Source organism: Globicephala melas, chromosome 4 (genome assembly GCF_963455315.2).
Source record: "Globicephala melas chromosome 4, mGloMel1.2, whole genome shotgun sequence".
NCBI classification, from domain to species: Eukaryota; Metazoa; Chordata; class Mammalia; order Artiodactyla; family Delphinidae; genus Globicephala; species Globicephala melas.
The window spans coordinates 122,604,974-122,708,552 of record NC_083317.1 but is presented as its reverse complement, the minus strand read 5'-3'; the positions used below and the strand labels follow the sequence as shown (position 1 = coordinate 122,708,552).

General features: G+C 41.6%; 1 protein-coding gene across 1 annotated transcript; it reads right to left on the bottom strand.

Annotated features, from left to right (window-relative positions):
- Positions 1-2,109: 2,109 nt before the first annotated feature.
- On the bottom strand, positions 2,110-73,302 carry PCOLCE2 (procollagen C-endopeptidase enhancer 2). The gene is made up of 9 exons (XM_030873300.3): positions 72,947-73,302; positions 71,908-72,016; positions 27,653-27,908; positions 20,910-21,034; positions 17,980-18,116; positions 12,644-12,798; positions 7,568-7,651; positions 4,891-5,058; positions 2,110-2,677 (listed from the first exon to the last, which is right to left on the bottom strand). The coding sequence occupies exons 1-9, from the start codon at positions 73,027-73,029 to the stop codon at positions 2,547-2,549; spliced, it is 1,248 nt and encodes a 415-aa protein (XP_030729160.1). The 5' UTR covers positions 73,030-73,302; the 3' UTR covers positions 2,110-2,546.
- Between the last annotated feature and the right edge of the window lie 30,277 nt (positions 73,303-103,579).

Sequence of the window (103,579 nt, the reverse complement as noted above, 5' to 3'; positions counted from 1 at the left end):
CTGCCGATGCAGGGGACACGGGTTCGTGCCCCGGTCCGCGAAGATCCCACATGCTGCGGAGCAGCTGGGCCCGTGAGCCATGGCCGCTGAGCCTGCGCGTCCGGAGCCTGTGCTCCGCAACGGGAGAGGCCACAACAATGAAAGGCCCGCGTACCGCCAAAAAAAAAAAGGATTGAATTTCTTTAATGATTATAAGACTATTTAGGTATTCTATTTCCATTTGAGTCCAAGTGATAAGTCCTCACCCCCTGGCCATGAATTTGTCCACTTTGTCTAAGTTTCCAAATCTTCTGACATAAATGGCTCATAATATCCTCGTAACTGCTTTTTGAGAGTGCGTTAACATCTGTTGTAAGGTCCCTTTTCATGCCTAAATCATTTTCTTGTCCTTTTTAACGTTTTTTCTTGCTTAATCTTGTCAGTTTTGTCAATTATATGAGTCATTTGAGAGAACCAATTTTTTATTTTGTTAATTGTCTCTATTTATGATTCTATTTTACTCAATTTCTGCTTGTATGTTTATTTCCTCCAATTTTTAGACGTGTATTCTGTTGTTCTTTTACTAACCTCCATAATTTGTATCAGTCACAAAATATTTTTCACCCTTTCTTTTAGAATATAAACATTTAAGGTTATAAATTGCATTCCACACATTTTAAAATTCAGTGTTTCTATTATTCAGTTTTTAATATTTTCTATTTTCCATGACAGTTTCCTTTTGATCACGAGTTACTTAAAAGTACATTTCTCAATTTCCAACATCAGGGTTTTTTTTCTTATTTTTTTATTTATTGTGTACTTTGTGCTATTAATTTCTAATTATTCATTGTTGCTGGAGAAGGATGTCTGTGCGACACTAGTTCTTTAAATGGGATTTGTTTCATGGTGCAGTAAGTGGTCAAGTTGTGAAGTTGTTCCATACTGAGATTAAAAATGAGCTTTTGGGGAATTCCCTGGCGGTCCAGTGGTTAGGACTCTGTGCTCTCACTGACAAGGGCCCAGGTTTGATCCCTGGTCGGGAATTAAGATCCCACAAGCCACGTGGTATGGCCAAAAAAAAAAAAAGAGCTTTTGGTTCTGTTTATGTCCATCAGGTAAATCTAGCTAACTGTGTGGTTCAAATCTATATCTTTTCAGCTCGGTGCTTTGTGACCACATAGAATGGTGGGATAGGGAGGGTGGGAGGGAGAGAGATGCAAGAGGGAAGAGATATGGGGATATATGTATATGCATAGCTGATTCACTTTGTTATAAAGCAGAAACTAACACACCATTGTAAAGCAATTATACTCCAATAAAGATGTTATTAAAAAAATTATATCTTTTTTTGTTTCTTTTAAATCTGCCCATTACTGTGAGAAGTGTGTTAAAATCTCCCACTATGATGGTGAACTTGTCAATTTCCATTTATACTATGCCAGACTTAGTTATATATTTTGAAGCCTATATTATATTGAAGGATAAAATATTTTAGTGATATATCTTTGCATGTTATTAGCTGCATGCAAATTTTAGAATTGTTTTATCTCCTTGTAACCCTCTTCATCTTGAGAAATACCTTAAAGTCTATTTTTTTCCCTAATATGAATAAAGCCACTTCACTCTTGTTTTGGTTAATATTTGCCTGATATATTTATGTTCTTCTATCCTTTTCTTTTCAACTTCTTTGTGTCCTTATGCTTTAGGTGTCTCTTTCAAATAGTATATTGTTGTATTTTGTTTTTCTAATCCAGTCTGATAATCTTTGGCTTTTAACTTTTTAGTCTAGTTATATAAATTGAGCTAGATTGCCTGTTCTGTCTCTTGGGAGATGTGTGCTCTGCACAAGTCACTAAATATACCTGAGCTTTCATTTCTATCACAAAATGAAGGACCTGAATGAGATTCCTGAGGGACACGATTCTAGCTCTAACATTCTCTGGTTCTGCAGAGAAGAATTATAGTCTGTTTACATTACTGAGTCCATCTAGTCCCTGCGGTTCTTGGAATGTTCTTTTAGCAAAGTATAAACTGATACAAGGACAACCTTATGTGTAAATAGCAGGGAATATTCTTTTTACAGTGTCCCACTTTCTATAAAAGCAAGTCTAATGGCTGTTATATAATCATTTAAAAATATTTTATTAAGCACTGATTTTAAAAATGCAGGAGAAGAATATAACAACTCAGAGCAAATGCTTGAAGGTAAAACAAATATCACTATAAATATTGCACGTATAAAATCTCTTTTTTACATCTTCACACAACTCATTTCTAAAATATCCTTTTACAGAGATGTATAAATAAACTGCTTCCAAACTGTCAACGCTTGATACATTTAGTTTCTTATCACCTCACTAAGTCTGCAGGTTTCCAATCGGCTCTCTTCTGTGCAGGCAACAGAACTTCCATCAGTGACACCGGAGCTCTCCGACCTACATCATGTGAAGAGTAAATCTCTCTGAATGCTCAATATTTCAGGTTATAAATTTTCTTTTCCTACTGAGAAAAAAATAGATCCTTCAAAGGCAGTGACAGAACGCAGCTTAAATGGACACAGTTCACTGTTAACATTGCTTGTTCTTCAAGGCGTCCAGGAGCTTCTGATTCTTGGTCTTGAACATCATGATAAAGCTGTTGGGCATGATTTTGCCTCTCCCATCTTCACCCACTTGGCCCATAATAATGTAGTTTAGACCTAAAAGAGAATATAAGATTAATTTTTTTCTCTCTGTGTGTTGGTTTGAAACAACTTCGACTATAAGTCACCTCTAGGTAAATGCTCTGTAAAGGGTATAATTAGACATTTATCCTATCTAGGATAAAATCTGGTTTAAGACTCTCATTGGGAAAAAAATCTAAATGTAACTGAATAGCATGTTCCAGCTCTGCTAACAGTAGGAATGTGGATGGAATGATTCGATCCGGTCACGTCCAGCTCTGCAGAAGGTCTGACGTATTTACTGAGTGTCTGCTATGAACAATACACTGTTTCTGTGAAAGGCTCTCCTTCCTCAAGGGGCTTCAGGTGGCCTCTCCTGGTGTCACAAGGCTTCTGGATCTCCCCAGGCATTTGTCAGCTAATGATCCATCGTCTTCTGTTGTTGTTGTCTTGGACTTTTTATTAACGTCTCCAACATTTATACTATGTAAGTTTTTTGAGGGCATGGTTGGATCATATACTTCTTTCCATTCTTATAGTCCCTTGCAAAAAGATAAGTCCTAAAAAGTACTTTATTCTGTTACACTGTTTTTTATATATCCGTGTTTCTGGCTAAGGTAGGCCTAGACTGGGGCCCAAGCTGAGCTATGTAGGATTCAACTCTGAAGATTTACACTGCTTCAGAAAAATGTCATAAAGGAAGTGTGTCTTACCACCCCGTTTATTCTCCCTCTCCCCCGTGTGTCATAAGAGAAATACGTGTTTCTTTTTCTCTTGCATAGGCCTTCCTCTGTGGGCCTACACTGGCATCATAGTGGTCTTGAGCCTCTGAAGGCTTGGTAGGATGAGCAGGTAGATGCCACCGAAAGCCTGGACTGCTAGCATCGAGATTTGACTGTGTCTAGATGTGCATTATTTGCTGTTCCGGGCAGTTCTGGAAAGAAGTGTTACCTTCTACAGAGTCTTTGCTATTCCCTCTAAAGAGTCAGTGCGAGGCTGCTCACCTTCCGACTCTTCTCAACAGTCTGAATTCATAGTAAAGCTTTCTTGAAGTGGATAGGCTATATTTCTGTGTGTGTGTGGCAGAGGTTTGGTTTGTTTCACTTGTAGTAGAGGTGTGTAACAAGACTGAGGAAAGGAATGAGCTGATATTGGATACAGAAATCATGGCATAGCACACAGTGGAATGCCAGGCATTATTGCCATGCCGAAAAAGAGATCTATACGTGCTGTTGATGGAAAGCTGTCCACATGTACATCACGTGGGGGAAAAGTTTCAGTAGAACGTATGTAGCATGATCCTCTCTCTACGTGTGTATGTGCAGGCTTTATATGGATAGAACTTTGTGGAAGGAGCTGTTCATTGTGCCTCTGGTGAAAGGGAAAGGGCTTCACTTTTTATTTTATATCCTTCTCTACTTATTTAAACTTTTTAAAAACCATAGAGCAGGGGCTTCCCTGGTGGCGCAGTGGTTGGGAGTCCACCTGCCGATGCAGGGGACACGGGTTCGTGCCCTGGTCCGGGAGGATCCCACATGCCGCGGAGCAGCTGGGCCCGTGAGCCATGGCCGCTGAGCCTGCGCATCTGGAGCCTGTGCTCCGCAACGGGAGAGGCCACAACAGTGAGAGGCCCGTGTACCGCAAAAACAAAAAAACCCATAGAGCATACATTACTTTTATAAGTTAAAGAACCTGTTTTTAAAAAAAAATCATGTACCTTTGGCTCTGAAGTAGCTTTTCTTTTTCCAAAATTTCTTAATAAACTCATCTCCATCTATGGATTGAATAATCCTATATCTACAAATGAATCCCAAATCTTTCATTCTAGCCCATAGATACCTCTCTCTTCTGAACTCCAGCTCTGAATTTCCTGTTCCTTGATGGATATCTTCCTCCACACACAGTAGTGGCACCTTAAGTGCAATACTTCAAAATCTCTTTCTCCTGATGTGCTCCTTCTCTGTCTGTTCCCTACTGATCCAACTTCAGACGTTTCTTGGACTCACTGATCATTTCCATTATCTCGTCTTCTTCCACAAGTGACCGGAACTGGGATTGGAGCCCAATTCTGGCGGACTCCAAAGGCCCTCCTTCGAAACCACAAGTGGGCAATACATTCGCCCTGACTTTACTTCCCTAGACCAGCCATGGCATGGAAAGATCCATGATTTTCTCAGAGAAGCTCTCCCGTCCCCTTCTCTGCTCCTGAGCTCCCCTGGAAGAAAGACTGAAGTTTTTCTCTGACTCACCTCTCCTGAGGAGCGGGCACTGCTTACAGACCACGACGACCTTGGCACTCATGTTCTTGCCGGCCTGCTGAATTGCCAGATTTCCTTCTTTATAGATGTTGATGATTGAGACCGTGGCGTGCAGACTCCCACCTCGAGGGATGGTGGTGATAACAGTCCCGGCCAAGACTGCAAAAGAAAACGTTTTTGAAATAATGGGACAGTGAAGGCAAGTGTTAGCAGAACTGAACGTAATTGTACATTTCTCTAAGTGTCAGATGGGAAACATTTTAACGTAAGAAAGAAGGTCCTAATAGAGCCATTGAATTTGATTCTGTACAGTTGTCACCAAAATTCAGGTTGAACAAAAGGAGTCGTGGAGCTGTTATGTTACCGCAGCTGTTAGGTGTTGACACTGAGTAGGAAAACCAAAATATCTGCCGAATTGCAGTCAGTTGCTGAGACGAGGGCTCGTTCCAATGTTTTATCCAACGTGTGGATCAGTTACCAAATAAGGGATGGGCTCATGCGCCTCTACCTGTGAACACTCAACAGGACCTTGTACCTTTAGAGGTAACACCATACTAAGAGGCTGCACGATGGGGGTCTGAGCCACGAAGATCTGAGTCCTTGTGTCTGTGTGGGTGAGCGCCTACCTTTCTGTGTCTCCCCCTGGTTCCTCTCTTTAGCTGGCCTCTCTCCTTGAACTTTTTTTTTTTTATAAAACACGTATTTATTAAATGAAGAATCGGTCTTACAAATATCCACTCCCTTAAGCCTTCTCCCAGGCTTCTACTGCAAATGATCAATTGCAGGTGCTGGAGGAAACTAAAGAGAATTAGAAGCAGCAGGTTGGGATGGAGGTGGGGGGAAGGAAGAGGGAAGATGGGGGTCAGAAAATAAAAGCCCCTTTCAAGAAAGAGTATCATAAAAGCAGTGAAGGTAATCAGGGTTAGCAAAAACCAGAATTATTTTTGTTCCTTAGACCAACCCCCCACTTCATCCCTTATTTGTCTTCTCTCAGTGGATATCAGGTGCTCTCTCCTTGAACTTTGATTCATCCATAGATCCCCATCTCCCTCTAATGATCACTAAATATCTGTGTTTTTCTGGGTCTTTCACATTCTCTTTTTTATCCATCCTGTTTAACGCATTTAACAAGTCAAAGTATAGAACTGAGGTATAGCTTAAGACATTTTCTTGCTTAAAAAAAAAAAAACTCTAGCAAAATTCAGTTGCTTTTCATTATGTCACTCTCTCTTTTTACTATGTGACACTCAGAGAAGAGTCCTACTTCTGACCCACAGAAAGAAAGATGCTGTGTTTCTCAAAGGCGTGCTTTTGGCATTCTGGGGGGTGGGGGCAGTGGACATTCCAGGTGAGGCAGGACTTGCATTGAATGACTTTCTGATGAATCCTGTCTCTACCCAGAAAACCAGCAGCACCCGGCAGTTATTGTGACAATCAAAACCTGCCCCTAAAGGAGTGTTACCAATGCTGGTTGGAAACCAATGGGCCGCTGGTGATAGTATTGGGTCATTTTGCCATGGAAGTGAGTCACAGTGGAATAGATCGAGCTTTGGACTTGGCTGATATGACCCTTTCAGGATAAAGTGGGAACACACTGCTTATGTGGTACGCAAAGCTCATAACGTCAGAATTCTTCTCATGCCTTACTTTGACTTTCGGTCATGAGTGCTTACTGCAAAACGTCAGTCAGTAGCCGAGTGAAATCAGGGGGCTCTGAGGACAGGAAGGGAGATTTCCTTAAGCACCTCCTACAGAAGACGACACTGGGTGTGGGAGCAATGACACCTCATGCTACTGGTTTTCATTTTCATGCCATTATTTGAATTTCGGCTGCAAACTCCAGTTAGATTTAGGGCCCTAGATTCTTTAGTGCCTTCATACCTTCTCTGCAACATAGTCCGTCTGGGCTGCAGTTACCACTTGAAGGCATAAGAAAAAGCAAGCAAAGCCTCATCTGGGAGGCCCTTTGTTCTGGGTAACCTATTTAAAGGCTGTACCAACTTTCTTTTCCTGATAAGACTGCTCTTCGATGTTCCTTTTAAACATAACCAACATAATTAAACTTGGGATCTTTTGCTCTTAAGTGGTTTTCACAGAAAGTGCAATTTTTGTTTAATCGGAAAAAACTCTTAGAAATTCTAAGTCATTAGGTAATATCTCCTCAGGTTCCAGTTTATAAGAGTTTCCAAATGGATTTCAGATTTCCAAGTTTGAATTTAGTACTTTGGAAGGACACTACAGAGGAAATACTTGAATTTCTTTGGAGAGAGGCCAGCTTGGACATGTTTCTAATTAACTTCAGTTGAATTACAGATGTGTGAAAAAATACTCAGTGCGTGAAAACTATGTGAGAAAAAAGGGATACAGGTTTTTTCAGGAATACGGAGCCAGCCAGAAGACACAGAGCGGTAGTATCACGTACCAGGAGTCAAATTATTAAGTTTACGTGGAAAATGTATATTTTCTGTACATGAATTTTTCTCAGGTGTGAAATCTAACACTTCAAAAGGCACAAGTCAACATACCCTAGTGTGTAAGAAAATATTTTCTTGGGTAAATGAAGAGTGTAACTGACCCTTTACCATCACATTCACGGCAGTCCCTTTGAGATTAAGCATGCGGTTTCAGGTTTCTGATTAAAGAGGAAAGACTGGGTTTTATTTCTTACCAAAGTTACTCAAGCAATAATTGCTTTCCAGAGTCCCCGACCGTCTACACTTCTGCTGACACAGGGCCACGGTGGGTTTTAAACCTTCATTCAGAGAAGAAAGACATAAGATTCAGGAAAATGAATTCAAGTATAATTGGTGTTTAGATCTGAATCTACCAATTTAAAATTCCCATATATTTCCCTGAGCCACCAATCTGTCATTGCAATGAAATAATTAAAAAGCATGCAAAGGCAACGCTTCATGCTACCGACTCCTGCTCTAATTTCTTCAGGGTAACTCAATACCCTCTGCGGAGTTTTAAACCTGAGATCAAAGATAACCCAAATTTAGCCCTATTCTCTTCTTCCTTTATATATAACTAATGCTGTAACTAAAAATAGATACAGTCTCATGTGCCCCTGCTTAGAAAAACCCAGTACAACAAATATGAACACAGGAGATGTAGGTTAACTCCTCATTTTCCGAAAGGAATCCAATGGGTCTCCCCCTGAGGGTGGAGGGTACTTTCTTGGTGCACCTGAAATACACAGTCGCCCAAATGGGAGCAGTACAGGTTTCTGGGAACACTGCTCCTGTGGTAAGGTGTGTTATAGCCGTAATTAGATGCAACCAATCACTAAACATTTATTTTGAGCCTGTAAGGATTATTAGTAAGGATTATTCATTGCCTAGAAGGATCTTAAGAACTGAGAAGTAGACAAATTTGAAAGTACAACTAAACAGGTAACCACAGTGATTCTCAGGCAGGGGTGATTTTGCCCACTAGGTGACATTTGGTAATGCCTGGAAATATTTTTGGTGGTCACAGCTAGGGGATGCCACTGGCATCTAGCGGGTATATAACCAGAGATGCTGCTAGGCTTCCTACAGTGAACAGGACAGCCCCCAACAGCAAAGAATGATCTGGCCAAAAATGTAAAGAGTGCCAAGGTTGAGAAACTGTACTATGATGAAACGAAACGAAATGAAATGAAAATAATCCTCATTAAAAATGTTTCCAAAATATTTCCTAATGATTCACTTATATGTGGCAACATGCTAGGAAGAACTAAACAAAGCTGTCACAGAACACTACTTGGTGGGTAAGAATTTACAACTGTGATATTGCCCTGCTGATATGTTCTGCTAACTTTTCTGTGAAGTTACTCTTTTTTTTTCACATCTTTACTGGAGTATAATTGCTTTACAATGGTGTGTTAGTTTCTGCTTTATAACAAAGTGAATCAGTTATACGTATACATATGTCCCCATATCTCCTCCTTGTGAGTTTACTCTTAATGTGTACCCCTACTTAACTCCAAAAAGGATCCAAAGTGGATTATAGTATTAAAATATATACAATTTAATGTTAAAATACACACAGTTTAATGGTAAAATAAACACAATAGCATATATATGGAGAAAGAGCTCAGAAAGCATTTAGAGGGACTATTGTTCTAGGAGTTGGGGACCTGAATTTACCTCATTCACTGAGTCAAAAGGTAGTGGCGTTAGTGGTTCTCCCTGTCTGATGAAAGAGCATCTTTTCACGTGGGCCACTGGAAACCAGCTCCTTCTCGGCCTCGGAATGCTAGTCTGGAGGTTGGGTGGGTGTCCCACACGGCCCCTTCTCTGCCTTCGGGACATCCCCGCTCTCTTGCCTTTCAGCCATCAGCTGTCCCACCCTGACCCTCGCCATGCTCCCGTCCTCTCTGCTGCCCTGCACTCCCCAGCACGGCACCTGGTTCTCAGCCCTCCTCTCCATGTGCTCCCGCGGCGTGCCGGTGGGTCCTCCCTCCTCGGGGACGATCCCTCTCGGCGCCGCCACAGCCCCATCCTTCCCAGAGACGTTCCCTCTGCTCCGTCTCCGCCCCTCAGTCCCAGGCTTCCAGGTCCTCCTGCTGAAGTCTCATCACCAATCTCCCAAGTGTGGACACCCTGTCAGCCAGTGTAGCCTCCTCTCCTTCAAGCTTATTTAGTTCCTCTCAGACTCTCACGAGTACTTGCTTTCTGTCTTTAGAGGTTCAACACATTGACCCCTCGCATTCTTCCCACTGCACCATCCTGGCCCGTCTCTACTTCCTTAGCTACTCCACTTAATTTCCATGGTCTGTTATCCCACTTTCTTGACAATATGTTAAACTCCCTTTCCCCTCTGCCCTCCAACCCTTAGGAAGCCTGAAGGAGCCTCTGCTTCTCCTTCTGTGCCTGCACGTAGACAGCTGAGGACACAAATGGGCCCTCGTCCAAGTGACAAGCTGTCTCCAATTTCCACAGCTGTTCTTCGGATTCTCCCAACCCCCCGGGGCTCCCACCTCCCTTCCGTCTCATTCTCAGCAGGTGACCTTGCCTATTTTCTGGGGAAAACAGAGATCATAGAAGAAAATGTCCTCGAAGCCCCACCAGACCTCCGAGCTGTCTTTATCTGCCCCCCTCTCTTCTTTCCTCCCCTGGGAGAGGAGGCTGCCCACGTCTGGTCTAAGGTCTGTCCTTCTGTGCGTCCTCCGAAGGCCAGACCCGCTCATCTTTGTGGAAATTTCCTCTACAGTTTATTCCTTCACTCTGCCCTTCTGTTCTCCTGCTGTGCCGGCTACTTCCCATTGGCTTTACCACGTTCACACCCTCCCTTAGGCTTGAACCTGCGCACTGAGTCGCTGGACTTAGTTTCCTCGCCTTGCTCCACACGCCCCTCACCCCCATCTGGCTTCTGCCTGCACAGCTCCACTCATAACCCTTGCCAGGTGTCCAGTAGCCTCCACGTCGTGAAATCACATGGTAACATTTTAGTCCTGACGTTGTTTGAAGCCTCATCAACACTTGGCTCTTCTGACTACCGCCTTCTCAAAACACTCTCTTCCCCGGCCCCCAGGACACCTGGGTTCCCCCCACGTCCGCCGCTGCCCCTTAGCTGCTTTTTTCATTCTTCTCTGCCAGCAGATCCTCCCTCTTTAAAGACTTGGAGTTTCTAGAGATTTAATTCCAGCCCTTCTTCTCCTTTCCCCCGTAACCTCTCCCCCATGGGGTCAACCATGATGAAGACTCAGATTTAAATCTCTTGCTTAAATCTCTCTTCCGGCCTGGAGGCCCGTAGCTCTTACTGTCTACATAACAGCTCCATTTGCTTGTCTCACAGACACCTCTAACCCCACAAGGGCACAGCTTAACTTATGAATCTACCCCTCAACCTATGACTCTACTTCTATGAATGGTAACATTGTTCCTCTGAGTTGTGCAAGCCAGGGACCCGGGAGGCATGCTTCTGGATTGCCCTAGTCCAATTAACCGCTGAGCCCTGTCAGTATCTCCCAAGGTCTCTGGCCTGCAGAACTGTCAGTGTCTCTTGACCGTCTCTGTAGTTCTGTCTGGTGCAGTTCCCCTGGACAACCCCAAGAACATGCTGACCCTCCTGACCCCTACAGTCCATTCACCTCACTGGTGCCTCACAGAGTGATCTTCGTAAAGTGTGAATCTAATCCTGAACTTTCCTTAAATCCACCAACAGCTTCCCCTGCACTTAGGAGAAAACCCCAACTACTCAGAGCATCAGGAGTGAGGTGGTAGGGCCTAAAGATGAACCTAGCAAGAGAGGCTAGGTACAAAGTGCGAAGGGGCTTGGCCCTTGTGCTGTCCAATATGGTAGCCACTGGCCACGGAGGCTTTTAAATTTTAATTAAATTAAAATTCAGATCTTCAGTAGCACTGGTCACATTTCAGGTGTTCAACAGTGGCCACTGTATTGGATGGCACAGGTGTAGACAATTAATTTAAGTGGGAGAAGGACACAGTCTGGTGTGTGTGTGTGTGTGTGTGTGTGTGTGTGTGTGTGTGTGTGTGTGTGTGTGTGTGTGTGTGTGTGTGTGTGTGTGTGTGTGTGTGTATGTATGTGTGTGTGTATGGGGCATTCAGTGGGGAATTAAGACAGAGGAAGGGGACCCTAAGAGTGTGGCTACAGTTTCTGTGGACCATGCTTGGGAAAACAGGTGGAGAAGCAGAATTGAGACAGAAAATAATGTGATAGAAATGAGTTACATTTGATATGTTTTAATTTAAATGTCTAGCAGTTGCAAAACGCTAGGAGAAAATTACAAATTTTTTTGTAATGTTTGCAATTTCAGAGAAAGTTTAGGACTGGAGATAAAAGCTGGGGAACCACAAGATAAAAGCTGGGGAACCACATGAATGCAGACAGATAATTCACTGGAAGGAATAGGACACCAGGGTCCACTGAGGTGGGCTGGAGAAATATTGCTGTAACGTGCGGCAATACACCTGCAGGCCACAAGGTGGCACACTGCGGAGTGCTCAGAAAAATCAGCCCTTCTAGAAGTGCCTGTACTCAGGACAGCCCTGCTCAGGGTACCTGCAGAAAATGGTGGGCAGTAAAGCTGGGTTTATCTCAGCCTATTTCATATATTAACCTTAGATCCTTCCTTCCCCCTTTTTTTCTCCTCCCTGTATTTAGATTTTGAAATCTCAGGCCTGAAATCCTGGTGGGTGGAGCTGACAGAGTACAGAGACAAGATACAGGGACCCACACTTGCCCCTCCATTTCTTAGATAATTACCAGAGTTTCCCGACTGGCTTCTCTAATACCTCAAATATTTTTGTTTGATTTACTCCAATTTGAAAAAATAATACATTTTGTATGACACAATTTGGAGCATACCCCATCCCAAAAAAGTCCAAATACTGGCAGATGTGAAAACAGGCAGGTATCAGGGCCCTGAAACTTTAACTTAAAACACTACAGTTCTATGTAATAAAAAAAAAAAAACATAATTTTATAAGTGCCAAGAAATGAAAAGTAGGCTTGTCATGTGATCTGTGCCAAAACAGGATTCCTAGCATTTTTAAGTGACCATAATTTTCTTAGGTAACATTTTAAAATTATTAGCTTAGAAGCATTCTTACACCTTACACTTTTCTTCAATTCATGGAATCATATTATTCTCTTCCATAAGTTTTCATCTTATTTAACTTATTTTAGTCTCAAGTATTTTCCTCTTATTTAATTTTTTTTTTTTTTCTACTTCAGAAGAATTTTTCTTATACTCCTCAAGTTTGTGTACAAACTTCAAACGAGAAAAACTTACTTGTAGTCACAGGAAAGGTGGTGGTAACAGGTGGTGCTGTAGTTGCCGGCAATTTCTTTGGCCTGAATTTGTAGTGACCGATAAATCCATCTGCAGTTAAACTTAAGTCTGATAAAAACTGAATGAGAAGTTCATTTCTCTCAGATACAATTGGCCTAAAAGAAAAAGAGATGTAATTATATATATATTTAAAAATTTAGGTGACACCTCTCTGAAATGTAGAATTTTCTAACTTTCCATCAATTTCTGACGATAGGTTATTCTTTGTTTAAACTGAAAAGCTGAAATACTTGAAAAGATGATGGTCTTAATCTGCTCAGTATTAACGCGAATAGCTAACATTTACTGAACGTTTGCTCAGTTAGGCACGTGCTTTATGAAAACTGTTGAATTCTGTCTTCACAACAACCCTGTTATTATCCCCTCTTCATGGAATAGGCAAGTGAAGATCGGAGAGTTCAAGTGATTTGTCCAAGGCCCTCGGTTAGTATGTGGGAGAGTCAGCATTTGAAAGGACCAGGTGCCTTTAGAGACGCTGGTAGACGTTGGGACCAAGGTAAACACTGAAGCTGCAGCTGGTTCCTCACAAGCACCGCAGGGTTTGGCCTGACTTGGCAACCACACAGCTTCTTTGAACTAAGGCTCTGGGTTCCAGCTGGCCTGGGGAGCTAGGGATGCTGGCCCTGGGGAATCAGATGGAGAACTTCGGTGAACAACTTCCCACACCCTGTGAAGACACCACCAAAGGGATCACCTCAGTGGGTTGGTCACCTAGGGATAAGAAAGCCATGCAGGGTTTAATGGGACTTTCATTTCATTGTTAATGAGAGTTCTTATGCGTGCCTGAAATGGAAACCTTTCTGTTTATAATCTGGGTAGCAAAATTCTGTGAAGGAGAAAGAGAAAGTGATTACTTTGTTTTGGTGGTCATGAAAGACATCATTAAGAATTCTAATTTTAAAGCAATTTTAGGGGCCTGCTGGTACTAAAGGTTTAGTGGCGATAGTAACTGAGGCTCAGAAGCTCTGTTAAATCTTAGGGGATAACTATATTATACAAGACGGTAGTTTCATTTAATCTTGCTATTGTTATTTAAACAATGGTTTAAAAATGCTGTTTGGCTAATTCTATTTTAAAACTATTTAACTCAGAAGTGGAAAATTTATTTAATTGAGTTAATTGGTGGTTTGACTAAACTCCTTTTTTTGAGTCGTCGTCTCAGCTGAATCACTTCTTAGCCCTCACGGATAGTAAGTAATGAGGCAACCTGTCAGCTATTTTGAGTGGAGTGGGTGGAGGGGAAGGTAGATCTGGACTTGACCCAACCAGTTAGAAAAACTGCAGGGTTCTTTTCTGTCCTGAAGGTTATTGCCTTCTTAGCCAAGGGACGAGACAAACCTAAGAGCAAGCTCTGTGACCCACATTTAGAGTTCCAGTCACAAAAGTGACCAAGGTCATTCAAATAATGCTTCTAAGAATCAAGCCTGGAACAGAAATATTTTGTCTTGCTTTTGAAAACACATTCCATTGAATAAATACAGTGTGCAGGAAACACAGTTCTCAACTACAAGTACAAATAAGACACGTTAATCTTGTTCAGATGATAGAATTACAAAAAGCACTTCTTATAAGCAGCAAAGAAAACCTTAAGATCCAACCAGGTCAGCCTTCTAGGCATGATGTTATAATCATAGTGATCATTCACTGCCTTTTCTATGAACTCATCTTGGAAGCACGATATTGGAAGCTGAATTTTCTCAAGGAAGAGTATTTTAGTAACAAAGATACGCCACTACTGAGTTACGCTGCTACTGAGCGTTAGTGTGAATGCGACAGAGTCACGGTGCCATAAACGTACTGAGGGCAGAGTGCTGCATCTGCACATTAATGTTACAAGTCGCTAGGAAGGCAAGGGGGCATCTCACTTGGACCCACTCCCCACTGGCAAATCCCAGGATGGACTGAGGATGCTGACCGGTGTCTTATAGAGCCGGCTATGTGAGCTGTCTCTGCTTTGTCACCCACAGCCTACCTCTTCATCAATCACTACAGCCCACCAACCACCAAGTCCTGCCAATTTTGCCTCGTAAATATTCCTTGATCCACCTCCTCTTCATCTCTACCACCCTTCCTTATCACCTCAGCTTTACCGGGACCACTGCTACAGCCTCCTTGCCAGCTCCCTGCTCCTCTTGTCTACGGCGGGCGTTCTAGAAGCACCGGTCCTATCACTTCCCCTAACTGCACTTCGAGAGTCCCCATGTCTGCAGGACGTGCAACCCAGCTCCACTCTCCGCCTCCTTGCTCTCTGGGCGCCCACTCAAGGTTCAGGCTCCAGAATAGCATGTATCTCCCCTGTGGATCTTCAAGAACGGAGTCCCCTCTGCTTGGAATGAGTCTGTCCTAAGTTCTGCCTCTAACTCTCACTCTTGCTTCAAGACTCAGCTTCAACAGGCATCATCTCTTTTCCCAAACCTCCCCTGACCTCCCACCACTTGTCCCGACTGGACCAAAGGACTCCTTGTCAGAAATCCACCAGGACATTCCGTTGCCAATTTGCCTATCTGCCTTGTTTTGGTCCTTCCCACTACTTACCTCTGTATCTTTTATTTTATCTTTGTGTTCGAGGTCCCTAGCATCGTGTCTGCCACACGGCTGCGGTATATATAGTAAATGTTTCGGAACTGAATCCAGTGGTATCGATACTGATTTGAACCAGGCACAGGGATGCTGAAGTGATATCCCCATTGCCCCCACCCGCCCTGAGTTTTGTGCTTCTCCTTTCCTTTTGTCTACAGATTTACTCATACATATGCATCGGGAAACCATATATTCTATAGGTTTGCATTTTTTTTAAACTTGATATAAATGAAAGAGTATAGTGTGTCTTTTTCTGTTATTTTTTTCACCCTCAACATTATAACTGTGAGATTCATCCACTGTGCTCAGGGCTGTACAGCGTGAACTATAACAGAATCGAACTATTCTCTTGTTGATAAACATTGTGCTGTTTACTCTCCCCCCAGTACAAATAATATTAATGAGAACATTCTTGTATATGTCTTGTGATGCACAGGGACAAAACTGTCCACGAGAAGAGTAGGGTATATGCTCTATAGCAGGTCAGAGGATACAAGCTCATTTTCAAATTTTTTAAAAAAATTGTTTATTGGGCTTCCCTGGTGGTGTGGTTGAGAATCTGCCTGCCAATGCAGGGGACACGGGTTCAAGCCCTGGTCTGGGAAGATCCCACATGCCGCGGAGCAACTAGGCCCGTGAACCACAACTACTGAGCCTGCGCGTCTGGAGCCTGTGCTCCACAACAAGGGAGGCCGCAATAGTGAGAGGCCCGCACACTGCAATGAAGAGTGGCCCCCGCTTGCCCCAACTAGAGAAAAGCCCTCGCACAGAAATGAAGACCCAACGCAGCCAAAAATAAAATAAATAAAAATTTTTTAAAAATTGCTTATTTATTTTTGGCTGTGTTGGGTCTTTGTTGCTGCACACAGGCTTTCTCTAGTTGTGTCCAGTGGGGGCTACTCTTTGTTGCGGTGCGCGGGCTTCTCACTCTGGCGGCTTCTCTTGTTGCGGAGCACGGCTCTAGGCGCGCGGCCTTCTGTAGTTGTGGCTCACCGGCTCAGTAGTTGTGGCTCATGGGCTTAGTTGCTCGCGGCATGTGGAATCTTCCCGGACCAGGGATCAAACCTGTGTCCCCTGCATTGGCAGGTGGATTCTTAACCACTGTGCTACTAGGGAGGTCCTTATTTCCAATTTTATTAGATACTGCCAAACTGATTTCCAAAGTGATTGTACCAATTTACATTCCTGTCAAAGATTTATTCACTGTGCAACTTTCTTCTTTGGGGAACGCCTTTTCATGTCTTTTGTCCATTTTTTCTGAGTTGTTATCTTTTCCTTAATAATTTTTAAGGATTTCTTGATATGTTTTGGAACCTAGACCTAGGTCTTTGTCAGATACATCAAGTATTTTACAAATATCTGTTTCTTGTGCTTTCTCTTTTCCCTCTCTTTAAGGTGTATTTTGATAAGCAGAAATTCTCATTTCAGTTCCCAGTCCATCTGTAATTGACGTTTGTGTGCTGTTAGATATGAATACAATTCATTTTTACCATAGAAGCAAAAGTTGTCCCTGCCTATTGTCCCTTCTTCAATAGGGTCATCCTTTACCTGCTGATCTGTGCGTCTCTGGGATATGTCTCATCTGCAGAGACATGTGGATATGTTTCTGGCCTCTCTTTGGTGTTTTCATTAGTCAATTTTTCTACCTCTCTGTTAAAACCACACTGTCTTAATTACAACAGCTTTCTGACCTGGCTCCACCATGGTTGGTGAAATCCTCCTGCCGTTCCTTCTCCTTCAAAACTGTCTTAGTTTTGTCCCCTCCCCTAGCAATGCCATGTACATTTTACAGCTGGACTGTAAAATCCACATCAAAAATGCTTATTATTATCAAACATAATAAATATAAATGAATTTAAACCGGAAAGTACCTTGCTTTAACTCAGATGTGTCTATGGGAAATCATAGAAATGCGTGTAAGATCAAGTGATGCAGATATTCTAATTATGTTGAAGCAACAGAATAAGAAAGGCTATTTGAATTGGCACAGTGGTGACTTTGCCGGCAACCTGTAGTAATGTCATTGCCACTTTTCCTAGTACTGTATGTGACGGTGTGAAATATCTTGCACCAAAACAGTCATGTGTTGCACCAAAATACAGCACAGAGGAGTTAAGTAACTTGCCCAGTGTCATGCATCTAGTAAGTGGCAGAGCTCTTAGCTCCATAAATATTTGGTGATAAATACACAGTACCTTTCAGGCTCACTCAGCAAGAATTTGAGCAACAATGCGAGGCGGCATGAAGCCCCCAAAGTCCAGGACAGGTAGAATCACCTGGATCTGTCATAAGCTTCCAGGTTTCCTCGTCTGGATTCCCAATAATCAGCTCCCTAGTTTTTGCTCAGAATTTTCCTCATTCCACTCTGATGCTTCAGCTCCCCGCTTGCAGGGCAGTGAGGTATCCAGGTCAGGTCTCTGGCTCAGCATCTGCCCCAGGGGCATCACCAGCTCTACTTCGGTTTATCTGTTTGGCTGCCGAGCCCTCTCTACACTCTTGCTAATGTTGCCTCGCTCTCTGGGTTGGCTACTCTTTGTGTTGATGAGGTACGGGACTCCACTGCCCTGGAACCCAAGAATTTGAGAACAAAACAACACCACAAAATCTTCCAGCAAATACAATATAATTGGGCAATTTAATAAGAAACGAGTTTAGAGCTCCTAAAATATTAATGAAATAAAACAGGTGCTACTCACGCAGGGGGGCTGTCGCCACAATACTTCCCAATTCTTTCAGCGTCATTGATCTCTCCGCCGTTAAACACGGCCACATAATCGTACCGGCAGTAGTTATCACGCTCAACATCAAACTTCTCAAACTTTAATTCTATAAGCTTTAGTGAAAGCACAACGTTAGAAGTGTCAGAGGAGCAGTGCAGACCAACCTCAAACAGAATTCTTCCTCTCCCCAGATTTGTAGGGTACCACGATTTTCCTTCTTAAAAAAATGTATTCACCGTGTTTGAATTTTTTCTCAGTGTTTACATACTTATTAGTTATCAAAATTGTGGTATTCTTTTGCTTTCATTTTTAATCATTCCAAAAGACCATCTCAAGCCCAGATCAATCCTAATTAGGATCTTAAACGTGGGAACTCTGTTCACTTACAGCTAAGAAAGTATAAAAACACTATATAACCCCAGAAACCTATGTTAAGACTTAAATTGGGCTTGTGTTGGAGTGGGAAGCGGGGCTATACACCAACTTCATTCTTCTCTAGAGGAAACCTAATAGAAATGAAAATATTATCTACAATGTCCCCTATAGTAGTGTGTGTTGGGGTGTGTGAGATGGGTAGACACAACAGTTCCCCTTTCAAGAAAAGGAGACTCACGTTCCCACCACATGTAAAGAAGTCAAATTCTTTAGGACCAGAGGTTCAGGGAAGTGGGAACTGACTATGATGTCTTCTGGAAGTATGTTTGAAAACTGTGCCTGCCAGACACAGTCTACTTGGTGATCTGGTTGATTTTTGAAGAGGTTGCATAGAAGCATGGATACACAAAGTCAGTGTTAGATTTCTGAAGTATTTCTTAATTTTTTTTTGCACTGGTACCAGTAATAGTGTCCTAAATTATTCGAATCAATAAGAAGTTTTGATATACGAGCAATCATTCCCCTCATAAGCAGATTTTTCAAGACTCCCTCCAACCTGTGAGTCAGAGGAAGTCTCACTGGGTTCATAAATACCCATGGCACCCAGAGAGCTGGTCCCCACTCTTGCTGGACGGCAGGTGGGCAGGCAACACTCCTTGCTGCTTATGGAATATAATAGGCATTAACTCCTGTTAGGACAGGCACACTGTTACTAGTTGTTAGCTAGCAAAGACTTAGACACAGTAATGTGGGTGAAGGTGATAACAGCAATGGTACCACAGAGAGACACAGAGGTAAAATGTGGCTTTGAACATCACTGCCACTTATCCACATATTTATCCACTTTTAAAAAGTCAGCACCAGTGATGGGTGAATAATTGCTTATTCATACTTAACACTGCTTTAAGTTATATTAAAATATTTCCTCTTTGGGTCCTGTAACTCCTTAGCGGTTAATAATAAAATGTGTTCTAGGTTATTAAAAAATTGGCTGAACTTTTTCTACTTAGAAAATAGTCACAGAACTTTTGAAGAGAAAATAAAAATAAGTAAATAAATAGGAGGGTAAAGGGGAAAGTTATAATTTTTTAAAAAGTAAGTCTTTAATAGAAGAAAATACCCATAGATTTACATAGAAATTACTTAGGACTTAACTTTCTCATATTATTTTTCTCATTTGGACAGTTTCCAGTGATTTCAGACACTACAACCATGATTAAAAACTCAGCTGGCTGAAGCCAAAAGTCATATAAAAAGATAAAACCCAAATTTAAATTTAAATAATCCAAGAGAAAAACAATGGGGAAAAGATGCTAAATTGTAATCTGTGAGTATAATTAAATTCAAATTATTTAATCTAACATATTTACAAATGACACAGAGAGAAAAATGATCAATACTATCTCAAGAATTACATAATGGCTTAAACGTTTGAGAAATTTAATTTTTAAATTTATTTTAAACTATAAAATGTTTAATAGATATATAGAATCTTTCATTATCAAATAAATGAACATTTTTCATCTTAAAAATAAAACTGAATTTTAGGATTATGATCAAAGTGTGTGAAGTGTGTGTGTGTGTGTGTGTGTGTGTGTGTGTGTGTGTATACTCAACTCACTAACTTGCAGGGTATATTTACCTGAATAATTTTCCACTAAAGAAATGAATATATGTCAAATAATATTTGTTAAGCAATACAAAAGATCAATTTAGAAAAGTTTTTTTAACAGTATTATAATGCTCACCATACAGTGTTTTGATTTAAGTCTGTAATGTTTTGTAATAATAACAATTTTTTTTAAAGTTATTTTCAGAATTCCACAATGTAAGCTTGGTCTATTCTCATGCTAAGTTCAACACTGTGATTAATATCTGAAAGTGGTCCCCAAAAAGGGTAAAAATTCATATAACCACATACTAATAAACAATGGAAAACTTCTCTGTTGATTGTTTTAGAGCAATGAATAAAGTTATTTGTGGGGAACTACACAAATTTTATTTTAAACAGCAACCAAAAAAAGAAAAAAACACACACCACCAGTTTTCTCATCAGACCATTCTTAGAAAAGATGTTCTTAGAAAAGATGATGTGGTATGCTTGCATTGGCTTTGTTGAAGTGAAGCACTCAGGCTGTTTCTGATTTGGTCTCTAAGAGGGCCATTTTCAGGACATAATGCTCTGTGAGCAAATGGTAACCTGAGGTGCACATGTACTTGGGGATTTGTTATGCTCCCATGGTTAGTCACTGCTGCTTATAACCCCATGCTTACAACATCTTCCACAGGGTTAAACAATCTCATGTGGAATTTGCAGACCATCTGTATTGCAAAACCTGTTTTGAAAATTACAATTCTATAATAGGAAATTAAATCCGTGACTTTGCAAGTCAAATGGCACAAAGGCAATTTGAACCTGGGCCTTTGCATGAAGAAATACTGTGTCCAGGGGGTCTTCCTCACCCTGTATCTTTAACAGTTCACACCAATTCACACATGCATACTTTCTTCATGTTTTCAGGGAATCTTACCTGATTCTTTGGGGCTACAATGTGCCACACACAAGTAACTCCTGCAGGGTAATCACGGTCTGGCCAGTTGGGGGTTTTAAAAGAGCCGGAAGGTCTTTCAAGGAGTCCTCCACAATACTGATCCCCTGAAGTTATTAAAAATGAAAAAAGAAAATCCAAGTTTATGGCAATGCAGCCATGGGGAAATTAGGAATTTGGAATATTGATACTATAATAAAGACAATGACAGATGCTTTTAAATTTTCTCTTAAAAAAATGGTTAGTTTCCTCTAAACCCACCCCCCTCCCTCACACACACACACACACACACACACACACACACACACACACAATGATCTCTAGGTTACATGACATATCATATCAGCACAAGAGAGAGAAGGAGTGAAATCAGGGCCATAGCTTCCTTCCTTTTTCCCATTTTTTTGGACGAGACAAAACATTTGGGCATGCACTCATTCAGAAATCATGCAGGCTCATTAGAACTCTCAAGGCAGGGGTATTATTTACTAATAATATTTTTGTCCATGTCCACGGACAAAATCTGAATTAGCTGTTATAGACAACTCTCATTCCTAGAAAACTTTTTATACTATACATCTTTCACAATTTTTAAGAATAATTTTGTTTGTAAAAACAATACATGTTTATAAATTTTCAGCAATACAGAAAAGCATTAAAGAAGGTGGGAGTGATTTCTAGATTGGGCCTCTGTTGGGCGAGCTCCCTCTTGGTCTGAGAAAGTGACTGCTCCAGAGAAGTCTCCCGGACTAACAGGGGGGCCGCTCCATCCCGCGCAGCTAACCATGACCCTGGACTTGCCGCCAGGCATGAGCAGTTCTGCTCTGAATGAACTCAGAACAGAACCAGGAAGGCTCTCTCCCAGGGGCCTCAGGAAGGGGTGCCACCGGGTGTTACCGGGACCTGCTGGAGGTGCCCTCACACCAGACAGCACAGGCCCTGTGCGTTATGACAGGGACTGTGCTTCGTCAGCCAGTGTCCCTCTGCTGCCCTCTGTCCCCAGACCCATGGTTCCTCCCTCACCTGCACACTGAGATGGTCTTGTGTGGGGATGAGACCATCCCCTTGCCTTTTCCTCTATTCCTCCCACCCCAGACCCATAACCTCATGTAGAGCTCAGACTCAGCAGTGCTGGAGGTTCTCCCTTTACGCACAAGTCTCATTATTTCACTAGGAGCTTCCAGAAGTTTCACCACAGCTAAACTCAGCAGCACTTCTGATTGTTAGGATATTAAGATGGAGGTTTAGTTTCACACTTGGTCTTCAAGAGAAAATTCTGCAGTGTTAGATTCCTGCTCTGTGCCGATATTAGCCTCACTTCTCTGGGACTGAACTGGGTTTCCCAAATACGCCTAGACTCCTAGTAAAGCTGTTTCTTCACTGGTGGGGGGAAAAAAATTAAAATTAAATTCGGGGTAAGATTACCTCAAATCCCACTAACCACAATGAACATGTGACAAACATCATTTCAGACCAATCTCTATGCATATGTATTGCGTTGGCCAAAAAGTTCATTTGGGTTTTTCCTGTAGCATCTTACGGAAAAAACCAAATGAACTTTTTGGTCAACCGAATACAAAAAGGTTCACAGAAATAATTTTAGAAAGACATTTTAATACAAGTTTTACATTTAATTTTACTGGGACTTAACGAACAAAGAAACACTGAAAGGAATTAATATACTTTACTAAAAATATTTCTGTGACACAGAAGGTAATCATTCTTAAAAGAAGTCTCTAAATTTAAGACAGTGTGTTATAAAAATTGAGCCTGGAGTAATTTCTGTAACTTTTAAAAAATATATATTTATTTATTTATTTTTGGCTGTGTTGGGTCCTCGTTGGTGCACAGGGGCTTTCTCTAGTTGTGGCGAACGGGGGCTACTCTTCGTTGCGGTGCGCAGGCTTCTCATTGCGCTACTCTTGTTGCGGAGCACGGGCTCTAGGCATGAGGGCTTCAGTAGTTGTGGCACATGGGCTCAGTAGTTGTGGCGCACGGGCTCTAGAGCTCAGGCTCAGTAGTTGTGGTGCACGGGCTTAGTTGCTCTGCGGCATGCGGGATCTTCCCGGACCAGGGCTCGAACCCGTGTCCCCTGCATTGGCAGGCGGATTCTTAACCACTGCACCACCAGGGAAGTCCATCTGTAACTTTTAATTCATGGAAAATTTCAAGCATATACAAAGTAAACAGAACAATGTAATGAATCTCTATGTATGCATCATCCAATTTCAACAATTATCATCATTTTACTATTCTATCAACATCACTACCCAATGCTCACCACCTGCATTATTATTATTATTATTATCATTTTACAGGTTTGGGGGAGGTAAATTCAATACTCTGAAATGCACAAGTCTTAGCTGTAAAAATTTGAAAAATGAATCTGCCCGTGTGAGCCACACTCCTATGATTATAATAGAATCATTTCCCACAAAATTCCTGTATCCCTTGTCAGTCAGTCTGCTGGCTCTTCACGCCATTTTTCTAAAAAATTTCACCTTATATTAGTTTTATTCTAGAGCTTCATATACATGGAATTATACGGTGTGTCCTCTTCTGCGTCTGACTTCTCTTGCTTAGTACAATTTCCGAGATACATTCATGTTGCTGTGTGGATTAGTAGTTTGTTCCCTGACGTTGCTAAGTAGTATTCTGGGGTATGGAAACCAGAGTTTGTTCACGTATTCTCCTGCTGATATTCATTTGGCTTGCTTCCAGTCTGGGCTTCTGCGAATAACGCTGCTATGAACATTTTTGTATAAATCTCTTTGGGGACATGTATTTTCATTTCTCTTGCATAAATATCCAGGAATGCAATTGCTGGGCCAAGAGTAGATGTAGATGTTTAACTTCATAAGAAACTACCAAAATTTTTTCCCCAAGCGGTTGTAGCATTTTTTACATCTCAAGGGATGAGCACTTTGGTTGCATCACATCCTTGCCACCATTTAGTGCGGTCAGTTATTTTAGCCAACCCGGCTGGTATGTAAAACCACAGTGGTATCTCACTGTGGTTTTAATTTGCATTTCCCTGTTAAGTAATGACACCGAACAGTTGTTCATGTACTTATGAGTCATTCATATATCTTCTTCTGGAAAGTATCTGTTCAAGTATTTGCCCATTTTTATATTCATGGGGATCTTTATCTTTGTACTGTTGAGTTCTTTATATATTTTGAATACAAATCCTTTATGAGGTGGTTTTGCAAATATTTGCTCCTGTTCTGTAGGTTGCCTATTCATCTTTGTAACATTGCCTTTTATAAGCATTAGTTTTGATTTTAATGAAGTTTGCATGGTACGTATTTTTCCATCCTTTTATGTTGAACCTATTTTGTCTTTGTATTTCTAGTGCTTTCTTTTAGACAATTATGGTTGGGCTCTGCTTTTGAACCCATTCTAATAATTACTGTCTTCTAATTAGAGTATTTAATCCTCTACCTTTAATGTATTTATTGACATGTTTGGACAGTGTGCCAATTACTATTTTGTTCTATTTGTCACACCTTTCTCTTGTTCCCTCTGCTCTTCCTTTCCTGCCTTCTTTGGGCTGTTCAATAATTCTGGTATTCTATTTTAATCTTCTGGCTTTTAGCTAAAATATGTGCATTTTTAATGGGTTCTCCAAGGACAGCGTATTTAGATTTAACGGTGTATTTCTTCACGTACTGTATATTTCCATTTGCTCCTCCATCCTTTGTTCAATTGTTGTCATATATATTATGTCATACATTACGCTTGCCACAATAGAGTGGTAACGTTTTTTGTTTGCTTTGTTTTGAACAGACACATGTAAAGAAATTAGAGAAGAAAATGGAATATAGCCTTCTATATTTACCATTTCCAGTGGCCTTCAATCCTTCCATTACCTTTGAGTTACCCTGTGGGGCCACTTCCCTTCAACTTGAGAAACTTCCTTAAATACTTCTTGTGATGCAGCTGTTTATCTGAAAATGTCTTTATTTCATTTTTTTTACCATTACTATTATTCTATTTTTTTAACATCTTTATTGGAGTATAATTACAATGGTGCATTAGTTTCTGCTGTATAACAAAGTGAATCAGCTATACATATACATACATCCCCATAACTCCTCCCTCTTGTGTCTCCCTCCCTCCCTGCCTCCCTATCCCACCCCTCTAGGTGGTCACAGAGCACCGAGCTGATCTCCCTGTACTATGCGGCTGCTTCCCACTAGCTACCTATTTTACATTTGGTAGTGTATATATGTCCATGCCACTCTCTCACTTCGTCCCAGCTCACCCTTCCCCATCCCTGTGTCCTCAAGTCCATTCTCTACATCTGCGTCTTTATTCCTGTCCTGCCCCTAGGTTCTTCAGAACCTTTTTTTTTTTTTTTAGATTCCATATATATGTGTTCGAATACGGTATTTGTTTTCCTCTTTCTGACTTACTTTCATTTTTGAAGACTAGCTGTAGAATGCTGGGTTGATACTTGTATTCCAGCACTTTAAAAATGCTGTTCCACTGCCTTCTGGCCTCCATTGTTTCTGATTAAAAGAAAGCCATCCTTCATACCATTGTTCTTCTGTATGTAATTTGGATTTTATCTAATTGATTTTAAGATTTTCTCTTTATCTTTCGACTTCTGTAATTTAATTATGATGTGCCTAGGTGTGGCTTCATTTTTATTTATCTTATTTGGGATTTGCTGATCTTCTTGGCTCTATAAATTGATGTTCTTCACGAAATTTGGGTGGCCTCAAGCCATCATTTCTTGAGATATTTTTTCTGCATTATTATCACTCTCTTTTTCTTTTGGGACACATATTACACATGCGTTAGACCGCTTGACATTGTCTCACTGGTCTCCGAGGCTCTCTTTCTTTCATCTTTTTCCTCCTGGTTCTTCAGCTTGGATCATTTCTATTCAAATCCACTGCCTTTTTCTTCTACCACCTCCAATCTGCTTGTAAGCCCATCAGGTAAATTAAAAAATTACATGTTCGGGGCTTCCCTGGTGGCGCAGTGGTTGAGAGTCCGCCTGCCGATGCAAGGGACACGGGTTCGTACCCCAGTCCGGGAAGATCCCACATGCCCCGGAGCGGCTGGGCCCGTGAGCCATGGCCGCTGAGCCTGCGCGTCCGGAGCCTGTGCTCCGCAACGGGAGAGGCCACAACAGTGAGAGGCCCGCGTACCGCAAAAAAAAAAAAAAAATTACATGTTCTGTATCTTTCAGCTCTCGTATTACCATTTTCTTTTTTTATATAGTTTCTTTTCTGAGATTCTCAATCTGTTTATTTTTTACACATATATTTCCCTTTAAATCCTTAAACATTTATAATAGCTGCTTTAAAGTGCTTGTCTGCTAACTGTAACTTCTGGGTTATTTTGGGGTCAGTTTTTATGGACTGCTTTTTTTCTTGAATATGGACACACTTTCCTGGTTTCATCACATGATTGGATACTGGACATTATGAATGATACATTATAAAGTCTCTAGATTCTGTTGTGTTCCTATAAAAAGTGACTTTTTTTCTAGGAGGCATTCAACTTGGCTAGACCCAAGCTCAAAGTCTGTTGCCCTGGTAGTGGGCAGCAGTTGTAATCTCTGTTTTTTCAACCTCCAGATGATGCTTTTGTACCAGGCCAATTGAGTTCTCCCTCATATATGCAGAGTTTAGCCATTAGCCAAAGATTTAGCTGAATTACACCTAAATTTTTTGTGCCTCAATTCTTCTTTGGGATTTCCTCCCAAATGTTCTGGCTGCTCTCTCAAACCAGCGATGTTGCACTATAGCCCAAAGCAAGAAAAGATTAGGAGTGCCTGCAGGCGGAAGGCTGTAAGTTTAACAGATGTTGACCACTGTGGTTGTCTTCCAAGGGTAGAGGTTTCTACCCTTGGGAGCGCACATGTACTGACACGGAATGATCCCAACTCGTAGTATGAAGTGTAAAGAAAAAGTTGTGAAACAATATGAATGTATGATACTACTTATATATTTTAAAAACTATTGCAAAAGTACATACATATAAGTAAGTGCATATAGACGGCATGGGAACTACCAGCCACGGCTATTTCTAAGAGGGGACTACAATGGGGTGAAATGTTTCTATAGCTGTATGTGTATATCTGTATGCAGGCTTCACATTTTTACTCCATGAATTTCTACATTTGAATTTTTATAAGAATATATATGGCTTTAAAAAAGACTGATTTTTTTTATGGTTTATCTCAGAATATTGAATATAGTTCCCTGTGCTGTACAGTAGGACCTTGTTGTTTATCCATTCTATATGTAATAGTTTGCAACTACTAACCCCAAACTCCCAGTCCATCCCTCCCCCACCCTCCCTCTCCCTTGGCAAGACTGATTTTTTTTTTAAGATTTTTTTTTTGGATGTGGACCATTTTTAAAGTCTTTATTAAATTTGTTACTACACTGCATCTGTTTTATGTTTTGGTTTTTTGGCCGCAATGCATGTGGGATCTTAGCTCCCCAACCAGGGATTGAACCTGCACTGCCTGCATTGGAAGGCGAAGTCTTAACCAGTAGACCACCAAGGAAGACCCAAGACTGACTTTTTAATGGTCTCTTGATGGTGTGGTGGTATTTATTAGCCCTCTGTTTCAGAAGAATTGCTCTTAAACTTTAGATTAAATGAGTAAATCCATATAAAGTGCCTAGAACAGTGCCTGACACACAGGAGGCATTCAACAACTGTGAGCCCTTATTATTGCTGTTATGTGGAAACGATACCTCTTTCATTTGGTTCAGCGGCAGAGAACATGGCCATGAAGCCATTCCCAGCTGTGTTGGCATCGGAAATCATCTGCACCATCATCTTGTTGCCACTGGACACAAGAGCTCCGGGCCGGAACGTGCCGCAGAAGCGCCCAATGCGTTGGCCATTGGAGTGGCCGTTGTACACGTCCACAAAGTCATAGCGACACAGGTTGTCACTCTCCAGGTCTATGAATCGGAAATTAAGAACTACTACTTTTCCCTCGGGGACCTGCCAAGAAAAGGGCCAAGTGGAAAACCGTGTCATGAAAACATCTGAAATCTTCACATCTAGCCAATTACTAAAATAAGCAGATAAAAGTTTAATACCCAAAATGGTGCTTTTTCTTCCCTCAACTCTGAACTAGGCCAGAAACGATTTTCTACCATAATGCATTCCTAGTGAAAGATAAGCATTTGTTCTCTTTTGACAAATTCCACAATTCTCTGGGGTACAGGAGCTTATTCCTAGGGAGTCTGTCTCAACAAAGCTGCAAAATACTGCATCAGTCTTATTAATTGATAAGTCATTGCTGACAAAGAATACCAGTCCTGATTGGACCTTAGCACACATCTGCATATTTCAAAGCACCATGGCACTCAGAGATAGTGCTTGGCAAAGCAACAGTTGAAATGTCATTTTTCACAAATAATACAATAGGACGATCTCAATATACAGAATGTTTCTATGAAGTTCAAACTGAAGGGGTGATTTGGCAATTGTGCAGTTAATTTACAGATAATCCACTTTGGGTCCTGAAGAATCCAGATCAAATATCTACAATGATTATATTAATTGAGTAATTGGTGAATCATCTCTTTTCAAAGTCGCTGAGTTTTTATTTGTTTTCCAGGTGAAAACTTTGTATAACAGGCAGCCTTGAAACACAATACGCTGATGAAAAAGATGTGTTTTCACTTTCTCATAAGACTTTCCTCACCATAATCTCCTCCTCCCTCCTTGTTCCCTGAATAGGTAGAGAAAATGGCTACAAAAGCATTTGGCAGGATTCTTACAAAAGCCCCATTTCTTTCCCAGTTCACACAATTTTAATTTCTTCATCCAAGCTGTTTAAAGTCTTGATCAGCTTTGTTTCATACTCAATAGAATAAGAATTTCATTCCATAAAAGCTTACAGATGACAAAGGTCAGTGATTAAAGAAAAAAAAAACACAAGCAACACTGACTGCTTCATCTTAGACTATCTCAGACTCAAAGATCAACAGATGCTTTCTTATAAATATGGCTTCCCCATGCTGGTAAATGTCATGAATTTTTTTTCCTATAATAATAATAAGTGTTTCAGTGTTATTTGCCTTTTTTGCCACATACACACCCAATGTAGAAGCTGTAACAGAGTAGTCACAAGAAGAGGGATATTTTGGCTTTGACATGGTTGCATTCTAATTGCTGGAAGCTTATCTTAAGTGTGAATATCAGAAGCTCTAAAGCCACAGTCTAAGAAGCTGATAGCAAAAAATGCAATTAAATTTTTAAGCATGCTCACGGAGATAGCTGTTGCAGAATGCCTTGGTTTTTTGTTCTGCTTTGTTGCATACAATCTCTATTTATCCCATGATCAGAAAATGATCAAAATGTGATGCCACGGGCTTCCCTGGTGGCGCAGTGGTTGAGAGTCTGCCTGCCGACACAGGGGACGCGGGTTCGTGCCCCAGTCCGGGAAGATCCCACATGCCGAGCGGCTGGGCCCGTGAGCCTGCACGTCCGGAGCCTGTGCTCCGCAACGGGAAAGGCCACAACAGTGAGAGGCCCGCGTACCGCAAAAAAAAAAAAAAAAAGTGAGTCCTGTCTACTGTATGACCCAGCAATTCCACTCCTGGGTGTATATCTGAAAAAACTAAACACTAATTCAAAGATACATGCACCCCAATGCTCTTAACAGCATTATCTACAATTGCCAAGATATGGAAGCAACCTAAGTGTCCATCAACAGATGAATGGATAAAGATGTGGTATATATAAATACAATGGAATACTACTCAGCCATAAAAAAAGAATGAAATGTTGCTATTTGCAACAACATGGATGGACTTGGAGAGTAATAGGCTAAGTGAAGTAAGTCAGACAGAGAAAGACAGATACTGTATGATATCACTTATATGTGGAATCTAAAAAGTACAACAAAGTAGTGAACAAAATGAAACAGGCTCACAGATATAGAGAGTAAACCACAGTGGGGAGAGGGCAGGGAGGAAGGGCAAGATAGGGGTAGGGGAGTAAGAGGTACAAACTATTATGTGCAAAATAAACAAGCCACAGGATAGAGTGTACAACACAGAGAATGTAGCTAATAATTTATAATAACTATAAATGGAGTGTAACCTTTACAAATTGTGAATCACTATGTTGTACTCCTGTAACTTATATAATCTTGTACATCAACTATACTTCATTCAAAAGGAAAGAAAAAGTGAGTCCTCTCTGCATGGTTGCGTTCTTTTTCTCCCCAGCCACGTTCAGCTCCCTGGGTGGAGGTGCAGAGCAGCTGGAGCTGGATTTAAGCAGTGCTGAGTGGAGAGGTTGCGAGGTGGAGGGGTGTTTGCCAAGTGAGGACTATGGTGGGGGAGAGGACGTAGGCAGGAGAATGACCATAACGGTGGACCGTGGAATCCAAGTTGGGTTATAAGCATAGAAATCAGGACTCAGTAGGGTGAGGGCAGTAACAACCTAGATCATGGTAGAGGCAAGGACAATGACAGTGGAAGTGGGTGGCTGAGGAGCGATGGAGGAGACGAAGCTAAGGACCCAAGGGGATCATCCGCGTAGATATTGAAATTACTGCGAATGATGACAAGGAAGGTGCTGAAGACAGTGACCATGAGCCAGGGGCTAAAATTTACAAGAAAGGAGGGAGGCTGTCCTAGAGTCTTTGGACGACTGCAACAAGGAGGGACATGGGGCACCATAGCCTTGTTTCATTTCATTCATCATAGTTCTGTGACACTGAGAAAACTGGGTGACTGTGGTCAGGCTGTTGAAATGGAATCCAAGCCTTGGATACTCATTCCCAATGGGATAAATCTTTCCTTCTCCAACATTCTTTATTTGGTCTCGATGCAATGAAAAGTTGAAATTTCTCTGAGAATGAGACACAAATATATCAGAAGCAGAAAATGGGTTACATTGTATAACTTTCAACACAAAACCCAACAACCCGGACAAAAACTCTTTGGAAGGAAGGTTTCAGGGGAGATCTGTACCCATTGTGGGTCTATTGGAACCACAGACGAATGCCATCTCACACTGAAGGCCAAGGAGAAATTCTACTGCAAGTGAGATGCACACTGCATCAAACCCTTTCGCTGTAACACAACAGCTGTTCTTCATATTTATATAAGGAACCAAGACTGTCTGATGCTCTGTGAGGTGAACTTTGCTAAGAGTTCCTGGATTATGATTCTAAAGGACTTTGGAAAGCATATTCTCTGAAGATGACCTTCCACTTGAAGAATCTATGGTCTGTACCCTTGATTTTTCTTTGTTAGGGATGTAAAAAAATATAGAACGAAACAGAGAGTAATATAACACACACCTGGGTACCAACCAGCCAGAATTGATTATTGTTAACATTCTGTCAACACATTTTTTAACGTCTCCTTTAAAAAGTAAATACATAATTTCAGATAAAATGAGTTTTCCTTTGTCCTTATTCATAGCCTCATTCTCCCTCCTTTCTCGGAAGCAACCACTGTCACAAATTGAGTGAGTTTTCTTCTGTGTCGTGCAAAATACTTTTATATATATGTATATGTATCCATGCAAAATACATAGTTATGTTTTTGCGTCCGTTTTCCCTGAAAGATGGAGCTCTAGAAGGTAAGGATCCCCCCCCCCCCCGCCTTGTTCACTGTTGCATCCCCATCTTCTGGACAGCACATGGCCCCAAGTAGAGGTGCCTAATAAAGATTTATTAAATGAATGAATCCATCAAGAGCTAAATGGCCACCGGCTTCTTTGCACAAATCCTGGACGAGGCCCCTTCTGGGTGGCTCTGCCTCTTGGGTTTTAATTTCATATCCCACCAAGCAGCAAAACTCCAGAAGGCCCCTCTCCTTTCTACGTCATTCTTTACCAAAAATAGAAGACATATCTTTGGGGAAACTTTATATCTCAAATCTCCCGTAAGTGCTAACAATGCAGAAACTCAAGTAAGGTACTTTTTTGGGGTAGCAAATTAGACAAGGCTACCGAGTTGTTGAGATTCTATTGACCAAGGGATTCATTATCTGCCTGTAGAAAAATCATTCTTGGCTTGTGATTTTCCCTGTCAGTAGCCGAGTCCTGTGTGGGCCAAAGCCCAGCACTGCAACAGTGACCTCAGCTCACACCACAGCCCGCGGGGTGTCCTTATGGTCACAGGCAAGTATGCCAAGTCGCTGGATGCCAATGCCAGGGTTGCTGCCAGAGAATGAATGGGGAATTGCATTCTGAGCTGGTCATTTGCATTTTCAGGATACTATGAGCAAAGGCAAGAAAGAGAAGCCACAGCAGTGAGGAGCCCGTGCACCGCAACTAAAAAGTAGCCCCCGCTTGCCACAGCCGGAGAAAGCCTGCATGCAGCAGTGAAGACCCACCGTAGCCCAAAATAAATAAATTAATTAAATTAATGTAAAAATAAATAAACCGAGCGGATGACAGAGGACTTAAAATTGTGTTATTGGCTATCAATGTGTATATTCAATTTGAAATTATTAAAGTAAATCTATTTCTATCAGTTGCAAAAAAAAAAAAAAATGCACATAGAAGCCAGCTGCTTTTGTGTGGAGGAATAGATTTCGGTAGAAGAGGGAACGCTCCTGTGTGTCTGTATCTTTTCTTCCCCCAACGCAGCATTTACTAATTTGAGCAAAAAGATCTGTTTCTGCAGCCTGTCTGATTTTTTTAAAAAGCCCTCGTTTTAATGTTCTTAGATTTTCTTCTTCCACAAACAGACCTCTCAGAAAGCATGTTCTAAAATGCAGGCCACATTTTATTTACAGCAAGTTCAAGAGGCACAGCAGCTCTGTGTCAACTCACTTACATCTCCAAATGTAATCCAGAGAAATGTATGTACAAATTACGCACAAATATTTGGCTAGGCTTCAAGAGGGGGATAAATCAGAAGCTTCAAGATCTTATTCATGTGTCTCTTCTATTTATTTATTTTATTTTTCTTGGCAGTGCCATGTTGCTTAGATCTTAGTTCCCCGACTAGGGATTGAACCTGTGGCCCCTGCAATGGAAGTAAGGCATCCTAACCACTGGACCACCAGGGAATTCCCATCATCTGTGTCTATTTAAATACTCCTCTTTTTAAAGATGGAATCTTATAAACATTAGGAAAATAAGACATACATTTTGATTCATGGAAATAACGTGATGTTTTGAAAAAATATATATATTTTTTTTGGTTAGGGTTTTTACCAAAAAAAAACCTGTTACACCCTTATGTCTGGAAGGAGGGTGGAAACCCCCAACTACCTCAAGCCCAGCCCATGAGAACCAGTGGAGATGAGGTCACACTCCTCTGCTGAAAACTGTCCAAAGCTTTCCCAGCATGGCAGGAATAAAATCCTCACTGTACCTATAATCACAAACTTAAGTAGTGTATAAAAGGTGCCGGTATTTTTCTAAGCCCTTGACATATATTATTCCACTTAATTACAGCAACCCTATGAAGTTGATATTAGTTTTGCAGTTTTGCAACTTACAGGTAAGGAAACTGAAGCAATGAGAGGTTTAAGGTCCTGTATGATATGGCCCCTGACTATCTCTCCGACCTCATCTTTCCTTGTCACGCAACAATCTGGCTGTTCAAGGAAGCCTCCAAGCTGGTTCTCCTCCTCAGGGCCTTTGCACAGTCTGGCCCCTCTGCTCGGCACACTCTCCTCCCTGATATTCCCAAGTCTGCCTCTACCTACCTCATTATTTAACTGTCAGCTCAAGTGTCACCTTTCCAGAGGGGTCTCTCCCGAGCCCTTCAGTTGTTTTAGATCATGTTGACCATATAACCGTGTTATTTCTTTATAGATTATGTATCATCTGTCTCTTCACCAGAATGTACCATCCAGAGACCAGAGGTTGCCCACAGCTAGTTCAATGCTTAGCTATTACAGGAGTTCAAAAGGTAGTTATTGAACAAATGACTGGAATCCTTATAATCTTAATTTTATAAAAACAGTGCAGACCACAACTCCTATTACTAGCACATAAGTTTATGTAACAATGTAAACTAACTAACAGGTATGAGGCAAGCAGTAGTGGCACCCTTCTGAAAAGGAAGAAACAGCTCAGAGTGGTTATGATGACTTACAGCCACCCAGCAAGTCAGCGGCAGAGCCCAGGTGTCCTGACTTCTACCCGACTGTGTTTCCCATGGCCTGACGGTGGCAGAAGCTGAGGAGATGCTCACTGATCTCGGTTCCTTTCCCCAGGCACACAGGAAGTTGACATGCTCCAGCCTGCACTGCACTTAGGTTGGGGCCAGGTGCCTGGGTCCTGGTCAGTGGGATGGAGGTGAAGTGAGGTACCCACGTCCAGGCCGAGCCATAAAAGTCCTCTGCGCAATCCTTTCAGAGTTCTCTGTTTGCTCTAAGGAGGGGACTCAAGGGAGGAAACAGGAAGGTTCTAGGAGATGGCACAGGCACACAGGAGCTAATGCTCAAAGGAGAGTTGCCCGGGACAGCCATCCAACTGCACTGGACTGTGACATTAGCAAGAAATTACCCTTCGTTCAGACTCACAAACATAAAGAACAGACTTGTGGTTGCCAAGGGGGAGGTGGGGTGGGGGAACGATGGACTGTATAGCACAGGGAACTATATTCAATAGCCTGTGATAAACCATAATGGAAAAGAATACGAAAGAGAACGTATATATATGTATAACTGAATCACTTTGCTATACAGCAGAAATTAACATTGTAAATCAACTACACCTGAATAAAATAAAGAAAAAAAAAAAAGAAAGAAATTACCGTTTGGGGCTTCCCTGGTGACGCAGTGGTTAAGAATCCGCCAGCAAATGCAGAGGACACGGGTTCGAGCCCTGGTCTGGGAAGATCCTACATGCCGCAGAGCAACTAAGCCTGTGTGCCGTAACTACTGAGCCTGGGCTCTAGAGCTCAAGAACTACAACTACTGAGCCCACGTGTCACAACTACTGAAGCCCATGCACCTAGAGCCCTGCTCCGCAACAAGAGAAGCCACCGCAATGAGAAGCCCGTACACCGCAATGAAGAGTAGCCCCCGCTCGCCGCAACTAGAGAAAGCCCGTGTGCAGCAACGAAGACCCAATGCAGCCAAAAATAAATAAAATGAATAAATTTATAGAAGAAATAACCGTTTGTTGTGTCAGGCCATTGAGATTTGGGGGGTTGTTTGGTACAGCTTTACACTTTGGGTTAATTATCCTGATTGACACATGGATAGTGACACGTGCCAGTTGTCCTGACCCAGCAGCTCGGTGACAGGCAACTGTGGAGATATCTTTGTTGTTTTTTGGTGCCTATAAGTTCCATATGAATCAGCATTGAAATATGGCCACCAAGAAGCGGACACGGTCTCAGGCTGTGTGAATAGGAGGGGAGTTGACAGACGATTTGAAGCAGTCAGAAAAGAGTGAATTCAGAGGCGTCACCGAGGTACGTGCTGTAAATTCATTGGCTCCTGCAAAGTCTAACTGGCTCTTCCGGCACCACCACCATGACCCCTGACGCCTTTATCTGTGGCTGGGCAGCGAAGGTGAGAAGACAGTCAGCAGCCATGGGTACTGCTCGAGATGGGAAAAGAAATGGGTCTTCTGATGGACCTGGCTGTGAAATGGACAAGAAGCTGGTCATGCATCCTAAGCCTGAGGGTGAAGATGGAAAAACCAGAGAGGAGAAGGTGGCTCCCGCAGGGCCACTCAAGTCTGCCACGGGAAAATGCAGATGGGAAAAATGTGAAGGCACAACAAAGCAGCACCCAGGGCAACAGGAACTCTGAGGAAAGTCCAGCCAGGATGGGGAGACAGGCAGTTGGGCAAAAAGCTACTCGTTTAGGTTTTGCCTGGGGGAGGAGAAAAAGTCAGGTTTAAATGTAGAGCATTCTGTATAGCTGATTCACTTTGTTACAAAGCAGAAACTAACACACCATTGTAAAGCAATTATACTCCAATGAAGATGTTAAAATATATATATATATAAATAACATATATAGAAATTTTTAAAAATGTAGAGTATTCGTTTTTTTTTAAACTCTGAATGAAGTAATTTTATTTTTACTTTTTATTGAAGTATAACTGATTTACAATGTTGTGTTAGTTTCAGGTGTACAGCAAAGTGATTCAGTTATACATATATCCATTCTTTTTCAGATTCTTTTCCATTATAAGTTATTACAAAATATTGACTATAGTTCCCTGTGCTATACAGTAGGTTCTTGTTGTTTGCCTATTTTATGTATAGTAGTTGTGTATGTTAATCCCAAACTCCTAATTTATCCCTCTCCCCCTTCCCCTTTGGTAACCATTAGTTTGTTTTCTGTGTCTGTGGATCTACTTCTGTTTTGTTTATAAGTTCATTTGTATCTTTTTTTTTAAGATTCTACATGTAAGTGATATCACGTGGTATTTGCCTTTCTCTGTCTGACTTACTTCACTTAGGATAATCTCTAGGCCCATCCGTGTTGCTGAAAATGGCTATATATCATCCTTTTTTATGGCCGAGTATTACCCCATTGTATATATGTACCACATCTTCTTTATCCACTCCTCTGTGGACAGACATTTAGGTGGCTTCCATGGCTTGGCTATTGTCAACAGTGCTGCAATGAACATTGGGGTGCATGCATCTTTTCAAATTATGGTTTTCTCCAGATATATGCCCAGGAATGGGATTGCAGGATCATATGGTAGCTCTATTTTCAGTTTTTTAAGGAACCTCCATACTGCTCACATCTTTTCACAGATGTGCCTCTTCTGCTTTTCCTGTGGCTCATGGTATCACTAGGACCCTACTGTAGATGTTAGTGGTGACAAATCTCCTGGGCGAGTTATGCATTCGTCATCACTTTTCCTGAGAACTGGAAATTCACTACTTAATTTTTCACTACACGTGAGCTGTCTTTTTAGCTATTTGTTCTTGAAAGGGTTTACTGCAAAATAAAAAGGCATTACCCAACAATAAAATAAAAAAGCACTACCCTACAATAAGATATTGACTTATAAAATAAAAAGCTGTAGATCTATACCAAGCCATAAATAACGAAACCACTCTAGCAAGAACTCTCAGACTGTTTTACAGCAGGACAGCTCAGCCTCGTTTCCCCAGCATATATTTCACGTACAATGAACCTATACTTCCCATGTTGTCCATTGAACCAGCCAACTGGTAGCCTGGTGGCTTTGTGTGTCTCACTGGTCACAGCACCAACCACAGCACTGGTGCCACCTGGCTTCTGGGACCAGAAGCATCAAACACTCATCCCTCTACCACCCAAGAGTGGAAGGAGTGGCTGAACCTAGTGGCTAAAGCCCAAGCTATTTCACGTGATTAGTGGGTGTCTTGAATGCTGTCCTTGAAAGGTCTTAGCTGTGTTGGGAAGAAAGAGACAAGTTTGCACTGGTTGTCTTTCACATTTAACCACATGCTGAAGAGAGAACTCTGCCTACTGCATAAGGGTACAATGCCCTTCTAGACAAGACCACGGCAGAAGATGGAAGCACAAAGGGAAGCTCTACCAAACCCATCTTGCATTATTTTAAAGCAACTCTCAGGAGTAATATTTCTTTTAAAATAATAAAAAATCCATGACAAATGTTAAATCACATGAGATGCCCTGAATGACAGGTACACATCGGAACTGTCCAGGACAAATGAGGACGCCTGGCTATCCTGGCTGCAGGGCATCTGGGTCCCTCCTCTAAAATTAGAAGCTGCCCCAGTAAAAACCATAGGTTGAGTAAATGAAGAGCTGCTGAATGGATAAAAGAATGAAAGAATAGCTTCCTGTAACCTGCAGAATGAAGTCCAAACTCCTTACAGTAATGCTGTGTGAGGCCCACCCCTCTGACATTCTGGTCTCATCTTTACCCAGCCCTTTGTATCTTGGGCTCGAATCTCCCCATCCTCGAAAACAGTCAGCCCCTTTCCATTCCCACCTCTATGAGATCACATGCATAACCCCTGCCTGGAATCTTCTCTCCCCATCTCAGTCTGTCGACTGCCACCCCGATTTCAAAGTCTGGGCCAAATGCACCTTCTCTAGGAACCAACCAGCCTCCCACTGCTTGACCAATGTCCACACTCAGGGGGGTGTTATCTTCCCTCTTTCCGCTCCCAGAGCCCACTGTTCTACCGTTCTCCCCTCTCTTTCGGTAGATCCCTCAGCATCTACGGGGCCCACAGGGTCTGGGGTGTGTGCTCTGTCTCCAGGTGGTCTGTGAACCTTTCAGGGGCAGGACTGCTCCATTCTGATTCATCTGAGTCTGAACCCACAGGCAGCTGGAGTCCAGGCATCAAAAAAATGCAGGGAAGGTGAGGATGGAGTTGGGGAAGAGTTTTCTATCTTCATTTTAGTCTCAGATCTGCAAACAGTTTGGGGACTTTCTATGCCATTTATCATGCCATATGCCATCTATGCCATAAATAATAGCAGCTGGCACAGTGACACATATCCAGGTGGGGAAAACATAAACTCCCAGGGTCCCTGTGACACAGAACCTGGCAGTGCCTCCCTGGATCAAGTTAGGGCTCCATTAAGACATGTGAGAGAAGAAGACTGTAAAAACACCACCCATCCCAAGCAGTCTGGTTTGCTATAATCTCTCAATCTGCATATGATGGATTATAACTTTTTTAAAGAAAGGATAGTCATTGCTTCTTCTTAGCTGTGTTTCATGATAAAAGACTGCAGATAGGTCATAGAATTAAATCTAGCCAATTTCTTCACACCTTCAAAAAATAGAACAAAGTACTTAAGTCATTTTAGGATATATTTTCAATTCCCCAGAAGCTGTCAGCATGAGTTAATCCAGAATGGGATAAACATGATTGGTGGAGATTCATAGAGAGAAAGCATCCCTACCCTAAGCCACTGGTCTGTGTCGTCTGACAGCTAGGCTTAAGGGTAACAGACATAGAAGCCAGTGTTGTCCTTTGCTAGCCAGGGGCCTTTGGGTCATACAGAACCCGTGTTTTCTCCTTAATGACATGTGGGTGTAATTTTTTTTGAAAGCTTTTATAGAATAGCGCTGATTTCTATGTGATGACTTAAGAAAAAAACCTGAAGTGATATTTTCAAGAAAATCCTTTTGTAATCTGTAATATCATCTGAAAAATCTGTAATGGCCCTGGAACACAAAATTCTACTATTTTACTAGGAATGAAAGAGAAAGCCTTTCCCTTCTGGGATAAGAGAAGTCACAGGAAGGTAATAAACACATTCCAAGCAGAACAGATGCGAATGTGAGCATCCAATGTTCTCTTGAAGGAGTAAGAAACAGGGTTCGTGTGGCCGCATTAGGTTGTTACAAGAAGGAACTCAAATTGTTTTTAAACCTAATTCGTTTATCCAAAAAAATCATAGTTTATAACTTAAAATAGCACTACAAGGCTTTAACGGAAAATAACAGCCCTGCCCCTCTTCCCATCCCTGATTCCTCAGGGATAACCAATTTAACTCTTTCGACTGTTTTATCTGGCATTTACCTCCTTGCTTTTTAATAAAATGCTTGTGCTTCTATTTTTTTTTAACATTTTTATTGGGGTATAATTGCTTATTTCTTGATTTATGCTTTTAAATCTCTATCTCTTAACTTACTACTATTTTCCCTCTTCCCCCATGAAAATTCTGGTTAAATCAATATTTAGAATTTCCAGTACTACGACCGACCACATAAATATTATTCACTGTTGAACTAAGTTGTTACATTTCTTGCACAATTTTTTTGTTTTTCTTAGGGCTAATTTATTGCCTTGTTCTTTAAGCTTCCTTTGTTTTCCACGTGCTTGTCACTCAAACCCCTCTCAGTAATCGTCAGCCACAGGTGTTTTATCAGTTCCATTTTCCTCTTTGAAATATTGATTCTGGAGCCTTCCACCCTCCAGCCCTCTATCTCTCTGGTCTGGTCTGGTTACTCTCAAGTCCTGCTGCACAGCTGTTAGGCTGGGATTTTGCTTAGCCATTAACTCAGGAAATCCCCACGGGGCTCCTATGTCTTCTTTCTTGCTTGCTTTATTCCTTCATTTTTCTGGAGCTCATCCTCTTGTAGTTTTCTTACAAAGGGTATACAGAGATAAAGAGTTTCAGATCTTCCATTTCTAAAACCGTGTTGGGAATTCCCTGGCGGTCCAGTGGTTAGGGCTCAGCGCTCTCACTGCCGAGGGCCTGGGTTTGATCCCTGGTCAAGGAACTAAAATTCCACAAGCCGCATGGTGTGGCCAACAAAACAAAACAAAACAAAACAAACAAAGAAACAAAAAAAATAACGCCTTAATTCTGTGCTCACATTTGTCTGACAGTTTGGCAGGGTATAGCATTATAGCCTAAAAATAATTTTCATTAGAATTTTAAAGGCATTGTTCTACTGACTTCTAGCTTCCAATAAACTAATGTTCCTTTCCCTTTCTACGTGATTTCCGCCCCCTCCAGAAGCTTGCAGGATTTTCTCATCTAAGTTTAATAAAGATGTGCCTTGGTGTTTATCTTTTTCATTCATTGTGCTGAGTATTATTTCTTTGATAATTCCCTCCCTTTCGTATTCTCTGTTCTATTTTTCTAGAACTCTCCCTAGTCAGATGGGGCTTCCTGGATCCTCTAATTTTCTTACCTTTTCTCTCTAATATTTTGCTTTCTGAGTATCTTCTTCAAGTTTATCTTCCAGCCCTCTATCAATTTAAAAATTAATTGAAATTAATTTTTCATTTCTACCGAATTATTAATTTCTGAGAGTGTTTAACTTATTTTTTCTTTTTTTTTTTTAAGCATCCTGCTTTTATTTTATGTGAACAATATCCTTTTTGATCTCTCTGAGGAGAACAGTATTCATTTTGAAATTTTCTTCTGCTCTCTGCATTGTCTCTGTTTCCTTGGAGTTTTTTGGTTTCTGTCTGTTTGGGCTCCACTCTTTCAGGTAAGAGCCTTTCCTCAAATGTCTAGGAACCCTCGACTGAGGTGAGGCAGATGGGAAGCTCTGTGGCAGGGCTAGTCACCACAGCGTGACTGGGGACAGACTGGCTTTTTCCCGGGGTCTCCCAAAAGTCAGTGTCTGGAGGTCCTTCCCTTGGGGCTGTTCATTTTCGCTGAGATCCTTCAATGTCTTGTCCGAGGGGTAAAGGCTTTGCTGCAGCTTTCATGAGAGAAGCAGAAGGAAGGGGGATTGGGAGGACCTCCCCAACAGCCTGGCCCCTTCTGCTGGACCTGCAGTTCCCAAGTCCAGAACCTCTCTGGTTCCCAGAGAAGAAGCCCTGCCATGATGGAGGGCAACAGGGAAGGGAGGCAGCCGCCCTGCTGCTGGGAGTCGGGGAGGGAACCTGAGAGGTTAACTGCTCTTAAAAGGCTTTCAAACATAACTCCAATTTAACCTCCCCTGCTCCACTGCCTTCCAGGAAACCTGGTGCCTCCAGTTCCGTGGCAGGGATTCCGTGGCACAAATCAGCTTGCTCGGCGGTGGCAGCGCCCCCTCCCCTCTGAAAGTCACGATTTCATTCTCTCTCCTTTGCTAATTCAGTTACCGTTGGCCATCTGCTTTCTTATCCTCCAAAATTTTGTTGGTATCTCTCACGTACTGTTAGTACCATTCCAGTTCCCTTTGTCTTTGTGGGTTTAAATTTTTAAATTTCCTTACTGTAATTTTGGTGGGATCTTGAGAGGGGGCAGATATAAGCACATGTGTTTAATCTACCATGCTTAACCAGAGGTCACTAAGGTGATTTTTATTAAGAAGTAATAAGAATGATATGACACTATAGTCTTAGGTTACTTTAAGAGTATGTTAGGTATAACATTATAAAATTATGTACAAGAGTACATTTAAAAAAGAAAAGCCAGATTCTATTAAGCACTTATCAAATACCAAGAATTATGCTAGATGCTACGGAGTAGTGGTCCCCAATCTTTTTGGCACCAGGGACCGGTTTCATGGAAGACAGTTCTTCCACGGACCGGGGAGGGGAGGAGGTGGGGGATGGTTCAGGCGGTGACGCAAGCGATGGGGAGCGGCAGATGGAGCTTCACTCGCTCGCCCGCAGCTCACCTCCTGCTGTGCGGCTCGGGTCCTAACAGGCCGCGGACCGGTACCTGTCCATGGCCCAGGGTTTGGGGACCCCTGCTATGGAAGACTCAAAAGAACTAAAAGACAGCTACGTTACCATTTTTTAATGGCTTTATTCTAATGTATGCCTGTACCATAATTTACAGAAACAATTACATATTTTTCTGCTTTCAGTATGTTTCTAATTTTTCATTACTATAAATAATGCTATTATAATCACAATAATATAAGGCTTCTTGTGCGTAAGGGAATATTTCTGTAGGATGAATTCCTAGAAATGGATTTGCTAAGTCAAGGAGTATGGGCATTTTAGATGATTACAGACTAGACCCAGGAAACGCTGAATTAATTCACAGTCCCACGTTTCACACCCTCAACTACACAGATGCTGTCAAGACATGTCAATCTGGTAGGCAAAAAAATGACATTTTGTTGTTGTTTTAATTTCACAGTGAGCATCTGCAGCGGAAAGCTGGGTTCACTTAAGGTGGTGGAGACGAGAGGGGGGATGGCAGGGAGAAGCTTCCCTAAAGATGACCTCGAGGCTTCAATCCCCGCAGGCACCATCCACATTAGAAGGACCGTGAGAAGGAGAGAAAGGTTTTGTGTTGTTTGGTTTTAGAGGAAAGCAGGGTGGAGGGACAGAGGGTGTAATAAGTTTGCTTTTGGCAAGTTTAAGATATTAGAGGTATATGTTTCAGTATCAAAAGGCAGCTGGAACGATGGCTGGAGGGAGGGGAACGAGTTTACAAGGTGTAGTTCTAGATAGAGAGAACAAATGTATGGATACCAAGGGAGAAAGGGGGTGGGATGAACTGGGAGATTGAGATGACATATACACACGATGGATACTGTGTGTAAAACAGATAACTAATGAGAAACTACTGTATAGCACAGGGAACTCTACTCAGTGCTCTGTAGTGACCCAAATGGGAAGGAAGTCCAAAAAAGAGGGGTTATATGTATATGTACAGCTGATTCACTTTGCTGTACAGCAGAAACTGACACAGCAGTGTAAAGCAACTATACTCCAATTAAAAAAAAAAAAGGTATAGTTCTGTCAGGAAAGAGGACGTGGAAAACTTTTACAAGAGAAAACACAATCTGAGGCCAGAGATGACTCTTACTGTAGCCAGATGCCTCCCAAATGCGGAGCCATAAGGAGAGGGTAAGAGAGAAAGAGGGTGTGTGTGGGGCTCAGAGATGCCAGAAGCCACAACCCAAAGGGCACATCCTGGGGACGGCGGTGAGCAGTGTAAACAAAGGCGGCACCTCCATTATTTCCACAACTGTCTTCCCAAGACCAACAACCTAGCTAACTCTGCTTATAAATTCTCCTCCCCTCAGATCCCCACCCCACAAGGAAACTTTTCAAAAAACGTAAATGAAATTACAAACAAAAGAAAAATGGATAAACTAACGTGCTATTTAAGAAAAACCTCAGGATTCCCAAAGGAGAGTTTAGTCAGCAGGAGAAAAGACGCTGAACCCTTCTGCTCACATGGGGTGACATTTAAATTAAATGTTCTGTGACAACACATTTAGGAAAAATCATAAAAAGAAGACACTCGTGGATGGGAAGAACAACATTGGAGAGAGGCTCAGAACAAACGCACGAGATCAGACTGCTTGTAACTGGCACAGATGGCTTGAAAAGTCATGGCAGGGCAGGGGTCACTACGTTCAAACGTGGCCTGGCATGGTGTTCTCCTCCACCTCCATGCTGTCCCCTGTCTGTTCTTGTTTCTTCAACTGCAAACCTTAGGCTTATTCATAAAATGAGAAGACCCAAGTTTCACCAAGCACCCTTTCCTCAAAGCCCCTGGCTGCCCTAGAGTGTGGGCTGATGTTGAGGGGAGGTGTTATCTTGTGGGTTTCCAATTCAAGAAAATGATTCTTTTTTTTGGCCGTGCGTCATGCTGGATCTTAGTTCCCTGACCAGGGATCAAACCCGCGCCCCCTGCAGTGGAAGCGTGGACTCCTAGCCACTGGACCGCCAGGGAAGTCCAAGAAAGTGATTCTTAAAACCAAAGTCCTATAATGCCAGACACGGCAGTTCTGCTTGTATCATTCCCCACTTGGCCACAAGTGTCAGGTAGGGTCTTGGTGTTTCCTTAATATCTCAGACCCCATTCAGGCCAAAATGTTCCAATCCTAAAACACTTAAAAAAAAAAATTCACTGAGGTAAAAATTACAAACCATACAACTCATTCATTTTAAGTGTACATTTCAATGATTTTTAGTAAATTTTTACAGTTGGGCAGCCGTCATCACAATCCAATTTTTTTATATATAAATCTTATTTTACTTTTTAATTTAATTTCATTTTTAATTTAAAAAATTTTTTTGGCTGTGTCACATGGCTTGTGGGATCTCAGTTCCCAGACCAGGGATTGAACCCGGGCCACGGCAGTGATAGCACCAAATCCTAACAACTGGACCACCAGGAAACTCCCTCACAATCCGATTTTTGAACACTTCCATCACTCCTCAAGCCCATTCAGTCATTCCTCATTCTCATGCCCAGCCTCAGACAACCACTAATCTCTACAGATTTGCTTTTTTCCAGATATTTCGTATCAATGGAATTATATAACTTGTGGTCTTCTGCATCTGGCTTCTCTCACTTAGCATAGCATCTTTGAAGTTCATCCATGTTGTAGCATAAATTAGTACTTCATTCCTTTTTATGGGTAAGTAATATTCCATTGTATGACATAACACATATTATTTATCCACGCATTGGTTGATGGATATTTGAGATGTACTTACTTTTTTGCTATTGTTAACAATGTTTTTATGAACACATTTGTGCAAAATTTTATGTGGATGTGTGTTTTAATTTTTCTTGCACCTGAGAGTGCAATTGCTGGATCATATAGTAAATGTCTAACTTTAAAAGAATCTGTTTTCTAAAGTGGCTGCACTATTTTACATTCTTACCATCATTGTACAAAAGTTACAATTTCTCCACATCTTCAACAACACTTATTATTCTGTTTTTTGATGATAGTCATCCTAGTGGAGGTGAAGTGGTATCTCATTGTGGTTTGGGGCTGCATTTCCCTAATGACTAATGATGCTGAACATCTCTTCATGTGCTTATTGGCTATTCATATATCTTCTTTGGTGAAATGTCCATTCAGATCTTTTGCCCATTTTTTTTTTAATTGTCAACCCTAATTTCAAATTACAAATAGAAAGAAAAGCATGAAAACTTAACTTGTAATAAAGATGAGCATCTGAGTCACACCGCAAAATCTGGTTTCGCACATCCATTTCATGCCAAGAGGGAGGGGCAAGGCACCCCTAACAAGTTTGTTTGATGAAGTTACTCTCCACAAAAGAACTGTGAGTTGACAACAGTATCCTTCAAAGAATGCATTGTTAAGGACACTCGTTTCTCACCTTAATTTCTCAAACCGCAACAATTTCTACAAAACATGTTGGGAAAACTGGAAACCCACACAGAAAAATATGAAGCTTGACTCCCACCTCACACCATACACAAATTAATTTGAGATGGATCATAGACATAAGTGCAAAAGCTAAACCTACAAACTTCTAGAAGAAAATACAGAAGAGTATCTTTACAACCCTGGGTAGCAAGAAAGCACTAACTACAAGAGTAAAAACTGATAAATGGACTTCAAAAAATTTTAAATTTCTGGGCATCCAAAGAAACTCATAAAATGAGTAGATAAACCACAGATGGTAAGAAAATATTTGCAATACGTATATCTAACAAATAACTTATATTCAGAATAAACAGAGAACTCCTATAACTTAATAATAAAATACAAATAATCCAATAAGAAACATGGGCACAAGACTTGAACAGGCATTTCATAAAGAAAGACCAATATGCACATGAAAAGCTTTCAACCTCATTAGTCATCAGGGAAATGCAAACTAAAATCACAATGAGACATTACTATACATCCTACAGAATAACTAAGATTAGAAAGATTGATGATCGTCTAAGGTTTATCTATGGTGCGCACCTCAGTGGTGTGTTGGTGCTGCTCCAGAGCTCATCACGTTTTCACTCCAAAAGATCCTGGACTAGAGATTCAATATGGGTTCCAATGCCGTGTGGCTGACAGAGTCTTGGTGCTCCAGCCAGGTGTCAGGCCTGAGCCTCTGAGGTGGGAGAGTCGAGTTCAGGAAATTGGTCCACCAGAGACCTCCTGGCCTCATGTAATATAAAGCGGTGAAAGCCCTGTCAGAAATCTCCATCTCAATGCTAAGACCCAGTTCCACACAACGACGAGCAAGCTACAGTTCTGGACACCCTATGTCAAACAACAAGCAAGACAGGAACACAACCCCACCCATTAGCAGAGAGGCTGCCTAAAATCATAATAAGTTCACAGACACCCCAAAACACACCACCAGACACAGTCCTGCCACCAGAAAGACAAGATCCAGCCTCATCCATCAGAAAACAGGCACGAGTTCCCTCCACCGGGAAGCCTACACAACCTGCTGAACCAACCTTACCCACTGGGGGCAGACACCAAAAACAATGGGAACTACGAACCTGCACCCTGTGAAAAGGAGACCTCAAACACAGTGAGTTAAGCAAAATGAGAAGACAGAGAAATACACAGCAGAGGAAGGAGCAAGGTAAAAACCCACCAGACCAAACAAATGAAGAAGAAATAGGCAGTCTACCTGAAAAAGAATTCAGAGTAATGATAGTAAAGATGATCCAAAATCTTGGAAATAGAATGGAAAAAATACAACAAACATTTAACAAGGACAAAGAAGAACTAAAGAGCAAAAAACAATGATGAACAACACAATAAACAAAATTAAAAATTCTCTAGAAGGAATCAATAGCACAATAACTGAGGCAGAAGAACGCATAAGTGACGTGGAAGATAAAATAGAGGAAATAACTACCGCAGAGCAGAATAAAGAAAAAAGAATGAAAAGAATTGAGGACAGTCTTAGAGACCTCTGGGACAACATTAAAAGTACCAACATTCGAATTATAGGTGTCCCAGAAGAAGAAGAGAAAAAGAAAGGGGAGAAAATATTTGAAGAGATTACAGTTGAAAACTTCCCTAATATGGGAAAGGAAACAGTCAATAAAGTCCAGGAAGCGCAGAGAGTCCCATACAGGATAAATCCAAGGAGAAACATGCCAAGACACATATTAATCAAACTATCAAAAATTAAATACAAAGAAAAAATATTAAAAGCAGCAAGGGAAGAGTAACAAATAACACACAAGGGAATCCCCATAAGGTTAACAGCTGATCTTTTAGCAGAAACTCTGCAAGCCAGAAGGGAGTGGCAGGACATATTTAAAGTGATGAAAGAGAAAACCTATAACCAAGATTACTCTACCCAGCAAGGATCTCATTCAGATTTGATGGAGAAATTAAAACCTTTACAGATAAACAAAGGATAAGAGAATTCAGCACCACCAAACCAGCTTTACAACAAATGCTAAAGGAACTTCTCTAGGCAGGAAACACAAGAGAAGGAAAAGACCTACAATAACAAACCTAAAACAATTAAGAAAGTGGAAAAAGGAACACACATATCGATAACTACCTTAAATGTAAATGGATTAAATGCTCCCACCAAAAGAGACAGACTGGCTGAATGGATACAAAAACAAGACCCATATATATGCTGTCTACAAGAGACCCACTTCATACCTAGGGACACATACAGACTGAAAGTGAGGGGATGGAAAAAGATATTCCATGCAAATGGAAATCAAAAGAAAGCTGAAGTAGCAATTCTCATATCAGACAAAATAGACTTTAAAATAAAGACTATTACAAGAGACAAAGAAGGACACTACATAACGATCAAAGGATCAATCCAAGAAGAAGATATAACAATTGTAAATATGTATGCACTCAATATAGGAGCACCTCAATACTTAAGGCAAATGCTAAGAGCCATAAAAGGGGAAATAGACAGTAACACCATCATAGTAGGGGACTTTAATGCCTCACTTTCACCAATGGACAGATCATCCAAAATGAAAATAAATAAGGAAACAGATGCTTTAAATCACACATTAAACAAGATGGCCTTAATTGATATTTATAGGACATTCCATCCAAAAGCAAAAGAATACACTTTCTTCTCCAATGCTCATGGAACATTCTGCAGGATAGATCATATCTTGGGTCACAAATCAAGCCTTGGTAAATTTAAGAAAATTGAAGTTGTATCAAGTATCTTTTCTGACCACAGTGCTATGAGACTAGATATCAATTACAGGAGAAAATATGTAAAAATTACAAACACATGGAGGCTAAACAATACCCTACTAAATAACCAAGAGATCACTGAAGAAATCAAAGAGGAAATAAAAAAATACATAGAAACAAATGACAATGAAAACAGGACGACCCAAAACCTATGGGATGCAGCAAAAGCAGTGCTAAGGGGGAAGTCTATAGCAATACAATCCTACGTCAAGAAACATCTCAAATAAACAACCTAACCTTACACCTAAAGCAATTAGAGAAAGAAGAAGGAAAAAACCCCAAGGTTAGCAGAAGGAAAGAAATCATAAAGATCAGATCAGAAATAAATGAAAAAGAAATGAAGGAAATGATAGCTAAGATCAATAAAACTAAAAGCTGGTTCTTTGAGAAGATAAACGAAATTGATAAACCACTAGCCAGACTCATCAAGAAAAAAAGGGAGAAGACTCAAATCAATAGAATTAGAAATGAAAAAGGCGAAGTAACAACTGACACTGTAGAAATACAACGTATCATGAGAGATTACTACAAACAACTATTTGCCAGTAAAATTGACAACCTGGAAGAAATGGACAAATTCTTAGAAAACCACAACCTCCCAAGACTGAACCAGGAAGAAATAGAAAACATAAATAGACCAATCTCAAGCACTGAAATTGAAAATGTGATTAAAAATCTTCCAACAAACAAAAGCCCAGGACCAGATGGATTCACAGGCGAATTCTATCCAACATTTAGAGAAGAGCTAACACCTATCCTTCTCAAACTCTTCCAAAATATAGCAGAGGGAGGAACACTCCCAAACTCATTCTACGAGGCTACCATCACCCTGATACCCAAACCACACAAAGATACTACAAAAAAAGAAAATTACACAGCAATATCACTGATGAATATAGATGCAAAAATCCTCAACAAAATACTAGCAAACAGAATCCAACAACACATTAAAAGGATCATAAACCATGATCAAGTGGGGTTTATCCCAGGGTTGCAAGGATTCTTCAATATACGCAAATCAATCAATGTGATACACCACATTAACAAATTGAAGAATAAAAACCATATGATCATCGCAATACATGCACAAAAGCTTTTGACAATATTCAACAGCCATTTATGATAAAAACTCTCCCAAAAGTGGGCATAGAGGGAACCTACCTCAACATAATAAAGGCCATATACGACAAACCCACAGCAAACATTCTCAATGGTGAAAAACTGAAAGCATTTCCTCTAAGATCAGGAAAAAAGATGTCCACTCTCACCACTATTATTCAAAATAGTTTTAGAAGTCCTAGCCACAGCAATCAGAGAAGAAAAAGAAATAAAAGAAATACAAATTGGAAAAGAAGAAGTAAAATTGTCACTGTTTGCAGATGACATGATACTATACAGAGAGAATCCTAAAGATGCCACCAGAAAACTACTAGAGCTAATCAATGAATTTGGTAAAGTTGCAGGATACAAAGTTAATGCACAGAAATCTCTTGCATTCCTATACACTAATGGTGAAAAATCTGAAAGAGAAATTAAGGAAACTCCCACTTACCATTGCAACAAAAAGAATAAAATACCTAGGAATAAACTTACCTAAGGAGATTAAAGACCTATATGCAGAAAACTATAAGACACTGATGAAAGAAATCAAAGAGGATATACAAAAAGATGCAGAGATATACCATGTTCTTGGATTGGAAGAATCAACATTGTGAAAATGACTCTACTACCCAAAGCCATCTACAGATTCAATGCAATCCCTATCAAACTACCAATGGCATATTTCACAGAACTAGAACAAAAATTTTCACAATTTGTATGGAAACACAAAAGACCCCGAATAGCCAAAGCAATCTTGAGAAAGAAAAACAGAGCTGGAGGAATCAGGCTCCCTGACTTCAGACTATACTACAAAGCTACAGTAATCAAGACAATATGGTACTGGCACAAAAACAGAAATATAGATCAATGGAACAGGATAGAAAGCCCATAGATAAACCCACACACATATGGTCACCTCATTTTTGATAAAGGAGGCAAGAATATACAATGGAGGAAAGACAGTCTCTTCAATTAGTGGTGCTGGGGAAACTGGACAGCTACATGTAAAAGAATGAAATTAGAACACTCCCTAACACCATACACAAAAAGAAACTCAAAATGGATTAAAGACCTAATTGTAAGGCCAGACACTATAAAACTCTTAGAGGAAAACACAGGCAGAACACTCTGTTACATAAATCACAGCAAGATTCTTTTTGACCCACCTCCCAGAGAAATGGAAATGGAAACAAAAATAAACAAATGGGATCTAATGAAACTTAAAAGCTTTTTCACAGCAAAGGAAACTATAAACAAGTCAAAAAGACAACCCTCAGAATGGGAGAAATTATTTTCAAATGAAGCAACTGACAGAGGATTAATCTCCAAAATATATAGCAGCTCATGTAGCTTAATATCAAAAAACAAACAACCCAATCCAAAAATGCGCAGAAGACCTAAATAGACATTTCTCCAAAGAAGATATACAGATGGCCAACAAGCACATGAAAGGATGCTCAACATCACTAATCATTAGAATAATGCAAATCAAAACTACAATGAGGTATCACCTCACACCAGTCAGAATGGCCATCATCAAAAAATCTACAAACAATAAATGCTGGAGAGGGTGTGGAGAAAAGGGAACCCTCTTGCACTATTGGTGGGAATGTTAATTGATACAGCCACTATGGAGAACAGTATGGAGGTTCCTTAAAAACCTAAAAATAGAACTACCATACGACCCAGCAATCCCGCTACTGGGCATATACCCTGAGAAAACCATAATTCAAAAAGAGTTATGTTTCACAATGTTCATTGCAGCTCTATTTATAATAGCCAGGATATGGAAGCAACCTAAGTGTCCACCAACAGATGAATGGATAAAGAAGTTGTGGCATATATATCCAATGGAATATTAGCCATAAAATGAAACGAAATTGAGTTATTTGTAGTGAGGTGGATCGAGCTAGAGACTGTCATACAGAGTGAAGTAAGTCAGAAAGAGAAAAACAAATACTGCATGCTAACACATATATACGGAATCTAAAAAAAAAAAAGGTTCTTATGAACACAGGGGCAGGACAGGAATAAAGATGCAGACATAGAGAATGGACTTGAGGATGCGGGGAGGGGGAAGGGTAAGCTGGGACCAAGTGACAGAGTGGTATGGACATATATACACTACCAAATGTAAAACAGATAGCTAGTGCAAAGCAGCTGCATGGCACAGGGAGATCAGCTCAGTGCTTTGTGTCCACCTAGAGGGGTGGGATAGGGAGGGTGGGAGGGAGATGCAAGAGGGAGGAGATATGGGAATATATGTTTATGTATAGCTGATTCACTTTGTTACACAGCAGAAACTAACACACCATTTTAAAGCAATTATACTCCAATAAAGTTGTTTAAAAAAATAATAATAAATAAATAAAATGAAAGATTGATGATGATATCAAATGCCAGAATGTGGAGCACACAGAACTTTCTGCCATTGCTGGTGGGAGTGTAAAAGGGTCACCACTTTGGAAACTGATCTGGCAGTTTCCTATGAAGGTACATGTGTACCTATCCCATGACTCATGAATTCTACTGCTAGGTAGCTACACAAGAGAAAAGAAAACACATATGCATTGAAAAGCCCTTCACAAAAAGTTCACAGCAGCTTTATTCATCATAGCCCAAATGTCCATCACCAGGAGAATGGGTAAACAAACCGTGGTGTACTCATACAATGGAATAATATTTAGCAATAAAAGAAACAAACTACTGACACAACAGTATTGATAAATCCAAAAACATTATGCCGAGTAAATTCTGAAGAAGAAAAAAGAGTGCTTTCCAAATTATTCCATTTTTATAAAGTTCTAGGACAAGAAAAACTAATCTATGGTGCTTGTACCGTGGAGGGATGTTGAATTGTGTGGGAAGGAGTGAGAGCGAAGGTTCTGGGTACTGGAAATGGAGGAGGTGTCAGTTACACAGGTGGATGCATTTGTCAAATACATTGAATTATAAATATTAAATTTGTGCCTTTCACTCTATGTAAAGTATACCTAAAAAAAACCCTCCAAAACTAAAATAAGCAGAAATACACAATGTCATGCAGATGGTACGAACATATATCTTTCAGTCTACTGAGTTTAGAACAGTGCTTGCTGCTTACTTAAGGCTCAATAAATGTTGGCTAAAATTACAAGTATTATGTATCATAACACAGCCACTAGTTAAGTGCCATCCACAACACTGTGCAAACTTGAAACCTGCTACTGAGGAACTCTGAAATTGATATGAACCTGAACAACGAATTGCTATAAAGTCTAGTCATAGTCCATCGCCCCGTGATCCAGTATAAAAATCTCACAACTTACTACAAGCCATATCTAATTTATGCTGTCCTGTTAATGAAACCCAGTCTCCCTAAAACTGAGTTACCCTGCCAAGTTTACGATTAACCTCTCTATCCAAAACTTTACTTCCGTTCTTGTCCCGCCCCTGATCCCCTCAGGATTGAAGAGTATCAAAGAAAAGCGGGGAGTGAAATCGAGCAGGACCCCGTGGAGCCCACAGAGGTACAAAAGCCACCCCCCTTCGTGTCCCCTGTTTCTTGTGTGCAGAGAAAGGCTTTAGTCTCTTGGGCCTTCCTTTAGTTCCAAAGCACAGACTCAGCCAGTTACTAATTAGAGAAGTGGTGGAATTCAGAAACAAAGGAAAAGCAGTTAAGCAAGAAAAGTAGCGATAGCCTAAACAATAGTTCAGTGATAAAACAGAGTCCTAGTTCCTGCTCAAGGGATAGACATAACATGGTGATGCATATCTTCCAGTTGTTCTGCAGAAACTAAGACCCACACTAAAGTGGAAAATAGTGACTACATGCTGACCACAAGCTTGTAGACCCCAGAATGGCTGGAACCACAAGGTTGATGGTTAAGATTCCAAAAACATCACCCTGTTACCACGCCACCAACCAATCAGAAGAAAGTCCATGATCTGCAACCCTCATCCCAAATGTTGCCTTTAAAAACCCTTCCCTGAAAGCCATCAGGGAGTTTGGGTCTTTTGAACATGAGCTGCCCATTTTCCTTGCTTGGTGCCCTGCAAATAAACACTGTACTTTCCTTCACTACAAACCAGTGTCAGCAGATTGGCTTTGCTGCACAGTGGGCAGGCAAGTGGACCCAAGTTCAGTTCAGTAGCATTAATATCAATTGTATTCTTAATCTGAAGTAACAGCCATTTCATAAGTGAGTAAAAACAGAAAATATTAGTGGTTAATTTGACAGTTTCCCAAGGGAGCTAAAGCTGAATTGTTGTAGAGGGTTGTGACTTGTGGTTCTTTGTCTCTGCTCAGAAAAGTAACTGAAACGTGTGAGGAAAGTGCAGCAGAATGTGTTGACGATAACTCATCAGTAAAACACAGGAATGCAATGGCTGTAAACTCTTCCCAAACGAATGCAAGTTCCTTGCAGGCAGGACAAAAAACACAAGGGAACAATGATAATTCTTTTGTTTCTTCTAGGAAGGCTATCCAATTTTTTTCAATAAATTAATCAAATATTTATCAAGGACCTACTACGTGTCAGGTCACCTGCTGGGCTCTAAGGAAAGGACAAACATAACTGTGGCTTCTGCTCTTAAGGAGAGCACTGTCTTGAATAGTGTTTCTCAAACTTTTGGCCTCCAAGGACCATTTAACAGATACAGGCAATGTACACAGTTTGTCAACTCTAGGCCTGTTTTTAAAAGTCTAAAATTTAATTCATTTACTATCTTACAATTAATAGTATTTTCACAATAACAAGAGGGATGATTCTAGAGTGTGCCAATACATTTGGTAATAGTACCAGAGGCAGTCAGTTTTATTTTTATTCTTGTCTCTAAAAGTTAGAAAATCCTAAGCATCATAGGATGTCAAGAATGGCATCAAGTGTTTGCTGGCTTTGTCAGAAAGTTCTGGAGAGTCAAATCAAATTAGGACCCGGAATAACGGTGATTTCTCATTACACATGGCAGCATTCTGTAAAATGTTAAGACTGATGGATTTATCACACTCAAGGCCTAGAAAGCTGACTGTTTCAATTTGGGCAAGAGCAATGAATGGGTTCCTGATTCTGTCTTGATAATACTTAGCTCTAGAAAGTATTTTTTCACTTTCTGCTGCAGCATTTGGGTGTAGCTTGAAAATATGCCCAATGTTAAGTTATTGCTTTATTTCTCTGAAAGGTGAAGGAAAACATCCGGTGCTGGGAAATTGCCAAAGTCTCAGCAACCAAACACTTTGTACCCCAGTTCAAACTCAAGATTCCAATTCCTAATTTTCAATGTAAAATAGTGACGTTATGGCTCTGAATAATAGGTTTAGGGTAGGCAAGAAATAGGATTTATTGCTATAATACACCAGGTCATTTGAAGCAGAAGAAATGTCTTTCTAGACATTAACAGTGAAGTGAAGTGATTTTTTTGTTTTTTACTATATACCGTCTTCATTTCAAAAGCTTCATGAGCACCTTTATCTTCAGCCGCCGGCACACCTAAGCATAGTCCTGTACTGCAGCAGCTCCTTGAACCTCACGCTTTAAAGACGGGGCTCACTGCTGCCATTTGATCAAGTTTGTAACATTTTCATTACTTTTTCCGAGGCACTGGATCAAGAATAGGAAGCAATCTGTTACCTGCCGCCTGTTCTCTCTGCTGGTTAAGCGGTATCTGGAAGGACATTTTGCTGTGGGGTCTGATGTACACCCCAGCTTAACATGTCATAACGGAACCCCTGCTCACCCCGGCAAATCCGCTCCACCCCAGCTTCTGTGCCACCTTGATCTCCTCCTTCCGGTTTGCTCAGGCCAAGAATTCTGAAGCCATCCTTGGCTCCTCTGTTTCTCTTCCACCCCACATTTTGTCCATCGACAATTCTTATTGGCTCTACTTTAAAGTATCTCCAGACACTGACCAGCCCTCACCTCCTCCATGGCTGGTCCAAGCCATCATCTCCTCTCACCTAAGTTACAGAAAGACCCTCCTACTTAGGCTCCCCTCTTCCACCCCAGCAGCCTATGCTCTATTCTCAACACAGCATCCAGGTGATCCTTTACAAGCACAAGTCACATGATGTCACTCCTGGCCCAGAACACTGATGTGGTGCTGGATGGTGAGTTTCACGTGTCAACTTGGCTGGGCTGTAGCACCTAATGATTCAATCGACCACTAACCTAGGTGTGGCCATGAAGGTACTTCATAGATGTGTTCACATCTACAATCAGCTCACTAAGAAGGCTGTCTTGATAATGTGGGTAGGCGTCATCCAATCAGCTGAATGGCCTTAAGAGCAAAACCTTTCCCTGAGGAAGAAGGAATTCTGCCTCAAGACTGCAGCATCTCAGCTCCCGACTGAAAGAATCCAGCCAATTGACCTGACCTACAAATTTCCGATTGGCCAGCCTCCATAATTGCATAAGCCAATTCCTTGAAACAAATCTCTATATATGTATGTGTGTATATATTTTATATACATATGTATATGTGTGTTTATATGTATACATATATGTACATTATATGCACATGTGTATATGTTTGTATGTATATATGCATGTGTGTATATGTATATCCATGTCTTACTGGTCCTGTTTCTCTGGAGACTGCTGATACAGGCTTCCTGTGCCCAATGTCTTCCATTTGTCCCTCTGGATCCATTCTCCTCCCATCTCCATCCTACTCCCCTTACTGGGTGGTTAACCTGGATCAATGCATCAACCACTGTCTTCGGGTGCTGTGGCCGTGGGAAGCCCCAACAGGAAACAGAAAACACGGAAGAGAATTAGGTCAGGATATTAACTTCCCTGGCTCCTTCTCTGTGAGGTCCCCTTGGGTTGACTCCTGGGTTCTAGTAATATCTCTCTCCTCTAGGCTTCCCTACCCTTTTTAAACAGCTTCTCTGTAAACAACACCCCATCCCCAACATGCTATTTCAAGCATGCTGTTTTCCATGGAGACCCTGACTGATAGGCTCTCTATCTCACGCACACTGGTCTCCAGGCCGTATAGGATCTACCCCACCCTTCCCTGTCTGACCTCAGCGTCTGCTCCCTTCCCCTTTGTTCACTCCACAGGCTTCTTCACTGCTCCCAGCACATGCAAGGCATGCAAAGCTCCTTGAGGGCAAGAATCTCTGTCTGCCCGGTTCATTGACATATTCCTGGTGCCCAAACACTGCCTAGAACATGCTAGGTGCTCAGTAAATACTTTTTGCCTAAATCAAATAAAATAATTTCATTGATTCCCATACCAACATCCTTTCTTGTTGCATCCCTCATAGGTGCTCCATCTTGTGTCTTCGTCACAGCTCACAGAATAACACTAAGTGGGAAGAAAAATCTTGCCTCTTGTTGCCTGGCTTTGCAACAGAAGCTACCATGTCTGTTTCCCTCATAAAAGCCCCCAGGATCACTGAATACATATCTTGGGGAAGTGTGAAAATCACTACTCAGCCAGAGGGAAGTGTCCTCATCAACAGGATGACAATTTTACTGTTAATTCATCCTCACAAGATGTGAAGAATTGCCCCAAATGACTTTTTTTTTCAAAAGATTTATTGGCTAAATGGAATGAAATACCTAAACTTAAATATAATACTTAAGGTGATATTATTCAATGTTATAAATGCTCATTCAACCAAGCAATTCTACAAATGTGAGAATTATGTTATAATCTAATCTCTTTCATTCAGCCTTCTATCACTTACATTTTTATAAGGATGTGTTGGCTTTAAAAGAATATAACGTTTTTACCAAAGTGAAGTAGCTAACAGAACACACTCTTGGTGGTGGTGGTGGTGGGATGAACTGGGAGATTGGGATTGACATATATACACTAATATGTATAAAATGGATAACTAGTAAGAACCTGCTGTATAAAAAAAATGTTTTTAATAAAATAAAATTCAAAAAAAAAGAACACACTCTTAATTCATATTAACTGTTTTATCTATTTCTCTACTTAACTATTTACAAATTCCAACCCCGAATGGTTTTATACATAAAACTAACAGCTTACAAAGTCAACATTAATATTGCAGCACTGTACTTTTGCGTATATGAGAAGTGTAATGCGTATTTATAGTGACACTGTGCAGTGGAACAGAAGGCACAGAAGAAGAACTTCACACAATGATGCATCTAAGAATGTTCACCCATATTGGAAAGTAAATATGCAGAAATCGACATTAAATCCACAGGGTGTGTTGTTCTGTTCATGTCACTGATGTTATGCTGACTGACTGGTGGTCACCCAGTACAGCCATAAGGTGACTGGTAATGCACAAACGCAGGGGGAGGTGCAAACAGCACACATATGGCACACAACTAGAAGCAAGGAGGATGCAGGAAGGGAACATCTCTTTTAACAGTAGCATTCTGCAGATTACAAACATTTTCAGAATAAGTCATTTTCAGAATAAGTCTCCTTCCCTAGAGATCTTTGGCAATAAATTGATACTCTTCTGCAGAGATCTATAGCTTCTGTGCTGTTCTGCCTAAGAGGAGGTGTAGTCATTGATCTATTCATTCATTCACTCATTCATTTGAACATTCATTCATTTATACATTCATTCTTTCATCAGCTACTATTGCCTGTGTCAAGCACTATGTTAGCTACTAGGAGAACAGAAAACTAAAATAAGGGTCTTGTCCGCAAGAGCTTTTCAGTTTAGTAGAGGAGACAGATTAGTAAACAGATGATCAGTGATCAGTGTTGCAATAAAGATACTCCCCGGATGCTATGGGAACACAGAGGAAGTAGATTCCAGCCTGCACTGGGGGATAGACAGTCAGGAATGCTTTCTGGTAATTCCTTTCTGACTTAATAATTCTATGATTTATTTCTCTACTAAGAAATATAGTTTCATTATTTTCAGATATATAAATAGCTAAGATTTATAGAGAGTAATAAAACAATATATGCATTGCTCAGATTTATAGGGATAAATATATATAAGACTTATGGAGAATAAAGCAAGTTCATTAAAATTATAAATCACAATTAATATAATAATTAAAACAAGTATATTGGGCAATTCCTAGGGTAAATGTATGGCTCTTGATAATTGCCTTGCAGTAAAAAAAATTTTTTTTCTACCACATATATGTATCCCCCACACAATAAATGCCTAGTTGTAATCCCTAAAGAACAATGGTGCAAGTTCCTATTAGCTTGATGACTGTGCCAGAATCCCCCCTAAAATCTCAGTTGTTTTGGAGTATCTCCAAGGGATGTCTACACAGGCCCACAAAGCTGTCTGGCTCCCTAGTGATAGCGTTCACGTGTCTTTCCTCTCTTACTGCTGGAAAGCAGTTTGGTGGCTCCTCATAAAGCAGAGAATTACCACATGATCCAGCAATTCCACTCCTAGGTGTATGCCCAACGGGATTGAAAGCAGGGACTCAAACAGACACATGAACACCAGTGTTCACAGCAGCGTTATTAAAATTGCCCAGAAGTGGAAATAACCCAAGTGTCCATTCACAGATGAATGGATAAGTAGAATGTTCCTGGTGATGGAGTCCAAGTCCCCTGAACGGGCCGATGAAGAGGAAGCAGCTATCTGTTTCAAGGGTGTTATTTTCTGATGCTCCTAAGATTCTGCACCCTCCCAAGTTGCAGAGACTTGTGAGCCAGGATGAGGACAACACCTTCCTCCCAACTCTGCATCACTCCGTGTCACCTGGGACCCAAGACAACATTACGCACAAAAACTGACCCTTCAGCTCTTCCCCTGTCCACATCCCAAAGCACCTTTCAAAAGTAAAAGCCAAACAAACCAAATATAAAGAAGCAAAGAAGCAAACCAAATCCACTACCCTGTCCACAGGAGTTAACCTTAATTCATGAGCAAGGCCTTTTCACTCGTAATCATCCAGAAGACATTTTGTACTCGTAATGGACAAGAAATGTCAGAAGTTGCTTAATGCCACATACCTAGTCATCTGCATTCAGAGCAGTGATGACCTCACAGTTTCTTCAGGAACCATCAGTGGGGAGATGCTTTGCATCATCCAGGTTTCAATTCAAATGTCACATCGTCAGCCTCAGTCTCTATTACATCACCTTGTTTTATTGTCTTCATGGTACTTATTCCTACCCTACTATTTGTGATCTATTTTATTGTCTCTCTTCTCCCCATAGAGAGTAAACACCATCAGTACAAGAACCTTCACTATTATATCTCCAGAATATAAAACAAGGCCTGACACATATTAAGCATTCAATAAATATTTCATGGATGAATAATACTTTTTCTTCGAGTACTTACCATGTGCTAAGCACGGTTTTTAATACTGTACATGCAATAACTAATTTAATGCCCAAAATGATCCTATGAGGTAGAGAGTACTATTAGCCATATTTTATAGACGAGGAAACTCATCTCAAGGTCATACAGCTAGTATGTAACTCAAGGTCAAGGTCATACAGCTAGTAAGTAACTGTTTTGGTAATCTACTGCTGCATAACAAACAACCCCAAAATTTGGTGGCTTAAAACAACAATGTACTCTTATTTCTTATGGTTTTGCGACTTCACTAGTCTCAGCTGGGTGATTCTTGCTTGAATTATCTCATGCAATTACTATCAGTTCTCAGCTAGGGCTTAAGTTGTCTGAAGGCTTAACTGGGGCTGGTCCTCCAAGATGACTTTCTCACTCATATGTCTGGCACCCCAGCTGGGAATACTGGAACAGCTGGGGGCTGTCTGAGCATCTTTCTCTCTCTCTCCATGAAGCCTCGCTACAAGGCTAGCTTGGGCTTCCTCATAGCATGGCAGTCCTTTTATGGCAGCTAGATTCCCCCAGAGTTCATGTTTTAAGAGACTAAGGCAAAAGCTTTAAGATTTCTCATGCCCCAACCCCAGAAGTCATGTAGTATCACTTCTGTCTCATTTTATTTTTTCATAGGGCCAGCCAAGATTCAATGTTTGGGGGTACTAGAAAAAGGCGTGAATACCAGGAGGTGAGGTTATTTAGGGGTCATCTTTGGGGATTCACCACCATAATAGGAGAGCTGGTGTTTGAACCCAGGCAGTCTGGCTCCAGAAACTGCACTCTTAACTATCAATAATATGTCATGGGGTATCTCTATTAGGAATAAATGAATAAATTTGTTACTTAATTTGTATAACTAGTGGGGACTATTCTGATGATTTGAGCCTTCAAAAGCAAATTAAAATCCCCATCTCTAAAGACAGAAAATTATTTGCAATTCTTAACTGGCAATCCTTTCTCTGCCTCTAAACACCCTAGTCTTAAAAGTTAAGGGGCATTCTCAGTTGGTGCTGGGTGAGAGGTGGTTAGCTTGAGGAGAATCAGGGAAGGTTTGGAAGCACTTCTGTGGACAAAGTCTTATGAAAGACCATATTTTAAGTGAAGAAAGGACATAGTGAGTAGGAATGGGTATTTCCAATACCCATAGGAGCTAGCCATGCCCCAAAGGGATTACCATCCAGCTTGAAATGCGTTGGCTTGCAGACAAGTTCTACACAAACACCACCCTTTTATGGCTTATTACAGTCCTGGAAGAGAGGTTGAAAAAAAATTTATTGACTACTTTCTTGCATCAAGCCTCGTGCCAAGGGCCTCTCATCTACCACCTCCTTCAATCCTCACGCTACCTTTACAACGCAGGTCTGGCCATGATAACCAACTTTGGAAAGTTCTAGAAAGTGCATCACATTCCTAGTAAATAGCTGAAAAATATTTCAGTATGACTCGCCAATGCCCTTTCTACTAGTCACTGAGTGATGCCACACTTACAACACTCCACCGTGAACCTTGTTACCCTGTGCTACTGTGATCTTTTCCGGGACATCTCCGAGCCTAGTGAAAGCCTCCTTGCCACACCAAGCCCTATTCTGGGACATGGTTTTCCAAACATTACAGTCTCCCTGCCCAACCCAGCATCTGATCTCTGAAAGGTACTTTAAAAATAGTTGTAATGAATTATGATTTCTTCCCAGAAGGTCAATCATAGCCCAGGGCTTTTAGAAAGTCTATATCAGACCTCTATCAGACCCTTACTGAGACAGGCTGGGACCAGGGACCCTCTGCTGCAGTGCTTGCACCTGGAAAAATGTCTCCTCAATCAACAAAATATAAAGAAACTATGAGGGACTAAAAATAACTGTGTGCATGCCCAATTGGGGCAAATTATGGACAACAAGATACAAAGAGATCAAAAACCCAACTGCTACTTCTGAAGAGCCCGGAGCAAAAACAGGGGTAATGTGCACGTCACCTGCACTCAACTCCACCAAAAGGGTGGGCAAGCCACCTAAGCCACACCTCCAGCCCGACCCCTGGACACACCCTTATCCTCACCCCATATAAGGAACCAGCTTGCTGCCCCTCCCCAGAAATGAGCAAGGGAACCTGTTACTTGTTTTCGCTCCCCACCTGCTGCAGCAGGGGCCCCAATAAAGCACGGCCTGAATTTCTTGTCTGGCCTCTTATCAATTTCTATCGATTAAGGAAGGTCAAGAACCCTAGTCCATAACACTATCAATTCACTTCTAGGAGCGGTAAGCAGCAATCCAATCTCCACTGGCTTCCCTGTGCTTCTTACCAGCTTGGTCCACAGAACAGCCCATCTGTGACGAAAAGGTCTCTCCCTCCCTCTGCACTTTGGGAAACACTATTTTATTATATTTCATGTCCAGGAGTGTCTTGGGGCTGAGGTGGTGAAAGAGAGGTGATATTTACTGGCAGGGCTTGTGCAGCTTTAATTGCAACTCCCCACGTCTCTGTGGTGGTTCCATTTATTTTTAGATATTTATATTGGTTTTACAGAGACTTGCCACCTTGACTCTTATATCTGAAGAAAACACTTCTATTCTCCCAAGTCCCTAGAGTAAGAAATTCAAGAGTACCCCCAAAGCGCCATTGCCACTCTCAATAAGGCTGCAAAATTATAATGTGCAGGGGTGTTTTAGTGATTACGTTTTTCATAGGCTCAAGGAATAATGATCCACACAGATAAAACTTGACTGTGCAGCAGCTAACCACCGGAACACTTTCCAAACTCTAAAAGCAGGACAATGTGAAAAAAAAAAAAAAAAGAGAGAGAAAGCCTTAGAATTAGGAGCCCTGTAATTGCTTCTCTGGTCTCCAGCATAGAGCAACCAAGCAATGAAACCACTCTCTTTTTCTTTTTTTTTCTGTCAATACCTGATAGATTGCAAGGAATCTGCAAATTTTATGGAACAATTCAAATTTGCCTATAATTTCATATCATAAATTGAACTCTGGGATAGGAGTGTGAAACTAATTCCATCAGTCTTTTTAATAATACAATCTTTAAAACCATTTCTGGGTGTTTTACCTCTGTTAAATGCTTTCTCATTATACAGCTCTTTAATAGAGGGGTTTTAAATGTGTTATCTTTGTGCTCTATTACTATAGTGATGTTTCAGTAAAAATTACTTTTTGTCATTAATATATTATTAAAGAGAATCTCTTTCAGAAAAAAGAAATACCCAAAGAGGACTTCATTTTCATGGTCTCTCATTTTCTTCTCTACTCATTAAGCCCTTTCTAAGGCATCTGCCTTCAACCAGGCCTAAAAATACAAGCAGTACAAATAAGCACATTAATAAAACATCATGTTTTCAATCAATAAAAACATATTTGATTTCCATGTGAGACAGCAAAGAAAAACAAAACAAAACAAGCAACAGAAGCCCTTAAAAGCAAGCAGGAAACTAAACAAATTTAGAAAAATTGGGCTGAGGCCCCAGTGGGAAATCGTCACCTACTTGCTTATTTATTTAGGATTTATATTCCCCCTGCTTCTCAGAAGGACTGAAGGCAGCATGGAAAATGTTTTAATGCTTCCAGTATTTTATCAATTGAAACCTAACTGGGACAGTTTAAGTGTCATAAGAATCGCAAAGTTTCTGAATTATTCTCTCCTAATTAAAAAACAGACAGCATGTAGCTATCGTGTTCTTTTCCCATTCATAGAGTGCTCAAGTTTGGGTATGCAGACATTCTCTGTTAATTGCACTCATCTTTACTAAGGAATTAGATATGAATGATATTAAGTCAAGCATTGGGTTAAATTACTATTCAGGCAGCTGAAGTAACGAAGCCTAGTCTAACAAATGTATAGGTACATTAAAACAAACCCCATAGTTGACTGGAATTTAAATCTCTATATAATTCTAAATCCTACATGTATTTTAAAGCCAGGAAATATGTGTTTAAGGCCAAAATTCCATTCCGCTATCTGTCCTGCTGTGGTTATACCAGGCAAATAACAGTTACAGTAATTTTAGAACCCCTTGCCATACCCTTAGGTATGATTAAGCGACTTAAATGTTGAGTTCCTGTCTAAATTCACTATTTGTTTTCTCAAATTATATACCTAGCCCCAATCTAAATAGAACATCACTATATGTTTCAATTTTCATGCAATTCCATGCCCCACCACTGCTGACTTGCTTTTCATGAAGCCATATGAAGGTTAGTGGGAAAATGTAAACCCCAATCACATTTTCAATCTATCATTTCTCTAAAGTAAATGTGAATGCCATTTAAACTTAATCAGGCTTTTGGAGGATGGATTCAGTATGATGACTTTAACACACATAAGTAACAAAATCACCCCATGGTAAGGAATGCCTTTACGCAATTGTTTATTAGGTGTATTTGGAAATACCAAGGCATGTGTTGTAAAACAGCCCTGTGCTGTCAAACAAAGGACATATAACCATTTCTCAAGTCTTAGAGCAGCACAGATGTAAAGTGGGTCATAACATCTTTTACTCTTCGCATGAGGTAATAATTGTTTTCATTTAAATAATCTAAGAACTTCAATAATTTTTAAAATGTCTATCAGCCTTATTCCACATTATCAATACTTAAAACTACTTACAGTGAGTAGCATAATTATTTACACAACGTAATTGCTACTGATTTTCTTATCTAACTACTCCCTACCAGATTATAAACTCCGTAAGCATAGAAACTATGCCTTGACCTTTTAGCCCTGGGGCCCAGCCCAATGCTCAGTACATATCGGATGCACAATAAGCATTAAGCGAATGTTTATTTGTTAAATAAGTGCATAATAGTGCATTTGTGTCACCGAGTCAGAAAATGTGCTAGGCTTTTCAAACCATTTGCAGGGATATGAGGCAAGATACAAGTTCTTTAGACCTCACTTTTGCCATTTGTGAAATGGACATACTAACATGTATCCACCGACATCACAGAATTGGATGCAGATGAAGTAACCATTTGTTATTATTTTAGATCTGCGACCTGTATAATAACGAGTATATTTAATTCCAGTTGCATAGAAAAAATAAGGTAGTTAGCAAAATGACAGTACGTGTATTACCTGGGGAATCTGAAGATGTTCTACATATGACAATTTATGCCTTTTTCCTCTGCATGAATTAGCTAAATAAGGAAAACTTTGCCACATACTTTCGGCTTAAATAGGACTGACTCTATTCATTGCTATAATTCTCCTTCCATTTCTGGCATAAGTCTGTGACTTTTTGATCAGCCCACATTATTTACTTCAGAGTTAAAGGAACCACCAAATTTTAAACTGCTCAAATGTTTGCTGGTTTTTTCCCAAGCCAGATTTCTGCTCAAAATAATAACTGAAACCTTCAATAATCTGCTCTCTAATTTCAGTACCTTCAAACTTTTTTTTGGAAATAAAAAAGAGATATAAATCATAAACAAATACCTTGTAATTCCGATAATGTTTTATAACAATAAGACCACATACATGAATAATCTCATTTTTAAAAACGGTTTTGTAAATTATGCCTACCTTTAAATCTAAGAACAAAATCATTTTCACTGACACCTGCATACCAACTGCTGTTTCTGTTAGATAACAACAGCAATTCAGATGCAATATTTAGTTGTTAACTTTGGGAACCAATTTAAAATAACAATTCCTACATACCTATTCGAGGAGAGTTCCCAGAATGTTCTAGGCTTCAAGTTTCCTCTAATTTGCATAGCTGCTATAAACCAAGTTTCAGCTGGTTCCACTTAGTTGGCCATACCATATGCAGCCCAAGTCAAACTCTGAATAGAGTTGCTTTCACAAGGTATTATTTTGCTACTAAAGCCTCTTTTCTTTTTCTTTTTTAAATTGTGTCAAATTATCAATATGAATCTCCAATTCTACTGGGATTATAAAATGAACAAGTTATCGATGAAAAGATCAAGGAACCGAAGGATTGGGTGACATGCCAAGTTTGCAATGAATTTATAAGGAAACTGTTAATAGAATGGTGATCTTTGTGCTGGTGGACCCAAGAAAGCGAGGTGCCTGTTGGGTTTTATTTCCCTTCCCACCCAGAGCCTGGGGAATGCGTCATCCCAGGCAGCCTCCCATGCTCATATCTCCCAGGTGTTCATCTGTGTGTCTCCAGCACTTACAGCCGTGCTTCGTGGGCTCTTGGTAAACATGCCTTGCCAGTGTAGCAGTGAGCCACATCCCACCGGCTGTGCTCTTTGACACTGGTCCACTCTCCCTGACTTGTTTTAGGGCAGAGGTCTCTTACTGTCTCCTGCACAGTCTTGCCCCTTTGGGCACATGTACCCAGCAGGGGGACCACTGTGATAGAGCGGTCCGGGTGGTGGTATGTCAATACTTGGAGTTTCATTTCTTGTTGCCGGGCTTGGTACAGGCGCAGTTCTCATTGTTCAATCACTTTGGGTGACTTTTGCCTCAACCCAGTCATGTTGTCCTTCCAAGCCTGCTTAGAAGACCAGCCACCATTTTCCAAAAATTATACTTCCCTTAGCTGTCAAATCATACTTAAGTCCTACCCACCCCCCATGTATGCAGACTTGGTATTTTATGCAGATGCCCCTTAGGTTACAGTCCTGAACCTCAACTCTTATGAGAAACTAAGAAACCCTCAACTCCATCATTAGTAACAAAATATTTAACAATTTCTTAACCCTCAAATTCTCTGATTTGAACTCTAGCCATACGTTTTTTAGAACACACTCAGCAAAATTAATTAGTAAAACCTAAGCGTAGTTGAGGTCACCAAGAGTTGGTGGCCAGAAAGATATAGTTGAGTCAAGAGGCTTGAGTTCCAGTCACAGCTTTGGCACTACACAGAACAAGCATCAGCTTCCTCGTTTGCAAAGCAGAAGTACAACTAAGCAGCACGGAGCACGTGCCTCCTCAACATATCTTCACATGAGTAAAATTAACCTCGAAATTTTTCTAGAACAGCACTGTCCAAAGGAACTTTTTGTGATGATGGAAATATTCATATTATATACTGTCCAATATGGTGGCTGCCATCTACATGTGGCCACTGAGCATCTGAAATATGGCCAGGGTGACTGAGGAACTGGAGTTTTAATTTTTAACTTAATTTTAATTAGTTTAAATTTAAATAGCCAATGTTGATAGTGTATTTAGACAGTGCAGCCGTCCAAGAAATAGCAAGGAAAATTTTAAAGTCCTATAATTTAAGGGAAAATCTAAATTTCCAATCTGCAAGCTGTACTTCCATCTCAGAAAGTCCAATACAAATGGCTAGAAAGTTTGCTTGTGACCACTAGCCTTCACCTTTCTCAAAGTATACAGACGTTAACATTAGGCTTTTCCCACCTCCACGCCCCCACTGATAAGATAGAGTTTGATGAAGAGGATTTGGTGGTGAAAGCCACCTTGCTGGGACACATCTCCAGTCTGGAAGAATGGACTGCAAAGCAGATGAGTGGTGAGAAGCAGGATCTTTCTGGCTACAGGAACTTGAGTTTGGGGGCTACTCTGAGACTCTTCCGTCTTGAGGGGTCTCTATGATGTTGAATAGCCAGTGGGAATTCTACTCTTGGTTTACTGACTGCAGGAGCTGGAAAATGGACTGGATCCACTGGTTTCCAGAAAGCCTTTAATGGACTGCCTTGGATGAGGCCACACCAGAGCACAGCCCTGTCTGGAGCAGATGTCAAGCAAGGGTCCAGAGCCTGGTGCGTTGGGCCTCTTGGCCAGTGCCACTCCACCCTAGCTGCATTCAGAACTACTAAGACAACTGCTTTAGGGAGAAGAGTCCACATTTCTTCATCTCCTTGGTTATCCCTCTTGTCCATTCTACCATCTTCTCTCTCCTGGAGGCCCCACAGCTTCCTAATCGGTCTCCCTGTTTCCACTCTTAATGCCCTACAATTCATCTTCCACACAGCAGCCAGAATGATCTTCTAAAATCAGAACATCTCACTCCTTTGCTTAAGATTCTCCAGTGGCTTCCTACTCTTCTTCACCATGGCCTACAGGCCCCCGCTCACCTTTTTTACTTCTCCCATCGTCCCGCTAACTCATTCTGTTCCAGCCACAGTGACCTCCTGGCTGTTCCTCAGACAAATCAAGCTTGTCTGTACCTCAGGGCCTTTGCACCCACCGGTCCCTCTGCCTAAAATGCTCTTCCCCAGACTTTCACATGGCTGGATCCTTATCACTCAGGCCTCAGCTCAAATGTCACTTCCTCAGAGTGGCCATTCCCAACCACCTCATCCATAGCTACTTCTATCCCACCACTATGTTATGTTTGTTGGTTTTTTCTACATATTTCTTGAGGTATATTTAACATATTATAAAACTCACCCATTTTAACGGCACAATTAAATAACTTTCAGTAACTATACCAAGTTGTACAACCATAGGTCATTTCCACCTTTGAGATCCCTCATGACCATTAACTGTTAATCTCCATACCTATCCCCTGCCCCAGGCAACCACTAATCTACTCTCTGTCTCTACAGATTTGCCCTTTTGGAATTGGAATCTGGTTATTATCTAATATTCCACTGCTCTGTTTTATTTTATTTTCAAAAATTTTTTATTGTGGTAAAATATACATAACATAAAATGTACCATTTTCACCATTTTGAAGTGTATGGGTCAGTGGCATTAAGTTGTGCAACGATCACCATCATCCATCTCCAGAACCTTCTCATCTTTCCCAACTGAAACTCTGTATCCATTAAATACTAACTCTCATTCCTCTACTCCCCCAGCCCGTGGAAACTACCATTCTACTTCCTGTCTCTATGATTTTGATTACTGTAGGTGCCTCATGTAAGCAGAATCACACAATATTTGTTCTTTTGTCACTGGTTTATTTCACTTAGCATAATGTCTTCAAGGTCCACCCATGTTGTGGCATGTGTCAGAATTTCCTTACTTTTTAAAGCTGAGTAATGTTCTTTTGTATACCGTATTGTGTTTGTCCATTCATGTATGGATAGATACTTGGGTTGCTTCCACCTTTTGGCTATTGTGAATAATGCTGCCATGAATATGGACGTATAAATATCTGTTCAAATCCCAGCTTTAACTTCTTTGGGGTATATACCCCGAAGTGGGATTTCTGGGTAATATGGTAATTCTAAGTTTAATTCCTTGAGAAAGTATCCTATTGTTTTCCACAGCAGCTGCACCATGTTACACTCCTACCAGCAATGCACAAGGGTTCCAGTGTCTTCACATCTTTGCCAACACTTATTATTTTCTGTTTTTTCAATAGTAGCCATCCTGATGGATATGAAGTGGTATCTATTTTATTTTTATAATTCAGTTATCACTATGTAATATTTTCTTGTTTACTTGTTTGTTTAAATATTAACTGCCTGTCTCTCCAAACTAAGATGCTAGCTGCATGAGGGCAAGGAGCTTAGCTGCCTCGTTCACCAAAACTCCAGTAGTACCCAAGACCCAATACACATTTGCTGAATGAATGACAGACCTTAGGGCTACCACCTTCTACAAGCTTTAGTGCTACCACAGTCCTCCTTCTTTTATCAACCCAAGGATATACAGAAGCTAGGGAGCTCCCTTCTTCTACTCTGACACACCAGAGGACCTTGAAGAAGAACCGGGAATATTTTTTCCAACGATTCAGTGCTTTTCCTTGTGAAATACAAAGAAATGAAGATATTTTGAAACTGAGATCTTGAGAGCATCCAAGGCCTTTGGGAACATTCCGCTGAGGCTGTAATTAAAACCAGGAGAATGTACTGGGCTCCTCTGGAAGTTCTTGGGGCTACTCATATGCAAACATAAAAGAGGCAGTCCCTTGAAACAGAATCAAATGGCTAAGAGTAAAAACTATAAAGCTTTTCACTAGAAAAGCAAATTGTGCAGTCCTTTCTTGTGCATTACCTATGCTTTCTAAAAGTATATATTTTTCAAAAAGGCTGGCATTTGCTCAACTCTTTTACTCAACTTTTGAGCATTAGTTCAGGCAGCCTGGGCAAACCACAAGTAAATATGTCACAGAGACTGCTTGTTGTTTGCTTGTTTTCCCTTCTTTCCACAGTTGATAGAAGACTTTTATTCAAAAGAAGACTCTTGAATTTTAGCGGAGCACGTGGATTCCTGACATGAAGACTTCATTTCAGGGCTTCCCTGCAGCTAGAAGTGGCCATGTAACTAATAACTAACCAGTGCAATGTAAACAGCAAGGTGCAGGTAATTCTGCACAATGTCCTTAAAGGGAGGATCTGTGCCCTTCCTCTCTTCCTTTCTGTTGGCTAAACCATGAACCTGATGGCTGGAACTTGAGCACACATCTAAGCAGATACTGAGTGCCTAATGATTTGAGGCTGCCACACCCATCTTGGATTGCCTACCTCCAGATTCCTTTACATGCGAGAGAACCAAGCTTCTGGTTGAGCGATTGTTACTTCGGATCTCTGTTACTTGGAGCCAACCTAGTCCTAACGCACACAGAATCTCTCCTGTAAGATCACAGGAGAACCCAAGCACAGAAATAAGTGCTTCCTAGATACACATAACAAAGTCTATTGTTCCATCAAAGTCTGAGCTGCTTTAAAGCTGATGCCAAGCCCAGCTTAGCCAATATACTAAGGGGGTGGCAGTGATCTGCCATATTGCCGACCAGTCTGAAGAAAGGATGAGTCAATACTAGCAACAACGGTAACGGTGGTAGCTAACGTTTAGTGAGCACTTCTTGTAACGCAGACACTCAGCCAAAGAGCTTTATACATACCATCTCATGTTATCTTCACAAGAGTCCTGAGGTTTAAAGATAAATCCATCACACGGCTTACGAGTGATGGAATGAGAGCCAGCATGCCTCACCTTGACATTGTACCCATAAGGAGCATCCGTTACACTTCCTCTTTCCCACACATAAAAATAAGGTAGTCAGGCCTCTGCGAGGGCACACACCTCCTTTACCAAGGACAACTTTCACTGGACACCCTTCCGCACCTCCAGAACTAACATTGCCCCGAAGACCCAAAACACTGGGCTAACCATGGAGTCTACTTGCTAGGCACATGGTGCCTCTCAGTCACTAATTTCCTTGGGTCATTTTTAACTTACAGCCATGTAATCATAACTGAAACAAAACTATAACATAAAAACCAAGTTACATGTTTGTTTCAGAGCCTTATTTCACATTTATGCTAATATCAATATTGCAGAGCTAGTTTTCATGACCATCCTCTCCTGGCCCCATGTGTTGCAATAACATAATGAAACCTGTACCAATTCATTAGATAGCCGGTATTTTACAGGAGAGCATCAATGCATATAGGAACTGACTTTTATTTAAAGAAGGAGACCCCCTCATTTCTGCCTGTCAAATGACCTTCTTGGTGGGAAGGCCTCACTGCAAAATAGGCTTTACTTCATAGAAAGTTGGACTTACCCAATGCTTGATCAAGTCAGTTTATATGATTGTTCTAGACCTCAGCTTCCTCATCTATAAAATGGGGATAATCATACTTCCTCACAGTGATTTCAAAGATTCAGTGAGATTATGCTTGTTACCTACTTGGCACAGTGCCTGGCACCCAGTAAGTGCTCAATAAGAGGTACCTACTTTTAAAAATCATTAATTCATGGGCGGTACAATCTGACTGAATGAAGCTTTCAGTGAACTAATGTGTTCAAGTACCAAACAACTTCCCAAAATTGAAAAAAATGAAGAAGATAATGGTCACTACTATGCTCACTTGGAAAGATGACTCACTCTAGCTGACTAAATCCGGACTTATTTTTTTAAGGCTGGCTGTCTCTAAATCTGATTTCTTACCTTGACTCAGCATAATCTATGCCATTAGTAACCAACCTGGGCATTTTGTTAGTTTTTGTTTTTAGGCTTTTTCTCCCCTAAGTTATTGTTATTCTCTACTCTTAGATTGCCTTTAGTGGTGGTTTTAAGTCAGAGACATTAAGTGGGATTGTTTTTTTTCTTTCCCCTTTTCTTCCCCCTAATGGTTATAAAGTAGTCAGAGGTGAGTACTACCTTTGATCTTCTATCCGCCACTGGGAGACATTTATGAAAGGCACAGGCAACAAATAGCTTCTAGAAGTCTCTATGATGGGCCTTTGCCTGAAGATAGCCTTAATTTTGAATCCATGAAACTCAGCTGAGTCAGACTGGGTTTTCAGACACACATCTGCTTTAAGAATTTATCCCTGCAAGCATTATCTCGAGCCCTTTCTAACTGTTAATGCAGGGCACCACTAGTTCTATTAAAAATCTCCCAAATAGTAGAGATAAATCCAACCTTTCACTATTACAGACATTTGCCCCCAACCGAAATTCTGACAGCAGAGGAAAAAAGCAGCAGCTCTTCCACTGTTTCCGGTATTCACTTTTGGAGAATACCCTCTTAAAAAATGCTTACTGTGATTTTCCAGGTACATTTGCTATTTGGAGGGTACACTCCAGGAAAACCTTCGCTGCCAATAAAGCCAGACTCTCCAGTAAGAATGCCGCCACATGTGAAAACAGGTCTGGGAAAATAAAAGAAGAAAAGAAATTTGAAACACTGTCTACCAATTTAATGTCAATTTCAGAAAGATGCAGTCTATTAATATGGATCAAGTGAATACTGACAAGTGACTGCCTGCATCATAGACGGGATTTGAAATACTTGTTAGCTCCTAGAATAAATTCTAGCCTGCTAAAACATTCAGTCCAGCTGCCATCTGTCTCCACCATAGTAACAAGATCAATCTATCCATCCATCCGTATGCAGTCAAGTCCTCCACATAAGTGGTAAGATCTTACAGGAAAATGGTAAATGGAAATTTTAACTGCGGGGGGGGGGGGCGGGGAGAGAGAGAGAGTGAGAGCTAGGCTCCGTGAAGTGCATGGTTTTAAAGCTAGACAAGTAATTGGTTAATATGAAAAAGTTTTAATTTCCTGGATTTGGAGAGATGCCTAATTCTCTCTTTGTTTGAAAATCGTTGGCCATTGGCAGAACCTCCCATTGAAAAGGAGAAGGCAAAGTTGGCCATAGGGCGGGTCTCCCGGCCCAGGTCCTGGAGCCATCTGGCAGCTCAGAGGTTGAAGAGTTAAACTTGCCAAGAGCCGCTCCCCGGGCGCCGGGCAACTCGCGTTTTTCCCTAGGCTTCTGTCTCTGGGCAAAGCCTCTCCGGGGAAGAAAACAGGAGTAAAGCAAAGTCCACACATTTGGGTCCCAGTGCTTCCCAGCGCCCGCCTGAACTTTCGGGGAGAGGAGAGGTGTGGCCGGCCAGCTGCGGGGCCGTGGGGCGGGCGGAGCTGGGGGGCGCCGGAAGGAGCCCCGAGGACGGGCGCCATCCCGGGGTCCTGGTGGCGTGTGGGTCCCCCGGCGCCCCGAAGCGGAGTGGGTAAAGCCAAGCCGTGGGCGAGGGAAAGAGAAGGCGGAAGGGAGGGAGCGCGGGCGGGGGTCGCGTTACCTCTCCGGGGGCTGCGGCCGCGAGTGCTGGGCGGCGGCGGCCAGCAGCAGGCAGAGCGGGGCCCAGGCGCCCGCGCCCCTCATGGCCGGTGGAGACGCTCGGGGCTCGCCCCACCCCGGCGCGCACCCCGGAGCACCGCGCGCTCTGCACTGGCCCGGACTCTCGCCCCGGCGCGCCGGCACCCCGGCGAGCCCTCTCCCGCTCTCTCGCACGCGCCGCCGCGGGGCAGCCCAGGTAGCCGGGCGTGCACGGCAGGCGGGGCCGGGCGCTTTTCTAGAGGCGATTACGGTGCAGTCAGCCTCGCCGCTTAATTTCCCCTGAGGAGTTGCTCTGGCAGCCACAGGCCACTGCTGAATATCCCGTTTGTTCTCTGGCGGCGAGAGGGGGCGGCTCCCAGGCGGGAGCCGCCTCCTCTCTAGGGGCGGGCGGGGGGGCGGGCGGCTCCTCGCTGGCACCCCGGGACCCGCACCCCGCTCACATCCCTCGGGCAGGGGCTGTGGAGAGAAGGATGAAAGGGAATCCCCTGCCGCGTGGTACCCAAATGGGACCTGGCGCCCTGATCCACAGATGATGGGTTGGGAGGGGGGTTGGAGGGGGGTAGCCTTGGTTTGGTTTGCTTTGGGGAGTGTTTTTCTCTAGTTGCTTTCAAATAAAAAGTATTCGCGCTTGCTGGTTGCTGGAAAAGAGGGTTCCTCCTTCCGACATCTAGATCCAAAGAAAGAAGAGAGAAAATAGAAGAGAGATTCTACTATATTTTAACTCCTCCTCTAATTCTCTTACTTTACACACACAGAATCTCAGTAGATTCTTTTTGCTTTTACTGGTGTGTGAGAACAGGGAGATAGGTTCTGTCCGGGAGGCGGGGTGCGGTGTAGAAGTGAGTTTTCAAACGTGTGATTAGTGAGTGACTTGTCATTACCGTGACAAATAACGGAGACAAACTCCGGATCTTCAGCTCTCACCACCCCATGTTACGTCCTGAGAATAGCGCTTCTTTGCTGGCGCCTCTCTCTTCTTCAAAGATCTTTTCCAACGATGCCTTTTTCTGTAGTATTGATTAGTTGAGATGTACAGAGAATTTGTTTTTCTAAGAACAATTGCAGTCTTATGGAATCAAGGCTTTCTTTATTACTTTTAATTAATTTTAATTAAAAATAATTTAAAATATTTATTTTGCTAAGTGCTTCCCAATAACCAGGGATTAATAAAAGAAAAACAAGAATGGAATGGAGTCATTGGGTTTTTCAATGACCACATCACCACAAGGGGATATAGCTGAACTCAGATGCCTCATTGGTGTTGTTCCTCCTAAAGTATTTTCACCATTCTAAGCAAAAAAATTAAGCCTTAAAATAATCCTTATCAAGACTTCATTTTTTTCTTTTTTTAAATTAATTAGTTAATTCTTTTATTCTTGGCTGCATTGGGTCTTCATTGCTGGGCGCATGCAGACTTTCTCTAGTTGCGGCCGGCGGGGGCTACTCTTCGTTGGGGAGCGGGGGCTTCTCATTGCGGTGCCTTCTCTTGTTGCGGAGCACGGGCTCTAGGCACGTGGGCTTCAGTAGTTGTGGCACACAGGCTTAGTTACTCCATGGCATGCGGTATCTTCCTGGGCCAGGGCTTGAACCCGTGTCCCCTGCATTGGCCGGCAGATTCTTAACCGCTGTGCCACCAGAGAAGTCCCAAGACTTCATTTCTAATAATGAGCCTACAGTGTTAAGAACATAAATACTCCAGGCAAGGAAATAAGCGACAGAGAATGGCGGCAGAGAATAATCTTACTTTTTAGAGGAGGGGAATCCAGAAGTCAATAGTAGGAACCAGAATTTCCTTGTGGGGTTTAGATTTTCTTACTATTTTTGAAAATGCGAAGGAAAAAAACACCAAGAATTACAACTTGTTAAAAATTTTCTGAAGGCACCACACCCTGTATGACTTAAAAAAAAAAAAAAGGATTACAGAACTTGGCAAACTACATTATATGCTGAAACCTACACCCTCAACCCAATAAAATCGTTTTAAAAGAGCAAATAGGAAAATAAATGATTGTTTATTTTGCACACATTTCAAGAATATGCTGTCCAACAGCATACGTATTTTAGATGATATTTTATTAAAAAGTCATAGTTTTAAATTATGAAGTGAAAATATTGCTTAATTCACTTTCTGGTAATGATTTGAAGTGATCATAGCCAGAAAATACTTCATTCTTCAAAACTAAGTTTTCAAAATTTAAAATTAAAAAACAAAGTTTGAAATATGACTAAATGGATAGAAAACTATTTGGACATAAATATGCAACAACTCTTTTCTTAATTTACAGACTGATAACTGCGTTTATATCCTCACTAAAAAGTTAGGGTTCCAACACTGATAGTTCTGTTGTTGAGACATGTAGAAAGACACTGATGTTACCATGTGATTTTAAAAATTTCCTAAGACATTATTATTTGCTCTTAGAAACGCATATTTAACTTGGAACTACAGTTCTTTTTTTTTTAACATCTTTATTGGAGTATAATTGCTTTACTATGGTGTGTTAGTTTCTGCTTTACAACAAAGTGAATCAGTTATACATATACATATGTTCCCATATCTCTTCCCTCTTGCGTCTCCCTCCCTCCCACCCTCCCTATCCCACCCCTCTAGGTGGTCACAAAGCACTGAGCTGATCTCCCTGTGCTATGCGGCTGCTTCCCACTAGCTATCTACCTTACGTTTGGTAGTGTATATATGTTCATGCCACTCTCTCACTTCGTCACAGCTTACCCTTCCCCCTCCCCATATCCTCAAGTCCATGCTCTAGTAGGTCTGTGTCTTTATTCCCATCCTACCCCTAGGCTCTTCGTGACATTTTTTTGTCTTAGATTCCATATATATGTGTTAGCATACGGTATTTGTCTTTCTCTTTCTGACTTACTTCACTGTGTATGACAGACTCCAGATCCATCCACCTCACTACAAATAACTCAATTTCGTTTCTTTTTCTGGCTGAGTAATATTCCATTGTATATATGTGCCACATCTTCTTTATCCATTCATCTGTTGATGGACACTTAGGTTGCTTCCATGTCCTGGCTATTGTAAATAGAGCTGCATTGAACATTTTGGTACAGTTCTGACCAAAATTATAAAGCTTAAATGTCCTGAGAAGCTTAATGTGTCAAAATTGAGACACACCCAAGTGGACTCTGAAGGTTTGTGTAAGGTCCATTTCTGTGAGACCGATTTCTGGACTTCAGAGATGCAGCGTTGGTATAATGGTGGGGAGCCGCTAAAACTCCAGGCACTAGGAAAGGAGAGAGGTGGAGAGAACCAAACCCCTGCGGGTGCAGAGTGTTTGGTGAAGTGATCCTTGTTGTCCAAAGTATATATTACCCAGTCTCTGCAGTTAACCAAGTTGCACAGAGACTCAAAATCATGGGAATACGAGAATACTCACCAATGAACTGACCACTTATAAAATTAGACCCCGCTCATAGTACTTTGTTGCATAATATTAGCACCTAGCTGGGCCCAGTATGTCAACATCTTTTTTGGTTAGTCACTGGTCAATTCATCAACCTTGTAAACATCTGAAAGTGCAACAGAAATACAATGCACATTTAATCCATGGTGCAGTACTGATCTTGTAAAAGATGCAGAATCTCGTAAGATGGATGCAAGTGATATTGAAAGAAGTGGAAGAATGATGGACTTCTTTGACAAATGAACACCTGGATGAATTACTCCAGTGAACAACTGAAGGAAAAAAACTAAAGGTCGCTGACCAAAAAAGAATGATTTTTAATGCCAAAAATATTAAAGAGATGCCCATGCGAACAATTGATTCCCTATGCTACTTTTTCAAAAGTAACGTTCTACTTTATGATGTTGTGAAAATCAAAGGTGAAGGGAAGAATGCTTATATTTTGCTCGACTGTAATTTCGTAGGGAAAATTGTGCTAAAAATTCCAGATTTGATTCATTCTTTGTTTATTATGAGAATTGGCACATAGCTGCAAATATAGAAGAAATTTTGTTAAATACAAAATAAATTTAACTTAAAAAATTTCAGCTTCATTTTTGAAGGTAAAACCCTAAACATTTTTTTAATATCTGCTATGAAACTTTGGAACCTGTTTTAAGTAAGTGGCCTTTTCCAGTACAGTAAATCTCAGGTATGGATTCATTCAAAATCTCAGATAATTTTTCCACCTATCTTGAAAAGCACCTGAGCAACAATCCAGGGACTGCATCAGGTTGACGGGGAGAGTCCGGGAGAGGACATAATGGCGGGCTGGGCTCTATCCCTGGATCCCTCCCATTGTTCTTTTAGAGGCATGAGCCATATCTGGAACTCAGGTGTGGTCTGTGCTTCCTTGAACGTGACACTGCTCCAGCTGCACCACATGGGTCTCTAGATTTATAAGTGCTCCAAATGTATAAAAGGAATGAAAAGTATCTGGAAAGCAAATAGTGTGGAAATTCTTTTATGCAGCCCAACTTAGTGACAATACTGTTCGTGACATTTCCATAACATCTGTCATTCTGCAAAACTATCAAACTGGAATATCCCCATATTGTCTTACCTAGGAAAATATAATAGTGTAGAGTTAAGATATTAATACTTTACTGATGAAGTGTCTTTTCTGAATTCAGCTTTTCAGATACTATCAACTTTTAGGAACTCTGTAATCTTTGAATTCTTGTGCACAGGTCTATCAGTAGATACTCTTGTGAATAAGGATTTTTAGAATTAGAAGTTAGTTCGAAAAAAAAAAGTTCAATTTTTTTTATAACTTTATTTATTTTATTTATTTATTTTTGGCTGAGTTGGGTCTTCGTTGCTGCGCGCGGCCTTTCTCTATTTGCGGCGGGCTGGGGCTACTGTTCGTTGCGGTGCACGGGCTTCTCATTGCGGTGGCTTCTCTTGCTGTGAAGCACGGGCTCTAGGCATGCGGGCTTCAGTAGTTGTGGCACGTGCGCTCAGTAGTTGTGGCTCGCTGGCTCTAGAGCGCAGGCTCAGTAGTTGTGGCGCACGGGCTTAGTTGCCCTGTGGCATTTGGGATCTTCCTGGACCAGGGCTCGAACCCATGTCCCCTGCATTGGCAGGCGGATTCTTAACCACTGTGCCACCAGGGAAGCCCTAGTTCAATTTTTTTGATGTTTGGAAGCATACTATTTCTCCTGAGAATAGAACATTGGGGGGGAATTGTACTGGTTAGGCTTCTTAGCTACAAGCAATTGAGTCCACACTGGCTGATTCAAGCAGTATAAGGGATGTATTTTAAAACACAAGGTAGTTCACATTACCATTAAGAGAACTGGAGAAACTTATTCCAAGGCTATTTTTCCCAGAATAGTGGCCAAAACCTTGCTTCAGAAATGTCCCCGTGAGAAATCTGTTGCCACTACTGCCACCAAGGCTAAGTACTAAACACAGGTACTTCAACTTGCCGACACTGTGACACCTGTGAGCACAGCAGATGCATTTCTGCCCCGAGAAATTCAATCTCTCAATACCAGTACCCCAAAGGCCAGACAGCTCTGCTGCCACCTACAGAATGAAAGCTCATCACTGACCCTCTTTGCTCAGATGGATCTCTTGAATCAGTCTCATGAAAGTGCATATGGTAATGTCTGTGTCACATGCCGGCATCTCAGCTGCAAGAGAGGCTAGGAACACAACTCTTTGTGGGGAATAAGGTCTGCATGCTGTAGAAATTTCCCCAAATATTAAAGAGCTACTCAAAAAATAATGGCAGGCACAAGTATGATTAATGTCCATGACAGGGATATACAAAGTTCAATTAGCCTGTCTCTGTTGAGGAAAACGGCTCCAAGGTAGTCTTTATGTATAAGGGTCCCAAGGCAACGTAATGTGTGTTGAATGAAACCAACTCCACTCATCTGCCAACGCTGGACAAAAGTCAGCAGCCCTTTGCTGGTTTGGGATGAAACTTTGTCCAATGGAAGCACTTTGCGATAAATCATCATCATCCTCCTCATCATCCCTAACTTTTACTGAGCACTTATTATACACCAGGAACTGTGATATAAATGCTTTACAATAATATTTCATTTAACTCTGCCAAAAACCCTATAAGGTAAGAGTGATAATCACTATTTTACAGGTGAAGATTCTGAGATTTATAGAGGTTAACCGCTAATCCCAAACCTGCCATACGTAAATGAAATGCTGGGATTTGAACCCTGGTTGACTGGAAAACCCAAGCTCTTCATCAATACTGCACGCCAATCCAGCAGAGCCTCATTTGGGACCCATGAGTTCAGTGTAGATGGGGATGGTGCCTGGAGTGGACGGATTTACGCTGTGTATGCACCAAGGATCACCGATTCCATTCACTGCTCCTACCGGCCCCCGCCTCCCCTGCCCTGTGGGGCATGTGACCTAGGACTGTCCAATCAGAGAGCTCTCCCAGGCCTTTTCTATCGTTGGTATTGAGGAAAAGGTTCTGCTACCCAGTTTCTTCCTCTGGAAGCAGCGTGTAAGCAAACATTACGGGAAAGGAAGAGCGAGCCTGAGGTGAATGATTCAGAACAACTGGACACCCAACTTCCACGTGAAGATGGCCCTCCGAGAATTCGAAAAAGATTTGTTGAGAACACAGGATTCTACCACATACTATGGAGACCTGGCCATGAGAAAAGATGTAAGCACCAGTGTTAACAAAAAAACGAACTTGATCCTAAAATATCCTCCGTGTGTGGACCATTGATGATAATGGGGGCCATGAAGTGAAGAGTATAATTAACACCACCAAATCAAACCAAAACGCCTTGGAATTACTTTATTATGTTGACTTTGGGGGATAAGTCTTTGTCTATAAGATAGATTAGTATTAACTGTAGGTAAGAAATATCTTAATTTTGTTTGTTAGGTATACTTCCCATAATTAAATAACCTCAATAAATTGATCCAGATGGATGCTTTTTGCAATTAACCCATCTGGTTCTCTCACCAAGACTCAATATTACTCATAATCACGAGTCATGCCAAAATGGTAGTTGTCTTCAAGGAAGATGGGGTTACTTGGAGGAAAGTGCTGGGACCCCAACGGTGAGAGGAATGCCGCCATGACTGCCCACTAACAAGGAACCAGGAGTCTGGAACAAGAAATGCCAGAGCACCAGAGCGTATTAGCCCAGATTCCTTTGCCCCAGACGACCCTGCGTTTCCTGTGTCCTCCTCACTGATTCTCAAAGCTCGAGGCAAGCATTTGGTGTCAACACCCAACCCTAACCAACACCAAGGAATGAAAACTGAAGCTCTCTCTTGAGCTGCGTGGGTTTCCATCTTTGGTCACCATCTCTTGTTCTTTTTATTTTTTAAGAAAAAATTTCCCTGAGTAGAAAGGAAATACATGCTCATTATATAAACTCTGGAAAATATTTTAAAAGAGAAAGAAGAAAATCACCATTAACTGTGCCACCAAAGATGACACTAGTGTCCCTTTAGTTTCCTGTCCTTTCTGATGTGCCTCTTCTACTATGAAATTATATCTAGGGATTTAAAGAGTTTGTTTTCATTCCAAGTCCTTCTTCGATTTTGGGAAAGTTACCAATAAAGAAAATCAATGATAATGGTCTTATAGTGCCAACATTACTGCAGTGACAGACTGAACATGATTTCCTGAGAGGAATGGTAGTGGATCATTTTCTATGTTCTCCATTCACAAGTCACTTCCTGCACTCATTGGTCTTCTAAACTACGGTCTGGAGAAACCGATTCTAAACACAGGCAGAACCAACAAATCTACCTCAATTCAATTGCCTTTTATTTGTTCCTCAAGGAAAAGATTCACATTCATTGCTCATTAAACATCTGGAATAAAAGAATTTGTATTTCCAATTTGAGTCTGGTTTGTTATGAGTTTCAAGATTGCTAAATGTTATTGCTTTTGAAAAGGTAAGATAACTACCTAAAAGGCATTATCCAAATAAATATTATATGCGAACAAAGACATTAAAACTATGAGACTGAATCATTACGAGATTCTTCAGAGTTCTGTGAATTTTGCAGTTGGTTTTCTTTTAATTGTTTCTGTAGAGAATTTGCAATTTAAGAATTAACTAAAATTAAATGAAATTAAAATTTAAGAATTTCTCTAAAAGCTTTATATATAAAGAATTTATAAATATAAAAAATTATATGTCAAGGATTTATATATACTGTAGTATATGAATATATGTTTATATATAAATAAACATGAAATTATGGCTATGAACACAGTCCTAAATCCATGATATTAATAAAACTGTTTCAAGTATGTGTCCTGAGTCCTTTGCCCTCAGAGTTCTAAAAACACTTTATTGTCTTGTAAACACTTTTGAATAATCCAAACAAAAACTTCATTTTTCCTAAGAAACAAGTCAAACTCTGCACACACATTTTTCCACTAAGATAATTGCAAAAGAAGATATATGTGGGAAAACATCACTTTCGGTAAATTTAAATAAAGCCAAAATGCTTGAACATCAACATATGTTTATTGTGGACATTAAACGGTTATTAATTTTAAAAATTAGCCTGAGACTTGTTTGATGGAATTTAATAGGATTACAGCTCTTGATGGAGTCCAGAGCCTTTTCTCAGGGACACTGCAATTTCCACATCTTAACTGAGCGATGTTTGCCAGACGCTAATGACAGGAGTACTCTGGCCTGCTGTGTAGAACTAATTGCACAAATGGGAAGTTGTAGCAACAGAAGTGTTGTGACTGTGCCTGCAGCAGGCGATCGTCCGTTTTCTCAATTGGTAATGTTTCCATTGGCAGTATCTCGAGGAGATTTTTTTGTTTGTTCCATTTTCCTTTGACCCTTGTGGTATATTCTTGGTATATATTGAGAATTCTGAGCAAGGTAATAGGTATATGAATAGATGTATAATATATCCATTATTTCCTACACATTATTATTCATGCATATATAGATATGGATGCAGGTTGGAATGTGTGTATGCATCTGTGTGTGTGTGTATCTTCTCCAGACAGTGCTGAGGAAGTAATAACAAATTTTTACTCTTTGACGTTCCCTTTTCTAAATTCAAAACTGACCATCCTCTCCTGTCTACATGTTTTTCCTTCTAATGCTGCGGGTTTTTTTTTTTTTAACATTCACTAAATCTTAGTTAGATTTTTAATCTCAGCTCATCCAAAATCTTCCCTTCTTCTCTCCCTCTCTTCCTTTCATAAGTTTTTGAGAGGCTATTTTATGCTTTATGCCAACTGCTTCACTAGGCCCTGCAGATATAGTGTTGAATAGAACGACCCAGTTTGTATCCTCACCCTTGAGAATGTCCTTCAAGTTTAGTTCTGTAAGTAATTAATCTCATTCATTTTGTATTGTGTTGGTTCGGGTCCTCTGAGAGACAGTCACTAGTACAGACTTAGATGTCCACAGATATATTGAGGGAAACACCTGTGGAGGATAAAGGGATAAGGAGGCATGAGTAGGTAGGGAGCCTCAGACTGCAATGCAGGTCTGGCACCTGTGAAAGGAGTTAGGGAAAGAAGTGGGATTGGGTTGGAAGAACTTTAGGTGACAGTGCAGCCCTGAGTAAAAGCTGGGCCAGGGCAACAAGGACCTCTAGCAAGGAGCCTGTTAGAGGAGACCTGTGTTGGCTCTAGTACTTCTGCCATTGGCTGGGAACAGCCTGGGTGGCCTTGGCAGGTATCCTGTAGTAGATCTCTAAAGTACAGGAGCTGGAGGCTGACAACTAATGACAGTCCTTACACCAGGTTCTCTCCTGAAGGGACATCTATATGGTGTACTCCATGGCTACCACATGGGTGAATTTTAGGGTTTTATGTGCAGAGGCAACTTTATTTTCAAGTTCTTGGAAGAGGTGGGAGTGCGAGCAGAAGAAACATTTCACTGCTGCCTCCATGTAAAGATTGTGATATCAAGAATTTAACTTTGTAGCAACAAGGTCCTACTGTATAGCACAGGGACCTATATTCAATATCCTGTGATAAACCACGATGGAAAAGAATATGAAAAAGAATCTATATATGTATAACTGAGTCACTTTGCTGTACAGTAGAAATTAACACATTGTAAATCAACTATACTTCAATAAAATTTTTTTAAAAAGAAGAAGAAATAATATGAATTAAAAGTTCAGATTATGAATTGGCAATGATGGTACAAAATTTAAAAGGTGAAATTTAATAAAAATAGTTCTGTGTGAAAAAAAGAAAGAATTTAACTTTGTGACACCCAAACAAGGACATACCTGTGTCCTTCCCAGTTTTAGCAGAGAGGTCGTTATATGGTCCAACTCCATTGAAAATACATATAGGGCTATTTTGTAAAGGTGCATTTCTTCAGATGCCTAGGGCTCCAAATCCTGTATTTCACTCTTGTCCCACAACAGACGCCTACCAGCAGTAAGGTGTAGAATTAGATACACAGAAGGCATCCTGTAACACTTATCTCTTCTAGATTGCTTGTGTCACCTACAAATCTAGGACATCTTGGATTGCCTTAAAGCCCAAACCACACCATCCCATACCATCACCACCACCAAAACACTTGTAGCTGAGGAAAAGAAAGACCAAACAAGAAAAATCGATGAAAAAAGAAAAGCTACAGGGCTTCCCTGGTGGCGCAGTGGTTGAGAGTCCGCCTGCCGATGCAGGGGACGCGGGTTCGTGCCCCGGTCCGGGAAGATCCCACACGCCGCGGAGCGGCTGGGCCCGTGAGCCATGGCCACTGAGCCTGCGTGTCCGGAGCCTGTGCTCCGCAACGGGAGAGGCCGCAGCAGTGAGAGGCCTGCGTACCGCAAAAAAAAAAAAAAAAAAAAAAGAAAGAAAGAAAAGCTACAAAACGACATGATTATATCCAGAATAATTATACCCAACTACACTTCAGTTGAACCCTCCTCCAGCTTGCCCTCTCATCAGATAGCTCTAGTGGGTCTGAAAACTTAGGCAGCCCAAAGGATTTTAACCAACAACATACCAGGCCAACAACTCTCCGCCTTCAAAAAGATTAGCACCAAGGAAAATTGGAAATACCAAAATCAGCAGTCATCTGGACTCTTCAGGGCAAAAACAAACAGCCGAATAGTAAGTGTCTAGATGGGTAGTATTTCAGATGAATATCTGGTGGTTGGACTTTTTTTTTTTTTTTTTATCTCTGCAAAAAGCACTAGAGAAACAGGAGAGACTTGTTTCTTGGCTTCCAAAAAAGGAAATATGAGAACATTAGACACAATGAGAAGGTGATTGGGAGATCGTCTCTAATTATTGCTCCTCCTCGACATTTTTGTGGTTGGATCTCCACTTATCCAAGATACTAGCTCCTTACATTAGCTAATTTTGAAACGTAACTATGATGTCTTTAATGTTATTCTAAGAAACAGTAAATGAAAACACGGTATAATTTAGCTAAGTATCTAGATCTGTGCTGTTCAGTAAGACAGCCACTAGCCACATATGGCTATTTAAGTTTATTTATTTATTTTACTAGTGTCAACTAGTAAAAGTCTTGCCTATCAAATAAAATCTTGCCTATCAAATCAGACACTAACTTTGAATAGAGTAATCTTTACATGAGTAAAAACATTCATTCACTTTAGTTTTTTAAAACTAAAAAAAAAAAAAGTAGAAAACTGACATGGCACTACCTGTGGCCTGGCCTTGGTAGGTCCTGGCGGGCAGCCAGGGCTCCCCTGAGACTCCAGGGGCCTCTCCAGACTGCGGCTGCTCTCTGGCTCCCCCCAGGGGCTGGGGGTCTCTGGTGGGAAGGAAATAAAAACCTTTCCCAAAGTGTGGCCTCCAGAGAAGACAATGCTTACAAAAGAGATGACCAGAAATTCGTCCTTTTGGAGACTCTGACTTGGTGCTAGTCACCTGGGACTCTGTGGTGTTGAATTGCTTGGTTCCAGGTTCCTGGTCAGAATGACATGGAGCCGTGGAGGTCGGCAGGACTAGAGCTGAAACGGACGCTCGTGGTCAGCTCCCCATTCCTGTGATCATAGTGCCTGGATTGTCCTTCCCCACTCTTTTCTTCTTTCTTTTTATTTTTTTTTGCGGTACACAGGCCTCTCACTGCTGTAGCCTCTCCCGTTGCGGAGTACGGACACGCAGGCTCAGAGGCCATCTCACGGGCCCAGCTGCTCCGCGGCATGTGCGATCCTCCCGGACCAGGACACGAACCCGTGTCCCCTGCATCGGCAGGCGGACTCTCAACCACTGCGCCACCAGGGAAGCCCCTTCCCCACTCTTAGTCCAAGTTGTCCTGATGAGGACGGCTCCACCCTGACTCTCTGGGGAAAGCAGTGACTCAGACCGCAGTAAATCAGAGCTTCACACTCCCCTGGCCGCAGCGCTCACTTCAGGGATGGGCCTAGGATCGCTTCCTCCCCAGAGCCCATGGGTTGCCATGAAACATTTTTGGAGAAGGAGACATTTCTGAGAAGCGTGAGATGTGCAGTCTTTTTGCTTTGAAGCTGAAACCTGAGAGGATGTAGGGTCGGATCTGCTGTCACCATCTTGATACTTCCGGAGCCATCTCAGAGCAAATCAGATGAGATACAGATAGAGAACAAGTCCTGGAGACAGTGGTTGGGCCCGGAATCCGGCCATGCCTGATGAGTCCATCCTTGGCCTTTTTGTTTGCTCACTCAGTTCCCTGGTAAATTCCCTCCTTCTTTAAACCAGATGGGCTCAGGTTTTCTGTCTCATGCAACTGGAATGGCAAACTCCTGCTGCTTCCCCTGCCAGGAATACCTCCACCCACCCCCATCGACTGGCAACTATCTCCTTCTCGTTCAAGACTCAGTTTATACACCAATCATCTGTGAGCCTCTTCTGGCTCTCCTGCCTCAGGGGGAACTGACCCTTCCTTTATTTTCCTCCACTGTACACTGTACACATTTGTATCATCGCACCTAAATCGCCTTAGAACACTTATTCTTATCATTGTGGCTCTCTCTCGATGAGGCTGTAAAGCTGTCGAGGGCAGGAACTGTCTATTTGTGGGCTTTGTATCCTCAGAGTCTAGCCCAGTGTTGGACACATAGTAGGTACATAACTAGCATTTGTTACGTGAATGAATGAATGAGTGAATAGCACAAGGGTCTGCACCCAAGTTTTCCTATAAGTGATATTCATGTCTCAGCAGGTGGACAGAGTAAGGCCATGGAGAATTTGGGATACACAATGGAAGGAACCAATCTGTCCATTGGTCAGTCATTCAGTCAGTCTGTCTATCTATCTGAATCTCCTGAGGCATCACTCACAACTGGGGTTCCCAGGCTGCGGCAGTGACTCATGCTTGGGAATAGGAAATTCAGGGCTGTTTAAATGTCACCTATGCCCAGCACTGATTTTTGTGACAATCCTTGCCCAACTCTGCTCTCTCTCTCTCAGGTGGGCCTCTTGGTGAGCAGCTCTGGAGAACCAAGGGCACAAAAGCTGAGGGAATGAGGTGGAAGGTGATAGAACAGTTTTGAAGCATTTAATAAGTTCTTATTGCTCCATTGAATTCGTTTACTATAGGAACTTCTTTTGTCCCCATTAATATGAGAAGCCACTTGGAGGTGCAAATATGACCAATGGCAAAATAAAAAAATGACATTAGTGAATGTAAACAGAAAATGTTTGAAGCATCATTTAAAGCACCAAACGTATCCTCAAGACATTACTATCAGTAAGTAGGTCCGATCACCACTCGTTTGGTGTACTGATCTTGTTGACATTTCCTGTTTCCCAAATCAGAAGGTCACCAACCCCAAGCTCTGTAATCTACTTGCTAGAAAACCTTGGGCCAGTCATTCAGCATATCAAGGGTATAATTTTATCACCTTTTCAGTGGGACAATAAAACCATCACCCCTACCTACCTCTCATAGTTGAAATGAGGATTAAACGAAGGGAGAAACGGAAACTGAAGTGAGATTGGACGCCTTTTAAGTTCCCTATCCTATACTGCACATATTACAGACTGCATCTGTCTTGATTTTCTTGGTGACAAGTGACAGACAAAAACAAGCCAAACAGCCTTAAGTGAAAACAAGAGACACTGACACTCATAACTGAAAGATCCCCAGAGAGATCTGGGCTCCAATGGCATCACTGGAACCCAACCAATCTCTCTCACCTCTGTTCTCCTCAGTGTTGGCTCAGTTTCCAAATATTACTGTCCCTTGGGGTCACAAGATGCTTCCAGGAGCAGCAGACCTCATTCAAGTCTGTTGGAAAGGAGTAATTATCCTTTCCTTAAGAGTCCCAGGAAAAATGTCATTGAGTTTTATTGACTGTTTGGATCATGTGCCCATCCCCAAACCAATCATTGTGACCTAAAGAAATATCATATTTTTTCTGATTGGTGAGGCTGAGTCACATGCCCATACCTTGAGCCAAGGCTACAATCAACCCCACCCTTACTTCATGAACTGAGAGAGGAAGAGTTGGTGATCCCCCAAGGGAAATTGTGCTGTGGTTACCAGTAGGGAGCACGGAGGTTAAGTGACAAGACAACAGATGTCAATTACCCATATGTAACTCTTAAGACCTCAGGCCACACAAGAGTGGTGATAGCAGCTTGAGGCAGATGGGAGGGACAAAGGGGGTCACAAGAGCATACAAACTAGAATTTCTCTGGTTTTATCCCCACCTGCTCTGTGAGAACTCCAGACCCTCAGCTTCCTCCCCTATTAGTTAGGGAGTCCCTGGAGACTTTAGCAAGGAGTCCCATGTACACTTGTGAAAGAGTTCTTCTGGGTATTGCTCAGGACCTGTAACCTCTTCCCCCTTTGCTGTGGCCTCTTGTGATGTTTTCTGTGGCTGCCAAGGCCAAGGTATGCAAAGCACAGTGTTGCTTCTGCAGTGCACAATGCCCTCCAGGGGCAGCAGAAATGGTGTGCATGTTGCTGAAAGGATCAAACCCTTTAAAAACTGGTGCCTCTTCTCACTTCTCCAACAGGGACACCATGTGAAGACAATACCCTTCACTCCCATTTTTGCCATTCAGCCCCTCTTACCTGGCAGACGGGGCTCAAGTGGTGCGTGCCCAGCCAACAGGTAAGCCAGAGGATGGAGCTGGAACACAACTATTTGTGGTTATAAAGCCAAGGGAATGGAGCCCAGGGAAATTCCTGGATGCAGTGCCCTGTTCAAGTCCCAGTTCAGAGCCCAAGTCCAGGGACACAGGTGGGCAGACAGCTGAGGAGCACTGACGTGGAGAAATGGACTTGAGCTTGAGTTGATTGCCTGATGAGTATCCCCTCTCCCAGAGTTGCTGGCTGGGCTAGACTGTGCTTATTTGATAACAGAGATCAGTCAAACCACCCTGTATGTTATCGCTTACTCTTCCCTGCAGTCCTCTCCCACTGTGAGTCCCTGGGGGCTGGGCTGGCCATCAGTCGACAGGGTAGATTACTGAGAACCATACTTTTTCTGCAGGAGTTGCTTACTATTGCACTTGGACCAATCCCAGGGTTCCAACTCTTTCTCCCTTAAGGTATGTCCTCTTCTTCATGCAAATCCATGCCTGCAAAGGATGGTAGCAGTGGAGTTGACGGCCCTGCTGGTCCTCCCGGCAGTCCTCAAACACTGTAGAGTGGGCATTATACATAATGATAACAACATCTAATACTAATTGAGAGCTTGCTATGTACCAGGCAGGGCTCCGTGTGTGCTACCTTCCTCACTCGTAACAAAAATCCCCCGAGTTAGGAACTATTATTATCCACAGTTTATAGATGAGGGCATCGAGGCAAAGAAAGCTTTAGTAGATGTACCTATACCTTGAACTGGATATCTGTCTGTCTTGGTCACTGTTGTGTTTCCGGTGCTCAGCACAGTGCCTGACTTAGAGGAGTTATTCAACAAATACTTTTAAAATTGATGGATATGCAGGGGATGCTGCGGTGGGCCTCCTTGATCTCTCATTTAGGACAAAGGCGTTCATTCCCCCAGTTGCTGGCTGTCAGCTGCTAACACCTTCCAATTGGCACATGTCTAGGAATTTCCCACAGGACAAGATTTACAGCCCCTCCCCCAAGGATGGCACCCAGTGGCTGGTCTATGTGGGAGTTAAAAGATCAGTCCCGATTTGAAGGGCCATCCCAGGCCCCACTGCAGATGGAATCAGTTAGGCCTCTGCTGCATCTCCATTGCAGTTCAGTCTCTCTCTCTACCCAGTCTCGCTTTCCTCACTTCTTTTTTTTTTTTAACACCTTTATTGGAGTATAATTGCTCGCTTTCCTCACTTCTTTATGGCTGTTATTGTCGACTACACCCCTCAGTGAACCACCTGCATGCAAATCTCTATCTGAGTTTTTCTCCAGGCAGCTTGATCCAAGGCGGATGGAATGTGTCCTTCGCTCAGCCTTGTGGCTCTCACCTCAACAATCCTCTCTAGAGACTGGCTCTTTTTCTAGAGCTGTTTGAGGTGACATGGCCATGGGCGCTGCAAAAGCCTCTGCCTTCCTCCCTGAAACTTTCACAGTTCAGGAAGATGCCACCTCTCATCACAGCTGCTCTCACTGAAGCTGGAACTCTTTGTTCAGCCCTGATGAGCCCAGAGACGGCTCTCTTGTCTCAGTGTCCCAGGCCACAGTGATAGCTCAAGACACAAGGAAGAAAGCTTCTACCCTTGGAGATTCTCTCAGGAGCTCCACCCCAGCTTCACAGACCTTCCTATGAACCCTCCACCCTGGCAACCCTCTTGGGTCAGACCAGCCGCCAAGGCATCCCTTACTAGCACCACTGTTCCCCATGAGTTCGGTCTGCTCCTTCCTGCCAGGTGAATTTCCTTGGAGTCTCTTGCTCTTCCTTTTTCCATCTGCCTATTGTCAGGGCCACATTATGCACACCTGAAGCACGAAATGGAAATGGGTCCACTTCCTCCCCCTGGCTCCTCTGTAAGTTCTGACTGTCCATACCCCTTGCCTCTCCCCAGGAACCAGCAAGCTCTGAGAAAATTGAATATATTAGGACAGGGAGGGAGGGTAACGTGGGAGGGACGTCTGCTTACTGAGATACGATCCAGACAATACCTTGTTGTGTACAGCAGAGGAGTTACGAAGTCAGATAAACCCAGCTTCCTAACATCCCATCTGTAAAATGGGGATACTTCACTAAGTTGTTGAGATAAATAAGGTAATGCGTGTAAAGCACTTGGCATTGTGCGTGGCATGAAGTGTGTGCTGCATACATGATATTTGTGCCAGTTACTTGGCTTTTGTCTCTCAGTTCTAAACCTACTGCTGTCTGCTCTGCTTTGAGGGTCTGGGACTCTGCAAACCACAGTTCTGTTTACCCGCTATTCCTTGTTGGGCTCCGCCCATGGGGAAACCAGAGGGAGACTACAAGGCTGCAGGAGGGAGAAGGAACGTGCTCCTCCCCTGGGGGCTGGGATCTACTTCTTGTTCCTGTGCGGCTCACATCAGCAATGCTTATTCATCCCTTCCAGAGGCAGTCTGAATCCAGGTTGCACTTCCCCCCTTACTTGCAGAAGCAGCCTCATCACACCCCCTTGGAGACACCAGCCCCATCCTCGTGCACTATCCTCAGAGGTCCTAGGTCCCACCTGCACCCTCCTCCTCTCTTCCCCACCTCTAGGGGAGGTGGATGTTTCCCATAGTTGCTTCTGCTGTGATTTCTTAGTGCCTTCTTTCTACCTTTTCAGTCTCCTAGTTAACAACATTATACCTACTTAACAGCTTTTTTATATGTGTGTATATATTAAATTCTCACTGTTCAGATAACTGGTACGGTTTCTTGTCTCCTGACTGGACCGTGATGGATATAGCAGCTTTTCCATTTTATGAATGAGAAAACAGGGGTTCGTGTTGGTTAAGGAATTTCCCAAGGTCACAGAGTGGTTCTTTGGGGTTTGAATCCTGGTCTGCCTTTGGCCGGCACTGCAGTGGCATATTCTACATGATATGACACAGCTAAAGTAAGCCACGTTGCACCCACTCCAGGTCACCCTCAGATTTTCATCCCTGCCTTGGCCTCACCCAGTTGCGTGATGGGATGTACTCCACCCACTACCCTGGGGCTTGGAACTGAGAATAAAACCCAGCTGCTGCGTGGCTAAACACGGGACATTGAGTGCCTCGCTAAAATTCTGTATTTAAAAAAAATTATTTTGACCAACTTCTAAATTTCTCATTAAGTGAACAGGGATAAATAGTAAATCAGTTATAAAAATTTTAGATGCTAGTGAATCTAAAAGGATTCACTAAGGGTTATAAAATTATCTTGGCCGAAATTGATTCTCTAAGCCTGACCTAGAATTTTGTGGGGAAAAAAATTCTCGAAACACAGCTATTTTAATTTCACTTTTATTTTTAGAAGTGTTTCCTGAAGCACTTTTTGATGGAGGACAGGTGGTCAGAAAGAAGAAAGGGAGCTAGACCGAAAGAGAAATCTTTCACATCAAACAAGGATGGACTGCACATCTTTAAAAGATGAGGAACCAGCATTCTAATGGATTATTTGGGGAAAAGACACAGTGACATTCCTGGGAATCTGGCCAAAGGAGGAACTATTACTGGCTGTTTCTGACTTTGTTCAGAATATTCCTGGGACTCAATATCTTTATAACGCCATAGAGATAGAAGCTTTTTCCTAATATGAAGAATGCCACAGTCCATTAGCAGAAATTGAACAACGTTTTAATTTTATTATAATGAATATCTAATTAGAAATCGTACCTCAAAGAAAAACAAATGAGTTGTTAAATAATTATTGTCAAGAAATAATGAGTAATGTTACTAGATGAATGGAAAAGGCTGACCTCAACATGTTGGTGAAAACAGAAAATACAATCCAACTTCTGGATCACTACCTAGGAATGAGGGCAGGGTTCTCATTCCAGGCAGTGATAAGTTGTTATGTTTGATGTTTCTCTACTAGAAAAACAAAATCATGTAAGCAAAGAGTCATTTTTACAAGTTTGGAAAACTAAAGCCACAAAATTTTGTGTCATCACCAAAGAATGTTCCTAGGAAATTCACTGACAAATATATTTTTTATAAAAAAATTGTTTTCAGAATCATACCAGGGAGTTGAACATTCAGAATTTATTAAATATTAAGTGTTGCCAGATAAAAGCCAAGATAAGTGAATATTTCTCCTATCTAGCTACTTCCCTTCTTTCTAATATTCCAATATCTTGCTTTCTCACCAACTATATTCTACTTGGCTATTTTTTGGAGGTTCCTACTGTTTATGCTATTTACTCATTACCAAATTTTAAAGAAGGAAAAAATGACAGAATCCACGGACTTTTCTACCAGTCTGAAAGGGCTTTCTAAAGTAACATATTTTACAATCTTTTATATGACTGTTACTGAGAGCACTTTTAAAACATTTCTTAAAATTGTCTTTCTCCATTCTTCAAGTCAGCAGAGAGAACACAGCAAGGTCAATGTGCTGTCCTGGATAAGATCACAAGCTCCAAGGGTCAAGAGATCAGAATTTGGAGTTTAGCTTCAGCCATTCACTAGCTGTGTGACCTTTGGGCAAGTTACCTAACCTCTCTGAGCCTTAATTTCCTCATCTATAACATGGGGTGATGATAGTGGCCACCTCATAGGATTGATGAGTAAAACAGATGATATGCCCGGCACATCGTGTATGCCCAGGGCATTACTATTTAATGAAAATGCAGGGGCTCAGAACAGGATTGGAGTGAGGGTTACCTCTTGGTAGGGTATCAACTGTGTATGAGAAACACTTCCATGAAGTTCATTGGAACTTTTACTCATTCATATTTGTTGAACCCATACTGTATAAAAAAGAGCTTACAAAGTGCTAAGTAAGCTACAACCCATGCTTTCAAGAAATTTATAGTCAAGTTGGGGCATGAGGGAAATATCCAAACAACTTAGGGACAGAAGAAAAGAAGGGACTTGAGTGTGGGACAAGCAGTGTGAGCTGTGGAGAGTCTCAGGGTGGAGCATCGTGGCTTTCCTGAGAGCCAGGGGTAGGCGGTACAGGTGGGTAGGGTTGGACCAGGTGACAGGGACATTTCAGGGGAGGAAACAATATAAAGCAAGAAAAAGAGGCGGTGAATTGTGCAATTCGTTTGGGGAACTAACCTATTTGGCTGAAGCACTGGGTGATGGTGAGGGGATAGTAGAAAATAAAGCTGGTTGGAATCAAACTTTGGAGAGCCCTGAATAGTAAGTAGATGAGGGAGTCTTGGTGGTTGGTTGGTTGGTTTTGGTTTTAAATAGATAGTAATAGGGAGCCAATGGTAGCATTCAAACATGCTCGTCTCTTTTACCTTCTTTTCTCCTCCAGATAGGTCTTATCTCTCTCTTCTCCCTTTCAGCCATATTTCTTGAAAGTCTTGCCTAAATACTTTGTCTGAAATTCAGATGCTCTGAACCACTGCAGCCTGGCTTCTGTCCTGTCATTCTGCTTGGAACTGCCTTATTGAGTGCACCAGTGACATCCTTTTTTTTTTTTTTTTTATTGAAGTATAGTTGATCTACAACATCGTGTCAATTTCTGCTGCACACAAAGCTCACAGCTGCACAGTGAGTCAGTTATACATACATATACATTCTTTTTCATATTCTTTTCCATTATGGTTTATCTCAGGATATTGACTATCATTCCCTGTGCTACCAGTGACATTCTTGATGCCATTTTGCAGTCCCTATGGCGTCGACACACTGACCCTTCCTCCTGCACTGTCTTCGCTCGGCCTCCATAAACCAGCACCTCCTTGGATTTCATCTAACACCTCGAGCTGCTCTTTCTCAGCTCCTTAGCAGGCTCATCTCCCTCTGCCCATCCCGAACTATCAGGACACCTTGGGGATCTGACCACATGCCTCCTCCCTTCTCCTCCGCGTCTCTTCCTGAGGGATCTCACCGCTCCTCTCCATTTCCACACCCCTTACCACTTCCGTGCTGAGGATGGGTACTCAGATCCGCATCTGCTTCTGAGCTACATTTCCACTTACTTTACAGACAGCTCCTCTTGGAGGTTCTTCAGGCACCTTAATCCCAATGTGCCCAAATGAACTCATTGGTTACCCCTATCCTGTGATCTCTGTCTTAATAAATGGCGCCTCAACCCACACGTTACCGAAGCCGGAAATCCGGCGTCATCTGAGCCTCTTCCTCTTCTTTATGTCCCACATTCTGCCACCAAGGCTTATTGCTTCTACCTGTGCCTGTTCCTTGAACCCATCTACCTCTCTTCGTCCCCATTGCCGTTTTCTTATATTCTCTGCTAGTCCTAAGTGGTCTTCCTTTTCCCTGTGTCCATTCTTCATGTTGCCATCATATTGGGTTTTTTTGTTTTGCAGTGAAAATATTGTCCCCTTAATGGTACCCATTACTCTTAGGGATGAGTTGCAGACTCATCACAGCTTATAGGCCCTACAGGATCTGCAGATATGACCCTGAAACAGCAAGTGGGTTTTACCCTAAGAGTGCTTAATGCCTCGGGATGCAGGCCAAATGCAGGGAGTCCATCAGATCTTTCATTCTCTGGCTGCTGTCTGCCTTTCCTTTCATCCCTGGGCTTTCACTTACGTGCACCCTGCCCTCCTGTCACCTTGAACCTTTTCCAGGTTCTGGAATGTGTCACGGTCTCCTGTGTGCCCAGCCATGCACCTGCTGCTTCCTCTGCATGGAGCATTTATCGTCCCTTCTGCACCTGTCACGTCCTGTTTGCTTTTTTTTTTTTTTTTTTTTTGCAGCACGTGTGCCTCTCACTGTTGTGGCCTCTCCTGTTGCAGAGCACAGGCTCCGGACGTGCAGGCTCAGCGGCCATGGCTCACGGGCCCAGCCGCTCCGCGGCATGTGGGATCTTCCCGGACCGGGACACGAACCCGTGTCCCCTGCATCGGCAGGTGGACTCTCAACTACTGTGCCACCAGGGAAGCCCCCTGCTTGCTTTTTAAATGATTTTCCTGGGTCTCTTCCTCCAGGGAACCTTCTCAGGCTTTCAAGTCTAGGTTAGTGGCCCCTATTAAGTGCTCCAGTTTTTGGTTAGTCCTTTTCGTTTGCTATATTGTTTATGCTTCTGTACTGTGATTGTCAACTCACTTGCCGTGTTCCTCTTTTGGACTGTAAGCTTGGTGTGGAAAGGACCATGTCTATCTTATTCATTGCCTTATTCCCAGCACCATTCGCCAGTGCATGGCACATAGTAGGTATTCAACAAATACGTGTTAGGTGAATGAATGCATGAACTCAGCAGAAGTTATTAGTACAATAACGAAAAAATTAGAAACAGCAGCTATTAAATATTACCATTCATTCATTCACCCATTCAATCACTATTTACTAAGGATTTATCACGTGCCCGGCACTGGGTTAAGAAACTGGTAATGAAAAAGCTACAGAAATATGAATACATGTTTATAATGCAATATAATGTGAAATAAATAAATAAACAAAACCGGAATACCAAACTGGGTGTACACTATGATTACAACTCTGTAAAATATGAAAATAAGTTTCTTTTTCATTGTTTAGTGGCTACCATAAACAGCTATAAAACAGTAAAATATGAAAATAAGTTTCTTTTTCATTGTTTAGTGGCTACCATAAACAGCTATAATTCTGGAGCACCTATCTTACTTTAAGCAAGTTGATACAATAAACAGGTAAAGAGCCATTTTCTTGTACTTTAGAAGCTCAGTCATATAGAAGAAGAGGCTGGAATAAAAGTCAGTGTTGCTGACTTCTTGTCCTGGCTCTCGCCCTTCTGTGACACTGGACAGAAGTCTTGTGTTCTCTGGGCTCTGAAGCCTTTATTTACAGACCGAGTCTGGATTATGTAATCTTTAGATGAAAGAACATCTTATCTGAGCTACTCAGACCCTTTAAAAGTTACATTTTTCCCTCTTTTCCTACTTTGAATAGAACCTTTGGTAATTCTAACACATAGTTAGATGTATTCCCCACCCCCCTTCCATCAGTTATATAAATGAGCCATACATTATTAAAATTTGGCAAAGATTAGTATCAGGTATAGTATCTTTTGATAAGTTAAGCATTTTATTTTCTAATGAGTAGCCCTCCCTACCAAAAGAAATCAGAAAGAGGGTAAGAAGAGAATAAAAAATGCTATTTTGTTTTATTGAATTTTAACTCCTTGGCCATTTTAAATTTCCTCAGAATAGTGTTTGGAGTCTTGACCTTGTAGTCAATTGGTCAGTCTGCCACTGTGGAGACGCTGGCACTGCTGGGGGTAGCCATGGGGAGGATGCAAAAGAAGCAAAATACACGATGTCTGCTCTCGATGGGGTCCCATCTTATGCTGGGAACGCTCAAGCTAAACGCTCAGAAACAGCAACACGCGCACACTCACATGTGTGCAAAGTGACACCACGTTCCTTCCTTCATTTAACAAGAATGTGTTGACTGCCCGCTCTGTTCTTTGGGATCAGTGCTAACAAGACAAAGTTCTGGTCCTTATGGAGTTGTCATTTCAGTTGACTATATATCTCTGAATCAAAGAAGTAGATTGAGGGAAAAGTGAGGGTTAACGTCCATCACCCTTGTGGGCAGATTCACAGCCGAGCGGCAGGGGAAAGCCTTGTCAGACAGGGCAGCTCTCCCCCACCCCTGGCAGCTCTCCCCCAACCCTGGCTCTTAGCTCTGGGGGGCAGTGGTGTGCCCTGTGTATCTGACACACAGAGCACGGCATTGGTTTACAGATCCTCCTTTATATCTTATTTTCAGTAATAGTAATAAAATGAGAAAAATAATATGAACAGAAAAAAACCCACCGTGACATTTTTCTTTTATTGAACTTTGTATGTATAATCATGTCAATAAAAACAAATAAGTAATAAAATAAAGGATTCCAGGATCAAAAAATGGGGAAAAGTAATGGATTACTACTTTTTAATTACATTACTATTTTTCAAACAGAGGGGGAAAATATATCTACATATTAGTCTGCCACAGAAACTAATAACATGGCAGGTGAATAGTAATTAAACAGCAAATAAGGAAAATGACAACTAAAAAGGAATCAATTTCATTTTTTTTGTTTTTTTGTGGTACGCGGGCTTCTCACCATTGTGGCCTCTCCCGTTGCGGAGCACAGGCTCCAGATGCACAGGCTCAGTGGCCATGGCTCACGGGCACAGCCGCTCTGCGGCATGTGGGATCTTCCCGGACCGGGGCACGAACCTGTGTCCCCTGCATCGGCAGGCGGACTCTCAACCACTGCACCACCAGGGAAGCCCCAATTTCAATTTTTAAAGGTATTGTTCAAATGCTGTTAAATTTCACATGTGAACTAATTTCTATTTTTATCAGACAAAAATGTTCCACCTTGCAGTTTGCACTGTTTCACTTTAAAATTTTAATCACAAATTAAAGCTCCAAGTGGTCGCAGAAAAATGAGAGAATTACATTGAATGAGAGAATTGAAGTAGCTCAAGTTCTGTTATACTCAAGACTGCCTCTTATTTCAAATCTAGCGTGTAAATGCAAAAGCAGAGAACTCCAACAGAACTGGAGACATGAAATGTGCCCAAAGCAAGCATGAATGATTCCAAACCATTAGGAACTAAGCTATCAAACAAACTCGTGTAGATTAGTCTAGTTATGCGAAGGCTTCTGTGAGTTAACTTCCATGCAGAATACAATGTTTATTGAACGATAAGTGACAAAATGTGCTAATTTTACATATTACAAAGTTGAATAGTTACCACAGAACTTTTGCAGAATTTAGACAAACAAAAGATTTGGAGAGAGGAAGAGTATTTCACATTGTATCTGACATTGTGTAGAATTGCCAGTGTGGGACTATGTAAAAGCAGACCAACTTAGTCTGTCTTATTATTGTTTTAAATCTCTCTACAGACTGTTTACTCCCTTATTGCCTGGGACGATTCATGTGACTACTCTTGGAACACCAATGGCAGAGGAAGTGAGGAAAATTAATATAGGAACTATAACTTAAAGCCACATGTATTTAATTGGTAAGACCCTCCCTGCCTCTCTGTTCCAGGCCAGTTCCCAGCCGTGGGAGCCTCAAGAAGCCCCTGCACACCCTCTGGATCTTGCAGCCGGGTGAGGCGCCTGCTCAAGGCTGCTTATCATAGACTCTGAAACGATAGCAGAGGCTGTGTGTCTATTGGGTGAGTGCGAAATAGGAGTTAGGGTGTGTATGCTTGCAGACGGGCGTGTTTGCCTGTGACGTGAGGTTAGAGAGGCTGGTGAAAAGCACTAAGAATAAACATAAAACGAATTTGTGCCCTCTCCTGGAAACAATGGGAAATTTTGGTTTGAAAATTAATGTGGATTTAAACAGCTTCTCCGAGTCCAAAATACCTCACAGACATCATTTAATTCATATTTTCAGTTTCCCTCTGAGTTTGGCAAGAGATTTCTGTAAGCAGGGGGAAATTGTGGAAGGTATATTCAGTGATCCCCCTCACTCCAGGGTGAATTTATTAAACGGTAGATGAGTTTTAGACATATACATAGGAAAGGAAAAGAATGAGACCAAATCAGTAAGAAGTAATTATTTAGGAGCGTAATATGACAACACCTGGTACAGTTGAAGATAGACATTCCCAATGATGCAGCCATTCACTTCTCTTTTTAAAAAAATTATTTTTATACAATTTTAAAGGTTACACTCTATTTACAGTTATTACAAAAATACTGGCTATTTTCCCCGTGTTGTACAATACATCCCTGCAGCCTATCTTACACCCAGTAGCTTGCCCCTCCCCCTCCTCCATTTCTGCATTCCCCTCCCCCTCCTCCCCACCGGTAACCACGACTTTGTTCTCTGTAACTGTGAGTCTGCTTCTTTTTTGTTATATTCACTAGTTTGTCATATTTTTTAGGTTCCACATATAAGTGATATCATAGAGTATTTGTCTTTCTCTGTCTGACTTATTTTCCTTAGCATAATGCCCTCCAAAGTCCATCCATGTTTGCAAATGGCAAAATTTTGTTTTGTTTTTTTAAATTAGCCATTCACTTCTAAATATACACCCCAGGGAAATCTCCTGTATGTGCACAAGAAGACGTGTCAGGATGTTTCGGACAGACTGAGTTTCTTAGGCTCAGCCATGGTTTTCTCAAGACCCCCCAGGAAAATCACCTTCTTTGGAGCCACAGAGAGGTCGTTTTGACCATTGTGGTAGGGAAGCTCATGAACCTCCACCTCTGCAGAAGCCACGCCGTCGTCACTTTCTTCCTGCTCAGCCAGCTGGGCCCATCATATAGCTCCGGGTCTCCCAGGTCACCGTGGTACAGCCCAGTTATCACCCTGCCTCAAACCTCGCACTGCAGCCCCTTCTTTCCCACCTTGGACCCTACCTGTCACCACGGAGGTACAAGATACAACAGAACCACTGGAGGCACACTGGCTTGAGGGGGCCCAGATGCTGCAGGCTGCGGGCAGAAAGGGGATGTCCCTGGCTTGTGCCTGCTCACAGGTGGCAGATGCCAGTGCTGTTTCTTCATGGCTGCCAGGAGGAGCCTGCAAACAATGCCGGAAGTGCAGGATATTAATACCCAATGAAGTAAGTGTTAACCACTGATTCTTTGTTGTTATATTTAGTGTTATTCTACACTAGCATTATTTTTTAAATTCCACATATAAGTGATATCATACAGTATTTGTCTTTCTCTGTCTGACATATTTCACTTAGCATAAAACCCTCCAAGTCCATCCATATTGTTGCAAATGGCAAAATTTCATTCTTTTTGATGGCTGAGTAGTATTCCATTGTATGTGTGTGCGTGTGTGTGTGTGTGTGTATATATACCACATCTTATAGAGAACAAACTATTGGTTACCAGTGGGGAGAGGGAAGTGGGGAGGGGCAATATAGGGGTAGGGGATTAAGAGGTACAAACTATTATGTATAAAATAAGCTACAAGGATATATTGTACAACACAGGGAATATAGCTAACATTTTATAATAACTGTAAATGGAGTATAACCTTTAAAAATTGTGGATCACTATACTGTACACCTGTAACTTAGATAATATTGTACATCAATTATACTTCAATAAAAAAATCAAAAACCATTTCAACCACTGAGAGGATGGAAAAGAATCCATGGGTGATTTTTCTCCATCCTCTCCCCAAAGGAGTCTTCTAAGAAATGATTCAATGTGGTCTCTGGAAATTTCCTACATGACTGAGCAACCAACTGTGCCTTCTAGTGAAGTGTGGGGGGCCAGCTCAGCCAAAGGTCACCTTCTGTCTGCTTCCCCTTCCTCCTGCCTCAATGCCCTGTTCCCCTTCACTCTTGCTTCCCCGGGTTTGCATTCTTCCAGTAAAGCTTCAGAGTGTAAAATTTGCCGCAGGCTCTAATTTCCAGGGAAATCAGACTCAGACAAAGAATGCTGACTGCAGCAAAATTGTCACAACGCTCAGACATTGTTTTATGGACACAAAACCATAATTAAACCATTAGCACAGAGAAAAAGAAGGAAAACTAGAGCGAAAACAGGGAATTTCAAAGCTGGAAACTAAAATGAAAACAAACATGGACTCACAGTGCAAAGAATAGCCTCTGACCTGGAAGAGTTCACTTCTATTTTTTCTCTGCTGCTCACTAGCAAGCTCTCTTGTAAACTTTTTTTAAAAATTTTATTTATTTATTCATTGGCTGCGTTGGGTCTTTGTTGCTGCGCGCGGGCTTTCTCTAGTTGTGGCGAGCAGGGACTGCTCTTCGCTGTGGTGCGCGGGCTTCTCATTGCGGTGGCTTCTCTTGTTGCGGAGCACGGGCTCTAGGCACGCAGGCTTCAGTAGTTGCAGCACACGGGCTCAGTAGTTGTGTGTGGCGCACGGGCTTAGTTGCTATGCGGCGTGTGGGATCTTCCCGGACCAGGGCTCGAACCCATGTCCCCTGCATTGGCAGGCGGATTCTTAACCACTGCGCCACCAGGGAAGTCCCAAACCTTATTTTTTTTAATGATTACAATATAGCGAAAAGCTTTCAGTTCCTTAAAACCTGCTTAACCCTATGGATGCTAATGACTAGTCTAGACAAGAAAAAACAATATTCAGAAGAGTAATTGTTGTTTCAGATACAACTTTAATATATTTTATTTTGTGAAACTGACCAGAGTTTCAAAGGTTCATCCAGAAGTTCTGGGGTCAGGTGACCTGGGATTAAAAATCCAGATTTAGCCATCATTTAAAGGTTACTACCTGTTTAAGCTTCAATTTTCTCTTCTTTTAAATAAGGATAAGAGAGTACCTAAGTCATAGAGTCGTCATGGGTTTTAAATGAGATAATTGAGGGTCTGGCACCCATTGCTCACTGAACATCATCACCCATTATAGTCCCGATGAGGGACATCAATTCTTTGTGAGCAAAAATTGCTGCTGAGCAAAGCTACATTTATGCTTGTTGTCTTGAGGTAGATAAATTCCAGTTGGAGCTTTTAGCATGAAAGGAACATATGATTTTTTTCATCATTTTAAGTGTGTGTTCGTGTGTGTGTGTGTGTGTGTGTGTGAACTCAACCCATTTTACCAAGCACCTACCTTAGGCCTGGCATTTTTCTAGGCAGGAGGATAGATAGAGATCAAGATAAATTAGGTCCTCGTTCCTGAGGATATCTTGTTCATGGAAAACAGCTTATTATTGTTTTGTTTATTTGTTTGCTATTTCAGAAGGAAGTGATCAGCACATCAGCACCTGACAGGGTGATAAGAAGCTAACAGCCCAGGACAGAATGGAAACTTGGGTCAGATGTAGTGCACTGTCATTACCAAAAGAGTTCTGTAGCCTAATTTTGGTTCTTTCTACCTGGCCTTTGAACTACCCAATATTCTTTCCTGTCAACAAATTTGTTATTTCCTAAGTCAATTGGAATCCATCTTTAGTGCTTAAACTGAGAATCCTCTCTAAAAATTTTAGCGAGAACATCCCCTTTTATTGTCTAAGCCCATCTGAGCTGGACTTCCTATTCCTCGAAGCCAGAAGCACCCTGACTGATGCAGGAGTACCGGCAATAAGTGTTATCAGAGCTCTGAGCAATAACAAACAGATGGTTAGAGTGGGGCGTGTGCAAAGTTGAATTTAGTCCAGTGCATCTGCTGCAGGCAAGGAGATTGTGGCAGGCAATAGTCACGTGGTGACCATAGTACGGAAAGGACTGCAGGTCTGAACTTAGCTCTGCCTCCTGGCTCCTCCTGGATCTGAGGATAAGCATCACGCCCTCTCCACTGCCCTCTTTGTTGCGGGTAAAACATGAAGGAAGAATGACAGCCTAGCTTATCCTTTCCAATTATCGTGTGTTCTCCTTACCCCAATCCCATTCAACTTTGATATTGTTAGCTAAGGGTTTGCATGCCTATCATTGTGCTGGTTCAGCAAGGTTGGCTGTCTGTGGTCTAGACTTTCAAGTGATAGGTCTAATTCTAAGATGCCCAGGAAAGCACCCTCCCAATTGGCCCCTTTCCAGATAAGCACACTTGTTGAGAATCCCCAGGGTGTAGGGGACAGCTATTCAGTGTTGAGTCCTTGTTCATAGGGTCATCACGACATCAGATTATGAGGCAATGCCCTCACGCAAAGTAAGAGTACATTTAGAAATGACCTTGAATAAATAACTACTGGTTTCATAATTATGCTTATTTTTCTGTGTTTCCACTTGGACCTAGATTTTGGCTTGATCATGTCTTACTACTTTGTTAGCTCTTTGATGTCCTTAAGACATAATTTTTGTTTCTAATTTAGCCAGTATTTTTTTGTTATTTTCAGTGGGAGAGTGGTCCAAAATATCTTGGTAACCATATTGTCATAAATGGAAATCTTCCATTGATTTTTTAATTCCATGACTATATTTTTCATTCTTATAAGTTTCAAATGGTCTTTAAGTCTCTTTGACATTTTTAAATGATTTCGTATTGCCTGCCCGTTTTTTCAAGATTGTTGTATTTTTCTAAAATAGTTAAAAGTAGTTATTTCATATTTTGTGTTTGATATATCCAATAGGAGGTCTTTGGAGTCCTTTAGTGACATCTACTCTTTCTGCTGGATCTTGCTCATGGTGCCTTATTTCCTAGTATATTTACTATTTTTGCCTGATGGTTGTCTGTTTCTTGGAATTGGTGTGTTTGTGTGAAATTCCAGAACTAATAAAAAAAATCCATAGATTCAAAGAGCCTTCTCCACTCCCGTTAACCTGCTTCCCCCAACAAAGAAAAATCCCTAGGAAGACAAATTTAAAAACATATAGTGGGAATATAAATTGCTGCAGCCACTATGGAAAACAGTATGGAGGTTCCTTAAAAAACTAAAAATAGGGACTTCCCTGGTGGCCCGGCGGGAGAGAATCCGCCTTGAGATGCAGGGGACGTGGGTTTGATCCCTGGTCAGGGAACTAAGATCCCACATGCCGTGGGGCAACTAAGCCCGTGCGCCACAACTACAGAGCCCATGCACACTGGAGCCTGTGCACCACAGCTAAAGAAGAGAAAACCCACACACCACAACAAGAGACAAGCCTGCACGCCACAATGAAAGATCCTGCATGCCGCAACTAAGACCTGACGCAGCCAAAAATAAAATAAGTAAATAAATAATAAATCTTAAAAAAAAAAAAACCAAAAGTAGTTACCATATGATCCAGCGATCCCACTCTTGGGCATATATCTGGAGAAAACTCTAATTCAAAAAGAGACATGTGGGCTTC

Bases quoted from the DNA above. Each gene is read 5' to 3' on its own strand.
- PCOLCE2 (XM_030873300.3), bottom strand. From the start codon at position 73,029: ATGAGGGGCGCGGGCGCCTGGGCCCCGCTCTGCCTGCTGCTGGCCGCC. The intron at 27,909-71,907 runs GTAAGCATTTTT...TTTTCTTGGCAG, and splicing joins AATGTACCTGGAAAATCACA to GTCCCCGAGGGAAAAGTAGT. The intron at 12,799-17,979 runs GTGAGTAGCACC...TTTTTCTTTTAG, and splicing joins TGTGGCGACAGCCCCCCTGC to GCCAATTGTATCTGAGAGAA.